A 141,348-nucleotide genomic window follows, 5' to 3' on the forward strand; every position below is an offset into this window, starting at 1 on the left:
TAGTTTTGTGTCAGCTTCACGCTTAGGAAGGCTTTCCTCTGTGGCAGCAAAAGGCTGACATTTTGCCAGTGGAACTGGATTCTTTTTCCTAATAGTTCCAGCAAAAGTCTCAGAACTGTGAATCATTGCCCTGGCCTGGGTGAGTTGCTAATATGTAGCTCAGTCATTACAGCCAAGGCGATAGAATATCCTGTTGTCTATTTCTGGGTCTGCACCCTTTCCTGGATTTGGGGATGGGTTACAGTCGGCCCTATCCAGACAAATGGGCTGAGAGTAGAGAGAGGTTTTCCTCTAAAGGAACACCAAGATTGTTGCCACTAGAGGAAGTGGAATGGATGTCAGCTCATGAATAAATCATCTCAGCTTTACTCTGCCCTGAAGCCCATCTTCATTGTTCTAGCATTTGAGGCCCTTCAAGTCCAATCCTCTTCTCTGGTCCAGGGAATAGCCATTTAGGTAAGTGGAGATGCTTCTTACATAACTCCAGAGCCCTCCTGTGTCCAGGATGAAGAGATCCTTCAACTGCACCCTTAGGATGTGGCTTCCAAGGCCTTTATTATCCTAGTGGTTCTCATCCAGACTTGATCAGGTTTATATGGATCTGTTTAAGAGTGATACCCAGAATATTTTGGTAATTATATAGCTTCTATCTTCTGAAAAAATTTTTAAAAACCTTAGTCCTTCTACAACTATTAATCCTAGAGAAAAAAAAATAACATGAGCACATAGAGGTATTTGTACTAAATGTTCATTGCAGTGTTTGTAATGGAAACAACCTATATGTGCATCAGTGAGAAACTGATTAATCTATGGTGCATCCATTCAGTGGAACACTGAGATAACGAAAATGAATGAATAATTTCTATAATGTATCACTCTAAAAAGTACAAGATCTATTGTTAAGATAGAAAAGGTGCAGACAAATATGTATGGCATAAGCCCATTTTTACATAAAAGTATTTTGTGTTTGTATTAATATGTATGTATATGTGCAGGGCAATGTCGGAAAGTTTCTATATCAAACTTCCAGCAAGAAACTGGAAAGGTAGAGAGATGTTTTACTTTTTAATTTATGTAATTAAAAAAGACCATATTGTGGGGGAATTTTTTACTTTCCAATTTAAAATGAAAGATGTCCTTTGTCAGAAATAATTGGTTTGATTAGTAGAAGATAGTGATAACTGAGGTGGCCAGTTAGACCTTAGAGCTTAGACCTAATTTTTGAACTATATATATATATATATATATATATATACACACACACACACACACACACACACACACATACATACATATATATGTATTTCTGGTTACAGAAGTGAAATATATCTTGCTGGAAAGAGCCAACCATCAAATAGACAAAAATAATAATCACTTTTAGTCTCACCCCTCAGAGATAATCAATGTTAACATTTGTTTTACTTTTTTCCAATATTTTTTCAGAGTTAAATTTAATATTTATTCATTGCAATATAATTGCAATAATCACCTTATCCCAGCTCCTGTATCATTTACCATCTCCCACCTCTACAGTTTCTAATCTTATTATTTTTATCTTAAATGTTAACTATTTTATTATTTGTATGTGTATTTAATTGTAAGCTTCTTCAATATAACATCAAAGAAATAAATATTTAGACCGAGATGGGATGTCTCATGGCTTATAAACATAGCAAAATTGGAAGCCAAGAGAGGGAAACTGTCATAAGACCATGAAAAAGAGTGCAGAATGTTGGCTCTGAGTGGGGCTAAACATGTCTGAGGACAGAAACTAGAAGGGAGCAGAAAGCGAGTAGGTGGGGAAGAGAGGTGACACTTGTTGGACCATAATGTTGAGAAATAAAATTCTTTAGATCTCCTGTCTGGCTTCTTTCATCTATACCAGCTCATTTTCTTTTGAAACCTAAGGCAGAAGCAAACTGATTTGCATAATGGCCCTTAGGGAAAGAGTCTAGGTGACTGTGGTCTTTTTCTGACAACCAGAAGTTAAGGCAGAAATCAGGTTGGCTTCCTGAAGTCCTAGGTGCCCAAGGCTCACCACAGCTCATCCCACGCCACCTCGGTTAAACAGTGTTGACATATAAGGACTGTGGATTGTATTTTAGGCCAGGGGATTTACCCAGCAGATATATGCTGTGTACAGTATGGAAATCTCCCCACCCTCACATCCTGCCTAGCTCACTAGGCCCTCTCAGGTGGCATGCTCTTTGAAAAGGCTATATATAGCTGTCTGCTTGCCTTGCTTTACAAAGTGATAGGTGCGGAACAAATGTTACTGACTTGAAACCTCTTCCCATGATAAACAGGTGGACTTCAGCCATCTATAATCTTGCATGTCTACCTATACTCAGTACATCATATACAGTATTTTGTGTTTCATGCTTCACATCTCTTTAATCTTAGGCCAGTTAAAAATGTACAAGAAACTATCCTTAGAATTGTGGTTCTGGCAGTTTCTCTTCTCACAAAACATTGTTGGTTTTAAATATTGAGATAAGTGTTATCAGGTCCATTCATTCAACTCATTCACTATTACTCTATCATGTATTTAATTGTCCTCCTGTATTGTTCTCTGTCTCTTCAGGGTGTTCTCCAGAATTGTAAATTTTCCGAAATTAGGGTGGTGGTTTATGCATGCTTCACTATAGTCCTTGTTAAGAAGAATTACCAAAAACTTGTAAATAGAAAAAATTATAAAGCAGGTAACATGTACTTTCCTTTTTTAAAAAAAAAATAATATATTTATTTATTTATTTTTTGCTGCGCTGGGTCTTCGTTGCTGCGCGCGGGCTTTCTCTAGTTGTGGTGAGGAGGGGCTACTCTTCATAGCAGTGCTCGGGCTTCTCATTGCGGTGGCTTCTCTTGCTGTGGAGCATGGGGTCTAGGCACGCGGGCTTCAGTAGTTGTGGCACGCGGGCTCAGTAGTTACAGCTCGCGGGCTCTAGAGCACAGGCTCAGTAGTTGTGGCGCATGGGCTTAGTTGCTCTGTGGCATGTGGGATCTTCCCGGACCAGGGCTCAAACCTGTGTCCCCTGCACTGGCAGGCGGATTCTTAACCATTGTGCCACCAGGGAAGTCCAACATGTACTTTCAATGTCATATTAAAGCACTGTTTAAATACCTGCCCGAGGATTATGTGATTATCTAAGAGAAGGAAGTAAGACAATGGAATTGGATTAATAAATCAAGACAGAAGTATTGCTGTCTATTATTTTTAATAGCTTTATTGAGATACATTTCACATATCAAAACATTTATCCATTGAAAGTATACAGTTCAGTGCTTTTTCATATATTCACAGTTGTGAAACTATCACAATGTAACTTTGGAACATTTTCAGCACCCCAAGAAGACTATCTATTATTGATTAAAGTCTCAGACTCTGTGAAGTTCTCTAATAACTTATAGATTTTCATTCAGAAGAGATGCAAATGATTTCTGTTTAGTAAAAAAGATAGCCCCAAAGCTTATGATTTTATTGCCCTGTAGACATTTAACCAGTTTTGTATCTAACCTGGCAGTGTTAGTCCAATATTCTTTCTCCAATGCCAATGCCTATACCTTTAATTCTCCTTTGAACCAGCTTTACCATCATGCTGATTCCCTCATTGATGAGGTAATGAAATCTGTGACATGTTTTCATTGTATATTTGTGTGAGAGTCATGTTTTAAAGTTTTTGAAACTTATATTTGACAACCTGAATGCTCTTAGCTCAACGGTGGGCACATAGCTGGCAATCAAGAAATATGTCTTGACTTATTGATCCCCATTTTTTTTTTTTTTTCTTTTTGCGGTATGCGGGCCTCTCACTGTTGTGGCCTCTCCCGTTGCGGAGCACAGGCCCCGGATGCGCAGGCCCAGCGGCCATGGCTCATGGGCCCAGCCGCTCCGCGGCATATGGGATTCTCCCAGACCGGGGCACGAACCCGTATCCCCTGCATCGGCAGGCGGACTCTCAACCACTGCGCCACCAGGGAGGCCCGATCCCCATTTTTTTTTTTTTTTGATAGGGGATACGTCAGACTTTTAAACTTTGGAAAGAGAGAATAAATTTTCAGAAGGTCTTCAAGAAAAGTCAGAAAATGAATTTTGAATGATATTTTGTATTTGGGTTCTCAAATTCTAAAATTTAAAGTATTATTTATTTTTGTGCAAGTAGTATATACAATAGAATAAAATCTGAAATGTATAAAAGAGAATGCCCTGGGAAGCTAAGTCTCCATCCCACCATTTCTTTCAGCCAGAAAGTTTGCTCCTGGTACTGGTTTCCTGTGCATATTTTCACATACACACACGAACACACATTTTTAAATTTTTTATTAAAAAATATGTGGCATGACATACGCTCTTTGCAACTTGCTTTTTTTACTTACTGATATTTATTGAAAATTGTTCAACATCAGTATACATAACAGTTGCCTCAGTCAAAACAGGTCTGGTGGCTGATCACTTTTCACTACTTCCACTGCTTCCACACACATCTTCATCTCTTGCAGGAGCTACCCAGTCTCCGTTTCCGTCCCTATTACACCTCTATGATCTATTTGCAACTTGGTGGCCAGAATAATTCTCCATTTATGTAGGTCAGATCATCTCCCATTTACAGCAGAGCTAAACACCTCACAATGTCCTACAAGGTCCTTCACACATGATCTGCTTCCCTACCATCACCACAGTTGCTTCTTGGCCTCATCTCCAACCTCTCCCTCACTCCACTCTTGTCACTGTGGCCCCCTTGGTGTTCCTCTAACATACCAGGCACACTCCCACCTCAGGACTCCCACCCCTTGCTATTCCCTCTGACAAGAGGCTACTCACCAGACATCTGCATGGCTTTCTCCCTGACCTCCTTGAGGTCACTGCTTAAAAGTCACTTCTCACTGAGCCTTCCTTGACAACCACCTCCAGCTCCTTCTCCCATGCACACACTCCCATCCCATTTGCCTACTTTATCTTTCTCCACAGCATCGGACATACCATATATTTTATTCATTTATTATCTACATATAAGCTCCATGAAAGTGAGGATATCTGTTTATTTTGTCCACTGCTGCATTCCTAGCACCTAGAACAGGGCCTGGCACAAAATAGGTACCTAATAATATTAATTAAAAGAATTGATGAATTTATGCTGCATAGTACTTATATATTTGTGCTTTACTTGTTTGACCCAGTGTAGTATAATTTAACCATTGCCATATTTGGGGACTTACATATGCTTTTGGTACCTTTTGACCATGATAAAGTTGCCTAACTTCCCTGAGCCTTGATTTTTTCCCCTATAAAATGGGAATAGTAGCTGTACCTACATTTTATAGCGCTGTATGGGAATTACATTTTTCAAAGAATGTAAAGTGTTTAGCACTATGCCTGACTTATAGTAAGTTCTTTATAATATAATTATGATTTCTCTCATTAATCATTCATCAGAAATGGACTTATGAGAAGAAGAGATGATTGAGAATATAAAAACTTCTTGTTTTAAAACCCAATAGTGTTGACTTTTAGTGATTACCTCCTTACAATAGAATATAAGCCACTTTGATCTTTTTTGGGAGAAATCATTTAACATCTTCAGAAAAATATTTTTAGCTCTTCAGAAGTAGGGACCTTTATCTCTGCATTTTCCGTTTTCTAGCTGGTCCTGAAAATAGTGCTTGCTCAATAAATTTTGTTGACTAAACAAATGGAAGAATGAATCTCAGTGGGTATAAGCAAGTTCATATTTACTGAAAAGCTGCAATTTGCCAGGTACTGCAGTAGGCACTAGGGATATAAAAAAGAACATTTAGGGGGTGAAGTTTATTTCAATACCTTCACATAGTAATCATTGAGTTTGGGAGATGTATTTTTACCTCAAAAATAGTCTTCTAACTGGAGGAGGGGGAATTTGGGTTCATCACCTTGTGCAAAGTACAAAAACTCCAGAAAGGCATCTTTGCCATAATTTCTCTGAAGAGCTTTTCAAAGAAACAGAACATCAGTGGTTTATCAGGTAGACATCAAGAGTGAAGAAGCAGGCAGACCAATATGGGAAATCCTACAGTGATTCAAGACTTTAGTGATTTCCTAGGGTCCGCACGTATATTGCTAACCATGAATGATTCTATATTTGGTGCAGAATGAGAGTATGATGGTGAGCCATGCAGCTTGAGACAGAGAAAAATCCTGACCTGAAGTGCAAGACTGGGGATAAAATCCATCCAGCTCTATGTTCTGTCCCTGAGGAAGATAATCCTGAGCCTCAGTTCCTCACCATAGAATTATGGTTTTAAAAACTAGCCTCAGGCTTCCCTGGTTGCGCAGTGGTTGAGAGTCCGGCTGCCAATGCAGGGGACACAGGTTCGTACCCCGGTCCGGGAAGATCCCACATGCCGCGGAGTGGCTGGGCCCCTGAGCCACTGACGCTGAGCCTGCGCGTCTGGAGCCTGTGTTCCGCAATGGGAGAGCCCACAACAGTGAGAGGCCCACATACCGCAAAAAAAAAAAAAAAAAAAAAAAAAAAAAAAAAACCAGAACTAGCCTCCTTTACAAGAATATACAAGGGGAAAAAGACAGTCTCTTCAGCAAGTGGTGTTGGGAAAGTTGGACAGCCTCATGTAAATCAGTGAGGTTAGAACACACCCTCTCACCATATACAAAAATGAACTCAAAATGGCTTAAAGACTTACATATAAGACATGACACCATAAAACTCCTAGAAGAGAACATAGACAAAACATTCTCTGACATAAATCATACCAATGTTTTCTTAGGTCAGTCTTCCAAGGCAATAGAAATAAAAGCAAAAATAAACAAATGGGACCTGATCAAACTTCTAAGCTTTTGCATGGCAAAGAAAACCATAAACAAAACAAAAAGACAACCTGTGGAATAGGAGAATATATTTGCAAATGATACAACTGACAAGAGGTTAATTGCCAAAATATACAAGTGGCTCATACAACTCAACAATAGAAAACAACCCAATCAAAAGATGGGCATAAGAACTAAATAGACATTACTCCAAAGAAGACATACAGATGGCCAATAGGCACGTGAAAAGATGCTCAACATCACTAATTATTAGAGAAATGCAAATCAAAACTATAATGAGGTATCACCTCACACCAGTCAGAATGGCTATCCTTAAAAAGTTTACAAATAACAAATGCTGGAGAGGGTATGGAGAAAAGGGAGCCCTCCTACAGTGTTGGAAATTAAATCGGTAGAGCGACTGTGGAAAACAGTGTGGAGGTTCCTCAAAAAACTCAAAATAGAATTACCATATGATCCAGCAATCCCACTCCTCTCCTGGGCATACATCTCAACAAAACTATAATTCAAAACATACATGCACCCCTATGTCATAGCAGCACTATTCACTGTAGCTAAGACATGGAAACAACCTAAATGTCCACCAACAGATGAAGGGATATAGATAGAAGATGTGGTACGTATATAAAATGGAATACTACTCAGCCATAAAAAGAATGGAATAATGCCATTTGCAGCAACATGGCTGGACCTAGAGATTATCATACTAAGTGAAGTACATCAGAAAGAGAAAGACAAATACCGCATGATATCACATTTGTGGAATCTAAAATATGACACAAATGAACTTATCTACGAAACAGAAAGAGACTCACAGACATAGAGAACAGACTTGTGGCTGCCAAGGGGGAGGTAGGGGAGGGATGGATTGGGAGTTTGGGGTTAGCAGATGCAAATTATTATATATAGGATGGATAAACCACAGAGTCCTACCATATAACACAGGGAACTATATTCAATATCCTGTGATAAACCATAATGGAAAAGAATATGAATATGACAGGTGAAAAGTCACCACAGGACAGGAGGGGACAAGACCCAGAAATCATTCTCCCAGTGGTCCTTATCCGGCCATGGAAACTCAAAGTTTGACAAAAAAGGAAAAGGGCACAGTGGCACCAGGGGCAGAGGAGACAGCTCTCACAGGAGTAGCAGCCACAGCTCCTCTGCCAAGGAGGGGAGGACAGCTCGCAAACTGGGGAAGAGCCAGTCCGCCACCAGTTCAGGGACTCTAAGTAAGAAATCCAGTAAGATCCTCTCCTTCTTTAGGAGCTTCAGAGTCATTCCAGGTTCAGAAACAATGGTCACACATGACCATTGAGAGGTAGACGTTGTGGCTAAAACAGTAGAGAAGCGCAACATAGAGGCCAAGGTGGAGAAAGCACCGGTTGGCCGGGATCTGGAGATCTGTGAAACCATAACATCAGAGACGATGGAGACCTTCGTTATTGAAACCAAATCCATTTGAATAGAAGCCAGGGCAGGAAGCTTTCCATGGAGACCCAGCTTCAGGGAAGGATCCCTAGAGAGGCAATTCCTACTTTCTTTAATAAAGGAATCCATACAACTCCAAAAGAAATGCTATCTTGTGTTTTCTATGTCCCCTCGCCTGGTAGGGACTTCACAGTGACTTCTGTGATGTGAATTGTGCTTTGGCCTGAGACCCCAGAATCAAAATTTTGTTGTAGAAGATATGTAGTAAGTATCATTAAGCCATTCACTAGGGCTGGAAATAGATGCACTATACAGAAATTTTCATTGTGAGGTTGCGAATCTTTTGAAATAAGATTTAATATGTAAATAATCTGGGGAGAAGATAAGCTGGGGGAAGTGACTGTGTGATGTGTATACTTGCGTTGCTGAATTAATTCCTTAATTCATCAAGTATTTATTGGGTGTCTGTGCTGTGCCTAGCACTACGCTATGTTATTGAAAAACAATCCTTTTCTCAGCAAAGCACTTTGGTTTGGTTATGTGCACTCTGTATAAGGCAAGGAAATAAGCACAGAAAAAGGTTTTCGTTGCTTGCTCGAAGGTCACACGTGCATAGCCACTGCCAGAAAGAGAAGCCTGTTTTCCCAGCAAGGCTTCTCCAGGGCACTTAGGGTGGAGGGAGGATAAGTCTGCAGCCGGGGCTGAGCTTTAGGCCATAGCTGGGGTCAGAGGTTCACCTTATGAAAACAGAAACTCTCTCTGGCTTGTAAGGAAATCAAACCATTAGGGGTTCTTTTACTTTGTGTAGGATAAAACCGAACACAGGGGATCAGGGTTGTCATTGGTTCAACAAAGGGACACAATCTTTATGGTAGAAGCAACACCAACGAGGAGTCAGGAAATCTGAGTTCCTATCCTGTCTGGGCCACTGACTCTCTTGGGTCACCCTGCCTCTCTGTAATGGTACCTCTGTGGGCAGCCACGGGGTCCCCAACTGTAAAACCAATGGATTGGACCGCTGCAGTGATACGTACCCTTGGTTGTATGTTGGGAGTTCCCTGGGGAGCTTAAAAAAAACAAAAGAAAACAAAAAAAACATTGATAGCCTGACCCCAATCCCAGAGATTCTTATTACATTTATGTGGGGTAAGCCCTCCAGCACAGGGAGTTTAAAAAATCTCACCAAATAATTCTACTGTGCAGCAGCCAAGTTGGAAAACCACTGGGCTAGGAGGTCTGGGGGGCCTCTTTCAGCCCCAGTATGCCATAACTTTACAGTGGAAGACAGTAGTTCTCAAACATTCACATGCATAAGGATCACGTGGGAAGCCTATTTAAAAAATAACATTTCTCACCATATGATATCACTTATACATGGACTCTAAACTACGATGCAAATGAACATATCTGCAAAACAGAAACAGACTCCCAGACATAGAAAAGAGACTTGGGGTTTTCAGTGAGGTTGGGGGCAGGGAAGGACTGGGAGTTTGGGATTAGCAGATACAAACTACAGGGTGGATAAACAGCAGGGTCCTACTGTAGAGCACAGAACTACAGTCAGTATCCTGTGATAAACCATAATGTAAAAGAATATGAAAAAGAATATATATATATATATATATATATATATATACACATAAAACGGAATCAGAAATTAACAGAAGAAATTAACACAACAGAAATTAACACAACATTGTAAATCAACTATACGTCAATAAAAAAGAAGAAGGAAAAGAAAAAATATAGAGGCCAAGGTTGGGTTACCTTTGTGGGGAGGGAGCATGCAGAAGAGGGGCTGGCAGGGTTCTATTTCTTGCTCTGGGTGGCAGCTACAAGGGTGTTCACTTTCTTGTTACTCATTAAGCTATATATTTATGGTTTGTGCACTTTCATGAATGTGTGTTATATTTCACAATAAAAAGTTTCTAAAACTGTAAAAAAATATAAATATAAAAAGTTAGCCTCCGGGCTTCCCTGGTGGCGCAGTGGTTGAGAGTCCGCCAGCCGATGCAGGGGACGCGGGTTCGTGCCCCGGTCCGGGAGGATCCCGCGTGCCGCGGAGCAGCTGGGACCGTGGGCCATGGCCGCTGGGCCTGCGCGTCCGGAGCCTGTGCTCCGCGACGGGAAAGGCCACAGCGGTGAGGGGCACACGTACTGCAAAAAAAAAAAAAAAAAAAAAGTTAGTCTCCTTGAAAAGAGAAGATGGGTGAGAAAATTCTCCATATCCTGGAAATGACAGTACCAATGGGACTCTGACAGGTAGCACTCTTTCTAAGTTCCTGCCAGCACTGTGCTATATACGCTGGGGGCACAGAGAACAGCAATCCCCATAGGATGCCTGCCCTTAGCAAGTACACGGTCCACTTCCAGGATTTTATCCCCAGGACATCATTCAGCAGAAGCACGAAGATGGTCCCTGCAGGGAGATTTGTAACAACAACAAGACTGGAAACCACCCAGATATTTACAAAAGCAGGAGGGTTTTCTCAACCTTTTGAGTAGAAAGACTATCCAGCCTACCCACACCTATACCCTGGCAGGGTCAGCCTGTTCCCTATGGACGTGGTGGTTGGTTTAGGGGGAGGCTGGTGAGCCTGCCCCAAGGGGGTGGGGGCTTAGAGGCTCAACAAAGGGGTGTGTGATGTGATGGTGACGGGTCACAAAGGGCTTGCGGTATAAATATGGTCGGGTCAAGAGACCCTGGCAGAGTCCTGCAGGGAGGTGACGAGGTGCTTTCGTTCCCTCTCTCTCTCTCTGAGACTCAGTTTGTGGCTGGTGGCTCTGTCTTGAACGAGGAGAGCCATGAGCAGTGAGAGTTTACCTCATTACACGGCCAATAGCTACTGTTCAGTGGGGGTGTCGAGGACCTCCATGGGCGTCCTGCAACGACAACTGTACGAGGGAGGAGAGTATGACATTTTCAAGTACGCTCCCATGTTTGAGAGCGACTTTATCCAGGTCAGCAAGAAAGGAGAACTGATTGACCTAGACAACCGCGTCCGAAGGGTGACCGTGGGCCTCGCATCCACCAGCCCCCTCTTCCCACTACCTGACGTCATGCTGCTGGCCCGACCAAGGAAAGTCTGTGCCGGGATCACCAAGGGGAGAGGTTGCAAGCCCGTGAAGACCCTAGAGCTCACCAGGCTGCTCCCCTTGAAGTTTGTCAAGATCTCCATCCACAACCGTGAGAAACAGCAGCTGTGCCTGAATCTTGCTACCGGCCGGACTTTCTATCTGCAGCTGTGCCCCTCTTCCGATGCACAAGAAGACCTCTTTTCCTATTGGGAAAAGCTTGTCTATGTCCTGAGACCACCGGTAGACAGTTACAGCAGTACCCCGATGCTCCAAACTGGAGATGCAGCGACTACAGAGGATGCCAAAATCCTAGTGGTAAGCACCTACAGGGACTCAAGAACACGGGGCAGGGTGCTTTGGGAGAGCAGGGCAAAGCTGGTCCTTCATAGCCTTTGGTGCTCTCTGAGACTCGCCTGGGAAATACCTTCTACTGTTGAAAAGGGTCAGGGACAAACGAGCTATCACTATGGGAGTCACCACACTGGAGAGGTTCCGAGTGCCTCTCCACATTGTCCCACGAGGCCGAACTTCAGAGAGACCTTAGGTATCATATCGGCTGCACTGGTCTCATCACCAGGGCTGTAATCCCTTCTACAGCATCCTGGCTGTCTGGTCTCTTCCTGAACACTTACCCCAGCCCAGGTAGTCTCAGCAGTTGTGGAACATCATTCACAGTTAGGAAGTCCTTCCTTCATTGTGTCTCCCCGTGACTCCGACATGCTGATTCAAATCAGCCCAACCCGTGTAGTCACCAAAATGTAGAAGGTGTGCATCCCTTGACCCAGGAACCCCACTTCTAGGAATCTGTCCTGCAGAGAGAGAAGCACAAGGGTATAAAGTTAAAGTGTATAGCATCATGGAGAATTGTATCAGTGCTCTCCCTGACCCTGGGACTGTTCAAGGAAAGTGGAGTGGCCGTTTGACAGGGGTGCAGTAGATGGGGTCTTGCATCCAATGGGAGCTTAGACTGGGTGATTTCAAAGGTTATTCTAAGTATAAGGCCTTGAGTTGCTCAGCTCCAGGATGAGAGAGGAGCGGACAGTTCTGATCTCACTTTCTGTCATCTCTATCTTACCTGTTTCTCCTCCCCTTGGCTCAGACCACAGAGCTCCACAGAGAAAGGGATCAGGATGAGGTTGGGCTTCACAAGCTTCGTGACGTGACTGGAGCCACGTCTTGTGCTTATGTGGGGGGAGAGGGAATCCATCATGCCCCCCATGGATCAACTGCAGCCCTGAAAGGCGCCGAAGGATCGGCGGCAGGGATGACCGTGGGCCTGGCGGGAGCCACCATCGAGGATCCAGGAGAAAGCGGATCCGGCCAGGCCACTGCAGGTGCTGCCAGCCTATCCTTGCCGGACACGAACCTGGTCTCGGCGGATGTTGCCAGCACATCCTCGACGGGGGCAGATGGTCCAGAGAGCAGCATGAGCATGGTGTTGCCAGGTGCAGTCACAACCAGCAAGCCTGCTGCTGGAAGAGCTGAAGGGAAGGCCGCAGCCCCCGTGGTCTCCACCTTGCAGAGCGAAGGCTACATGTCTGAACGGGATGGAAGCCAGAAGGTCTCCCACCCCAGGGATGAAGCCTGGAAGGAAAAAAAGGAAAGAAGGACACGTCTTCATCGAGGAAAAGTTCCCATCACCGCAGGACAGGTGAAGGTCACCACAGGACAGGAGGGGACAAGACCCAGAAATCATCCTCCCACTGGTCCTTATCCGGCCATGGAAACTCAACAGTTGACAAAGGAGGGGAGGACAGCTCTCAAACTGGGGAAGAGCCAGTCCGCCACCAGTCCAGGGAGTCTAAGTATGATCTTCTCCTTCTTTAGGAGGTTCGGACTCATTCTGGTTCAGAAACAATGGTCACACTTGACCATTGAGAGGTAGACGTCATGGCTAAGACGGTAGGTAATTCCTACTTTCTTTAATAAAGGAAACCATACAACTCCAAAAGAAATGCTATCTTGTGTTTTCTATGTCCCCTCGCCTGGTAGTGACTTCTCTGATGCGAATTGTGCTTTGGCCTGAGACCCCAGCCTCCAGTCAAGCAGGACCCCCACCTCCCACCCACGCCCAGCAGAGCCAGCATTAGTGCCCTGCCTTGCCTCAACCCCTTTCTGTCTTTGGTTTCCCCAAGACTATGGCTGCAAGTCACAGACTACGGGCTGGGAAGCATCACCACCAGCATGTCCCCATGCCCTTCCTTTTCTCCCTGAAGGTCCCTGAACATGGTCATTCAGTCCAGTCCATAGACTAAGTGAAGACAGGACTCATGTCTCCTCTAGGGATAATCAGGGAAGAAAAGAAGGGGTGCCTCAGCATTTGTAGGCAACCAGAATAGTGAAGTTTATCATCTTGATCAGGACTGACAGCCTGAGGGTCAAATCTTGCCAACTGCCTGGTTTTATGAATAAAGTTTTATTGGGCATAGCGACAGTCATTTATTTACATATTGTCTAAGGCTGCTTTCACATGAAAATGACAGATTTGAGGAGCTGTCTCAGAAACCGCATGGCCTGCAAAGTCTAAAATATTTATTTTCTGGCACTTGGCAGAAAAGTTTTGCCCACCTGATTTTAATCTTAAAATTCTTAAAATTCTTAAATTTTAATCTTAAAATTCTTCTTCCTCCTCGGTATATACTCTGGATAAACTCTGAGAAACGCTTGCCAGGAGACAACTAGGGGAATGTTTGTAGTAAAACTGTAATAGCAAAACCCTGGAAACAGTCCACATGTTCGCCAAATAGGAGAAATGATCAATTGTGGCATATGCCTACAGTGCATATGATACAGCAGTGAAGACGAACAGCAGCTGTACAGGTTAGCATGGGGGAGACTGCCGTAATGTCGAATAAGAAAAGCAAGTCAGAAAAATACATACAATATAGTTCCATTTCTAGAAAAGTTCAAAAACAAGATCAAACAATATGAGTAGGGGCACACATTTGCTAAAAGGGTAGAAAAAAACAAGGACATGATAAACACAAAATTCACAATAGTGGATTTCTGTAGGGTAAAAAGAAGGGAGGGATGGTCTGGGAGGAAAAGCTTCAACAGAGTGGGAATTTTTCTATTATGCAAAGGGGTATGTCCATGGGAATGTATTATTGTTTCCATTTTATTCTAACATCTCTGACCTCAGGATGATTTTTATATTGCTGTCCGCCAAGTGGCAGTCACTGCCTTAGAAATATCTCAACCAATCTGTTTCACTTCTGTTTTCCTTTCAATATATGCACAAGAGATGGATGACAAAGTCTGAAAGATATCTTTCAATAAATATAAGATAAAGAAACTAAGTGACACAAATACTCCCTATCCAGGAACACAAGAAAGGTTTAGATATATTGTTAAGAAATAATAGAATAATCCAAAATGCTCTGTACTGATGAACTCTGTAAATTATGTCTGCATGTGGAAAGTGATTCTAAAAATAAAAAAAATCATAAATGAGATTACGAAATCTCATTTCATAATGAGATTATGCCTTTTTAAATGTCCATTATAAAAAAGTCTTTCCAATTTAAAAAAAGTTGTAAATAAATTTCATGAGTCCATGAAAATCCTTAAATTGTTAACAACAGTTGGATTAGAGTAACTGTCGATAACAGTTAACAACCGTTGGATTTGAGAAGAATGCCTCTGAGAACCATGTGTGTTTGTATGAGCCGGGGAGTCAACTGCTAGCCTTGCAGTTCTCTGCTCATTCCCTTCTGTGACAACAGGGTCTACTAGGACGGAAGTTGGGTTTCCAGTAAAACTTAGGGAACTTCTCTGCAGAGCAAATTAAGTGGTAGAGGTGGAGGAGGTGAGAAATAAGATACGGATTCTGGGAGGAGTGGTAGCTTGGGAGGATGAGAGGAAGCCCTTCTCCGTTGCTCTGGTGGGTGGCTGGAAAATCCCATCTTGTGATTTCTGATACACAAAGACCAATAGATTGTGGGGATCAATGTGTCCTTGGAGTTAACTCTTGAAGCAGTGGGTCTTGGTAAGAGGAGAGAAAGAGCCATGTTCTCTAAGACCTGAGAGGGATTTGGGGGAAGCCTTCTGGAAATGTGAGGAGTTACGGGGTAGAGGAGGGAGATAAAGGGGAACTCTTTCCAAAGCCTTTGACTCAGAGCCCCAGATTTTCACTCTGCCAGAGGCTGAATCAGCCTACTTCAAACAGCTTCATCTTAGGATTCTGTACCCTTGGCTTCACCTTTTGTCTTTCTTAGCCTGTATTACGCATTCTCACTCCCTCAACCCAAAGGACTTCTTTAACGTGAACCTAGTCAGTCCACTATGCAGGGCGTTCGCTGAGCAGACCCACGGTTTACACAGTTTACACCTCCAGTGAAGTAGTAAAGTGGAGGTGGGGACTTGCCCACCGCAACGTGCCCTGCCTGGCACTTGCTCTGGATTTCCTTTTCTATCTTGACAGTTCATCAAGAGGCACATGCACAGATACCTACGTATTTCAAAGCAACAGGCATCTTCCTCTGGAGGGAGACATCAATTTGGGTATCAAGTCAGTACACCCTATCAGATCAAGGCCAATAGTTTGGACAGCAATATTCATCACCGTGGTAGCAATTCTGCAGCTGCAAGTGCAATTAGGCAATGGATGGTTGATTACAAACCAACCAATGTCCCAAACTTCAAGTCTGGCAACACACATACATACTAGAAAGGGAAGGGTTTTTTTCCCTACAGCAAAATAAGGTCATTCACAGGATTGTTGTGATCGACTGGAGTCTTTCAGACAGAAGAAAGATGTGCTATGGTGGGAAGAAGCAAGTTGCCTCAAAATATTGAAGGCAGTGTCATGGCTGGCAGAGCAAGCGTGATGTGATGCTGGGGAACACAGCAGGGGCCAGGCCATGCAAGACTTTGAGGTCCATTTAAAGGATTTTGATTTCTGACCTTGGAGTGAGGCAAAGCCATGATATGTTCTAAATAAGGGAGTGGCCTGATCAACTGTGCGCTTTGTGGAGGGTACTGTGGTTTCTATGAAAAGAAGTATTTGGCTGGGGGGGTTGTTAATATGGGACTTTATGTTACTTCCTATTTTTGGCCACAGGATCTATATAATGAGGAGACTGGAGGGTATGTTTTGAAAGACACCGTGATGATCAATGATCAAAATCAAAACTACACCTCACACCAGTCAGAATGGCCATCCTTAAAAAGTTTTCAAATAACAAATGCTGGAGAGGGTATGGAGAAAAGGGAGCCCTCCTACAGTGTTGGAAATTAAATCGGTAGAGCGACTGTGGAAAACAGTGTGGAGGTTCCTCAAAAAACTCAAAATAGAATTACCATATGATCCAGCAATCCCACTCCTCTCCTGGGCATACATCTCAACAAAACTATAATTCAACACATACATGCACCCCTATGTCATAGCAGCACTATTCACTATAGCTAAGACATGGAAACAACCTAAATGTCCACCAACAGATGAAGGGATATAGATAGAAGATGTGGTACGTATATAAAATGGAATACTACTCAGCCATAAAAAGAATGGAATAATGCCATTTGCAGCAGCATGGCTGGACCTAGAGATTATCATACTAAGTGAAGTACATCAGAAAGAGAAAGACAAATACCGCATGATATCACATTTGTGGAATCTAAAATATGACACAAATGAACTTATCTACGAAACAGAAAGAGACCCACAGACATAGAGAACAGACTTGTGGCTGGCAAGGGGGTGGTAGGGAAGGGATGGATTGGGAGTTTGGGGTTAGCAGATGCAAATTATTATATATAGGATGGACAGACCACAAAGTCCTACCATATAACACAGGGACTATATTCAATATCCTGTGATAAACCATAATGGAAAAGAATATGAAAAAGAATATATATATATATATATATATATATATATATATATATATATATACACAACGGAATCAGAAATTAACAGAAGAAATTAACACAACAGAAATTAACACAACATTGTAAATCAACTATACGTCAATAAAAAAGAAGAAGGAAAAGAAAAAATATAGAGGCCAAGGTTGGGTTACCTTTGTGGGGAGGGAGCATGCAGAAGAGGGGCTGGCAGGGTTCTATTTCTTGCTCTGGGTGGCAGCTACAAGGGTGTTCACTTTCTTGTTACTCATTAAGCTATATATTTATGGTTTGTGCACTTTCATGAATGTGTGTTATATTTCACAATAAAAAGTTTCTAAAACTGTAAAAAAATATAAATATAAAAAGTTAGCCTCCTTGAAAAGAGAAGATGGGTGAGAAAATTCTCCATATCCTGGAAATGACAGTACCAATGGGACTCTGACAGGTAGCACTCTTTCTAAGTTCCTGCCAGCACTGTGCTATATACGCTGGGGGCACAGAGAACAGCAATCCCCATAGGATGCCTGCCCTTAGCAAGTACACGGTCCACTTCCAGGATTTTATCCCCAGGACATCATTCAGCAGAAGCACGAAGATGGTCCCTGCAGGGAGATTTGTAACAACAACAAGACTGGAAGCCACCCAGATATTTACAAAAGCAGGAGGGTTTTCTCAACCTTTTGAGTAGAAAGACTATCCAGCCTACCCACACCTATACCCTGGCAGGGTCAGCCTGTTCCCTATGGACGTGGTGGTTGGTTTAGGGGGAGGCTGGTGAGCCTGCCCCAAGGGGGTGGGGGCTTAGAGGCTCAACAAAGGGGTGTGTGATGTGATGGTGACGGGTCACAAAGGGCTTGCGGTATAAATATGGTCGGGTCAAGAGACTCTGGCAGAGTCCTGCAGGGAGGTGACGAGGTGCTTTCGTTCCCTCTCTCTCTCTCCGAGACTCAGTTTGTGGCTGGTGGCTCTGTCTTGAACGAGGAGAGCCATGAGCAGTGAGAGTTTACCTCATTACACGGCCAATAGCTACTGTTCAGTGGGGGTGTCGAGGACCTCCATGGGCGTCCTGCAACGACAACTGTACGAGGGAGGAGAGTATGACATTTTCAAGTACGCTCCCATGTTTGAGAGCGACTTTATCCAGGTCAGCAAGAAAGGAGAACTGATTGACCTAGACAACCGCGTCCGAAGGGTGACCGTGGGCCTCGCATCCACCAGCCCCCTCTTCCCACTACCTGACGTCATGCTGCTGGCCCGACCAAGGAAAGTCTGTGCCGGGATCACCAAGGGGAGAGGTTGCAAGCCCGTGAAGACCCTAGAGCTCACCAGGCTGCTCCCCTTGAAGTTTGTCAAGATCTCCATCCACAACCGTGAGAAACAGCAGCTGTGCCTGAATCTTGCTACCGGCCGGACTTTCTATCTGCAGCTGTGCCCCTCTTCCGATGCACAAGAAGACCTCTTTTCCTATTGGGAAAAGCTTGTCTATGTCCTGAGACCACCGGTAGACAGTTACAGCAGTACCCCGATGCTCCAAACTGGAGATGCAGCGACTACAGAGGATGCCAAAATCCTAGTGGTAAGCACCTACAGGGACTCAAGAACACGGGGCAGGGTGCTTTGGGAGAGCAGGGCAAAGCTGGTCCTTCATAGCCTTTGGTGCTCTCTGAGACTCGCCTGGGAAATACCTTCTACTGTTGAAAAGGGTCAGGGACAAACGAGCTATCACTATGGGAGTCACCACACTGGAGAGGTTCCGAGTGCCTCTCCACATTGTCCCACGAGGCCGAATTTCAGAGAGACCTTAGGTATCATATCGGCTGCACTGGTCTCATCACCAGGGCTGTAATCCCTTCTACAGCATCCTGGCTGTCTGGTCTCTTCTTGAACACTTACCCCAGCCCAGGTAGTCTCAGCAGTTGTGGAACATCATTCACAGTTAGGAAGTCCTTCCTTCATTGTGTCTCCCCGTGACTCCGACATGCTGATTCAAATCAGCCCAACCCGTGTAGTCACCAAAATGTAGAAGGTGTGCTTCCCTTGACCCAGGAACCCCACTTCTAGGAATCTGTCCTGCAGAGAGAGAAGCACAAGGGTATAAAGTTAAAGTGTATAGCATCATGGAGAATTGTATCAGTGCTCTCCCTGACCCTGGGACTGTTCAAGGAAAGTGGAGTGGCCGTTTGACAGGGGTGCAGTAGATGGGGTCTTGCATCCAATGGGAGCTTAGACTGGGTGATTTCAAAGGTTATTCTAAGTATAAGGCCTTGAGTTGCTCAGCTCCAGGATGAGAGAGGAGCGGACAGTTCTGATCTCACTTTCTGTCATCTCTATCTTACCTGTTTCTCCTCCCCTTGGCTCAGACCACAGAGCTCCACAGAGAAAGGGATCAGGATGAGGTTGGGCTTCACAAGCTTCGTGACGTGACTGGAGCCACGTCTTGTGCTTATGTGGGGGGAGAGGGAATCCATCATGCCCCCCATGGATCAACTGCAGCCCTGAAAGGCGCCGAAGGATCGGCGGCAGGGATGACCGTGGGCCTGGCGGGAGCCACCATCGAGGATCCAGGAGAAAGCGGATCCGGCCAGGCCACTGCAGGTGCTGCCAGCCTATCCTTGCCGGACACGAACCTGGTCTCGGCGGATGTTGCCAGCACATCCTCGACGGGGGCAGATGGTCCAGAGAGCAGCATGAGCATGGTGTTGCCAGGTGCAGTCACAACCAGCAAGCCTGCTGCTGGAAGAGCTGAAGGGAAGGCCGCAGCCCCCGTGGTCTCCACCTTGCAGAGCGAAGGCTACATGTCTGAACGGGATGGAAGCCAGAAGGTCTCCCACCCCAGGGATGAAGCCTGGAAGGAAAAAAAGGAAAGAAGGACACGTCTTCATCGAGGAAAAGTTCCCATCACCGCAGGACAGGTGAAGGTCACCACAGGACAGGAGGGGACAAGACCCAGAAATCATCCTCCCACTGGTCCTTATCCGGCCATGGAAACTCAACAGTTGACAAAGGAGGGGAGGACAGCTCTCAAACTGGGGAAGAGCCAGTCCGCCACCAGTCCAGGGAGTCTAAGTATGATCTTCTCCTTCTTTAGGAGGTTCGGACTCATTCTGGTTCAGAAACAATGGTCACACTTGACCATTGAGAGGTAGACGTCATGGCTAAGACGGTAGGTAATTCCTACTTTCTTTAATAAAGGAAACCATACAACTCCAAAAGAAATGCTATCATGTGTTTTCTATGTCCCCTCGCCTGGTAGTGACTTCTCTGATGCGAATTGTGCTTTGGCCTGAGACCCCAGCCTCCAGTCAAGCAGGACCCCCACCTCCCACCCACGCCCAGCAGAGCCAGCATTAGTGCCCTGCCTTGCCTCAACCCCTTTCTGTCTTTGGTTTCCCCAAGACTATGGCTGCAAGTCACAGACTACGGGCTGGGAAGCATCACCACCAGCATGTCCCCATGCCCTTCCTTTTCTCCCTGAAGGTCCCTGAACATGGTCATTCAGTCCAGTCCATAGACTAAGTGAAGACAGGACTCATGTCTCCTCTAGGGATAATCAGGGAAGAAAAGAAGGGGTGCCTCAGCATTTGTAGGCAACCAGAATAGTGAAGTTTATCATCTTGATCAGGACTGACAGCCTGAGGGTCAAATCTTGCCAACTGCCTGGTTTTATGAATAAAGTTTTATTGGGCATAGCGACAGTCATTTATTTACATATTGTCTAAGGCTGCTTTCACATGAAAATGACAGATTTGAGGAGCTGTCTCAGAAACCGCATGGCCTGCAAAGTCTAAAATATTTATTTTCTGGCACTTGGCAGAAAAGTTTTGCCCACCTGATTTTAATCTTAAAATTCTTAAAATTCTTAAATTTTAATCTTAAAATTCTTCTTCCTCCTCGGTATATACTCTGGATAAACTCTGAGAAACGCTTGCCAGGAGACAACTAGGGGAATGTTTGTAGTAAAACTGTAATAGCAAAACCCTGGAAACAGTCCACATGTTCGCCAAATAGGAGAAATGATCAATTGTGGCATATGCCTACAGTGCATATGATACAGCAGTGAAGACGAACAGCAGCTGTACAGGTTAGCATGGGGGAGACTGCCGTAATGTCGAATAAGAAAAGCAAGTCAGAAAAATACATACAATATAGTTCCATTTCTAGAAAAGTTCAAAAACAAGATCAAACAATATGAGTAGGGGCACACATTTGCTAAAAGGGTAGAAAAAAACAAGGACATGATAAACACAAAATTCACAATAGTGGATTTCTGTAGGGTAAAAAGAAGGGAGGGATGGTCTGGGAGGAAAAGCTTCAACAGAGTGGGAATTTTTCTATTATGCAAAGGGGTATGTCCATGGGAATGTATTATTGTTTCCATTTTATTCTAACATCTCTGACCTCAGGATGATTTTTATATTGCTGTCCGCCAAGTGGCAGTCACTGCCTTAGAAATATCTCAACCAATCTGTTTCACTTCTGTTTTCCTTTCAATATATGCACAAGAGATGGATGACAAAGTCTGAAAGATATCTTTCAATAAATATAAGATAAAGAAACTAAGTGACACAAATACTCCCTATCCAGAAACACAAGAAAGGTTTAGATATATTGTTAAGAAATAATAGAATAATCCAAAATGCTCTGTACTGATGAACTCTGTAAATTATGTCTGCATGTGGAAAGTGATTCTAAAAATAAAAAAAATCATAAATGAGATTACAAAATCTCATTTCATAATGAGATTATGCCTTTTTAAATGTCCATTATAAAAAAGTCTTTCCAATTTAAAAAAAGTTGTAAATAAATTTCATGAGTCCATGAAAATCCTTAAATTGTTAACAACAGTTGGATTAGAGTAACTGTCGATAACAGTTAACAACCGTTGGATTTGAGAAGAATGCCTCTGAGAACCATGTGTGTTTGTATGAGCCGGGGAGTCAACTGCTAGCCTTGCAGTTCTCTGCTCATTCCCTTCTGTGACAACAGGGTCTACTAGGACGGAAGTTGGGTTTCCAGTAAAACTTAGGGAACTTCTCTGCAGAGCAAATTAAGTGGTAGAGGTGGAGGAGGTGAGAAATAAGATACGGATTCTGGGAGGAGTGGTAGCTTGGGAGGATGAGAGGAAGCCCTTCTCCGTTGCTCTGGTGGGTGGCTGGAAAATCCCATCTTGTGATTTCTGATACACAAAGACCAATAGATTGTGGGGATCAATGTGTCCTTGGAGTTAACTCTTGAAGCAGTGGGTCTTGGTAAGAGGAGAGAAAGAGCCATGTTCTCTAAGACCTGAGAGGGATTTGGGGGAAGCCTTCTGGAAATGTGAGGAGTTACGGGGTAGAGGAGGGAGATAAAGGGGAACTCTTTCCAAAGCCTTTGACTCAGAGCCCCAGATTTTCACTCTGCCAGAGGCTGAATCAGCCTACTTCAAACAGCTTCATCTTAGGATTCTGTACCCTTGGCTTCACCTTTTGTCTTTCTTAGCCTGTATTACGCATTCTCACTCCCTCAACCCAAAGGACTTCTTTAACGTGAACCTAGTCAGTCCACTATGCAGGGCGTTCGCTGAGCAGACCCACGGTTTACACAGTTTACACCTCCAGTGAAGTAGTAAAGTGGAGGTGGGGACTTGCCCACCGCAACGTGCCCTGCCTGGCACTTGCTCTGGATTTCCTTTTCTATCTTGACAGTTCATCAAGAGGCACATGCACAGATACCTACGTATTTCAAAGCAACAGGCATCTTCCTCTGGAGGGAGACATCAATTTGGGTATCAAGTCAGTACACCCTATCAGATCAAGGCCAATAGTTTGGACAGCAATATTCATCACCGTGGTAGCAATTCTGCAGCTGCAAGTGCAATTAGGCAATGGATGGTTGATTACAAACCAACCAATGTCCCAAACTTCAAGTCTGGCAACACACATACATACTAGAAAGGGAAGGGTTTTTTTCCCTACAGCAAAATAAGGTCATTCACAGGATTGTTGTGATCGACTGGAGTCTTTCAGACAGAAGAAAGATGTGCTATGGTGGGAAGAAGCAAGTTGCCTCAAAATATTGAAGGCAGTGTCATGGCTGGCAGAGCAAGCGTGATGTGATGCTGGGGAACACAGCAGGGGCCAGGCCATGCAAGACTTTGAGGTCCATTTAAAGGATTTTGATTTCTGACCTTGGAGTGAGGCAAAGCCATGATATGTTCTAAATAAGGGAGTGGCCTGATCAACTGTGCGCTTTGTGGAGGGTACTGTGGTTTCTATGAAAAGAAGTATTTGGCTGGGGGGGTTGTTAATATGGGACTTTATGTTACTTCCTATTTTTGGCCACAGGATCTATATAATGAGGAGACTGGAGGGTATGTTTTGAAAGACACCGTGATGATCAATGATCAAAATCAAAACTACACCTCACACCAGTCAGAATGGCCATCCTTAAAAAGTTTTCAAATAACAAATGCTGGAGAGGGTATGGAGAAAAGGGAGCCCTCCTACAGTGTTGGAAATTAAATCGGTAGAGCGACTGTGGAAAACAGTGTGGAGGTTCCTCAAAAAACTCAAAATAGAATTACCATATGATCCAGCAATCCCACTCCTCTCCTGGGCATACATCTCAACAAAACTATAATTCAACACATACATGCACCCCTATGTCATAGCAGCACTATTCACTATAGCTAAGACATGGAAACAACCTAAATGTCCACCAACAGATGAAGGGATATAGATAGAAGATGTGGTACGTATATAAAATGGAATACTACTCAGCCATAAAAAGAATGGAATAATGCCATTTGCAGCAGCATGGCTGGACCTAGAGATTATCATACTAAGTGAAGTACATCAGAAAGAGAAAGACAAATACCGCATGATATCACATTTGTGGAATCTAAAATATGACACAAATGAACTTATCTACGAAACAGAAAGAGACCCACAGACATAGAGAACAGACTTGTGGCTGGCAAGGGGGTGGTAGGGAAGGGATGGATTGGGAGTTTGGGGTTAGCAGATGCAAATTATTATATATAGGATGGACAGACCACAAAGTCCTACCATATAACACAGGGACTATATTCAATATCCTGTGATAAACCATAATGGAAAAGAATATGAAAAAGAATATATATATATATATATATATATATATATATATATATATATACAACGGAATCAGAAATTAACAGAAGAAATTAACACAACAGAAATTAACACAACATTGTAAATCAACTATACGTCAATAAAAAAGAAGAAGGAAAAGAAAAAATATAGAGGCCAAGGTTGGGTTACCTTTGTGGGGAGGGAGCATGCAGAAGAGGGGCTGGCAGGGTTCTATTTCTTGCTCTGGGTGGCAGCTACAAGGGTGTTCACTTTCTTGTTACTCATTAAGCTATATATTTATGGTTTGTGCACTTTCATGAATGTGTGTTATATTTCACAATAAAAAGTTTCTAAAACTGTAAAAAAATATAAATATAAAAAGTTAGCCTCCTTGAAAAGAGAAGATGGGTGAGAAAATTCTCCATATCCTGGAAATGACAGTACCAATGGGACTCTGACAGGTAGCACTCTTTCTAAGTTCCTGCCAGCACTGTGCTATATACGCTGGGGGCACAGAGAACAGCAATCCCCATAGGATGCCTGCCCTTAGCAAGTACACGGTCCACTTCCAGGATTTTATCCCCAGGACATCATTCAGCAGAAGCACGAAGATGGTCCCTGCAGGGAGATTTGTAACAACAACAAGACTGGAAGCCACCCAGATATTTACAAAAGCAGGAGGGTTTTCTCAACCTTTTGAGTAGAAAGACTATCCAGCCTACCCACACCTATACCCTGGCAGGGTCAGCCTGTTCCCTATGGACGTGGTGGTTGGTTTAGGGGGAGGCTGGTGAGCCTGCCCCAAGGGGGTGGGGGCTTAGAGGCTCAACAAAGGGGTGTGTGATGTGATGGTGACGGGTCACAAAGGGCTTGCGGTATAAATATGGTCGGGTCAAGAGACTCTGGCAGAGTCCTGCAGGGAGGTGACGAGGTGCTTTCGTTCCCTCTCTCTCTCTCCGAGACTCAGTTTGTGGCTGGTGGCTCTGTCTTGAACGAGGAGAGCCATGAGCAGTGAGAGTTTACCTCATTACACGGCCAATAGCTACTGTTCAGTGGGGGTGTCGAGGACCTCCATGGGCGTCCTGCAACGACAACTGTACGAGGGAGGAGAGTATGACATTTTCAAGTACGCTCCCATGTTTGAGAGCGACTTTATCCAGGTCAGCAAGAAAGGAGAACTGATTGACCTAGACAACCGCGTCCGAAGGGTGACCGTGGGCCTCGCATCCACCAGCCCCCTCTTCCCACTACCTGACGTCATGCTGCTGGCCCGACCAAGGAAAGTCTGTGCCGGGATCACCAAGGGGAGAGGTTGCAAGCCCGTGAAGACCCTAGAGCTCACCAGGCTGCTCCCCTTGAAGTTTGTCAAGATCTCCATCCACAACCGTGAGAAACAGCAGCTGTGCCTGAATCTTGCTACCGGCCGGACTTTCTATCTGCAGCTGTGCCCCTCTTCCGATGCACAAGAAGACCTCTTTTCCTATTGGGAAAAGCTTGTCTATGTCCTGAGACCACCGGTAGACAGTTACAGCAGTACCCCGATGCTCCAAACTGGAGATGCAGCGACTACAGAGGATGCCAAAATCCTAGTGGTAAGCACCTACAGGGACTCAAGAACACGGGGCAGGGTGCTTTGGGAGAGCAGGGCAAAGCTGGTCCTTCATAGCCTTTGGTGCTCTCTGAGACTCGCCTGGGAAATACCTTCTACTGTTGAAAAGGGTCAGGGACAAACGAGCTATCACTATGGGAGTCACCACACTGGAGAGGTTCCGAGTGCCTCTCCACATTGTCCCACGAGGCCGAATTTCAGAGAGACCTTAGGTATCATATCGGCTGCACTGGTCTCATCACCAGGGCTGTAATCCCTTCTACAGCATCCTGGCTGTCTGGTCTCTTCTTGAACACTTACCCCAGCCCAGGTAGTCTCAGCAGTTGTGGAACATCATTCACAGTTAGGAAGTCCTTCCTTCATTGTGTCTCCCCGTGACTCCGACATGCTGATTCAAATCAGCCCAACCCGTGTAGTCACCAAAATGTAGAAGGTGTGCTTCCCTTGACCCAGGAACCCCACTTCTAGGAATCTGTCCTGCAGAGAGAGAAGCACAAGGGTATAAAGTTAAAGTGTATAGCATCATGGAGAATTGTATCAGTGCTCTCCCTGACCCTGGGACTGTTCAAGGAAAGTGGAGTGGCCGTTTGACAGGGGTGCAGTAGATGGGGTCTTGCATCCAATGGGAGCTTAGACTGGGTGATTTCAAAGGTTATTCTAAGTATAAGGCCTTGAGTTGCTCAGCTCCAGGATGAGAGAGGAGCGGACAGTTCTGATCTCACTTTCTGTCATCTCTATCTTACCTGTTTCTCCTCCCCTTGGCTCAGACCACAGAGCTCCACAGAGAAAGGGATCAGGATGAGGTTGGGCTTCACAAGCTTCGTGACGTGACTGGAGCCACGTCTTGTGCTTATGTGGGGGGAGAGGGAATCCATCATGCCCCCCATGGATCAACTGCAGCCCTGAAAGGCGCCGAAGGATCGGCGGCAGGGATGACCGTGGGCCTGGCGGGAGCCACCATCGAGGATCCAGGAGAAAGCGGATCCGGCCAGGCCACTGCAGGTGCTGCCAGCCTATCCTTGCCGGACACGAACCTGGTCTCGGCGGATGTTGCCAGCACATCCTCGACGGGGGCAGATGGTCCAGAGAGCAGCATGAGCATGGTGTTGCCAGGTGCAGTCACAACCAGCAAGCCTGCTGCTGGAAGAGCTGAAGGGAAGGCCGCAGCCCCCGTGGTCTCCACCTTGCAGAGCGAAGGCTACATGTCTGAACGGGATGGAAGCCAGAAGGTCTCCCACCCCAGGGATGAAGCCTGGAAGGAAAAAAAGGAAAGAAGGACACGTCTTCATCGAGGAAAAGTTCCCATCACCGCAGGACAGGTGAAGGTCACCACAGGACAGGAGGGGACAAGACCCAGAAATCATCCTCCCACTGGTCCTTATCCGGCCATGGAAACTCAACAGTTGACAAAGGAGGGGAGGACAGCTCTCAAACTGGGGAAGAGCCAGTCCGCCACCAGTCCAGGGAGTCTAAGTATGATCTTCTCCTTCTTTAGGAGGTTCGGACTCATTCTGGTTCAGAAACAATGGTCACACTTGACCATTGAGAGGTAGACGTCATGGCTAAGACGGTAGGTAATTCCTACTTTCTTTAATAAAGGAAACCATACAACTCCAAAAGAAATGCTATCTTGTGTTTTCTATGTCCCCTCGCCTGGTAGTGACTTCTCTGATGCGAATTGTGCTTTGGCCTGAGACCCCAGCCTCCAGTCAAGCAGGACCCCCACCTCCCACCCACGCCCAGCAGAGCCAGCATTAGTGCCCTGCCTTGCCTCAACCCCTTTCTGTCTTTGGTTTCCCCAAGACTATGGCTGCAAGTCACAGACTACGGGCTGGGAAGCATCACCACCAGCATGTCCCCATGCCCTTCCTTTTCTCCCTGAAGGTCCCTGAACATGGTCATTCAGTCCAGTCCATAGACTAAGTGAAGACAGGACTCATGTCTCCTCTAGGGATAATCAGGGAAGAAAAGAAGGGGTGCCTCAGCATTTGTAGGCAACCAGAATAGTGAAGTTTATCATCTTGATCAGGACTGACAGCCTGAGGGTCAAATCTTGCCAACTGCCTGGTTTTATGAATAAAGTTTTATTGGGCATAGCGACAGTCATTTATTTACATATTGTCTAAGGCTGCTTTCACATGAAAATGACAGATTTGAGGAGCTGTCTCAGAAACCGCATGGCCTGCAAAGTCTAAAATATTTATTTTCTGGCACTTGGCAGAAAAGTTTTGCCCACCTGATTTTAATCTTAAAATTCTTAAAATTCTTAAATTTTAATCTTAAAATTCTTCTTCCTCCTCGGTATATACTCTGGATAAACTCTGAGAAACGCTTGCCAGGAGACAACTAGGGGAATGTTTGTAGTAAAACTGTAATAGCAAAACCCTGGAAACAGTCCACATGTTCGCCAAATAGGAGAAATGATCAATTGTGGCATATGCCTACAGTGCATATGATACAGCAGTGAAGACGAACAGCAGCTGTACAGGTTAGCATGGGGGAGACTGCCGTAATGTCGAATAAGAAAAGCAAGTCAGAAAAATACATACAATATAGTTCCATTTCTAGAAAAGTTCAAAAACAAGATCAAACAATATGAGTAGGGGCACACATTTGCTAAAAGGGTAGAAAAAAACAAGGACATGATAAACACAAAATTCACAATAGTGGATTTCTGTAGGGTAAAAAGAAGGGAGGGATGGTCTGGGAGGAAAAGCTTCAACAGAGTGGGAATTTTTCTATTATGCAAAGGGGTATGTCCATGGGAATGTATTATTGTTTCCATTTTATTCTAACATCTCTGACCTCAGGATGATTTTTATATTGCTGTCCGCCAAGTGGCAGTCACTGCCTTAGAAATATCTCAACCAATCTGTTTCACTTCTGTTTTCCTTTCAATATATGCACAAGAGATGGATGACAAAGTCTGAAAGATATCTTTCAATAAATATAAGATAAAGAAACTAAGTGACACAAATACTCCCTATCCAGGAACACAAGAAAGGTTTAGATATATTGTTAAGAAATAATAGAATAATCCAAAATGCTCTGTACTGATGAACTCTGTAAATTATGTCTGCATGTGGAAAGTGATTCTAAAAATAAAAAAAATCATAAATGAGATTACGAAATCTCATTTCATAATGAGATTATGCCTTTTTAAATGTCCATTATAAAAAAGTCTTTCCAATTTAAAAAAAGTTGTAAATAAATTTCATGAGTCCATGAAAATCCTTAAATTGTTAACAACAGTTGGATTAGAGTAACTGTCGATAACAGTTAACAACCGTTGGATTTGAGAAGAATGCCTCTGAGAACCATGTGTGTTTGTATGAGCCGGGGAGTCAACTGCTAGCCTTGCAGTTCTCTGCTCATTCCCTTCTGTGACAACAGGGTCTACTAGGACGGAAGTTGGGTTTCCAGTAAAACTTAGGGAACTTCTCTGCAGAGCAAATTAAGTGGTAGAGGTGGAGGAGGTGAGAAATAAGATACGGATTCTGGGAGGAGTGGTAGCTTGGGAGGATGAGAGGAAGCCCTTCTCCGTTGCTCTGGTGGGTGGCTGGAAAATCCCATCTTGTGATTTCTGATACACAAAGACCAATAGATTGTGGGGATCAATGTGTCCTTGGAGTTAACTCTTGAAGCAGTGGGTCTTGGTAAGAGGAGAGAAAGAGCCATGTTCTCTAAGACCTGAGAGGGATTTGGGGGAAGCCTTCTGGAAATGTGAGGAGTTACGGGGTAGAGGAGGGAGATAAAGGGGAACTCTTTCCAAAGCCTTTGACTCAGAGCCCCAGATTTTCACTCTGCCAGAGGCTGAATCAGCCTACTTCAAACAGCTTCATCTTAGGATTCTGTACCCTTGGCTTCACCTTTTGTCTTTCTTAGCCTGTATTACGCATTCTCACTCCCTCAACCCAAAGGACTTCTTTAACGTGAACCTAGTCAGTCCACTATGCAGGGCGTTCGCTGAGCAGACCCACGGTTTACACAGTTTACACCTCCAGTGAAGTAGTAAAGTGGAGGTGGGGACTTGCCCACCGCAACGTGCCCTGCCTGGCACTTGCTCTGGATTTCCTTTTCTATCTTGACAGTTCATCAAGAGGCACATGCACAGATACCTACGTATTTCAAAGCAACAGGCATCTTCCTCTGGAGGGAGACATCAATTTGGGTATCAAGTCAGTACACCCTATCAGATCAAGGCCAATAGTTTGGACAGCAATATTCATCACCGTGGTAGCAATTCTGCAGCTGCAAGTGCAATTAGGCAATGGATGGTTGATTACAAACCAACCAATGTCCCAAACTTCAAGTCTGGCAACACACATACATACTAGAAAGGGAAGGGTTTTTTTCCCTACAGCAAAATAAGGTCATTCACAGGATTGTTGTGATCGACTGGAGTCTTTCAGACAGAAGAAAGATGTGCTATGGTGGGAAGAAGCAAGTTGCCTCAAAATATTGAAGGCAGTGTCATGGCTGGCAGAGCAAGCGTGATGTGATGCTGGGGAACACAGCAGGGGCCAGGCCATGCAAGACTTTGAGGTCCATTTAAAGGATTTTGATTTCTGACCTTGGAGTGAGGCAAAGCCATGATATGTTCTAAATAAGGGAGTGGCCTGATCAACTGTGCGCTTTGTGGAGGGTACTGTGGTTTCTATGAAAAGAAGTATTTGGCTGGGGGGGTTGTTAATATGGGACTTTATGTTACTTCCTATTTTTGGCCACAGGATCTATATAATGAGGAGACTGGAGGGTATGTTTTGAAAGACACCGTGATGATCAATGATCAAAATCAAAACTACACCTCACACCAGTCAGAATGGCCATCCTTAAAAAGTTTTCAAATAACAAATGCTGGAGAGGGTATGGAGAAAAGGGAGCCCTCCTACAGTGTTGGAAATTAAATCGGTAGAGCGACTGTGGAAAACAGTGTGGAGGTTCCTCAAAAAACTCAAAATAGAATTACCATATGATCCAGCAATCCCACTCCTCTCCTGGGCATACATCTCAACAAAACTATAATTCAACACATACATGCACCCCTATGTCATAGCAGCACTATTCACTATAGCTAAGACATGGAAACAACCTAAATGTCCACCAACAGATGAAGGGATATAGATAGAAGATGTGGTACGTATATAAAATGGAATACTACTCAGCCATAAAAAGAATGGAATAATGCCATTTGCAGCAGCATGGCTGGACCTAGAGATTATCATACTAAGTGAAGTACATCAGAAAGAGAAAGACAAATACCGCATGATATCACATTTGTGGAATCTAAAATATGACACAAATGAACTTATCTACGAAACAGAAAGAGACCCACAGACATAGAGAACAGACTTGTGGCTGGCAAGGGGGTGGTAGGGAAGGGATGGATTGGGAGTTTGGGGTTAGCAGATGCAAATTATTATATATAGGATGGACAGACCACAAAGTCCTACCGTATAACACAGGGACTATATTCAATATCCTGTGATAAACCATAATGGAAAAGAATATGAAAAAGAATATATATATATATATATATATATATATATATATATATATATATATATACAACGGAATCAGAAATTAACAGAAGAAATTAACACAACAGAAATTAACACAACATTGTAAATCAACTATACGTCAATAAAAAAGAAGAAGGAAAAGAAAAAATATAGAGGCCAAGGTTGGGTTACCTTTGTGGGGAGGGAGCATGCAGAAGAGGGGCTGGCAGGGTTCTATTTCTTGCTCTGGGTGGCAGCTACAAGGGTGTTCACTTTCTTGTTACTCATTAAGCTATATATTTATGGTTTGTGCACTTTCATGAATGTGTGTTATATTTCACAATAAAAAGTTTCTAAAACTGTAAAAAAATATAAATATAAAAAGTTAGCCTCCTTGAAAAGAGAAGATGGGTGAGAAAATTCTCCATATCCTGGAAATGACAGTACCAATGGGACTCTGACAGGTAGCACTCTTTCTAAGTTCCTGCCAGCACTGTGCTATATACGCTGGGGGCACAGAGAACAGCAATCCCCATAGGATGCCTGCCCTTAGCAAGTACACGGTCCACTTCCAGGATTTTATCCCCAGGACATCATTCAGCAGAAGCACGAAGATGGTCCCTGCAGGGAGATTTGTAACAACAACAAGACTGGAAGCCACCCAGATATTTACAAAAGCAGGAGGGTTTTCTCAACCTTTTGAGTAGAAAGACTATCCAGCCTACCCACACCTATACCCTGGCAGGGTCAGCCTGTTCCCTATGGACGTGGTGGTTGGTTTAGGGGGAGGCTGGTGAGCCTGCCCCAAGGGGGTGGGGGCTTAGAGGCTCAACAAAGGGGTGTGTGATGTGATGGTGACGGGTCACAAAGGGCTTGCGGTATAAATATGGTCGGGTCAAGAGACTCTGGCAGAGTCCTGCAGGGAGGTGACGAGGTGCTTTCGTTCCCTCTCTCTCTCTCCGAGACTCAGTTTGTGGCTGGTGGCTCTGTCTTGAACGAGGAGAGCCATGAGCAGTGAGAGTTTACCTCATTACACGGCCAATAGCTACTGTTCAGTGGGGGTGTCGAGGACCTCCATGGGCGTCCTGCAACGACAACTGTACGAGGGAGGAGAGTATGACATTTTCAAGTACGCTCCCATGTTTGAGAGCGACTTTATCCAGGTCAGCAAGAAAGGAGAACTGATTGACCTAGACAACCGCGTCCGAAGGGTGACTGTGGGCGTCGCATCCACCAGCCCCCTCTTCCCACTACCTGACGTCATGCTGCTGGCCCGACCAAGGAAAGTCTGTGCCGGGATCACCAAGGGGAGAGGTTGCAAGCCCGTGAAGACCCTAGAGCTCACCAGGCTGCTCCCCTTGAAGTTTGTCAAGATCTCCATCCACAACCGTGAGAAACAGCAGCTGTGCCTGAATCTTGCTACCGGCCGGACTTTCTATCTGCAGCTGTGCCCCTCTTCCGATGCACAAGAAGATCTCTTTTCCTATTGGGAAAAGCTTGTCTATGTCCTGAGACCACCGGTAGACAGTTACAGCAGTACCCCGATGCTCCAAACTGGAGATGCAGCGACTACAGAGGATGCCAAAATCCTAGTGGTAAGCACCTACAGGGACTCAAGAACACGGGGCAGGGTGCTTTGGGAGAGCAGGGCAAAGCTGGTCCTTCATAGCCTTTGGTGCTCTCTGAGACTCACCTGGGAAATACCTTCTACTGTTGAAAAGGGTCAGGGACAAACGAGCTATCACTATGGGAGTCACCACACTGGAGAGGTTCCGAGTGCCTCTCCACATTGTCCCACGAGGCCGAACTTCAGAGAGACCTTAGGTATCATATCAGCTGCACTGGTCTCATCACCAGGGCTGTAATCCCTTCTACAGCATCCTGGCTGTCTGGTCTCTTCTTGAACACTTACCCCAGCCCAGGTAGTCTCAGCAGTTGTGGAACATCATTCACAGTTAGGAAGTCCTTCCTTCATTGTGTCTCCCCGTGACTCCGACATGCTGATTCAAATCAGCCCAACCCGTGTAGTCACCAAAATGTAGAAGGTGTGCATCCCTTGACCCAGGAACCCCACTTCTAGGAATCTGTCCTGCAGAGAGAGAAGCACAAGGGTATAAAGTTAAAGTGTATAGCATCATGGAGAATTGTATCAGTGCTCTCCCTGACCCTGGGACTGTTCAAGGAAAGTGGAGTGGCCGTTTGACAGGGGTGCAGTAGATGGGGTCTTGCATCCAATGGGAGCTTAGACTGGGTGATTTCAAAGGTTATTCTAAGTATAAGGCCTTGAGTTGCTCAGCTCCAGGATGAGAGAGGAGCGGACAGTTCTGATCTCACTTTCTGTCATCTCTATCTTACCTGTTTCTCCTCCCCTTGGCTCAGACCACAGAGCTCCACAGAGAAAGGGATCAGGATGAGGTTGGGCTTCACAAGCTTCGTGACGTGACTGGAGCCACGTCTTGTGCTTATGTGGGGGGAGAGGGAATCCATCATGCCCCCCATGGATCAACTGCAGCCCTGAAAGGCGCCGAAGGATCGGCGGCAGGGATGACCGTGGGCCTGGCGGGAGCCACCATCGAGGATCCAGGAGAAAGCGGATCCGGCCAGGCCACTGCAGGTGCTGCCAGCCTATCCTTGCCGGACACGAACCTGGTCTCGGCGGATGTTGCCAGCACATCCTCGACGGGGGCAGATGGTCCAGAGAGCAGCATGAGCATGGTGTTGCCAGGTGCAGTCACAACCAGCAAGCCTGCTGCTGGAAGAGCTGAAGGGAAGGCCGCAGCCCCCGTGGTCTCCACCTTGCAGAGCGAAGGCTACATGTCTGAACGGGATGGAAGCCAGAAGGTCTCCCACCCCAGGGATGAAGCCTGGAAGGAAAAAAAGGAAAGAAGGACACGTCTTCATCGAGGAAAAGTTCCCATCACCGCAGGACAGGTGAAGGTCACCACAGGACAGGAGGGGACAAGACCCAGAAATCATCCTCCCACTGGTCCTTATCCGGCCATGGAAACTCAACAGTTGACAAAGGAGGGGAGGACAGCTCTCAAACTGGGGAAGAGCCAGTCCGCCACCAGTCCAGGGAGTCTAAGTATGATCTTCTCCTTCTTTAGGAGGTTCGGACTCATTCTGGTTCAGAAACAATGGTCACACTTGACCATTGAGAGGTAGACGTCATGGCTAAGACGGTAGGTAATTCCTACTTTCTTTAATAAAGGAAACCATACAACTCCAAAAGAAATGCTATCTTGTGTTTTCTATGTCCCCTCGCCTGGTAGTGACTTCTCTGATGCGAATTGTGCTTTGGCCTGAGACCCCAGCCTCCAGTCAAGCAGGACCCCCACCTCCCACCCACGCCCAGCAGAGCCAGCATTAGTGCCCTGCCTTGCCTCAACCCCTTTCTGTCTTTGGTTTCCCCAAGACTATGGCTGCAAGTCACAGACTACGGGCTGGGAAGCATCACCACCAGCATGTCCCCATGCCCTTCCTTTTCTCCCTGAAGGTCCCTGAACATGGTCATTCAGTCCAGTCCATAGACTAAGTGAAGACAGGACTCATGTCTCCTCTAGGGATAATCAGGGAAGAAAAGAAGGGGTGCCTCAGCATTTGTAGGCAACCAGAATAGTGAAGTTTATCATCTTGATCAGGACTGACAGCCTGAGGGTCAAATCTTGCCAACTGCCTGGTTTTATGAATAAAGTTTTATTGGGCATAGCGACAGTCATTTATTTACATATTGTCTAAGGCTGCTTTCACATGAAAATGACAGATTTGAGGAGCTGTCTCAGAAACCGCATGGCCTGCAAAGTCTAAAATATTTATTTTCTGGCACTTGGCAGAAAAGTTTTGCCCACCTGATTTTAATCTTAAAATTCTTAAAATTCTTAAATTTTAATCTTAAAATTCTTCTTCCTCCTCGGTATATACTCTGGATAAACTCTGAGAAACGCTTGCCAGGAGACAACTAGGGGAATGTTTGTAGTAAAACTGTAATAGCAAAACCCTGGAAACAGTCCACATGTTCGCCAAATAGGAGAAATGATCAATTGTGGCATATGCCTACAGTGCATATGATACAGCAGTGAAGACGAACAGCAGCTGTACAGGTTAGCATGGGGGAGACTGCCGTAATGTCGAATAAGAAAAGCAAGTCAGAAAAATACATACAATATAGTTCCATTTCTAGAAAAGTTCAAAAACAAGATCAAACAATATGAGTAGGGGCACACATTTGCTAAAAGGGTAGAAAAAAACAAGGACATGATAAACACAAAATTCACAATAGTGGATTTCTGTAGGGTAAAAAGAAGGGAGGGATGGTCTGGGAGGAAAAGCTTCAACAGAGTGGGAATTTTTCTATTATGCAAAGGGGTATGTCCATGGGAATGTATTATTGTTTCCATTTTATTCTAACATCTCTGACCTCAGGATGATTTTTATATTGCTGTCCGCCAAGTGGCAGTCACTGCCTTAGAAATATCTCAACCAATCTGTTTCACTTCTGTTTTCCTTTCAATATATGCACAAGAGATGGATGACAAAGTCTGAAAGATATCTTTCAATAAATATAAGATAAAGAAACTAAGTGACACAAATACTCCCTATCCAGGAACACAAGAAAGGTTTAGATATATTGTTAAGAAATAATAGAATAATCCAAAATGCTCTGTACTGATGAACTCTGTAAATTATGTCTGCATGTGGAAAGTGATTCTAAAAATAAAAAAAATCATAAATGAGATTACGAAATCTCATTTCATAATGAGATTATGCCTTTTTAAATGTCCATTATAAAAAAGTCTTTCCAATTTAAAAAAAGTTGTAAATAAATTTCATGAGTCCATGAAAATCCTTAAATTGTTAACAACAGTTGGATTAGAGTAACTGTCGATAACAGTTAACAACCGTTGGATTTGAGAAGAATGCCTCTGAGAACCATGTGTGTTTGTATGAGCCGGGGAGTCAACTGCTAGCCTTGCAGTTCTCTGCTCATTCCCTTCTGTGACAACAGGGTCTACTAGGACGGAAGTTGGGTTTCCAGTAAAACTTAGGGAACTTCTCTGCAGAGCAAATTAAGTGGTAGAGGTGGAGGAGGTGAGAAATAAGATACGGATTCTGGGAGGAGTGGTAGCTTGGGAGGATGAGAGGAAGCCCTTCTCCGTTGCTCTGGTGGGTGGCTGGAAAATCCCATCTTGTGATTTCTGATACACAAAGACCAATAGATTGTGGGGATCAATGTGTCCTTGGAGTTAACTCTTGAAGCAGTGGGTCTTGGTAAGAGGAGAGAAAGAGCCATGTTCTCTAAGACCTGAGAGGGATTTGGGGGAAGCCTTCTGGAAATGTGAGGAGTTACGGGGTAGAGGAGGGAGATAAAGGGGAACTCTTTCCAAAGCCTTTGACTCAGAGCCCCAGATTTTCACTCTGCCAGAGGCTGAATCAGCCTACTTCAAACAGCTTCATCTTAGGATTCTGTACCCTTGGCTTCACCTTTTGTCTTTCTTAGCCTGTATTACGCATTCTCACTCCCTCACCCCAAAGGACTTCTTTAACGTGAACCTAGTCAGTCCACTATGCAGGGCGTTCGCTGAGCAGACCCACGGTTTACACAGTTTACACCTCCAGTGAAGTAGTAAAGTGGAGGTGGGGACTTGCCCACCGCAACGTGCCCTGCCTGGCACTTGCTCTGGATTTCCTTTTCTATCTTGACAGTTCATCAATAGACACATGCACAGATACCTACGTATTTCAAAGCAACAGGCATCTTCCTCTGGAGGGAGACATCAATTTGGGTATCAAGTCAGTACACCCTATCAGATCAAGGCCAATAGTTTGGACAGCAATATTCATCACCGTGGTAGCAATTCTGCAGCTGCAAGTGCAATTAGGCAATGGATGGTTGATTACAAACCAACCAATGTCCCAAACTTCAAGTCTGGCAACACACATACATACTAGAAAGGGAAGGGTTTTTTTCCCTACAGCAAAATAAGGTCATTCACAGGATTGTTGTGATCGACTGGAGTCTTTCAGACAGAAGAAAGATGTGCTATGGTGGGAAGAAGCAAGTTGCCTCAAAATATTGAAGGCAGTGTCATGGCTGCCTTGAGCAAGCGTGATGTGATGCTGGGGAACACAGCAGGGGCCAGGCCATGCAAGACTTTGAGGTCCATTTAAAGGATTTTGATTTCTGACCTTGGAGTGAGGCAAAGCCATGATATGTTCTAAATAAGGGAGTGGCCTGATCAACTGTGCGCTTTGTGGAGGGTACTGTGGTTTCTATGAAAAGAAGTATTTGGCTGGGGGGGTTGTTAATATGGGACTTTATGTTACTTCCTATTTTTGGCCACAGGATCTATATAATGAGGAGACTGGAGGGTATGTTTTGAAAGACACCGTGATGATCAATGATCAAAATCAAAACTACACCTCACACCAGTCAGAATGGCCATCCTTAAAAAGTTTTCAAATAACAAATGCTGGAGAGGGTATGGAGAAAAGGGAGCCCTCCTACAGTGTTGGAAATTAAATCGGTAGAGCGACTGTGGAAAACAGTGTGGAGGTTCCTCAAAAAACTCAAAATAGAATTACCATATGATCCAGCAATCCCACTCCTCTCCTGGGCATACATCTCAACAAAACTATAATTCAACACATACATGCACCCCTATGTCATAGCAGCACTATTCACTATAGCTAAGACATGGAAACAACCTAAATGTCCACCAACAGATGAAGGGATATAGATAGAAGATGTGGTACGTATATAAAATGGAATACTACTCAGCCATAAAAAGAATGGAATAATGCCATTTGCAGCAGCATGGCTGGACCTAGAGATTATCATACTAAGTGAAGTACATCAGAAAGAGAAAGACAAATACCGCATGATATCACATTTGTGGAATCTAAAATATGACACAAATGAACTTATCTACGAAACAGAAAGAGACCCACAGACATAGAGAACAGACTTGTGGCTGGCAAGGGGGTGGTAGGGAAGGGATGGATTGGGAGTTTGGGGTTAGCAGATGCAAATTATTATATATAGGATGGACAGACCACAAAGTCCTACCATATAACACAGGGACTATATTCAATATCCTGTGATAAACCATAATGGAAAAGAATATGAAAAAGAATATATATATATATATATATATATATATATATATATATATATATATATATACAACGGAATCAGAAATTAACAGAAGAAATTAACACAACAGAAATTAACACAACATTGTAAATCAACTATACGTCAATAAAAAAGAAGAAGGAAAAGAAAAAATATAGAGGCCAAGGTTGGGTTACCTTTGTGGGGAGGGAGCATGCAGAAGAGGGGCTGGCAGGGTTCTATTTCTTGCTCTGGGTGGCAGCTACAAGGGTGTTCACTTTCTTGTTACTCATTAAGCTATATATTTATGGTTTGTGCACTTTCATGAATGTGTGTTATATTTCACAATAAAAAGTTTCTAAAACTGTAAAAAAATATAAATATAAAAAGTTAGCCTCCTTGAAAAGAGAAGATGGGTGAGAAAATTCTCCATATCCTGGAAATGACAGTACCAATGGGACTCTGACAGGTAGCACTCTTTCTAAGTTCCTGCCAGCACTGTGCTATATACGCTGGGGGCACAGAGAACAGCAATCCCCATAGGATGCCTGCCCTTAGCAAGTACACGGTCCACTTCCAGGATTTTATCCCCAGGACATCATTCAGCAGAAGCACGAAGATGGTCCCTGCAGGGAGATTTGTAACAACAACAAGACTGGAAGCCACCCAGATATTTACAAAAGCAGGAGGGTTTTCTCAACCTTTTGAGTAGAAAGACTATCCAGCCTACCCACACCTATACCCTGGCAGGGTCAGCCTGTTCCCTATGGACGTGGTGGTTGGTTTAGGGGGAGGCTGGTGAGCCTGCCCCAAGGGGGTGGGGGCTTAGAGGCTCAACAAAGGGGTGTGTGATGTGATGGTGACGGGTCACAAAGGGCTTGCGGTATAAATATGGTCGGGTCAAGAGACTCTGGCAGAGTCCTGCAGGGAGGTGACGAGGTGCTTTCGTTCCCTCTCTCTCTCTCCGAGACTCAGTTTGTGGCTGGTGGCTCTGTCTTGAACGAGGAGAGCCATGAGCAGTGAGAGTTTACCTCATTACACGGCCAATAGCTACTGTTCAGTGGGGGTGTCGAGGACCTCCATGGGCGTCCTGCAACGACAACTGTACGAGGGAGGAGAGTATGACATTTTCAAGTACGCTCCCATGTTTGAGAGCGACTTTATCCAGGTCAGCAAGAAAGGAGAACTGATTGACCTAGACAACCGCGTCCGAAGGGTGACTGTGGGCGTCGCATCCACCAGCCCCCTCTTCCCACTACCTGACGTCATGCTGCTGGCCCGACCAAGGAAAGTCTGTGCCGGGATCACCAAGGGGAGAGGTTGCAAGCCCGTGAAGACCCTAGAGCTCACCAGGCTGCTCCCCTTGAAGTTTGTCAAGATCTCCATCCACAACCGTGAGAAACAGCAGCTGTGCCTGAATCTTGCTACCGGCCGGACTTTCTATCTGCAGCTGTGCCCCTCTTCCGATGCACAAGAAGACCTCTTTTCCTATTGGGAAAAGCTTGTCTATGTCCTGAGACCACCGGTAGACAGTTACAGCAGTACCCCGATGCTCCAAACTGGAGATGCAGCGACTACAGAGGATGCCAAAATCCTAGTGGTAAGCACCTACAGGGACTCAAGAACACGGGGCAGGGTGCTTTGGGAGAGCAGGGCAAAGCTGGTCCTTCATAGCCTTTGGTGCTCTCTGAGACTCGCCTGGGAAATACCTTCTACTGTTGAAAAGGGTCAGGGACAAACGAGCTATCACTATGGGAGTCACCACACTGGAGAGGTTCCGAGTGCCTCTCCACATTGTCCCACGAGGCCGAACTTCAGAGAGACCTTAGGTATCATATCGGCTGCACTGGTCTCATCACCAGGGCTGTAATCCCTTCTACAGCATCCTGGCTGTCTGGTCTCTTCCTGAACACTTACCCCAGCCCAGGTAGTCTCAGCAGTTGTGGAACATCATTCACAGTTAGGAAGTCCTTCCTTCATTGTGTCTCCCCGTGACTCCGACATGCTGATTCAAATCAGCCCAACCCGTGTAGTCACCAAAATGTAGAAGGTGTGCATCCCTTGACCCAGGAACCCCACTTCTAGGAATCTGTCCTGCAGAGAGAGAAGCACAAGGGTATAAAGTTAAAGTGTATAGCATCATGGAGAATTGTATCAGTGCTCTCCCTGACCCTGGGACTGTTCAAGGAAAGTGGAGTGGCCGTTTGACAGGGGTGCAGTAGATGGGGTCTTGCATCCAATGGGAGCTTAGACTGGGTGATTTCAAAGGTTATTCTAAGTATAAGGCCTTGAGTTGCTCAGCTCCAGGATGAGAGAGGAGCGGACAGTTCTGATCTCACTTTCTGTCATCTCTATCTTACCTGTTTCTCCTCCCCTTGGCTCAGACCACAGAGCTCCACAGAGAAAGGGATCAGGATGAGGTTGGGCTTCACAAGCTTCGTGACGTGACTGGAGCCACGTCTTGTGCTTATGTGGGGGGAGAGGGAATCCATCATGCCCCCCATGGATCAACTGCAGCCCTGAAAGGCGCCGAAGGATCGGCGGCAGGGATGACCGTGGGCCTGGCGGGAGCCACCATCGAGGATCCAGGAGAAAGCGGATCCGGCCAGGCCACTGCAGGTGCTGCCAGCCTATCCTTGCCGGACACGAACCTGGTCTCGGCGGATGTTGCCAGCACATCCTCGACGGGGGCAGATGGTCCAGAGAGCAGCATGAGCATGGTGTTGCCAGGTGCAGTCACAACCAGCAAGCCTGCTGCTGGAAGAGCTGAAGGGAAGGCCGCAGCCCCCGTGGTCTCCACCTTGCAGAGCGAAGGCTACATGTCTGAACGGGATGGAAGCCAGAAGGTCTCCCACCCCAGGGATGAAGCCTGGAAGGAAAAAAAGGAAAGAAGGACACGTCTTCATCGAGGAAAAGTTCCCATCACCGCAGGACAGGTGAAGGTCACCACAGGACAGGAGGGGACAAGACCCAGAAATCATCCTCCCACTGGTCCTTATCCGGCCATGGAAACTCAACAGTTGACAAAGGAGGGGAGGACAGCTCTCAAACTGGGGAAGAGCCAGTCCGCCACCAGTCCAGGGAGTCTAAGTATGATCTTCTCCTTCTTTAGGAGGTTCGGACTCATTCTGGTTCAGAAACAATGGTCACACTTGACCATTGAGAGGTAGACGTCATGGCTAAGACGGTAGGTAATTCCTACTTTCTTTAATAAAGGAAACCATACAACTCCAAAAGAAATGCTATCTTGTGTTTTCTATGTCCCCTCGCCTGGTAGTGGCTTCTCTGATGCGAATTGTGCTTTGGCCTGAGACCCCAGCCTCCAGTCAAGCAGGACCCCCACCTCCCACCCACGCCCAGCAGAGCCAGCATTAGTGCCCTGCCTTGCCTCAACCCCTTTCTGTCTTTGGTTTCCCCAAGACTATGGCTGCAAGTCACAGACTACGGGCTGGGAAGCATCACCACCAGCATGTCCCCATGCCCTTCCTTTTCTCCCTGAAGGTCCCTGAACATGGTCATTCAGTCCAGTCCATAGACTAAGTGAAGACAGGACTCATGTCTCCTCTAGGGATAATCAGGGAAGAAAAGAAGGGGTGCCTCAGCATTTGTAGGCAACCAGAATAGTGAAGTTTATCATCTTGATCAGGACTGACAGCCTGAGGGTCAAATCTTGCCAACTGCCTGGTTTTATGAATAAAGTTTTATTGGGCATAGCGACAGTCATTTATTTACATATTGTCTAAGGCTGCTTTCACATGAAAATGACAGATTTGAGGAGCTGTCTCAGAAACCGCATGGCCTGCAAAGTCTAAAATATTTATTTTCTGGCACTTGGCAGAAAAGTTTTGCCCACCTGATTTTAATCTTAAAATTCTTAAAATTCTTAAATTTTAATCTTAAAATTCTTCTTCCTCCTCGGTATATACTCTGGATAAACTCTGAGAAACGCTTGCCAGGAGACAACTAGGGGAATGTTTGTAGTAAAACTGTAATAGCAAAACCCTGGAAACAGTCCACATGTTCGCCAAATAGGAGAAATGATCAATTGTGGCATATGCCTACAGTGCATATGATACAGCAGTGAAGACGAACAGCAGCTGTACAGGTTAGCATGGGGGAGACTGCCGTAATGTCGAATAAGAAAAGCAAGTCAGAAAAATACATACAATATAGTTCCATTTCTAGAAAAGTTCAAAAACAAGATCAAACAATATGAGTAGGGGCACACATTTGCTAAAAGGGTAGAAAAAAACAAGGACATGATAAACACAAAATTCACAATAGTGGATTTCTGTAGGGTAAAAAGAAGGGAGGGATGGTCTGGGAGGAAAAGCTTCAACAGAGTGGGAATTTTTCTATTATGCAAAGGGGTATGTCCATGGGAATGTATTATTGTTTCCATTTTATTCTAACATCTCTGACCTCAGGATGATTTTTATATTGCTGTCCGCCAAGTGGCAGTCACTGCCTTAGAAATATCTCAACCAATCTGTTTCACTTCTGTTTTCCTTTCAATATATGCACAAGAGATGGATGACAAAGTCTGAAAGATATCTTTCAATAAATATAAGATAAAGAAACTAAGTGACACAAATACTCCCTATCCAGGAACACAAGAAAGGTTTAGATATATTGTTAAGAAATAATAGAATAATCCAAAATGCTCTGTACTGATGAACTCTGTAAATTATGTCTGCATGTGGAAAGTGATTCTAAAAATAAAAAAAATCATAAATGAGATTACAAAATCTCATTTCATAATGAGATTATGCCTTTTTAAATGTCCATTATAAAAAAGTCTTTCCAATTTAAAAAAAGTTGTAAATAAATTTCATGAGTCCATGAAAATCCTTAAATTGTTAACAACAGTTGGATTAGAGTAACTGTCGATAACAGTTAACAACCGTTGGATTTGAGAAGAATGCCTCTGAGAACCATGTGTGTTTGTATGAGCCGGGGAGTCAACTGCTAGCCTTGCAGTTCTCTGCTCATTCCCTTCTGTGACAACAGGGTCTACTAGGACGGAAGTTGGGTTTCCAGTAAAACTTAGGGAACTTCTCTGCAGAGCAAATTAAGTGGTAGAGGTGGAGGAGGTGAGAAATAAGATACGGATTCTGGGAGGAGTGGTAGCTTGGGAGGATGAGAGGAAGCCCTTCTCCGTTGCTCTGGTGGGTGGCTGGAAAATCCCATCTTGTGATTTCTGATACACAAAGACCAATAGATTGTGGGGATCAATGTGTCCTTGGAGTTAACTCTTGAAGCAGTGGGTCTTGGTAAGAGGAGAGAAAGAGCCATGTTCTCTAAGACCTGAGAGGGATTTGGGGGAAGCCTTCTGGAAATGTGAGGAGTTACGGGGTAGAGGAGGGAGATAAAGGGGAACTCTTTCCAAAGCCTTTGACTCAGAGCCCCACATTTTCACTCTGCCAGAGGCTGAATCAGCCTACTTCAAACAGCTTCATCTTAGGATTCTGTACCCTTGGCTTCACCTTTTGTCTTTCTTAGCCTGTATTACGCATTCTCACTCCCTCACCCCAAAGGACTTCTTTAATGTGAACCTAGTCAGTCCACTATGCAGGGCGTTCGCTGAGCAGACCCACGGTTTACACAGTTTACACCTCCAGTGAAGTAGTAAAGTGGAGGTGGGGACTTGCCCACCGCAACGTGCCCTGCCTGGCACTTGCTCTGGATTTCCTTTTCTATCTTGACAGTTCATCAAGAGGCACATGCACAGATACCTACGTATTTCAAAGCAACAGGCATCTTCCTCTGGAGGGAGACATCAATTTGGGTATCAAGTCAGTACACCCTATCAGATCAAGGCCAATAGTTTGGACAGCAATATTCATCACCGTGGTAGCAATTCTGCAGCTGCAAGTGCAATTAGGCAATGGATGGTTGATTACAAACCAACCAATGTCCCAAACTTCAAGTCTGGCAACACACATACATACTAGAAAGGGAAGGGTTTTTTTCCCTACAGCAAAATAAGGTCATTCACAGGATTGTTGTGATCGACTGGAGTCTTTCAGACAGAAGAAAGATGTGCTATGGTGGGAAGAAGCAAGTTGCCTCAAAATATTGAAGGCAGTGTCATGGCTGGCAGAGCAAGCGTGATGTGATGCTGGGGAACACAGCAGGGGCCAGGCCATGCAAGACTTTGAGGTCCATTTAAAGGATTTTGATTTCTGACCTTGGAGTGAGGCAAAGCCATGATATGTTCTAAATAAGGGAGTGGCCTGATCAACTGTGCGCTTTGTGGAGGGTACTGTGGTTTCTATGAAAAGAAGTATTTGGCTGGGGGGGTTGTTAATATGGGACTTTATGTTACTTCCTATTTTTGGCCACAGGATCTATATAATGAGGAGACTGGAGGGTATGTTTTGAAAGACACCGTGATGATCAATGATCAAAATCAAAACTACACCTCACACCAGTCAGAATGGCCATCCTTAAAAAGTTTTCAAATAACAAATGCTGGAGAGGGTATGGAGAAAAGGGAGCCCTCCTACAGTGTTGGAAATTAAATCGGTAGAGCGACTGTGGAAAACAGTGTGGAGGTTCCTCAAAAAACTCAAAATAGAATTACCATATGATCCAGCAATCCCACTCCTCTCCTGGGCATACATCTCAACAAAACTATAATTCAACACATACATGCACCCCTATGTCATAGCAGCACTATTCACTATAGCTAAGACATGGAAACAACCTAAATGTCCACCAACAGATGAAGGGATATAGATAGAAGATGTGGTACGTATATAAAATGGAATACTACTCAGCCATAAAAAGAATGGAATAATGCCATTTGCAGCAGCATGGCTGGACCTAGAGATTATCATACTAAGTGAAGTACATCAGAAAGAGAAAGACAAATACCGCATGATATCACATTTGTGGAATCTAAAATATGACACAAATGAACTTATCTACGAAACAGAAAGAGACCCACAGACATAGAGAACAGACTTGTGGCTGGCAAGGGGGTGGTAGGGAAGGGATGGATTGGGAGTTTGGGGTTAGCAGATGCAAATTATTATATATAGGATGGACAGACCACAAAGTCCTACCATATAACACAGGGACTATATTCAATATCCTGTGATAAACCATAATGGAAAAGAATATGAAAAAGAATATATATATATATATATATATATATATACACAACGGAATCAGAAATTAACAGAAGAAATTAACACAACAGAAATTAACACAACATTGTAAATCAACTATACGTCAATAAAAAAGAAGAAGGAAAAGAAAAAATATAGAGGCCAAGGTTGGGTTACCTTTGTGGGGAGGGAGCATGCAGAAGAGGGGCTGGCAGGGTTCTATTTCTTGCTCTGGGTGGCAGCTACAAGGGTGTTCACTTTCTTGTTACTCATTAAGCTATATATTTATGGTTTGTGCACTTTCATGAATGTGTGTTATATTTCACAATAAAAAGTTTCTAAAACTGTAAAAAAATATAAATATAAAAAGTTAGCCTCCTTGAAAAGAGAAGATGGGTGAGAAAATTCTCCATATCCTGGAAATGACAGTACCAATGGGACTCTGACAGGTAGCACTCTTTCTAAGTTCCTGCCAGCACTGTGCTATATACGCTGGGGGCACAGAGAACAGCAATCCCCATAGGATGCCTGCCCTTAGCAAGTACACGGTCCACTTCCAGGATTTTATCCCCAGGACATCATTCAGCAGAAGCACGAAGATGGTCCCTGCAGGGAGATTTGTAACAACAACAAGACTGGAAGCCACCCAGATATTTACAAAAGCAGGAGGGTTCTCTCAACCTTTTGAGTAGAAAGACTATCCAGCCTACCCACACCTATACCCTGGCAGGGTCAGCCTGTTCCCTATGGACGTGGTGGTTGGTTTAGGGGGAGGCTGGTGAGCCTGCCCCAAGGGGGTGGGGGCTTAGAGGCTCAACAAAGGGGTGTGTGATGTGATGGTGACGGGTCACAAAGGGCTTGCGGTATAAATATGGTCGGGTCAAGAGACTCTGGCAGAGTCCTGCAGGGAGGTGACGAGGTGCTTTCGTTCCCTCTCTCTCTCTCCGAGACTCAGTTTGTGGCTGGTGGCTCTGTCTTGAACGAGGAGAGCCATGAGCAGTGAGAGTTTACCTCATTACACGGCCAATAGCTACTGTTCAGTGGGGGTGTCGAGGACCTCCATGGGCGTCCTGCAACGACAACTGTACGAGGGAGGAGAGTATGACATTTTCAAGTACGCTCCCATGTTTGAGAGCGACTTTATCCAGGTCAGCAAGAAAGGAGAACTGATTGACCTAGACAACCGCGTCCGAAGGGTGACTGTGGGCGTCGCATCCACCAGCCCCCTCTTCCCACTACCTGACGTCATGCTGCTGGCCCGACCAAGGAAAGTCTGTGCCGGGATCACCAAGGGGAGAGGTTGCAAGCCTGTGAAGACCCTAGAGCTCACCAGGCTGCTCCCCTTGAAGTTTGTCAAGATCTCCATCCACAACCGTGAGAAACAGCAGCTGTGCCTGAATCTTGCTACCGGCCGGACTTTCTATCTGCAGCTGTGCCCCTCTTCCGATGCACAAGAAGACCTCTTTTCCTATTGGGAAAAGCTTGTCTATGTCCTGAGACCACCGGTAGACAGTTACAGCAGTACCCCGATGCTCCAAACTGGAGATGCAGCGACTACAGAGGATGCCAAAATCCTAGTGGTAAGCACCTACAGGGACTCAAGAACACGGGGCAGGGTGCTTTGGGAGAGCAGGGCAAAGCTGGTCCTTCATAGCCTTTGGTGCTCTCTGAGACTCGCCTGGGAAATACCTTCTACTGTTGAAAAGGGTCAGGGACAAACGAGCTATCACTATGGGAGTCACCACACTGGAGAGGTTCCGAGTGCCTCTCCACATTGTCCCACGAGGCCGAACTTCAGAGAGACCTTAGGTATCATATCGGCTGCACTGGTCTCATCACCAGGGCTGTAATCCCTTCTACAGCATCCTGGCTGTCTGGTCTCTTCTTGAACACTTACCCCAGCCCAGGTAGTCTCAGCAGTTGTGGAACATCATTCACAGTTAGGAAGTCCTTCCTTCATTGTGTCTCCCCGTGACTCCGACATGCTGATTCAAATCAGCCCAACCCGTGTAGTCACCAAAATGTAGAAGGTGTGCATCCCTTGACCCAGGAACCCCACTTCTAGGAATCTGTCCTGCAGAGAGAGAAGCACAAGGGTATAAAGTTAAAGTGTATAGCATCATGGAGAATTGTATCAGTGCTCTCCCTGACCCTGGGACTGTTCAAGGAAAGTGGAGTGGCCGTTTGACAGGGGTGCAGTAGATGGGGTCTTGCATCCAATGGGAGCTTAGACTGGGTGATTTCAAAGGTTATTCTAAGTATAAGGCCTTGAGTTGCTCAGCTCCAGGATGAGAGAGGAGCGGACAGTTCTGATCTCACTTTCTGTCATCTCTATCTTACCTGTTTCTCCTCCCCTTGGCTCAGACCACAGAGCTCCACAGAGAAAGGGATCAGGATGAGGTTGGGCTTCACAAGCTTCGTGACGTGACTGGAGCCACGTCTTGTGCTTATGTGGGGGGAGAGGGAATCCATCATGCCCCCCATGGATCAACTGCAGCCCTGAAAGGCGCCGAAGGATCGGCGGCAGGGATGACCGTGGGCCTGGCGGGAGCCACCATCGAGGATCCAGGAGAAAGCGGATCCGGCCAGGCCACTGCAGGTGCTGCCAGCCTATCCTTGCCGGACACGAACCTGGTCTCGGCGGATGTTGCCAGCACATCCTCGACGGGGGCAGATGGTCCAGAGAGCAGCATGAGCATGGTGTTGCCAGGTGCAGTCACAACCAGCAAGCCTGCTGCTGGAAGAGCTGAAGGGAAGGCCGCAGCCCCCGTGGTCTCCACCTTGCAGAGCGAAGGCTACATGTCTGAACGGGATGGAAGCCAGAAGGTCTCCCACCCCAGGGATGAAGCCTGGAAGGAAAAAAAGGAAAGAAGGACACGTCTTCATCGAGGAAAAGTTCCCATCACCGCAGGACAGGTGAAGGTCACCACAGGACAGGAGGGGACAAGACCCAGAAATCATCCTCCCACTGGTCCTTATCCGGCCATGGAAACTCAACAGTTGACAAAGGAGGGGAGGACAGCTCTCAAACTGGGGAAGAGCCAGTCCGCCACCAGTCCAGGGAGTCTAAGTATGATCTTCTCCTTCTTTAGGAGGTTCGGACTCATTCTGGTTCAGAAACAATGGTCACACTTGACCATTGAGAGGTAGACGTCATGGCTAAGACGGTAGGTAATTCCTACTTTCTTTAATAAAGGAAACCATACAACTCCAAAAGAAATGCTATCTTGTGTTTTCTATGTCCCCTCGCCTGGTAGTGACTTCTCTGATGCGAATTGTGCTTTGGCCTGAGACCCCAGCCTCCAGTCAAGCAGGACCCCCACCTCCCACCCACGCCCAGCAGAGCCAGCATTAGTGCCCTGCCTTGCCTCAACCCCTTTCTGTCTTTGGTTTCCCCAAGACTATGGCTGCAAGTCACAGACTACGGGCTGGGAAGCATCACCACCAGCATGTCCCCATGCCCTTCCTTTTCTCCCTGAAGGTCCCTGAACATGGTCATTCAGTCCAGTCCATAGACTAAGTGAAGACAGGACTCATGTCTCCTCTAGGGATAATCAGGGAAGAAAAGAAGGGGTGCCTCAGCATTTGTAGGCAACCAGAATAGTGAAGTTTATCATCTTGATCAGGACTGACAGCCTGAGGGTCAAATCTTGCCAACTGCCTGGTTTTATGAATAAAGTTTTATTGGGCATAGCGACAGTCATTTATTTACATATTGTCTAAGGCTGCTTTCACATGAAAATGACAGATTTGAGGAGCTGTCTCAGAAACCGCATGGCCTGCAAAGTCTAAAATATTTATTTTCTGGCACTTGGCAGAAAAGTTTTGCCCACCTGATTTTAATCTTAAAATTCTTAAAATTCTTAAATTTTAATCTTAAAATTCTTCTTCCTCCTCGGTATATACTCTGGATAAACTCTGAGAAACGCTTGCCAGGAGACAACTAGGGGAATGTTTGTAGTAAAACTGTAATAGCAAAACCCTGGAAACAGTCCACATGTTCGCCAAATAGGAGAAATGATCAATTGTGGCATATGCCTACAGTGCATATGATACAGCAGTGAAGACGAACAGCAGCTGTACAGGTTAGCATGGGGGAGACTGCCGTAATGTCGAATAAGAAAAGCAAGTCAGAAAAATACATACAATATAGTTCCATTTCTAGAAAAGTTCAAAAACAAGATCAAACAATATGAGTAGGGGCACACATTTGCTAAAAGGGTAGAAAAAAACAAGGACATGATAAACACAAAATTCACAATAGTGGATTTCTGTAGGGTAAAAAGAAGGGAGGGATGGTCTGGGAGGAAAAGCTTCAACAGAGTGGGGATTTTTCTATTATGCAAAGGGGTATGTCCATGGGAATGTATTATTGTTTCCATTTTATTCTAACATCTCTGACCTCAGGATGATTTTTATATTGCTGTCCGCCAAGTGGCAGTCACTGCCTTAGAAATATCTCAACCAATCTGTTTCACTTCTGTTTTCCTTTCAATATATGCACAAGAGATGGATGACAAAGTCTGAAAGATATCTTTCAATAAATATAAGATAAAGAAACTAAGTGACACAAATACTCCCTATCCAGGAACACAAGAAAGGTTTAGATATATTGTTAAGAAATAATAGAATAATCCAAAATGCTCTGTACTGATGAACTCTGTAAATTATGTCTGCATGTGGAAAGTGATTCTAAAAATAAAAAAAATCATAAATGAGATTACGAAATCTCATTTCATAATGAGATTATGCCTTTTTAAATGTCCATTATAAAAAAGTCTTTCCAATTTAAAAAAAGTTGTAAATAAATTTCATGAGTCCATGAAAATCCTTAAATTGTTAACAACAGTTGGATTAGAGTAACTGTCGATAACAGTTAACAACCGTTGGATTTGAGAAGAATGCCTCTGAGAACCATGTGTGTTTGTATGAGCCGGGGAGTCAACTGCTAGCCTTGCAGTTCTCTGCTCATTCCCTTCTGTGACAACAGGGTCTACTAGGACGGAAGTTGGGTTTCCAGTAAAACTTAGGGAACTTCTCTGCAGAGCAAATTAAGTGGTAGAGGTGGAGGAGGTGAGAAATAAGATACGGATTCTGGGAGGAGTGGTAGCTTGGGAGGATGAGAGGAAGCCCTTCTCCGTTGCTCTGGTGGGTGGCTGGAAAATCCCATCTTGTGATTTCTGATACACAAAGACCAATAGATTGTGGGGATCAATGTGTCCTTGGAGTTAACTCTTGAAGCAGTGGGTCTTGGTAAGAGGAGAGAAAGAGCCATGTTCTCTAAGACCTGAGAGGGATTTGGGGGAAGCCTTCTGGAAATGTGAGGAGTTACGGGGTAGAGGAGGGAGATAAAGGGGAACTCTTTCCAAAGCCTTTGACTCAGAGCCCCACATTTTCACTCTGCCAGAGGCTGAATCAGCCTACTTCAAACAGCTTCATCTTAGGATTCTGTACCCTTGGCTTCACCTTTTGTCTTTCTTAGCCTGTATTACGCATTCTCACTCCCTCACCCCAAAGGACTTCTTTAACGTGAACCTAGTCAGTCCACTATGCAGGGCGTTCGCTGAGCAGACCCACGGTTTACACAGTTTACACCTCCAGTGAAGTAGTAAAGTGGAGGTGGGGACTTGCCCACCGCAACGTGCCCCGCCTGGCACTTGCTCTGGATTTCCTTTTCTATCTTGACAGTTCATCAAGAGGCACATGCACAGATACCTACGTATTTCAAAGCAACAGGCATCTTCCTCTGGAGGGAGACATCAATTTGGGTATCAAGTCAGTACACCCTATCAGATCAAGGCCAATAGTTTGGACAGCAATATTCATCACCGTGGTAGCAATTCTGCAGCTGCAAGTGCAATTAGGCAATGGATGGTTGATTACAAACCAACCAATGTCCCAAACTTCAAGTCTGGCAACACACATACATACTAGAAAGGGAAGGGTTTTTTTCCCTACAGCAAAATAAGGTCACTCACAGGATTGTTGTGATCGACTGGAGTCTTTCAGACAGAAGAAAGATGTGCTATGGTGGGAAGAAGCAAGTTGCCTCAAAATATTGAAGGCAGTGTCATGGCTGGCAGAGCAAGCGTGATGTGATGCTGGGGAACACAGCAGGGGCCAGGCCATGCAAGACTTTGAGGTCCATTTAAAGGATTTTGATTTCTGACCTTGGAGTGAGGCAAAGCCATGATATGTTCTAAATAAGGGAGTGGCCTGATCAACTGTGCGCTTTGTGGAGGGTACTGTGGTTTCTATGAAAAGAAGTATTTGGCTGGGGGGGTTGTTAATATGGGACTTTATGTTACTTCCTATTTTTGGCCACAGGATCTATATAATGAGGAGACTGGAGGGTATGTTTTGAAAGACACCGTGATGATCAATGATCAAAATCAAAACTACACCTCACACCAGTCAGAATGGCCATCCTTAAAAAGTTTTCAAATAACAAATGCTGGAGAGGGTATGGAGAAAAGGGAGCCCTCCTACAGTGTTGGAAATTAAATCGGTAGAGCGACTGTGGAAAACAGTGTGGAGGTTCCTCAAAAAACTCAAAATAGAATTACCATATGATCCAGCAATCCCACTCCTCTCCTGGGCATACATCTCAACAAAACTATAATTCAACACATACATGCACCCCTATGTCATAGCAGCACTATTCACTATAGCTAAGACATGGAAACAACCTAAATGTCCACCAACAGATGAAGGGATATAGATAGAAGATGTGGTACGTATATAAAATGGAATACTACTCAGCCATAAAAAGAATGGAATAATGCCATTTGCAGCAGCATGGCTGGACCTAGAGATTATCATACTAAGTGAAGTACATCAGAAAGAGAAAGACAAATACCGCATGATATCACATTTGTGGAATCTAAAATATGACACAAATGAACTTATCTACGAAACAGAAAGAGACCCACAGACATAGAGAACAGACTTGTGGCTGGCAAGGGGGTGGTAGGGAAGGGATGGATTGGGAGTTTGGGGTTAGCAGATGCAAATTATTATATATAGGATGGACAGACCACAAAGTCCTACCATATAACACAGGGACTATATTCAATATCCTGTGATAAACCATAATGGAAAAGAATATGAAAAAGAATATATATATATATATATATATATATATACACAACGGAATCAGAAATTAACAGAAGAAATTAACACAACAGAAATTAACACAACATTGTAAATCAACTATACGTCAATAAAAAAGAAGAAGGAAAAGAAAAAATATAGAGGCCAAGGTTGGGTTACCTTTGTGGGGAGGGAGCATGCAGAAGAGGGGCTGGCAGGGTTCTATTTCTTGCTCTGGGTGGCAGCTACAAGGGTGTTCACTTTCTTGTTACTCATTAAGCTATATATTTATGGTTTGTGCACTTTCATGAATGTGTGTTATATTTCACAATAAAAAGTTTCTAAAACTGTAAAAAAATATAAATATAAAAAGTTAGCCTCCTTGAAAAGAGAAGATGGGTGAGAAAATTCTCCATATCCTGGAAATGACAGTACCAATGGGACTCTGACAGGTAGCACTCTTTCTAAGTTCCTGCCAGCACTGTGCTATATACGCTGGGGGCACAGAGAACAGCAATCCCCATAGGATGCCTGCCCTTAGCAAGTACACGGTCCACTTCCAGGATTTTATCCCCAGGACATCATTCAGCAGAAGCACGAAGATGGTCCCTGCAGGGAGATTTGTAACAACAACAAGACTGGAAGCCACCCAGATATTTACAAAAGCAGGAGGGTTTTCTCAACCTTTTGAGTAGAAAGACTATCCAGCCTACCCACACCTATACCCTGGCAGGGTCAGCCTGTTCCCTATGGACGTGGTGGTTGGTTTAGGGGGAGGCTGGTGAGCCTGCCCCAAGGGGGTGGGGGCTTAGAGGCTCAACAAAGGGGTGTGTGATGTGATGGTGACGGGTCACAAAGGGCTTGCGGTATAAATATGGTCGGGTCAAGAGACTCTGGCAGAGTCCTGCAGGGAGGTGACGAGGTGCTTTCGTTCCCTCTCTCTCTCTCCGAGACTCAGTTTGTGGCTGGTGGCTCTGTCTTGAACGAGGAGAGCCATGAGCAGTGAGAGTTTACCTCATTACACGGCCAATAGCTACTGTTCAGTGGGGGTGTCGAGGACCTCCATGGGCGTCCTGCAACGACAACTGTACGAGGGAGGAGAGTATGACATTTTCAAGTACGCTCCCATGTTTGAGAGCGACTTTATCCAGGTCAGCAAGAAAGGAGAACTGATTGACCTAGACAACCGCGTCCGAAGGGTGACTGTGGGCGTCGCATCCACCAGCCCCCTCTTCCCACTACCTGACGTCATGCTGCTGGCCCGACCAAGGAAAGTCTGTGCCGGGATCACCAAGGGGAGAGGTTGCAAGCCCGTGAAGACCCTAGAGCTCACCAGGCTGCTCCCCTTGAAGTTTGTCAAGATCTCCATCCACAACCGTGAGAAACAGCAGCTGTGCCTGAATCTTGCTACCGGCCGGACTTTCTATCTGCAGCTGTGCCCCTCTTCCGATGCACAAGAAGACCTCTTTTCCTATTGGGAAAAGCTTGTCTATGTCCTGAGACCACCGGTAGACAGTTACAGCAGTACCCCGATGCTCCAAACTGGAGATGCAGCGACTACAGAGGATGCCAAAATCCTAGTGGTAAGCACCTACAGGGACTCAAGAACACGGGGCAGGGTGCTTTGGGAGAGCAGGGCAAAGCTGGTCCTTCATAGCCTTTGGTGCTCTCTGAGACTCGCCTGGGAAATACCTTCTACTGTTGAAAAGGGTCAGGGACAAACGAGCTATCACTATGGGAGTCACCACACTGGAGAGGTTCCGAGTGCCTCTCCACATTGTCCCACGAGGCCGAACTTCAGAGAGACCTTAGGTATCATATCGGCTGCACTGGTCTCATCACCAGGGCTGTAATCCCTTCTACAGCATCCTGGCTGTCTGGTCTCTTCTTGAACACTTACCCCAGCCCAGGTAGTCTCAGCAGTTGTGGAACATCATTCACAGTTAGGAAGTCCTTCCTTCATTGTGTCTCCCCGTGACTCCGACATGCTGATTCAAATCAGCCCAACCCGTGTAGTCACCAAAATGTAGAAGGTGTGCATCCCTTGACCCAGGAACCCCACTTCTAGGAATCTGTCCTGCAGAGAGAGAAGCACAAGGGTATAAAGTTAAAGTGTATAGCATCATGGAGAATTGTATCAGTGCTCTCCCTGACCCTGGGACTGTTCAAGGAAAGTGGAGTGGCCGTTTGACAGGGGTGCAGTAGATGGGGTCTTGCATCCAATGGGAGCTTAGACTGGGTGATTTCAAAGGTTATTCTAAGTATAAGGCCTTGAGTTGCTCAGCTCCAGGATGAGAGAGGAGCGGACAGTTCTGATCTCACTTTCTGTCATCTCTATCTTACCTGTTTCTCCTCCCCTTGGCTCAGACCACAGAGCTCCACAGAGAAAGGGATCAGGATGAGGTTGGGCTTCACAAGCTTCGTGACGTGACTGGAGCCACGTCTTGTGCTTATGTGGGGGGAGAGGGAATCCATCATGCCCCCCATGGATCAACTGCAGCCCTGAAAGGCGCCGAAGGATCGGCGGCAGGGATGACCGTGGGCCTGGCGGGAGCCACCATCGAGGATCCAGGAGAAAGCGGATCCGGCCAGGCCACTGCAGGTGCTGCCAGCCTATCCTTGCCGGACACGAACCTGGTCTCGGCGGATGTTGCCAGCACATCCTCGACGGGGGCAGATGGTCCAGAGAGCAGCATGAGCATGGTGTTGCCAGGTGCAGTCACAACCAGCAAGCCTGCTGCTGGAAGAGCTGAAGGGAAGGCCGCAGCCCCCGTGGTCTCCACCTTGCAGAGCGAAGGCTACATGTCTGAACGGGATGGAAGCCAGAAGGTCTCCCACCCCAGGGATGAAGCCTGGAAGGAAAAAAAGGAAAGAAGGACACGTCTTCATCGAGGAAAAGTTCCCATCACCGCAGGACAGGTGAAGGTCACCACAGGACAGGAGGGGACAAGACCCAGAAATCATCCTCCCACTGGTCCTTATCCGGCCATGGAAACTCAACAGTTGACAAAGGAGGGGAGGACAGCTCTCAAACTGGGGAAGAGCCAGTCCGCCACCAGTCCAGGGAGTCTAAGTATGATCTTCTCCTTCTTTAGGAGGTTCGGACTCATTCTGGTTCAGAAACAATGGTCACACTTGACCATTGAGAGGTAGACGTCATGGCTAAGACGGTAGGTAATTCCTACTTTCTTTAATAAAGGAAACCATACAACTCCAAAAGAAATGCTATCTTGTGTTTTCTATGTCCCCTCGCCTGGTAGTGACTTCTCTGATGCGAATTGTGCTTTGGCCTGAGACCCCAGCCTCCAGTCAAGCAGGACCCCCACCTCCCACCCACGCCCAGCAGAGCCAGCATTAGTGCCCTGCCTTGCCTCAACCCCTTTCTGTCTTTGGTTTCCCCAAGACTATGGCTGCAAGTCACAGACTACGGGCTGGGAAGCATCACCACCAGCATGTCCCCATGCCCTTCCTTTTCTCCCTGAAGGTCCCTGAACATGGTCATTCAGTCCAGTCCATAGACTAAGTGAAGACAGGACTCATGTCTCCTCTAGGGATAATCAGGGAAGAAAAGAAGGGGTGCCTCAGCATTTGTAGGCAACCAGAATAGTGAAGTTTATCATCTTGATCAGGACTGACAGCCTGAGGGTCAAATCTTGCCAACTGCCTGGTTTTATGAATAAAGTTTTATTGGGCATAGCGACAGTCATTTATTTACATATTGTCTAAGGCTGCTTTCACATGAAAATGACAGATTTGAGGAGCTGTCTCAGAAACCGCATGGCCTGCAAAGTCTAAAATATTTATTTTCTGGCACTTGGCAGAAAAGTTTTGCCCACCTGATTTTAATCTTAAAATTCTTAAAATTCTTAAATTTTAATCTTAAAATTCTTCTTCCTCCTCGGTATATACTCTGGATAAACTCTGAGAAACGCTTGCCAGGAGACAACTAGGGGAATGTTTGTAGTAAAACTGTAATAGCAAAACCCTGGAAACAGTCCACATGTTCGCCAAATAGGAGAAATGATCAATTGTGGCATATGCCTACAGTGCATATGATACAGCAGTGAAGACGAACAGCAGCTGTACAGGTTAGCATGGGGGAGACTGCCGTAATGTCGAATAAGAAAAGCAAGTCAGAAAAATACATACAATATAGTTCCATTTCTAGAAAAGTTCAAAAACAAGATCAAACAATATGAGTAGGGGCACACATTTGCTAAAAGGGTAGAAAAAAACAAGGACATGATAAACACAAAATTCACAATAGTGGATTTCTGTAGGGTAAAAAGAAGGGAGGGATGGTCTGGGAGGAAAAGCTTCAACAGAGTGGGAATTTTTCTATTATGCAAAGGGGTATGTCCATGGGAATGTATTATTGTTTCCATTTTATTCTAACATCTCTGACCTCAGGATGATTTTTATATTGCTGTCCGCCAAGTGGCAGTCACTGCCTTAGAAATATCTCAACCAATCTGTTTCACTTTTGTTTTCCTTTCAATATATGCACAAGAGATGGATGACAAAGTCTGAAAGATATCTTTCAATAAATATAAGATAAAGAAACTAAGTGACACAAATACTCCCTATCCAGGAACACAAGAAAGGTTTAGATATATTGTTAAGAAATAATAGAATAATCCAAAATGCTCTGTACTGATGAACTCTGTAAATTATGTCTGCATGTGGAAAGTGATTCTAAAAATAAAAAAACATAAATGAGATTACGAAATCTCATTTCATAATGAGATTATGCCTTTTTAAATGTCCATTATAAAAAAGTCTTTCCAATTTAAAAAAAGTTGTAAATAAATTTCATGAGTCCATGAAAATCATTAAATTGTTAACAACAGTTGATAACAGTTGGATTAGAGTAACTGTTGATGACAGTTAACAACCGTTGGATTTGAGAAGAATGCCTCTGAGAACCATGTGTGTTTGTATGAGCCGGGGAGTCATCTGCTAGCCTTGCAATTCTCTACTCATCCCCTTCTGTGACAACAGGGTCTCCTAGGATGGAAGTTGGGTTTCCAGTAAAACTTAGGGACTTTCTCTGCAGAGCAAATTAAGTGGTAGAGGTGGAGGAGGTGAGAAATAAGATACGGATTCTGGGAGGAGTGGTAGCCTGGGAGGATGAGAGGAAGCCCTTCTCAGCTGCTCTGGTGGGTGGCTGGAAAATCCCATCTTGTGATTTCTGATACACAAAGACCAATAGATTGTGGGGATCAATGTGTCCTTGGAGTTAACTCTTGAAGCAGTGGGTCTTGGTAAGAGGAGAGAAAGAGCCATGTTCTCTAAGACCTGAGAGGGATTTGGGGGAAGCCTTCTGGAAATGTGAGGAGTTACGGGGTAGAGGAGGGAGATAAAGGGGAACTCTTTCCAAAGCCTTTGACTCAGAGCCCCACATTTTCACTCTGCCAGAGGCTGAATCAGCCTACTTCAAACAGCTTCATCTTAGGATTCTGTACCCTTGGCTTTACCTTTTGTCTTTCTTAGCCTGTATTAGGCATTCTCACTCCCTCACCCCAAAGGACTTCTTTAACGTGAACCTAGTCAGTCCACTATGCAGGGCGTTCGCTGAGCAGACCCACAGTTGACACAATTTACACCTCCAGTGAAGTAGTAAAGTGGAGGTGGGGACTTGCCCACCGCAACGTGCCCTGCCTGGCACTTGCTCTGGATTTCCTTTTCTATCTTGACAGTTCATCAAGAGGCACATGCACAGATACCTACGTATTTCAAAGCAACAGGCATCTTCCTTTGGAGGGAGACATCAATTTGGGTATCAAGTCAGTACACCCTATCAGATCAAGGCCAATAGTTTGGACAGCAATATTCATCACCGTGGTAGCAATTCTGCAGCTGCCAAGTGCAATTAGGCAATGGATGGTTGATTACAAACCAACCAATGTCCCAAACTTCAAGTCTGGCAACACACATACATACTAGAAAGGGAAGGGTTTTTTTCCCTACAGCAAAATAAGGTCATTCACAGGATTGTTGTGATCGACTGGAGTCTTTCAGACAGAAGAAAGATGTGCTATGGTGGGAAGAAGCAAGTTGCCTCAAAATATTGAAGGCAGTGTCATGGCTGGCAGAGCAAGCGTGATGTGATGCTGGGGAACACAGCAGGGGCCAGGCCATGCAAGACTTTGAGGTCCATTTAAAGGATTTTGATTTCTGACCTTGGAGTGAGGCAAAGCCATGATATGTTTTAAATAAGGGAGTGGCCTGATCAACTGTGCGCTTTGTGGAGGGTACTGTGGTTTCTGTGAAAAGAAGTATTTGGCTGGGGGGGTTGTTAATATGGGACTTTATGTTACTTCCTATTTTTGGCCACAGGATCTATATAATGAGGAGACTGGAGGGTATGTTTTGAAAGACATCGTTCCATTTGAAATATCCACGTGGGGTGGACTATTCTTCAACGAAGGACTTGTGGCCCTAGCTGCTGGGGGTGCTTCCCATAGAAAGCCTTCAGCCAGCAGTGTGTTTGGAAATTGCCTGGGTTCCTCACCCAAGGTGCACGGCAAGAACTGATTGATGTGGAGTGGGAAGGTCAGGCCATCGTAACCCAACGCAGACCCTCTCTGAAGGGTCACTCCAGTCCAATAGCTCAGCTTCGGGCTTCCCTGGTGGCGCAGTGGTTGAGAGTCCGCCTGCCGATGCAGGGGACATGGGTTCGTGCCCCGGTCCGGGAGGATCCCACATGCTGCGGAGCGGCTTGGCCCGTGAGCCATGGCCGCTGAACCTGCGCGTCCGGGGCCTGTGCTTCGCGGCGGGAGAGGGCACAGCAGTGAGAGGCCCGCGTACTGCAAAAAAAAAAAAAGAGCTCCGCTTCTCCCTCTGTGCACTCCTGCTTCTGTTCCTTCCCTTCCAGAGGTGCTCCTAGGAGTACTCCTTAATAAACACCCTCCTCACAGAACTCTATTTCAAAATCTGCTCATTGGAGAATACAGTCTGTGATACAATGTTAGTGTAATGTGCTGGGGTCACCTCCTCTGACTCAGGTGTCCGTTGGAGGAAGATAATAAGGAGACAAAGGAAAGCAGATTCAGAAGGAAGATAGCCAAATTCTTTGCAAGTCACGAAGACTGGCATCTGCATGGGGTAAAGTAGCCCTTAGGAACTTGAACACATGAAATCTGTTTCTGTCCTTTGGAGGCCCCATGTTCTAAGAGAAGTTCATCTTGGACCCGAAGCAGGTGGAACCAAGTTGGTAAAGACTTTCTCAGATAACTGCCGAGAAGCAGCATGTGGGCTTGCAATGGGTTGGACCAGTGTATCTGCAGCCCCTAGGACGGTAGCTGGCATTTAGTAGATGAGCAATAAAAATGATGAGTCATCGCATTTATTAGAAAATGAATGCATCATTAAGCTCTAAAAACCTGTCTAAGTGTGTGTTGCCACCCATGTCTTCAGGAAAATAATTCCAATCTTTGAATGACAGAGTTCCATGGAAGGACCTCTCCTTTTTAAATGGTGGTATGTGAACTGCTGATCCTGTCTTTATTTAAAATTGTAATATTTTGTCCATCATGGACCTTTTGCCTTAATTGTTGTTTTTTAAATATTGCATTTATTTATCTTGCTTACTGAGGTTTTCTCCCCCTCCTTAATTTTGCATCTGAGTCAAGTGCCTCACACACCTTACCTTCGTCCCAGCCCTGAAGTGATTCTGAAAGCAAGCAGCTCATATTTGTACACAACTGCCATTCAGGAAACTTGAAATTTTTCTCATTTCTTTTGATTTTGTTCAATACCCATCTTTCCACATGTTTTTTTTGTTTGTTTGTTTGGTTTGGTTTTTTTTTTTTTTTTTTGGCCACACTGTGCGGCTTGCATGGATCTCTGTTCCCTGACCAAGGAGTTGAACCCAGGCCACGGCAGTGAAAGCCTAGAATTCCAACCACTAGGCCACCAGAGAACTCCCCATCAATACCCATCTTTCAGCAAAAATATATTCAGCACTGGCTATGTGTGAGGCAATGCTAGGAATTGTCAGAGCTGATGCACAGATAAGTTACGAAGCTAGCTATAGCCACAGAAACAAAGCAGGTGTATAATTACGACTTAAGGCAGAGAAGTGCTGGAAGTGTAGAAAAGAGGCTACGAGTGGGTATGGAGGTAATTTTTATTTGGGTGAACTTGGAGAAACGTTTTGAAGAAGGTCACGTTTGAGATGTACTTTAAAAGAGTTGGATACAGCCCATATCTTTCGGGGAGTGTTTAGAAAATAAATCAAGCAGTCGATAAAATGGAAAGATTTTGTGATGATTCAAAAACACGTATGATAGTGGCACAGCTATATAATGTAAATGTAGACTTTAATGACAGTAATAGTGTCGACGAAAATTCAATTAACTATGAAGTTAAGAGGAAAAAAAGGGAATTTAAGTTGAGCCAAACTGAGGATTGTAACCCGGGGAAGCAGATTCTCAGAAAGTTCTGAGAACTGTTCCACCTGTTAGAGGTCGAAGGCAGTCATATACATTTTTGAGACAAAGGATCATACATCAAAATGACATACTGATATTTTACATAAAATTCATCAAGGATACATGGTCCAGGTAAACACATACAAAGTGAACAGCAAGTCACCATGACCCCCTACAGAGCTGGGAAAGAAAACTATTCTTTTAAGAAGTTACATTGCTAGCGTCAGAAGAAAGAAAAAAAATTGATGTTTATGGCTGAGCAGGCACCCGCATCTTTGAGGAGCTCTGGTCAATGTGTAATGCAGATGCATACTGCACATTAGGGAGGGAGAAGCCCCAAACAAACACAGAGAGAACATTTTATGTTTAATTTTTTTTTTGTCCTGCCTTAAAAATACATTTTATTTCATCGGGAGGTACAACAAATAAATTAAAAGGGCTTACCTGCCTTTTTTTGCAGGATTCTACATCCATTTAAAGTTCTTCAGCCCGGGCCTCCCTGGTGGCGCAGTGGTTGAGAGTCCGCCTGCCGATGCAGGGGATGCGGGTTCGTGCCCCGGTCTGGGAGGATCCCATATGCCGCGGAGCGGCTGGGCCCGTGAGCCATGGCCGCTGGGCCTGCGCATCCGGAGCCTGTGCTCCGCAACGGGGGAGGCCACAACAGTGAGAGGCCCGCATACCGCAAAAAAAAAAAAAAAAAAAAAAAAAAAATAAAGTTCTTCAGCCTGCAAGAGATAACTGACATTGTTTCTCAGTGGGACCTCATATGTGGGGCACGCATCTTTCTGTTATAAAACTAAGTGTAAACCGGGGTTAGTTCCCCAATGCCAGGGTTACTGCTGTCGCCTGCTGCTACAGAAAGGTGTAGCAGGCAAAGCAAACTACGGACATCGTCCTGGCCCATCTGCTGCACACAGGTCTGGGTTGTTGAGATTATTATTAGTGATACGGTCATTAGTACCCATGAGACAACAGCAACAGTGAAAACAGTGTGATTAGGAATTAAAACTACACAGCAGACTGCAGAGAACAGTGCATTAGCGATGATTCTCACTCAAAGTGCATTGTTCAAACAATATAGATGAGCTGATAAGTCTTTTGACAGGAATAAGCAGAGGCTGGAGATGAACAATTTAATTAGCTAGTTTCCATTTTTTTTTCTGTCTGGGCTTTTTAACAAGCAGAGACACAATGTAATTTACTAATAAGAGTTCAGAGATTATTATTTATGAAGTTGTCTACCAATGACAAACATAGTAAGACCAAAAAAATCAATAGGGTAAATGTGCTGGAGCATATGGACTTTTGCATGCTAAAAAAAATCTTCTAGAAGAAAACACAAGGGAAAAAATCTTTGTGACCTTGGATAGGACACAAAAAGCATGACCCATAAAAGAAAACAGTTTATAACTAGGACTTCATCAAAACTAAAAAGCTTTGCTCTTTGAAAGACACTGATAAGAAAATGAAAAGATTAGCCACAGCTTGCAAGAAAATAAATATAAATAACAAAACACATATCTGATAAGGGACTTTTGTCCTGTGTGTGTGTGTGTGCTCTTACAACTCAACAGTAAAAAAACAAACAAGCCAATTAAAAAATGGGCAAAAACTTTGAACAGAGAGTTCACCAAGAAAAGATATGTATGGCAAATAAGTACAAAAAAGATACTCAACACTAGAGAAATGCAAATTAAAACCACTACATAGCCATTAGAATCGCAAAAAGAAAATTGCAGAGGAGGGCACAGAGCAACTGCAACTCTTACAGTTTGCTTGTAGAAATGAAAAATGATATAGCCTCTTTAGAAAACTGCTTGACACTTTCTTATGTAGTGAAACATATACCTATTATAAGGACTTGAAATCCCTTTGCAGTAACTCGAAAAAAAAAATGAAAATCTTACGTCCATAAAAGACATGTATCTGAATGTTTATAGGACTAGAAATAGCCGAAACGTCCATCAACTGGTGAATACATAAATGAATTATGGTGCATCCTTACAATGGAATACTCCTTCAGTGTAAAAAGGAACAAACTATTAATACATACAACAATGCTGATGGACCTCAAAACTTTTATGCTAAGTGAAAGAAGCCAGACACAAAAGTCCACATACTGCACGATTCCATTTATATGACATTCTGGAAAAGGCAAAACTATGTAAACAGAAATCAGATCAGTGGTTACCAAGGGGTAGGGGTGAGGGCGGGGATTGAATACTAAGGGGGCACAAAAGGAATTGCTTGGGGTGAGGCAAATATTCTATATCTTAATTCTGGTGGTGGTGGTTAGATGACAGTATATATTAATGAAAACTCATTAAACTGTTCACTTGAAATTAATTTTACTGTATGTAAACTATACCTCAATAAACCTAACCTTAAAAAAATTGACAGGGTGGAGAAAAAGTGTGACTACTTCTGCTTGCCACTTAGGATCAAGTGATAAAAATGATGTTCTCTATAATGTGCCCAGCTCCTAAAACAGGCAAGATGCTAGTTATCATGTACTCCTGCCTGCTACTGCCCCCTCATCTCCTCCCACTCTCCCTTTGCTCGTTCTCGTTAGTTGTGGAGCACACAGTCTCCCTTCCTGTCTCTCTAACTCAGGAGGATCATGGCAGCCTCAGACTCTTTGCACTAGCTGTCTCCAAGATATTTGCACAGTTGACTCCTTCTCATCACTCATGTCTTAGCTCCAAAGACAGCTCCTAGAAGAGGCTACCTTGATCACCCTCTAGAAAGAAGCTACCTGCCAACCCACCTAGCTACCACATTATTTTGTATTATTTTTCTCCCCATAGCCCTTATCACTGTTTGAAATTCTTATTTGCTTGCATGTTGTTGTCTGTGTCTCTCCATTAGAAGGAAAGGCTTTTGTCTGTCATTTTTACCATCTAGGGCAGTCTTTGGCACAGCAGATGTAATAAAGATTTGTTGAATGGATGTAGTCCTTGTTAAACTAGAGAAGACATCTTTTTTTTTTGGCCACGCCACGCAGCACATGGGATGTAGGATCTTAGTTCCTCCACCAGGGATCGAACCTGTGCCCCCTGCAGTGGAAGCATGGAGTCTTGACCACTGGACTGCCAGAGAAGTCCCTAGAGAAGGCATCTTTAAGGAATAAACTTCCTATTCAGATTCCGGAAGTATAGCCACCTAAACAAATGTTTATTATACACCATATTTTGACTAGTCCCTCCCATGACGTGAATTTCATACCATTATTCATTCGTAGTTTATTGTAAAGAACACTAGACTGAGAGTCAAGAGTCCCAAATTCTAGCCTTGATCCCGCCACTAACTAAAACACTGAAAATTGGGGTCCAATATTCCATTTCTAGAAATTTATATCAAGGAGAAAAATTACAAACATATACACGTGCACCAGGAACCAGGATGCTCATCCAATGTATTCACAATAGCAAAGTTGGGAGGAAGATAATTTCACACAACGGTTTTGGCTAAATATACCCTGGTTTATCTATCAATGTCACACTGTGAATTCATTTGAAAATGATGATTATTCAGTATTCATTTTGTTACTTATTCAATAGATGTACATGGAGTACTTGCCAATTTCAGGTACTGTTCTAGGTGCTGAGGATGTAGCAGTGAATGAAACAAAAGCCCTCTGCTCATGAATCTTGTATTTTAATGGGGAAGAAAGACAATGAAAATAAATCAACTGCATAATATGATATCAGATGATAACACGTTCTATGAAGGAAGGATAATGCATAGTAAGGGGATTGGGGACATTCCCCAAGAGAATGACTGGGGCATGCCACTTTATATAGAGTGACCACAGAAGACCCCTCTGACAAGGTCACATTTGACCAGAGACCTGTATGAAGTGAGGAGGTGAGGCATGTGAATATCTGTGGAAACAGAGTTCCAGACAAATGCAATGGGTCTAAGGCAGAAGTAGGCTTGAAAATTTCGAGGGAAAGAAATAAATCCTGTGGCCAGAGAAGACTGAGCATGGAAAAAAATGGTAGGAAATATTATTATCGGAGAAGTAGCCAAGGACTAGATTTTGTAGCACCTTATATAGGCCATGGTGAGGACATTAGATTTTATTATAAATGTGATGGAAAACCTTGGAGAACTTTGAATAGAGTGGTTAGATTTTTTTTTAAATTGGGGTATAGTTGCTTTACAGTGTTGTGTAAGTTTCTGCTGTACAACGAAGTGAATCAGCTATATGTATACATACATCACCTCTTTTTTGGATTTCCTTCCCATTTAGGTCACCACAGAGCATTGAGTAGAGTTCCCTGTGCTGTAGGTTCTCATTAGTTATCTATTTTACACATAGTAGTGTATATATGTCGATCCCAATCTCCCAATTCATCCCACCCCACATTTCCCTCCATGGTGTCCATACTTTTGTTCTCTACGTCTGTGTCTCTACTTCTGCTTTGCGAATAGGTTCATCTGTACCATTTTTCTAGATTCCACATATATGCGTTATTATATGATATTTGTTCTTCTCTTTCTGACTTACTTCACTCTGTATGACAGTCTCTAGGTCCGTCCACGTCTCTACAAATTACCCTGAGTAATATTGCATTCTATATATGTACCACATCTTCTTTATCCATTCATCTGTCAGTGGACATTTAGGTTGCTTCCATGTAAATAGTGCTGCAATGAACATTGGGATGCATGTGTGTTTTTGAATTATGGTTTTCTCAGGGTATATGCCCAGGAGCGGGATTGCTGGGTCATATGGTAGTTCTATTTTTAGTTTTTTAAGGAACCTCCATAGTGTTCTCCATAGTGGCTTTATCAATTTGCCTTCTCACCAACAGTGTAAGAGGGTTCCCTTTTCTCCACACCATCTCCAGCATATACCGTTTGTAGATTTTTTTGATGATGGCCATCCTGACCAGTGTGAGGTTATACCACACTGTAGTTTTGATTTTCATTTATCTAATAATTAGTGATGTTGAGCATCTTTTCAAGTGCTTCTTGGACATCTGTATGTCTTCTTTGGAGAAATGTCTATTTAGGTCTTCCACCCCTTTTTTGATTGTGTTGTTCAGGTCTGTCTTATATTTTAAGACAGTGTGGTAAATAGGCTAAGGAAGGACAAAAGTGGAAGTAAGGAAACTATTTAGGCTATTTCAGAAGTCCAGGGGAGATTATGGTGGCACGGACTAGGACTGAGGCAGTGGGGATGGTGAAAATTAATTATATTTAGGACTTTTACTTATTTCCAAATAGAAGTAATACAAAAGGCCGGTATGGTAGTTTTGAATGGAGTACAAGAGAAAGAAGAGTAAAGGTGAACCTTTAGATTTGAGGCTCTGCAATTGAATAAAGATGTGGGATAAGAGGGTCTGAGTGCAAAGGAGAGGGTGTTGCCAGGGCCTGGATATCATTTGGGTATTATCACCTGGATGACATCCCACTAAGAACTGATAACTGAGTCCTGGGCAATTCAAAAACTCAAATGTGCCAAATGCTGCTGAGAGTAGAATAAGATGAGTACTAAGAATGCCCATTGGAGGTCACAGTGTAGTCACATTGGTCTCAGTGAAGGGAGAAAAACCTGATTGGGGTATGCTCAAGACTGAACAGATTTCTTCAACAAATCAACTGATGGTGGGGGGGGATTGAGGTGGAGGAAGGAAACTATAAATTAAAAGATAATTAAATGATACATCATCCAGTTACAAAGGGGTGGACATTATCGGATCCTCACATAATTGGTATACAAATACTGACTTGATTTTGATGATATTAAATAGTTATTAATTTATTTTAAAATGAGACAATGGTTCTCTGGTTCCACAAACAAACAAACAAAACGAGTCCTTACTTTTTAGAAATGCTTGATGAACTGAAATAATGTCTGTCGGTAGATAATTGTTGAAGTCGGGTGATGAATACACTATTCTCTCTACTTTCGTGTATGTTTGGGAACTCTCCGTAATGAGTTTAAAAAAATAAAATCAAATAATCTTAAAGAGTTAAAGTTGAGAACGTTTATCAGAATAACAACCTTATTTTTGTAAGCGCAACATGCTCTTGGAAGATTCCCATAAATTTAGAAATGTGTAACATTTCTTACGAAAATAACCTCCAAAAGAATTAAGTGTACCTTTTTTTTTTACACTTGTTAATTTGTTGCCTGGAAATAGAATCTGAATTCGAAAATGAAAATAAAAGTGAATAGATGGTGAAAAAATGCAAATTAAGAATATATTATTGATTCTCAATCATGTTCACAAGTATTTCCAGATTACAAAATACTAAACAGCATATAGAGTCCAACCTCACATTTTTAAATGTTATTTTTGACAGTGGGGCTACAGTCGATATCATTTCTAAAAATATCTGCTTACTGTATTGTCTAACGTTTACGTAAGACGTATGGATGCCTCAATTTTAAGCGTTGAAAAAAAAAAAAAGGAAAAAGAAAGGAACAAGCTACCAGCTGCTGCTTTTATTGATACAAAGTACAGAAATCCTCCGCGACTGCAAACCCCGCAGCCGCAGCCAAATTGCCAGAAGGCGGCAGGCGGCTCGGGGTCGGTGGCGGGGGTGGGGGGCGGGGTGGGGGGTGGGGGGTGCGGGGGGTGCGGGGGGTGGGGGTTGGGGTGCGGGGGTGCGGGGGTGGGGGTTGGGGTGCGGGGGGTGCCGGGGTGTCGGGGGGTGGGGAGGGGCTGTGCGCAGGCGCAATAGCAAGCCATCGGTCAGAGGCGGGCCTAGAGCCTCTGTTAAAGGACAGCTCTTTCAGCCAATCAAGGGACAGCGTCAGAGGCTTCTTCCTGGAAGAGAAGGTCGGAAGTTGGGTCTCGGCGGCGGTGGCGAAGGCAGCTGCCAGTGCAAACCCGGGGCTGAGGTGAGTGGGTGGCGACGGTTTGGTGCTCCGTTCAGTGTGCATTTCTTCTTCCGGACCCCGCGACTTCCTCCGGGCGGGCTGGGAATGGGGGGAGGCCTGGTGCAGAGACGCTCGCCCGCTTTCCTTTCCCGCGTCCCTCGGGGAGCGCGGCCTCCCCGCCGCTCGCTGAGCCCCGGGGTGAACCGCTCGGCGGAAGGTGCCTTCCTTGCGGCGGGCTCTGGGCTTCCTTCGAGTGGGGAGGCCGAGCCCGGCCGGAGGTTGGCAGACCTCAGTTCTAGTCCCTCGCGGCTGGTTTGCTAAGGTGGCTGGCCTCGGTGAGTCCTTTGGCCTCTCCAGCCTTACGGGATAACCAGCCTTGCTCTTCCTCCTCAGGGAGCAATCCTGAAATCAGAAGAATTAATGGGAGGCGGGGAAGGAGGTAGATGCCAAGCCTAATCATTAGATCATCTGGAGAGGTTTTAAAAGCAACATTCCAGCGGCCCCATTCACAGTAGACAAAACGAGTCAAAAGTCTGGGGATGGGACCCTAGAATACCTTTCTTTTTTTGGTGAAATACCGCAGAATGGAACAAACACTAGAAGCTGGATCTTGAGTCTGATAACCAGCTATGATGCCTGGCGCTTGTTTTACTAAAAACCTCCATCGCCTTTGACAAGTTTAGTCTAGAGAAGTGATAGGGAGATAAACAGGATTTCTGTAATACGTCAGTTTCCTTTTGTACTGTTAGATGCTTCATAGTTTACTGATTTAAGGGAACTTGTACTGTGTACAAGAACCAAGGTTAAGAATTCGTGCTGTGCCATTTACTAGCCTTTTGATCTGGTTGCAGACACTTCCCCTTGGTGAGACAGACTTGGGATCCTCATCTCTAAAACGAAATTGAAAATAGCACTTAACTCATAGAATTGGTTTGAAGATTAAGAGAGGATGTGAAACAGTGGTACCTGTCACTTACTTGTCCTTTGGGGATTGGCAGCTAAAGTAGAGGATTACACATGGTGCTGGGAGGCACAAAACTGGGCTTCCAATCTAAAAAGGCTTGAGTGGGGTGAAACCTGGGCTGTCTGAAATTTATTTTGAAGTACCAGATCATTGCTAAGTCTCTGATTTTGGTAATTATGTGGTTATAAGAGAACATTCTTATTTGGGGGATACCCACTGAAGTATTTGCGGGTACAGAGTTGAGAGACCAATAAGGCAAATGAGGGAAAATGTTAACATTTGGAGAATCTGAGTGAAGAATATGGAATATTCTTTATGCTATTCATACAGCTTTTCTATAAGTCTGAATTGATGTTTTTGGAAGTTTTAAAAAGTTGATTATAACTATTCGCAACTCGTAAGTGTGTTGTAAATAAATGAAATGGTGCACAGTATTTATAACCCTCCATCCCATGCACTTTCACCCTTTTTTTCTTAACGGCTGTGTTGTGTGTATATATAGACATTTTATCCAGCCCTCATATTGATGAAGCTATGGGCTGTTTCCAGCTTTTCCTGCTCTTTTCAAACAATGCTGCATTAAACATCCTTAAACACACTTTTGTTAACTTGTACCAATATTTCTGTAGAATAAATTTCTAGAAATAGAATTGTTGGGTCACACAACATTGTTAATCAACTATACTCCAGTATAAAATAAAAACTAAAAAAAATTGTTGGGTCAAAGAATATCAGCATTAAAATTTTTGATACTGTCAGGTCAAATTCCAAATAAATATGTTCGTTTCCTTTCCTGTCAGTTGTGTCTGAGGATTCCCCATATTCTCTTGGCCGTACTGGCCTGCCACCTGAGAGTGTTATGTGGTGGCTGTCATGGTGGCTTCTGTGAGAGCTGAGGGGAATGGATACTCTCCACCGCGGTAGGCTTCCCTGCAGGGTCAGAGGAGCTAAGAGCCTGCTTCTAAAATTGGGATGGCCACTCTGAAGAAACTGAGAGGAAGGAGAGTGTGACCTGTGCTGGAATCCAGGGCCTGCCACATAGAAGGTGTTCTAACATTTGTCAGATGATGGAGTATGTGAAATCTTGATAGTCTGTTAGATGAAAAGAATCCTTTTAAATTTGCTTTTAACAGTGTGTTTGTCTGAATATTTTCCTGCATTTATTCAGCATTTGCATTTTTCTCATCATCTTTTGCCTATTTTTCTATTATTTTTAAAAAATATATAGGTTTTAAAAAAAACTCATTCAGTGGATCTTTATTGAGGATTTAGCACCTTCTAGGCATTGTTTAAGGTGCTGGAGGTAGAGTTGTGAATAAGACAGGCAACTGCTGAAGTCATAGTGCTTTTCTTGTGGGGATGGAATCAGAAAGTATGTTTTTAAAAAATCAAAGTTAAATTTCTAATATTTGCCCTTGTTAGCTTGCAGGCATTCTTCTCCCAGAAAAATGGGATTGTCTTTTAATTTTGCTTATGATACATTTTCCTATATGGAATTTTTAGATTTATCTTTGGTAGTCAGATCTGTTGGTCTTTTGTAGTAACCTTATAACATGTAGTTAGCTATTTGTCTGTTTTCCTTTATAGATTGTAAGCAACGCAAGGGTGGAGGCCATGTTTATCCTTGAAAGATAGTATGATGTAGTGTTTGAGATCTTTAGGCTCTGGCTCCTTCCTTTACTCTGTGACTTTACACATGTGGATCAACTTTTGTGAGCCACAGTGATCTCATCTCTGAAATGGAAAGAGCACCTTTCTTTTCTCAGATTTCTCGCAACCATGAGAAAAGTATTTAGCACAGTGTCTGGCACATACTATGTACTCAAGTGTTATCTGTCATTATAATCATCATTGTCATATGTTAGACAAACAGTAAATATTTAAAAGAGTAAATAAACATTAAAGATGTTTATACCTACTTCCAAATTCCCATTGATTTGAAGCCTTCTTGAAATGAATGGAGCTACCAACAAATACTAGAAGACAATATGCTAGGATATAAGGGAGAAGGAATGTGGTATGAGAATTAGACTGGCTATTATATAGAAGAACTGTAGTGAAATAAAAAAGATCCCTGGGAAGCCATCGTATTCCAGGTAAGAGGGAATGGTGTCTTGATCAGAACTGATGAATTTGAGGTAGTGAGATAGCAAAGTTTTTGACTTGATAAATTTGGCAGTGATGGTGAGGAGAGGAGATTGGTATAAAAAAAGGAGGATTAAGATAACCTTTAGGTTTCTGGCTTGAAATACTAGGGGGATAATGGGGACATTTTACTGAAACAGGAAAGAGTAGAAGCTATTAGAGGAACAGGTTTAGGGTGTGCGTATTTATGGTAGATGGACTCAAAAGAACTTTTTTTTTAAGTTTGAATGCCCTGTGAGACATCCAGGAGCAGCCCAGACGCAGTCTGGACTGGAGATAAAAAGTCAAGAGTCAAGAAAAGAAAGACAAATATTATATTGATTATATGTGGAATCTAAAAATAATACAAACGAATCTATGTACAAAACAGACTCACAGACAGAAAACAAACTTATGGTTGCCAAAGGGGAGAGGGAGAGAGAGGGGGGCAAATTAGGAGTATGGGATTAATGGACAAACTACTATACATAAAATAGGTAAGCAACAAGGATTTACTGTATAGCACAGGGAATTATATTCAGTATCTTGTAATAACCTATAATGGAATATAATCTGAAAAAATAACTGAATCACTTTGCTGTACACCTGAAACTAACACAATACTGTAAATCAAGTATACTTAAATTAAAAAAAAAAAGTCAAGAGTCATAAATACAGACCAGGGTTTCTCCACTTTGGCACAATCTATTGACATTTTGGGCTGGATAATTCTTTGTTGCTGTGCATTGTATGTTTATAGCATCCCCAGCCTCTATCCATTAGAAGCCAGTAGCACCCCCTCCCTGGTTATGGCAACTAAAGGTGTCTCCAGACCTTGCATATATCTTCTGGTTGGCAAAATGACACCTGGTTGAGAACCACCGATAGAAATGGTATTAAAAGCTATGGAATTGACTGAGATCATCCCAGGGAGAACATAAAACAAAGGCCTAAAACTAGTGGCCAGCAGACCACAAAGATTGTTGGAGATAAATACTTTTTGACCTCACAGTATTTGACAATTTATGGAATTAATTGCCAGTATTTTTAAAAATTGAGAAATTTCACATAAAAATCTGGATTTTTTTGCCCTTACTTGAAAACTGAAGACCAAGGAACAATGAATCTTCATTCGCACATGAATGCTAGTGGCTGGAGGCTTTGAGGTCTGGCTTGGAGATGCTCAGTTCTCCTTCACTGTTTATGTTGCCTGCCTTTTCCCTTTGGCTTTTGAGTTTGTGAGTCTCTGAGGCATGCCAACATTAAAATTTGGCTAGAGGGCTTCCCTGGTGGCGCAGTGGTTGGGAGTCCGCCTGCCGATGCAGGGGACGCGGGTTCGTGCCCCGATCCCGGAGGATCCCACGTGCCGCGGAGCGGCTGGGCCCGCGAGCCATGGCCGCGGAGCCTGTGTGTCCGGAGCCTGTGCTCCGCAGCGGGAGAGGCCACGGCGGTGAGAGGCCCGCGTACAGCAAAAAAAAAAAAAAAAAAAAAAAAAAAAAAAAAAAAAAATTTGGCTAGAGAAGGAGGGGCAGTAAAGGAGACTGAGAGGCAGTGGCCAGTGTGGTAGGAGGAAGACGTAAATGTAGCATCACAGAAGCTGAAGGAGAAGGGGAGTGTGTTGAAAAGGAAGAAAATGCTGCTGAGAGATTAAGATCAGCTTAGAAAAATGTCCATTGGATTTGGTGATGTGGTGGTTGTTGATGGCCGTGATGAGCAGTTTTTGTGGAGGTAGGAGGTTGACGCCAGATCGGATAGTGACAAAAATGAATATGCAGAAGGCTAGTAAAGCAGTGAAGTGTGGGTTGATACAGTTAGAGTAACTCATCATGCCCATGGCCACTGACAGATTGATTCTCAGCAGCAGCTAGTTCACTGCTGTGGGTTGGTGGAAACTCAGGGCTGTCCCACAGCTGCCCTTATTACCTCACAAATTCCAAGTATAAAAGTGCCTCCAGTATATTACTTGCTATCTCTCATGTTGGATGGTGTTATGTTATATCTTGAAAATCTGGTAGGATCCATCTAAGTGAGCACTCGGGATATTCTCATTTTATGATATACCTAAGCTTCAAATGGAGTAGATGGAGGTTATTGTGGCTGTTGAAGGTATAGTTGAATTTGAAATTTCTGTAGTAGATGTAGAAAAGTTAATGAGTCTATAAAAAATTGTAGAGTATATTGTAGGAAAAAAGGGAATGGAATTGGATCACAGAAACTCAGATGATGTGAGTTTGTCTGGAATATAGTAATTTTAATTTTGTCAGAGTGTTCCTTAGTTATAAGTGTTTGCTTTTGGAGATCAATCTATAATATAAAACGAATGATTTTAACGTGAGATGGGAAGACAGCATGTGTAGTTTGGCTGTAGGGAGGGTAGAGAAGTGAGGCATAACTGGTGAGGGGTGTGGAATCCAGATGATTTAATTTATAGATGAAAATACAGTTGATCCTTGAACAACTGGGAGGTTAGGGGCGCCCATCCTCTGTGCAGTTGAAAATCTGAGTTGACCTTTTGTATCTGCAGTTCCTTCATATTTGCGGTTCTGCATCTGAGGATTCAACCAACCATGGATCTTGTAGTACTCTAGTATTTACTATTGAAAAAAATCCACATGTAAGTGGACCCGTGCAAGTTCAAACCTGTGTTGCTCAGGGGTCAAGTGTATACTACAGTATATTTTTTGTGCCAATGAAAGTATTAAGTAGAGCAGGAAAAATACGATGATTGAGTATATATTGCTAATTAGAAAAGGATGCAACCTTTCCCTGTTGTAAATGTTAGTTTTAGAGACTAGGGAGATCATTTTGTCCTGGGCGCCAAACTGCCAGGGGAGAAAAGGGAAAATGTTCTGTCTTTAGTCGCGGAATGTGACAGGTTTGTTTTGTAGCTCCGCTCTCAATCTTTGGTCTATTTCTGTGTGTGTGTGTGATTTTTTTTTTCTTATTTTTTGTCTGATGGTCCATTTCTGTAGGTTCTTGATCTTCCACAATGGGTGAGCCACAGCAAGTAAGCGCCCTCCCACCCCCTCCGATGCAGTACATCAAGGAGTATACAGATGAAAATATTCAGGAAGGCCTCGCTCCCAAGCCTCCACCTCCAATAAAGGACAGTTATATGATGTTCGGCAACCAGTTCCAGTGTGACGATCTTATCATCCGCCCTTTAGAAAGTCAGGGTATCGAACGGCTTCATCCTATGCAGTTTGATCACAAGAAAGAACTGAGAAAACTCAATATGTCTATCCTTATTAATTTCTTAGACCTCTTAGATATCTTGATAAGGAGCCCTGGGAGTATAAAACGAGAAGAGAAGCTAGAAGATCTTAAGCTGCTTTTTGTACATGTGCATCATCTCATAAATGAATACCGACCCCACCAAGCAAGAGAGACCTTGAGAGTCATGATGGAGGTGCAGAAACGTCAACGCCTTGAGACAGCTGAGAGATTTCAGAAGCATCTGGAACGAGTCATTGAGATGATTCAGAATTGCTTGGCTTCTTTGCCTGATGATTTGCCCCATTCGGAAGCAGGGCTGAGAATAAAAACTGAACCAATGGATGCTGATGATAGCAACAATTGTGCTGGACAGGATGAACAACAAAGAGAAAATTCAGGTCATAGGAGAGATCAGATTATAGAGAAAGATGCTGCTTTGTGTGTCCTAATTGACGAAATGAATGAAAGACCATGAAGGATGTTTCTTTTTCTTCTTCTTTTTTTTTCGTTTCAGTAAATAGCATATATATTAGTTAATTCACTTTTAGAGAGTCTCAAAAGAGATAGCACTAGAAGTCTTGCAAGCAGCTTGACTCTCCAACTTCCTCAGTTGTTAGACATCACAGGCAGTTTATGTCATTCACTTTATGGCAAGCCTAGGTAAATGAGTACGCCTACATTAAGAGTAATCACCTTGAAAAGCAGTGTTTGCCTCTATTGTGTGGAACATCCCTGTTTTTGGAGTTGCAGTAAACTTTGAAGATATCCTCAGTAATAGGTTTTCATCCCTGAAAAGTAGATTTGTCATTTGCTTTAAGAATGATAGATAATAAAGGATATCAAACTTTATAAATATGAAATTATGAAATCCTTAGATTTATTTCACTTAAAAATTTGGTTAATCTCTAAAAAAGAATAGTGTAACATGTTAAAAGAGAGGAACCCCGGAGAGTTATAAAACAGCAGGTTTTTTTTTTCCTCTTGGCTGCTCCTGCAAACACTCTGTCTCAGCCTCTTGTCCCTATCCTGGATGGGTCCCGGAACTTTTTTACAGTCACTAAGAAGTCCTTTGATCACTTTTAGTCACATTCATTTTAATAATTAAAATGTCTGTGTAATTACCTATACTTTTTCTAAACTCAGACTTGCTTAAGGCTGGAAGCCTGCCCTGGGAAGGGGGTTTGGTGGCGGAGACTGCTGGATGTCCACCAGAGATTCTTGCTTGCCTAAGATATGCTGCCCTGCTAGGGACTATGTTCCCCCCATTCCTCTTGCATCTCTGTGAGGCCATGTGACTGAGTCCTTAGCAGTGGAATGTGGTGTAAAAATCCAGGCCTGCCCCATAAAAATTTCTCTTCTTATCTGCTGGTTTGATGGTCACACCCAGGAAAACTTTGGAAGCCACTTGAAGATGGCAAAAGTTCAATCATTTCAGGTCCTTGAAAGCCTGAAGACTAGGCCCTCCTTTCATTAACTCTACCCTCTCCCAGTCCCCATACCCCCCCACACTGATGTGACTTCACCACGTGAATAAGAAGTCAACCTGTTTTGAGCACTGAGATTTCATTTCTTCACCTTCTTCTCTTTTCTGTTCTCCAACCTCTCTTCCGGCAAAATCTTGATGGAGAGTCTGCCTTGTATTTGAGGGTGGCTGCCAGCCTTTCTCTTAATAAAGGCCAGTGGTTCTCAAAGCGTAGTCCTGGACCAGCAGCATTGGTATCACTTGGGGACTGGTTAGAAATGCAAATTCTCAGGTGCACCCCAGACATCTTAAATCGAACTCTAGGGGTGGGGCTCAACAAGCTGTGGTTTAAAGAGCCCTCAGGTGATTCCCATGCAGGCTCAATTAAGAATCACTGATAATGGTAAGGCCTTTTGCCAGATAATCTGGCAAAGTCCAGTTTAAAGTGGCCACAGGCCAGTTCTATATGTGAAACATTCATGCATCCTTTTCTTTAAAAATCTGGGGAGTGTAGGCCGTTTCCAAGTAGACAACCCCTCTATTAGGCACTTAGTTGGCAAGTCTCGTTTGTTTTTTCGTGATATGTGTTTGGTATAGATTTTTGGACTCCAGAGACTTCAGGAGACACAGTCCAGGCTCTCTTAAGCTTAAATTAAAGGGGGAGGGGAACCCCGTCATCTCCTGGTGGCGGGGCAAGGTGGACATTGCTCAACACTTGAGCGACTCTCCAAAGGAATCTCCTTTGTAAAGGAGACCTCAATCTTTTTACAACCTTGAGGAGGGTGCTGGGCTAAGAGGTACAAAACCAATTTTTGGCTGCCTTACAAATCTTAGTGTGTTGGGGGAGGTGGTCCACCCCTCCCTTTAAGTTCATTTATTCATTGCATTCATTTAGTGGATATTGTGTTCCTCTCTATTCCTGATGCTGGTTTAGTTGCTGGGGGTATGAGGAGTGGGAAGGAAAATGGAAGAAAGATAAACAGGAAAACAAATAGGTTAGTTTTTGAAGGTATAAGTTCTTGCTTTAACCATTCAGCCATTATAACAGAAGAATCTTGCTTCCAATTATATTCCTATTTCCTGCTCAAGATGCCTTGTCCACATTATCTTCTCTTTTCAAGTTATGTTTCTATGGTCACAGTTGTTCAGGGTGTTGGAAGGCCATTTCAACTGTGCTGTGTTGTATTTGAGAGAAAAGACGTGTCCTGGGTCCTGAGGTCACAGGAAACAGCACGTGCAGGTGTCTCATGAGACAATTAAAACTTGGCATGATTTGGGGGAAAAGGCTATTATGGCCGCAGCATAGGGAGGGAAGAGGTTGGAGCTAGAGAAGCAGATGGAGGTCAGGTTACAGGACTTAGAAGGCCAAGGGAAGGAGTTCTATCGTAAATCTGATGGGAAGTGTTGGAGAGGGAAATTTCCCCCTCCACCCCTCTCGAGTTCTTGTGGTTGGACTAATAATAAAATTGACACGAGACAAATTAACAGAAGAGACATTTTAATTCTTATACAGGGAGGTCTCATAGAAATGGGACCTAAGAAGTAGCCAAAGCATATATACTCTTTAGACAAACACTGAATTTCTGAGGAATTGACAGGACAAAGAAACTTAGGTTTTGGGTGCTCAATTAGTGAAGAATCTAAACAATTTGGGCTTGGAGTAGTAAAGAAGTAACAAGGTTTGTATAGGCTTCTGGGCTCAAATTCCTTCTCTCAGGCAATAAGGGTGTCCTTTTACCTTTACTGCAGGGAGTGCACCTTTCATGGGAGAGGTTTATTTTTTGCTTTGGGGGAAACAGAAAGGGGGGGGTCAGAGTGTCCCTCTTGCATTGGCCATTTCTTAGTTCAGTATGCCGTCGTAGCATATTTTGGGGCAGCCTGCTGGCACTTTGTTGGCACGGTTGTAATCACTTTATGTACAAAAAGCCATTTTTATCCTCAAAACAACCCATTGAAATCATGATTCTTACACCTATGTTACAGATGAGGAAACAGAGGCTCAGAGAGGTGTCATTTACCCAAGGTCACCCAGCTAGTGAGTGGCAAAGCCTGGATTGAAACATTCTAGTTTCAAAGCCTAAGCACTCGACCTTCATACTCTGTCACCTCTCTACTGCATCATATAGTTAATAAATCATACGTAATAAGTAATGGAGTCGGGTGGAATCTGATATTTTGACCCTAAAATCCATACTCTTTTTTTTTTTTGCGGTACGCGGGCCTCACTGTCGTGGCCTCTCCCGTTGCGGAGCACAGGCTCCGGACGCACAGGCTCAGCGGCCATGGCTCACGGGCGCAGCCGCTCCGCGGCATGTGGGATCTTCCCGGACCGGGGCACGAACCCGTGTCCCCTGCATCGGCAGGCGGACTCTCAACCACTGCGCCACCAGGGAAGCCCCTAAGATCCATACTCATACACTACATGTTACTGGGCTGAGGAAGGAGATTTGTAGACAGAGATTATGAGCTCCCTTTGAACATTTTAAAGCATTTTTGTCAGAATTCTGCTGCTATCTTAAGGAGATGCTGTGCGTATAGCACTAAACTTCCTAAAACTCCCTCTTAGTAGATATCACCCCCACTTTGTGAAAGTGGGGGTCAGTTTTGTGGTTTGCTCAGGTGGTGTTTCCAGATTAGAATCTAGATCAGGAGTCAACAAACTTTTTCTGTAAAGAGCCAGTTAGTAAATATTTTAGGCATTATAAGTACTCTCTTATATGGTACAAAGACAGCCATAGAAAATATGTAAATGAGCATGGCTGTGTTCCAGCTTTAGACATGGACATTGAAACCTAAATTTAAATAATTGTCATGTTATGGAATATTATTATTTTGATTTTTTCCCCAATCATTTAAACATGTTAAAATAATTCTTAGCCTGTGGACTGTACAAAAAACAGGCAGCCAAATGAATTTGGCCAGAGGTTCTAATCTAGGAGATTGGATTCTAAACCCTGGAGTGTTTTCACAAAACCACTTAATAACTACAAAATAAAAATTATAGGTTTGTTCTAGGGCCTAAGTGAGATTATGGCTACAAAGCACTAAGCCTAATTTCTGGTAGTTAGTAAGCTTTCAAAGGTTAACTGGTACCTTTCCTGCCAAGTCTTTTGTATTTGGCATTTAGAATCAAAGATTTAGGAACTGGTTTCAAACTGTAATGCGATGAGTCTAACAGTAAGTAGCACTCTTACCTCAAGTTTAGAAGCTGCAGCCAGGTGGCAGAGGAGGAGATTAAGGTGGAGAAACTCACAGGTGCTGCTTGTAATACTGCGCTTTTTATCCAACAAGTGAGACTTGCTGCTTGTGTCTGACTGTGGCCTACAAACTCTTTTCTGATGGAGAGAACAGGGTGTAAATTTGTCAAAATAACCAGTACTATGTTGCAAATAAGAGATTTTTGATTAGAGCTTTTCTCCCAGGACTTCCTGGACAAGACCTGAGGAAGACCTCAGGCACTGTTGGTTAGTTCTGAGTACATGAGGACAGTAAGATGCTTCTCATATCTGCTTAGCACCAACTTCTGTGAAGCTGCTGGTTCCCTGCCCCTGCTCTAGGTTTGGAGTAAGGGAAGACATTGAAAGAATGGGTGTCAGGTGGGGTGATGTGGCTGGCTAGGAATGCATTGTATCATAACTACAAGGAAAGATGCCTTTGGGATTTTTATTGATTTTCACAATTATTCAGTCATTCAACAAACCTGAAGATCTATGAATACCATGCAATTGTTAAGAGCCATTAAGAATGAGAGTACTGATGTGGAAATACATTCTATATATAACAGAAGTTGCTGGGTATAGGCTGAGTCCATTTTTGTGTCTCTCTGCTCTCCATACCCAAATTGGAAAAATATATTAAAAACTATTTTATGGATGAGGAAATTGAGACTCAAAATGTAACTTGCTACACACCAAGGACACTTGGGCTAGTAAATGGCTGTTAAAACTCAGATTTAAAAGAAAAGAAACAGAGAGAGTAATGCGTGGTAGAATTGGGGCTCCTGTGTTTACTAGTAGTTTTGCCTTGGTTTGACCTATCAACCTCCATGACACTCGATTTGCTTAACTATGATAATTATGGACCCATAGTATAGGGTAGGTACCACTTGATGTTGGGAATGAAAGAGAAGGCCCATGCTGATTCTTTCTGAAACTTGTTTGTCCCCAGGCGACACTCAGAATCATCTGTGCAGAAACATCTGATCTGGAAGGGCTGAAGTGGTATCTGAAAGGCTTAAGTGGTTCATAAGCCTGAGGGGTTCTGACTCACTACTACTTAAAGGGGAGAGTGGTTAAAAATAAAAGGAAGCCACAAATAATAGCAGAAATGAAAAAGAGATATTACTATAGATTTTATAGACAGTAAGAAATAATAATAAAATATTATGAATAACTTTATACCAACAAAGTTGAAAATTTAGATAAATTGGACAAATTCTTACAAAATTACCAAGGTTTAAGAGTAGGAAACTTGAATAGCTTTCTGATGATTAAAAAAAAAGTTGTCAAAATCTTCTCAGAAAGAAAACTTCAAGTTCAAATAGCTTTGCTGACAAGTTCTACCAAACACTGTTAGGAAAAAAAAAATCTTATACAGACTCAGAGAATAGAAAAAGAGGGAACATTCCCCAGCTCTTTTTATGGGACTGGGATGGTGAGTGAGTTCCCTCACTTGTTCAACAAATGTAACTTGTTCAGCAAGTTACATTTTTGAGTCTCAATTTCCTCATCCATAAAATAGTTTTTAATATATTTTTCCAATTTGAGTATGGAGAGACAGAGAGACACAAATATGGACTCAGCCTATACCCTTCCCTTTGGGAGGTACAAAGGACCCAGAGAGCCAAGATACCCTTTTTTTGGCCATGCCACTCAACACATGGTATCCTAGTTTCCCGACCAGGGATCAAACCCACGACCCCTGCAGTAGAAGTGCAGAGTCTTAACCACTGGACCACCAGGGAAGTCCCAAGATACCCTTGATAAAAGAACTAAGGGGAGGATTTGCCCTGCGTGACATCACCATTTCCCGTAAAGCTGCAATAATTAAAACAATGTATTATACTGACAAGAAAGATAGGAAAATATACTATTGGAACAGACTAGAAAGCCAAAAAACAGATCCATGCCTGTATGATTTTTGAAATATAACAGAGATGGCATTACAAAGTAATGGGAAAACGCTGGAATTTTCAATTGACAAAATATACAGAAATCAATTATGGGAAAATTAAAGGCCAACAGTGAAAGAAAAAACTATAAAGCCTTAAAGCTAATGTAGGTGAATATCTTCATAATCTCTGGTAAGAGAAGTCTTCTTAAATAAAATACAAAAAGTATAACCCACCAAAGAAAAGGCTAGTACATTTTACTACATTTGAATTAAGAAATTGTGTTCAAGAAAACATACCATAAATAAGTGAAAAGCAACGAAGTGGGAAAAAATATAACAGATTAAACCAGCAGAGGACTGGTATCCCGAGTAAATAAGTTATTCATATACAGCAATAAGAAAAACGAGAAACCCAACAGAAAAATGGGCAGAAGACTCAAACATTGCTCCTCCCCTTCCCCAAATCCAAATGGTTCATAAACAAAAGAAAAGGTGCTCATTAACCTTGTTAGCAATGAGGAAAATGCAAAGTAAAGCTTTAGTGAGAGGCCATCATATCCTTTACCAGTTTGGCTAAAAAAAAAAGTCTGGCAATACTAAGTGTTAAGGAGGATGTGGAATAAGAGAAACTTACATTCTGCTGGTAGATGTCTTGGAAACAGGCATTATGTAATAAGGCTCAAAATATGTATACCCTCTGACCCAGTAATTGCACTGTCAGAAATATGCTCCAGAGAAACTCCTATATGTCCACCTGAATCCATGTATGAGAATATCCAGGATGGCATTGTTCATGAAAACTGAAACAGAAGATGAAATGTTCACCTGGAAATAAACAATTTGAGGCATATCCAGTCCCAGAAAAACTATTCAGTAATAAAAACAACCCACAGGGATACAAAGCAGCATGAATGGATCTCACAAATACACTATTAAGTAAAAAAAACAAAACACAAAAGCCTATAGACAATTTGATTTCACTATATGATGTTCAAAAACAAGCAAAATTATATATGTAACTTTAGGATGCATTACCTAGATGGTAAAACTATTAAAAAAAAAAGGAAGCAATTATTGCAAAATTTAGAATAGTGATTGCCTGTAGGACAGGGGGAAGGCTTTGTGATCAGGAAGGGACATGTGGGCTTGGAGTGGGGGTCACAGGGACTTGAGGAGATAGGCCATGTTTTATTTTTTGTTTTGGGTCCTGGTTACTTGAGTGTTTGCTTTCCAAGTACTGGTAAACTATAAATTTAAGTATGCAATGTTCTGTACATCTGTGCCATTTTCCATTAAACAGTAGTTTAACCTTAAAACCATATTGTGACATCATCATACACTCATAGGAAAAAATTAAAAAGTGTGACAGTCCTGATACCGGCAAAGATGTGGGGGGCATCGTAAGAGTTCTTCTCACTGTCAGAATGTAAGCTGGAATAAACTCTTTGGAAATCTGCTCAACATTCTTGGGTAAAGCAGATGCCTGTGAGGCGAGAGAAATGAGAATGTGCGTCAAGGACAAAGGGGGGAAATAGTAAAATGAAATAAAATAAGAGAGGGACCTCACCGGGATTGATGAGGAGTATGTCCATTAAACTGAGGATGATTAGCTTCAGTATCTGAACCTGGAGCAAAAAACTAATAAACAAACACAAAGAATTGCCATACTGGAGAACATGCTCGGGATGAGTGACCACTCACAGCTCCCCCACCAGCGTCACCCTGGAGGAGACGGTGGGACTGCCATTTTCAAGGTGAGACTGCCTATAGGAGTTCCCACAGTGACTCACACATAGCTCAACAGAATTTTCTTGATGGTTTTCACGCTTTTCAGTTTCGTCACTGGGAGCCTCATGAGTTGTCAAGGGTAAGTTATTTCACACCCCTCCATGCCCTCCACTTTGAAAGGTTTGATTACATGAGCGGGAGCAGCACTGAGCTGGCTCCGGCCCTGGTTTGAGTATGGCCTCAAGCTTAATCTCTCTGGCACTCATCCAGAGTTACTCAATATAAAGACTCTCTAAAGACACGAGAGCTCCTTGGCATCTCCCCAGGGTTGTGAAAAGTGCGTCCTTGTAAGTTAAAAAGTACCGTATTAGTAAAATGTCATTTTTGTAAGAAAAAGAACCATCCATATTCGGAGGGGCAAGTTTTCTTTCCCCATCTCCCCACCCCTTCCCTTTCTGGGAGGGGGTCTGTACTGGATATTTGCTTCTGCTGCCCAGCATCCATTTCTCCTTCTAAAATGCACCATACTTTTTCTTTGGGGAAACCACCTTTCTCTTACTTTCAGAGCATAAGATTGGGGATGTGACCCAGGGCTCACCCAATTAGTCCTTTTTGAACCTATGGACACAGATTGTTCAGGAATAAGTCTGTAACCCAGTGTGGGTGTTTGAGGGGGTGTGCATCTGTGGGCTTGTGTGGGAGTGGGCAAGAGATGTTCTTGGTGTGCAGATATGTGCTCTGCAGGGACAGGAGAAGGACGCTGTGTGGAATCTGCAGAAGGCACCAACGCCAGGACAGCCAGAAACCAGGTCCCTGCTGTCCTTACTGGGGCCACTGAACCAAGTCTTGCCTGAAGCTAGACTTTTCAATAATGTCAGTCAATAAATCTGTAGTTTAAGCTAGTTTGAGTTGGGTTTTCTGTCATTGCAACATAAGTAAAGTATAGGGTTTTTGGTGAGAGAAGAAGTCTTTGTTGGCATAAGAACACCAAGATCATGCTGTGAGAGATGAGCAGTAGCAAGGGAGAAATTTATTCATCTTGTAAATGACCCTGAGAACCTGGAGTTTTCCACAGGGATGAAGTAGCCCTCTCAGTGCTGGGACCCAGTGCAGAGGGCAATGCTGAAAGCAACTTGATGCAAATGAGAGCACTGAGACCACACAAATAAAAGTAAAATAAAAATAAAAAGACTTGGGGAGTGTAAAGAAATGTTTTGTACCTTCTCCTGGATCCCACTGAGTTCATGATGTTCACAATCGTCCATGAGTAAGACTTTCTTACTAGAGATATACCCACCAGAGGTACTGGCATTAACACATTGTATATATAGAGAGATTTATAGAAAAATATCTGAAAGGAGACCTGTTTTGGTGGTAGTGGGTATTTCATGGTAGTGGGATCTGGCCTTTATTTTATTTATTTTTATTCTTATTTTATTTTTCAGAATTTTCTACAGTGACTATGACTTGTATAATAATAAAAAAAGTTTTCAAGTACTGTACAGGCACACAAGGTTACAAGCACTCTTAACGAAAGTCACATGGCTAGCTGTAATCTGTAGGTCAAGATCGAGCTCAAAGTTGCTTAACTTCTTACCCTTTATATCCAACCTCAGTGTCTACCTTTGCAAAATTTTGGGACTAATGATACATGGAACCTAACTGAGATGCTGTGATTTAAATGAGAGGATTTTTAATTCAAATTAAGTACATCATATAGGATTCCAGCTTTAGTGGGCATTATTGTCTCCCCCATATCCATTCCACTGCAGCTCCCCCATTGTACAGGGTAGATTCTAATTGGACTGAATTTTTCCAGGTGATCCCATCTGTATCGCCCATGCTTTCCTGTCTCCTGAGTAAAATTCTCTCACTTCCATTTTATGAATTTTGTCAAGTGGCCCCTTAGTTATCTATAAATGTGTAATTCTAATTACACATAATTCCAGTGTTTCCATTTGGTGTTTGGAGTCTATCTTTAAGGAATCTGAGATTTTCTCTCCCTTTTCCTGCTGACAAAGGGCGAAAAGCAAAAGAATTTCTATAGTAGTATCATGTGCAATAGTTTTTTTGTAGTTATCCCTCCACATAATTATAGCCAGCACTCAACTGTCCCTTAAGGATATTCATGATATGACTTTCTAAACAGAATTTAGAAACTAATTAATTACAATACAAAAGACTTCTTTACCAAAAATACATTCAAGGGCTCCTTTTAAAAAGCAAACTTCTGTTGCACATAATTAAAGAATCATAGACCTTGATGGGTCTTTTATGATCATCTTTACAAATAAATTGAGACATGAAGTATTCTTTTCAAGGGAATGATCACTTTGTTATTTTCACCCAGTGTTTTCACCCAGTGAGATCTATGTAGCTATAATAAAGAACGAGGACATTCTATATGAGCTGAGATGGAGAGGTGCTCAGAATAGAATGTGAAGTTGAAAAAGAAAGTTGCAAGCTGATCAATCTTAGCATCCCTAGATGTGGGGCAATCAGACAACTGTGATGGAATAGCACCAGCTGTATATTCTTGCCAAAAAGTGGAACCTGAATCTAACCAAACCTCTAGAGCTAAGTTTCATTTATAGGAAATACAAAGAAAAGAGGAATACTTTCAATGATGCCACAAGGAAACAGACAAACCCAGAATATGGAACAGTGCACAGGACAGTTGGTTTGTACAACTAGTCAATGGCAGGGGGAAAGGAGGGAAGACTGTACTCAATTAAAAGAGACTTAAGTGTCATAACAACCAAATGCAATTTAGGGAGCTGTTTAGGTCTGGACTTAAACCTATAATAAAAGGACATTTTTGAGGTAATCAGGGGAATTCGATTATGGACTGAAGTGTCAGGTGCTGCTAAAACATCATTATTAATTATGTCTTGTGTGATAATGGTATTATGATTATATATAGAGTGTCAATTTTTTGAAAACAAGATGCACACTGAAGTCTGTAAGGGTGAAATAACATGACATCTGGGATTTGTTTTAAAATGAAAGTTTGATGATTTTGAATTTGTGTATTGAGAGTATGTACTATTCTCTGCTTTTGATATGTCAGAAAATTTTTATATAAAATAGTAAATAGAAAATGCAAGGTGCAAAATGTATGTATGGTATGCTCTTTTGTTTAAGAAAGGAAGGAATAAGAATATATCTTTTATTTTCTTGTGTTTGCATTAGGAGGATACACAAAAGACATGACAATAGAAACCTATAGGTTGGGTGGGGGAAATTAGTGGACTTGGAGGGGTGGGAATGAGGCTTCTTAATGTAAGCTTTTTATATTGCTTTAAACTTCAGCCATTTGGATGTATTACCTAAACAGTTAAAAAAAACAAGAAATAAGAGTTAAATGAACATGACAATGTTCAGAAACAGTCCTTTATACACAGAATAAAAGAAAGGGGTTAGAGTAGATTTCTAGGCTCCTTCATGTCTAGACTTCAATGAATTAATACATTGTTAATGTTTTATAAAGTTGGACCCAGTAGCAATTCTAGAGATGAACAGAAAACAGTAATAATAATAAAAAACAAAACAAAAATCAGAACACAAAATCTGATGGCTAAAACTTTTAAGAGTGTTGCTTGAAGTCATGCTGTTAGTAAATCTAACCTCTGACCCCGTGTTTAATCTAGTCTGTCTTACACTTGGATATGGGCATTTGCTGGTTGTTTTTAGATATGTGGGCAGACATATTAAGGGCAGATATGAAATTCATGAAACGTAGTTCATAATGGAAAAAATCTGGAGCTTAGGGGACTCATGTTCTTATTTGAAATGACCAATCACGTACCTTTGGGCAAATCAATCTTTTCAGGTCTCAGTTTCCCTTATGTATACAATGAAGAAATTGAACATGATCTCTTGAGTAACTGCTAGCTCTGTGGCACTATGGAAGTACACACATAGAACAAGCTGAATATTTATATTACATGCATTTAATAAGGTTTATAGTGAATTACAAGGACTTCCCTGGTGGCGCAGTGGTTAAGAAGCCGCCTGCCAATGCAGGCGACACGGGTTCGAACCCTGGTCCGGGAATATCCCACATGCCGTGGAGCAGCTAAGTCCATGTGCCACACCTACTGAGCCTGCGCTCTAGAGCCCGCAAGCCACAACTACTGAGCCCACGTGCTACAACTACGGAAGCCCGCGCACCTAGAGCCTGTGCTCCGCAACAAGAGGAGCCACCGCAATGAGAAGCCCCCGCACCACAACGAAGAGTAGCCCCCGCTCACCGCAACTAGAAAAAAATAAAATTAAAAAAAATAAAGTGAATGACAAGGAAATTCAGGCAGGGAAGACAGAGAAAGGCCACAGGGTTTTCAGAAACTATTTCATCGTGAGCTCACTTCCCTTTTGTAAATAACCATTGGCTTTTAAGGTTTCCAGACAAAAGTTACTCTCCCAGGGCTGAGATTGTTTGGGTCTGAGATGTTACCTCAGTGATGGAGAGTGTGGCTGGAACTCAATACTTTCTGACAGTTAATGCCCGAAGCCTGTGGGGTTGGAGGAGAGGGGACATCTTGTGCATATGAGAGGAAATAGAACATTGAGGTCCCCTCAGTTCCCCCCACAGGAGGGGGAAAGAAGCATTGCAGAAAGGAATGCATTTCTCCTAAGTGGAAGAGTTTGAAAGTTCAGGTCAAAGTCAGAATATTAGAGCAGGGAGCTGTGCATATATCACCTAGCACAATTTCCTCATTTTATAAATTTTATAAATGAGGAGGCAGACCTAACAAGGTTATATGACATAGCCCAATTCGTGTTAGAGCAAAGGCTAAGAATTAGGCTCATGACTGGAGTGGAAAGGACACTTAAACATGAGTATAAGGAACAGGCCATTCATGGTGGTATTTCCCACCTCCTAGTCCAGTGCCTGACACATAGTAGATGCTTCATAAACACTGGTCACAGGACTCACCAGTTGACTGACTTGACTGAATGAATGCATGAGTGATACATTTCTACCTGTGTTTCCAATAAATACTGTCCATTTCAAACAGAGGACTATGTATTATTTCACCAGAGACAGTAGAGGGCTCACTCTACTTGCCAAGAGACACTTGACGAAGTAACCCTTTTCTTCCTCTGAGTATTGCTTCCTCTTTGTTGATGCGGACAGAATAAATGTCAGAGTCCTCACAGGATGTGTGTGGTCTAGCGTAGGAGAGAAGCGGGGTTTCCTTCGCTGTCATTGTAGACTTGACAGTGTTAATAGAGGAGTGATTGGTCGTTAGACATCTGGTGTGCTGGGCCTGCAGTTGGGAGAGTGGCCACTACTCCTGTGACTGGGGAGGAGACACAGTTCCAGGAAGTACCCAGTTCAGTTGGAGAATTAAAACGGCACCTAAACAGAGTCATTCTTTAGGCCTTTTCTTCTTCAGAACCCATGTTTTCACATTTTTCCTTCGACTGTGTCCTGCTCTTGCTGCTACTACTTACAAGTAAGTCTGGATTTTTGCAATTGGATAGTGCAAGATGAAGATGCAAGGATGGTCATCGTACTGCTAGCAAGAGCAAAAGTTTGGAAGCCACCTAAAGGTCCACCAGTAGGGTAGTGGGTAAAGAAATTATTATATATCCATGATACAAACTGATGCTGACGAAACATAATGATATGTGGTGTCTGTAAGTCATAAGGTTAATTGAAGAAAGTAAGGAGCAGAATAATGGGTATATTGGACTTTGTGTGTGTGTGTGTGTGTGTGTGTTGCAGGGGAGTGGGAATACATGAATGCTTCTTAATGAATAGACTCTGGGAAAGGGAGCTGGGAAATGGAAAAGAGCAGGGAGAGGGAGGAGAGTTTTCATATACTTTTTATGCTGTTTGAATATGTGTGTGTACATATATATATATATATATATATATATATATATATATATATTATTTAAACCTCAGAACAGCCATACACTAACTTCTTATTCAGCCAAGGGTTTTTTATTATGTGCCTGGTGCTTGAAAAACAAAAGAGGTTTGTATTAGGATAACTGCCCTGTGTTGGTGAACAGACAACTAGCCCAGATGGGTGAGCTCTTTTCCTGGCTGACAATTACCCATTGTCTGATTGTCTATTTCCATCAGCACTGCCCTTCGGTGTTCACAGGACCGGCCACAGTTCTCTCCTGGGGCACTGGTTCTCAAAGTGAGGTTTTGAGACCAGCCATATCAGCATGTCCTGGGAACTTGTTAGAAATACAAATTTTTTTGCCCCCCTCCCCCGCCAAACTATTAAATCAGGAGCTCTGATTAATATTTAATCAGATTAATTAACTCTAAAATCTGACGGTTGAGCCCAGCCGTCTGTGTTTGAACAAGGCTTCCTGGAGATTCCAGTGCTCCTCAATCCTGAGAATCATTGCTGTAGTGAACTGTCCTCCAAACAGGATAGCAGTAGTGGTTTCCTCTTTATTCTGCAAGGCATTGCTTGCAGTTTTCTTGAAATGGAGCAGCCTTCCTCATTGCTCTCCTTCCCTCTTTATGCAGGGTCTTTGGAAGGAGTATACGTGTCTGAGGTGGGTCAGGATGCTGATCTGCCCTGCACCTACTCTCCACCGACCCCTGAGGATCTCGTGCCTGTGTGTTGGGGCAAGGGACCCTGCCCTGTGTTTCAATGTCACAGTTTGGTACTCAGCACTGATGGATGGAACTTGAGCTATTGGACATCCAGTAGATACCTACTAAAGAGGAATTTCCGCAAAGGAGATGTGACCTTGACCATAAAGAATGTGACTGTAGCTGACAGTGGGACCTATTGCTGCCGGATCCAATTCCCAGGCCTAATGAATGATCAAAAATCAAACATGGAGTTGGTCATCAAACCAGGTGAGTGGACCTTTGCATACCTTCTTTCTGAATGAGATTTGCCTGTGGATCATATTAAATACACTGATTGGTCTCACCTCCGGTCTTCCCAGTTAAAGCCCTCAGGTTGGGCCCCTAAGACCTAAAGTTTAACAGGCCCCACCAGCAATGCCCAGCCATGATTAATTCCCTCCATCTATTTTGAACCTCATGGCTAGGATCTAGAGAATGGAGGAAAGGCTTAGATCAGAGGTCTGAGTACCTGAGTGGTCATTAAAATCACCTGGGGAACCTTTTAACTCCCACAGATGCTTGGGCTCCACCCCCACAACCAGAAAAATCATGTCTCTGGAGGTAGAGTCTGAGCACGGGGGTTTTACAAACCTACCCCCGATGATTCTCCCCCATGTGCAGCCAGGATTGAGAACCACTGGACTCTGCATGTGTGGGGGAGAGGGGGCATGTGTCCTTGCATGGTTTAACATTTATAGAGCATGTACTTAGTGGCTGATGGAGCTAAGTTCAAATCTGACACTGCTTCTTACTAGCTGTGTAATCTTGGGCAAGTTATTTAAACTCTGTGACCTCCTCCTCTGTAAAATATGATACTGCCTACCCTATAGGCCACTGGAAGGATTTTATGAGATGTTTGATGAAAAACATGTACTGTGGCTCTAAGTTCCATTATTAACAATTAGACTGTGATAATGATGACTGTAACACCTCTGTCAGACATTTGGAGTGTCATGCACTCTTAACGAAGGTGTTCAGGTAGGTTTGGAAGTTGAGCATGTGTTTCTCTTCTTGTGTTGTGTTTACAGTTGTTTCTGCTGCCCCTTGATTCCCTGCAACAAGCTCTCTGCTCTCAGAGAAGCCTCATCCTTACGTTGGTTTCTGTCTTTAGCCAAGGTCACCCCTGCTCAGACTCCATGGAGGGACATCACTACAGCCTTTCCAAGGATGCTCACCACTGAGGGACCTGGCTCAGGTAATTACATATGGGGTCTAGGAGGAAGCCTTTAGTTGGTTTCTGAGTTCAGAGGATTTTGAATATGGGGAAAACATGAGAAAACAGTTTGAGTTTTCTCAAACTGTGCACCCAAGATAGTGTTTGAGGTGAGGGAGGTGGTGGAAGTAAATTTGTGCTGGGAAAAAGGAGCCCTGGGCTAGGGTTCTAAATTAGTCAGGAGTAGCTCTCAGACCTGGGCCAAAGCCTTTCGCTTCTCCAGAAAGCAGCTTCCTCTTCTGTCTGAGGTATGGGTTCAGAGACTTTTGGATCTCACCACCCAGTATAATTCCCAACCCCCAAAAAAGAATTTTGATGAGCTATGTATTTTGCCAAACAAGGAAAGAAAAATTTCTACTATTGCCACCCCTGCATTAAAAAAGACACTTTTAAATTCAATAAGTTTAATCTAATGAAAAACTCATTACATTGTCCTTATTATTTTCTGATTACTCCTCGACTGGTGATGTTTTCATGAACTGACCCCAGTCCATGTTTGGTGTAATCTGGATTAGGTGATTTCAAGAATCCCTTCTAACTGGAATAAAGTCCATCATCTTCCTCAGATTTTGACCTTAGAAGGAGCAGCTAAATTCTTCAACTAATTCAACAAGGACTTTTCCCTGCCGCTTTGGAAGAGTAGATAGGGTCGAAAGAGCAGACCTTAGGTCACGTTGATCAGGGAGGTTAATCTTAAATGTTTCCTGTCAGAGTCCTGGTCTCCCTAAACTCTCCGGAGCTCAGTCTTTCATTCTGTAAAATGAGGTTAATAATAGGTAAATTCCAAATCCTAATCTCATAAATCTCAGATTTAAATAAGGAAGTGTGTCTAAAGTGCTTAGCCCAGTGTCTGATCATGGTACATTCTCAGTACATGTTAGTTATTGTCATTATCGTTAAGATCCAGAGGCAGAATGAGATTGTGGTTAAGTATGTCAGTGACAGGCAGAATGGGTTCTAATGTCAGCTTTTTGTAGTAGTTTCATGAACTCAGTTATGTTGCTCAAACTCTGTGAGGCTTAGTTTCCTTACCTCTACAATGAGGGTAATTCCAGTGCCTATGTCATAAGATTGTTGTAAAGATTGATGTGATCATGTATGTAAAGCACTCAGCATAGTGCCTGGCCCAGAGAAAGCACTCAAATATTAATTATTATTATAGATATTAACATCAGCTCTCTAGAGGTTGAATCTTTGGTGGTTCTTTAGTCACTGGTAGCCAACATCTCTTATGAAATTAGTGAAGAAATTAAATATGGTGGAAACAGATGACTGCCCACGTAGTGGGCTAACCAAATCATACAGGTGTTCATCATATGCCATTGTTATATTTTAAAGAATCCTACAAATGTAGACCTAGAAGGGACTTGAAGGATCCCAATTTCCCATCTTGTGTTTCAAGGTTCTTTACATCACTCCCAAGTTGGCATTTGCTGTATGCTTACAGACCTTCTGAGATGGAGAGGTAGCTTCCTCACAACACGGTGCATTGTTTTTAGAAGTGTCTATACCATAACCAGAAGTGTCCTTCCCTTCAGTTTTTACTTGTTTGTTCCTTCCCTTTAGGGCAACAGAAATGGAGCCATCTTTTGCATCTGAGAATATAGGCAGAGTACCTATAATCTCTGAGCTTTTCAAAGGCCTGAGAAAATACTTAAACAAAGAAAGCCAATGGCTCCAAACTATGAATATAAAATGGAAAATTGAAATTAATTAGTATTTAATGACATGACCATAATATGTAATATTATTTCAGTTAGTTACCTGCAAGTCAACTTGTGTGTAGTTACACCTTTACTTTAGTGTGTAATGTGGGTATTATTTTTTTTTCAGTTTTGCAATTCTTTAAAAAAAATTTTCTTTAACATCTTTATTGGAATATAATTGCTTTACAATGTTGTGGTAGTTTCTGCTGTATAACAAAGTGAATTAGCTATACGTATACATATATCCCCATATTCCCTCCCTCTTGTGTCTCCCTCCCACCCTCCCTATCCCACCCCTCTAGGTGGACACAAAGCAGCAAGCTGATCTCCCTGTGCTATGCAGCTGCTTCCCACTAGCTATCTGTTTTACATTTGGTAGTGTATATATGTCCATGCCACTCTCTCACTTCGTCCCAGTTTACCCTTCCCCCTCCCCGTGTCCTCAAGTCCATCCTCTACGTCTGTGTCTTTATTCCTGTCCTGCCCCTAGGTTCTTCAGAACCATTTTTTTTCTTTAGATTCTATATATGTGTTAGCATACAGTATTTGTTTTTCTCTTTCTGACTTATTTCACTCAGTATGACAGACTCTAGGTCCATCCACCTCACTACAAATAACTCAATTTTGTTTCTTTTTATGGCTGAGTAATATTCCATTGTATATATGTGCCACATCTTCTTTATCCATTCATCTGTCAGTGGACACTTAGGTTGCTTCCATGTCCTGGCTATTGTAAATAGAGCTGCAAAGAACATTGTGGTACATGACTCTTTTTGAATTATGGTTTTCTCAGGATATATGCCCAGTAATGGGATTGCTGGGTTGCATGGTAGTTCCATTTTTAGTTTTTTAAGGAACCTCCATAGTGTTCTCCAGAGTGGCTGTATCAATTTACATTCCCACCAACAGTGCAAGAGGGTTCCCTTTTCTCCACACCCTCTTCAGCATTTATTGTTTGTAGATTTTTTGACAATGGTCATTCTGACTGGTGTGAGGTGATACCTCATTGTAGGTTTGATTTGCATTTCTCTAATGATTAGTGATGTTGAGCATTGTTTTATGTGTTTGTTGGCAGTCTGTATATCTTCTTTGGAGAAATGTCTATTTAGGTCTTCTGCCAATTTTTGGATTGGGTTGTTTGTTTTTTTGATATTGAGCTGCATGAGCTACTTGTAAATTTTCGAGATTAATCCTTTGTCAATTGCTTCATTTGCAAGTATTTTCTCCCATTCTGAGGGTTGTCTTTTTGTCTTGTTTATGGTTTCCTTTACTGTGCAAAAGCTTTTAAGTTTCATTAGGTCCCATTTGTTTATTTTTGTTTTTATTTCCATTTCTCCAGGAGGTGGGTCAAAAAGGATCTTGCTATGATTTATGTCATGGAGTGTTCTGCCTATGTTTTCCTCTAAGAGTTTTATAGTGTCTGGTCTTACATTTAGGCCATTCACATTTAGGTCTTTAATCCATTTTGAGTTTATTTTTGTGTATGGTGTTAGGGTGTGTTCTAATTTCATTCTTTTACATGTAGCTGTCCAGTTTTCCCAGCACCACTTATTGAAAAGGCTATCTTTTCTCCATCATATATTCTTGTCTCCTTTATCAAAAATAAGGTGACCATATGTGCGTGGGTTTATCTCTGGGCTTTCTGTCCTGTTCCATTGATCTATATTTCTGTTTTTGTGCCAGTACCATACTGTCTTGATTACTGTAGCTTTGTAGTATAGTCTGAAGTCAGGGAATCTGATTCCTCCAGCTCCGTTTTTCTTTCTCAAGATTGCTTTGGCTATTGGGGTCGTTTGTGTTTCCATACAAATTGTGAAATTTTTTGTTCTAGTTCTGTGAAAAATGCCAGTGGTAGTTTGATAGGGATTGCATTGAATCTGTAGATTGCTTTGGGTAGTCTAGTCATTTTCACAATGTTGATTCTTCCAATCCAAGAACATGGTATATCTCTCCATCTGTCTGTATCATCTTTAATTGCTTTCATCAGTGACTTATAGTTTTCTGCATATAGGTCTTTTGTCTCCTTCGGTAGGTTTATCCCTAGGTATTTTATTCTTTTTGTTGCAATAGTAAATGAGAGTGTTTCCTTGATTTCTCTTTCAGATTTTTCATCATTAGTGTATAGGAATGCGAGAGATTTCTGTGCATTAATTTTGTATCCTGCTACTTTACCAAATTCATTGATTAGCTCTAGTAGTTTTCTGGTAGCATCTTTAGGATTCTCTGTGTATCCTGTCATCTGCAAACAGTGACAGCTTTACTTCTTCTTTTCCTATTTGGATTCCTTTTATTTTTGTCTTCTCTGATTGCTGTGGCTAAAACTTCCAAAACTATGTTGAATAATAGTGATGAGAGTGGACAACCGTGTCTTGTTCCTTGTTTTTCTTTCTGACTTACTTCACTCTGTATGTCAGACTCTAGGTCCATCCACCTCACTACAAATAACTCAGTTTCATTTCTTTTTATGGCTGAGTAATGTGGGTACATTTAATATGCTTGCTATAAAGTGGAGAGGAGCCTTAACAAGTAGGAGTCCCAAGGGTCTTTGAAGATCCTAAACCCGCTTTGAACACAGAATAAATGCAATGTCTCTTCCACCTGAAGAAGGCAGGACTGGATCATGGATGAATCCTTAGCTTCAGAGGTAGACTTGGTTTGAATCTCAGATTTGCCAGTTAATAGCTGTGTGATTTGCACAAAGTACTTCTCTGAGACTCAGTTTCTTCATTTTAAAATTGAGAAAATAATAGTACCTACCTATTGTGGTGAAGATTAAAAGATATTGTGCACATAAAGTGTGAAGCACCATGTCTGGCACATAATACATGCTAGATGGTAACTATTAAATTTATATACTTTTAAAATCATCACGTGCCTCCCCCATTGTCATCTCCCCCCACACTCCCAGTCTTGGGTCCTCTAGGAAAAACATTGTAACTTCCTCCAACTGTCCCACCCATCTTGGTTGATGTCTACCTATGTGAAAATAAGCTGTGATAACCCAACAGTGCTCTATTTTATTGATCATTTTCACTGTAAAATGAAATAAAAAAAAAGTTAGACAGTCTTACCATTTAAGCCAAGGAAAGTAATTATAGGGAAACAGAAACTGGATTTACACTAGAAAATGTTGTGTGTGGTTAAGATGCATGTTTACTTAGTAGTTCCACCAGTGTGGTTTTTAAATTCCTCTTGGGAAATAGGAGCTAAGGTAAGTGGAAGATAATCTCTTTCCTTTCCTTTTTTTTTTTTTTTTAAACTTTAGGCTGAGAATATGCTTTTATAATATTAAAATCAGAGTCTGTAAACCAGTTCTACATTAAAAGGTTTAGACTTCTAAGCTTCCAGAAAGTGACCTTGACATTTAGGAAGTTTCAGAGCCTCTGACTCACACAGAAAAATACGTTGGCATGCTTAATCTTCCCAAAGCTGACAACTTATTGGTTTTTAGAATGCAGTGTTTACGAGGTCAGGGCCTGTGTGCATCTTGTTCACTGTTCTGTCCACCGTGCCTGGCATAGAGTGGGGGTGTAGTACATGTTCATCGAATGGATAGGCAGATGACTAACTAAATGAATAAAAAGGAAAGAAAATGAGCTGGCAGCTGGGCAGTGTGGAGGCTTCGTAATCACAGTGCCGAGATGAGCCTTGTTGGAGGCAGCACAGTTAACAGTGTGTGCTTAAAGCCACGTGGACCTAAATTGGAAGGCCATTTCTGTTATTCACTAAGCTGTGTGACTTTGGGTAAGTCACTTAGCTTCCTAATTCTCAGCTTCTTCATCTGTGTAATGGGACTAATAGTCCCTACTTTAAGATAGTTGTTTTGAATGCTAAATGAGATGCTTCCCTTGAAGAATTTAGTACAATGCCTGTTCATGGCAAATTATAGTTACAGTTATTATTATTTTCAATTTTTTAGGGAACAAAATACCGTGTCTTACTCTTAACGAGTAAATGTTAAATTTTTTTTAAAGAAAATTAACTTTCATTACCTTTCAAAGTCTAACCATGCCACATCTTCTTTATCCATTCATCTGTTGATGGACATTTGTGCAATGGAATATTACTCAGTCATAAAAAAGGATGAAATAATGCCATTTGCAGCAACATGGATGGACTTTGAGATTATCATACTAAGTGAAGTAAGCCAGACAGAGAAAGGCAAATATCATATGATATCACTTATATGTGGAATCTAAAAAAAAAATGATACAAACGAACTTACTTACAAAACAAATAGACCTACAGACATAGAAAACAAACATATGGTTACCAAAGGGGAAAGGGAGAAGGGAGGGATAAATTAAGAGTTGGGGATTAACATATACACACTACTATATGTAAAACAGATAATCAACAAGGACCTACTGTATAGCCCAGGGAACTATACTCAATATTTTGTAATAACCTATCAGGGAAAAGAATCTGAAAAAGAATATATATATATATTCTGAATCACTTTGCTGTACCCCTGAAACTAACACAACATTGTAAATCAACTATACTTCAATTAAAAAAATGAACAAAATACATATTAAAGAACAGTTATTTGATCTAAAAAAAAGTCTAATTATAATGCCTGCCTCTGTGTCATCAGCGTTGTTGGAATTTTGCAGACCCCTTTAGGGCCCTGAGGACACAACAAACCACATATTCAAAATAGGTTTTCCTGGAAGAAGTCTCCATTTCATAGAACATAAGTAGTTGGGTCTGGACGAAAAAAATGCGGTCATTCTGAAGTTGATTTGTAAGTGTTCAATAAGTTTTGTTTGTCTCTCAGTTAATTATTGTGAAGAGTATGGAGTAGAATTAATTTCAAATAGGATTATAGGTAGCTTTTAAGATTTAAAAAAACTCATATAAAAGAAAGCATTCTTAACTGTTCTACTGGCTATTTTTCTTCTTTGTGGCAGAGACACAGACACTGGAGACCCTCCATGATAAAAATCAAACAGTGAGTAACTGTGTGTGTGAGCTGACCTTATGCTCAACTCAGAGGAAAAAACGTATGGCTTTAGACTTCCTTCCTGCCCACTCATTCCTTGGGGAAAAATGCCTTAATCTCCCTTGGCTTCAGGTTCCTTGGCTGTAACATGTTGCTGATGACTGTTGTAACTGCGAGTCCTGTTGTAAGGATGGAGTGGGGTGATGCATGTGAAGTGCCTGTCACATAGTAGGTGCTGGAAAACCAAAAGGAAGAAGCATTAGCATTTTGTCCTTATTCTCAAATTTCACAGCTGTATACCACTGTGGAGGGTTCGGACACCCTCCATCACCCCAGAATATGTTTCTCCTTGCTTCCATTGCAACCCTAATGAGAAAGATTGTTTAAATTTATTTATTTATGATAAGACACCAGGCAAGAATATTCTAAGCCAAGAACTTAGGTATCTAACTAAAAATAAAGCAGTATTTTAATCAACCACCATTTTAGTGTCTCCCACCTTCTCAGAGTAAAAGGGAAAACCACTAAAACAGGGCTCCCCAATCCCCGGGCCGTGGACCGGTACCGGTCTGAGACCTGTTAGGAACCGGGCTGCACAGCAGGAGGTGAGCAGCGGGCGAGCAAGCGAAGCTTCATCTGCCGCTCCCCATCGCTCGCGTTACCGCCTGAACCATCACCCCTCCATCCCCCGCAACCCCGGTCTGTGGAAAAATTGTCTTCCTTGAAACGCCAAAAAGGTTGGGGACCACTGCATTAGAAAACAAGCTGATAGCAGTGACTGGAAAATTCTTTGAGGACGTATCCAGGAGTCTGCATTCATTTAACTCAGTCTCTGACTCAGTGTCAAGCATTTTGTGTTTGTCCTGTCCTCTTTGCAATCCAGGTCTGCCTTTTCAGTACCTCTATGTGCCCACAGTGCTTACTGCAAGTAACCTTGCACGGTGCACTCCTGAAGTAAATGTCTGTTGAATAAATGGAAGACTTAATTCCTTGACATTGTTTTAAAAGTGTTTACTATTACTCTTTTTAAAGGAGGAACATGAAGTGGAATTTTAGAAGCAGTATGTTCGCTGTGACTGAGTTAACAAAATATCGAATTAATTAGAGCAATAGCAATAATAGCTACCATTGATTGAGATTTATCCTGTACCAGGCTCTGTGCCAAGCATTTTCTGGTTTTCGTCACTTAATTTTCCTGATACTCTACAAGATGACACAGCTCTTTGGTGACAGAACTGGGATTTGAACCCAAGACAGTCTGGCTGCAAATTCCTAGCTTTTAAATCACTGTCTTTCTGTGAAAGTTGGAGTTTCATGGCAAGACACCAAATTTAGACCACTCTGAAACTCCCTGGGAACACCAGGGAATCGTCAATGAACAGGGTCCCACTTTTTATTTGAGGAAAGGGGAGTCCACAGCACAGACAGGCACCTATTATTCCCTTGCTAACTCCAAAGATTCAGCTAATCCCTTTCTTTGGGTGGTTTGAGGCTTGTCTAGAAGGGGACAGATCATGAGTCATTTCAAGGTCCCTGCATTCCTGAGGTACTGTGAAAGGGATGGTTCCATGCATAAGTCATGAGACTGGCTGGGCAGACAATGGATTTCTGGTCATTTGCTGCAATTCTGTTTGTGTTTCCATAGGAAATATCCACACTGGCTAATGAGTTACAAGACATGGGCACCACCACCACAACAGGCCTCTACATCGGAGCAGGGGTTTCTGCTGGGCTGGCTCTCGTTCTTATCTCTGGTGCTTTAATTCTCAAATGTAAGTCATTTGATGGTGCTTCTCTCTCCATCTGATAAGGAACTGTTAATACAGGAGCCAACACAAACCTAAGATAGAACTATTAGTTTATATTTATACCTACAGGTGATTAGAATAAATACTCTTTAGTCCTTCCAAATCTCAAGAAAAATAATAGCTCATTTTTATTCAGTGCTTACCATGTAACAGGCATGTTTTATATTTATCTTTGTCACCATCTTACATAAGGTAGATAGCACTGTTATCCCTATTCTTATAGCAGAGGAGAGTAACGTTTAGAGACAGTAAACTTTCAAGGTTTTCTCAAGGTTTCAGAATCAATAAGTGGCAAAGCCGGAATTCAAATTCAAGTAGGTTGATTCTAGTACCTGCTCTTTTATCTTTTGTTAAGAAAATAAACCTTTTTTTTTTTTTTTTTTTTTGCGGTACGCGGGCCTCTCACTGTTGTGGCCTCTCTCGTTGCGGAGCACAGGCTCCGGACGCACAGGCTCAGCGGCCATGGCTCACGGGCCCAGCCGCTCCGCGGCATGTGGGATCTTCTGGGACCGGGGCACGAACCCGTGTCCCCTGCATCAGCAGGTGGACTCTCAACCACTGCGCCACCAGGGAAGCCTGAAAATAAACCTTTTTAATTCATGAATATGTCTAGTTTTATTAGGAAGCACAGCAACGACAATCACTTTCTTCTGTGCATTTTTCTATCTTATTTATTTCTCAGGCATGGTTGTTTAAAGAGCAGGTTCCTTTAACACTGGGTCATGCCCAGAGTTGCAGCGTTTGTATTTTCCTCCATTGTGGCACTCAGGACACATATTTTATTTCTAAGTTATCTAAGTTACTTATCTTTATTAAAAAAATTAAGTATGATTTATATGCAATAAACTGTATATTTAAAGTGTGTTCAACTTGATGAATTTCAATAGATGGTTTCACCCAGGAAACCATCACCACAATCAATGCCCAAACACTTCCATCACCCCGAAAGCCTCACATACTTTTATAACTGTGATATATTCTCTTCTCTTTGGTGCAGAGACCAAGGCCTTATACCACTATTATTTTATCAGTGTTTCTTACTAATACATAAACATCAACTATGTGTAGGGTTACAAACCATTCCAAATTTTCCCAGGATTGAAGGAGGTTCCTAATGTGTGGGTTTTCAGTGCTAAAACTGGGACAGTCCAGGGAAAACTGGGATGAGTTGCTCATTCTGTGTGGCTTGAAGCTGCCAAGTGCTTTATGTGCATTAAATCCTCATAACTACCCTGTTGAGAAAGTACTAATATTATTCTCATTTACCAGTTGGAGAACCAGTGTGCTAAAAGGTTAAGTAGCTTGCCCAAAGCTACACAGTTAATTGATAGAGGATTTGAAACTGGGGCTGTCTTGTTCACCATTTTGTTACTCTTCCATTAATGGTAAATGGATTGTTGAGAGGAAGAAGCTACTCACCCCCACTTACCTGGGTTTATGGAGAGATAGCAGTGGAGTGTGGAAATTGACCACATGAATATGGAGTCTACAGGTTGATAAAGAGCAATGACAACACCCACTTTTTGAGTTTTGCCAAGGCCTGGATATTAGGGACTGTTCTGGTTTGTGTAGAAGGGTATGGAATGAGGGTGATGAGGAGTGGGAGAAGTCATGTTTTGTACACACATATAATTACTCCCAAAACATGACTACTTAGAAGAATAGATGGGAAAGTTGTATTCGATTTGCAGTCTTTTCCCTAGAAGTTGCTGGAGAAAATCATACAGCCAAGGTGATAGGTTTTTAAGTCATGACATCAAAGCCATAAATTGGTACTCAGTAATGCCCAGCAATCCTGTATCTTTCTAGTGCACTGAGATGAGCATCACATACTTGACTGCTGCTCAAATCTCCCTCGCCTCTCACTGCACTGATGAAATACTAAAAGCCTGTTTCAACCACTTTGCCTTAGCCAAGGCTTCGTTCTTCCTTTGATCACTTTCTCCAGAATCATCTCTCTCTCCATTCCTGTTTATGCTATTTTTATTAGCATAAAAATATGGCCTAGTTCACACATTTCTCTCCAGCGACTCCCATTTCTCTGCTCTCCTTTACAGCCGTATTTCTCAGATGAGTTGTTCCTACATCTCACCCTTCCGCACTCTTTTAACCACCCACCCTCCCAATTTAGCTTCCACTCCTGAAGTGCCATGGAAATAGTTTCAGTCAAGCTCACCAGTGACCTCCATTTTGCTAAATCCTGTAGATACCTCTGTCTTCATTGTAGTACATCTTTCAGCAATAACTAAGTTGACTCTCACTCATTCTAAAAAGTCTTCCTTCTCTTGGCTTCTGAAACACCACTGTCTTCACTAGCCACTCCTTTCAGTCATTTTTGTTATTTTCTCTTCTTCAGCATGATCTTCAGATGTTGTGATTCCTCAGGGCTGGCCCTTTTCCTCTCTCCATGCCCTCTGGCTGATGACGACCTATATTCCCATAGACTTAAATGTCATCCTTAATTTCTCTCTCCAGCACTCGAGGGTGTTAGTACTGATTGGCCAGCTGTCCAGTTGTTATCTCCACTTAGATGTGTCCCAGATTGTGTCAAGAAAGGAGCTCTAGAGTCTATATTCCACCTTTTTAGAACCCAACCTCCCCCTCCCTGATCTTCTTCATAGTGTTTCATTATCATACACCTGGTTGCTTAAGCCAGAGAGCCAGAAGCCATCCTTGAATCCCCTCTTTCATCACTCCTAATACACAATCCAACTTCACTTTCCTGCACTTTCTCCAAATCATATCTAAAGTCCATTCATAATTCTGCATCTTTCTTTCACCACCTTACTCTGAGGCAGTTCTCTACTTACCTCCTCATTTTTTCATACCTGGTTTTAATTCATTCTCCACATAGCAGCCAGAGTGATTTTCTTAAAACCCAGTCAGATCATATTTCTGGCCTTCAATTATTTCCTATGTCTTAGAATAAAATCCAAACTCCTGATTATGACTTACAAGGTCCTGTAGTATCTAGCCCAGCCTCCCTCTCAGACCTTACCTTGTGCCACTCTCTTATTCCAGCCATGCTTTCAGTTTCAGCCACTCACCACTATCTTTACCAGGGCTTTCCTCGATCCAGAATGCTCACCCCGGCTTTTCATTTGGCTGACTCATTCTCTTCTTTCAGAACTGAGCTTAAAGATCATTTCTTCTGGGCTTCCCTCGTGGCGCAGTGGTTGAGAGTCCGCCTGCCGATGCAGGGGACATGGGTTCGTGCCCCGGTCTGGGAAGATCCCACATGCCGCGGAGCGGCTGGGCCCGTGAGCCATGGCCGCTGAGCCTGCGCATCCAGAGCCCATGCTCCGCAACGGGAGAGGCCGCCACAGCAGTGAGAGGCCCGCATACCGCAAAAAAAAAAAAAAAAAAAAAAAGATATTGAATATAGTTCCCTTGTTATACAGTAAATCCTTGTTGTTTATCTATTTTATATGTAGTGGTGTATATCTGTTAATCCCAAACTCCTAATTTATCCCTACCCCCACCCCTTTTCCCTTTGATAACCATAAGTTTGTTTTCTGTGTCTGTGAGTCTGTTCCTGTTTTGTAAATAAATCCATTTGTATTATTTTTTAGATTTCACATGTGTGACATCATATAATATTTGTCTGATTTACTTCACTCAGTATGATAATCTCTAGGTCCATCCATTTTGCTGCAATACTTTGCCTTCTGTTACATCACAATTTGAAATTATTTTATTTTTCCCATTTACTTTTTTTTTCTTAAATGCCTCTCTCACTAGAAGACAAGTTTCATGATGTCAGGGCTCATAGTTTACCTTTGTGTCCCTGGTGCTTAGCATACTAACAGACACGTAGTGGGCACTCCCTATATTTGTTAAATATGAAAAATGCATCTTTATTACTTTTAGCATAGTTTATGTAATAAATCAAGATGCATATCAGTGGTTTGATTTAATTCAATCTAATAGGTAGACCAGATTTCCCTAAACAATCTTTGCCTCCAGTTAGCTCATTTTATTTATCTCATTTATTTTATGAAAGCATTTTAAATTGACTTTTCTTTGCCTTTTTTACCTAGGGTATTCTGATAGCAAAGAGAAGATACAAATTTTAAGGTAAGAATAATGCGTGCAGTAGTGGAAGGTGGGAATCTTGGATATTCCTACTCTAATCTGGGCTTTGATCTTTGCTCTTAGAAGTCCTGCCCTGAGACTTTGGGATCTAAATTTTTACTACTTCCTTTTTGCTTTAGGCCTAGATTTATGAAATGCAAATTTAACATGTTGCTCGGTTTTATTCTTGATCCCTAATCCCTCTAGCTTCTTAAGTACTAAAGTTGAGGTAAAGAATTTGTCTCCCATTGATAGGAAATGCTTATATATTTCTGATTAATGGGCTTTTTCAGTGAACTGACTGTTCAGCTGATTGAGTACTTACTACATCCAGGTTCTGGGTGGCCACTGGTTTACAGACATGAACAAGAAAATCAGAATCTACTCTCAGGGCTTTTACAACCCAGCCCAGCTCTTCTTAACTCTGATTGTCTATTAGAATCATCCAAGGCACTTAAGCATGCTATTGTCAACCCCAGAGCAAATAAATCAGAATCTTTGGGGATGAGGCCTAACCATAGGTATTGTTCTAAAAACTTCCAAGAAAAAAGTGATTCTGTCCACTGCATACTCTCTAAACCACTAATAATTTTAGACTAAATCTAGATCATATAGTTATGAAGACAAAATAGTCTGCAGTAAAAAAGTCAAATAAGACCAAATAAAATATTTAGCAAGGGCTTTATATTATCTGTGTCAGTATTCTTTATTAGAGCTGAAACTTGAAATGTGGTAATATCAATAGGTAATATTTACATGCAATAATTCATTCTTTATGAAATTATTTGGTTAATGTTCATTTCCACCTATAAATGTAAACTCCATAGAAAATTAGGAACTTGTCTGCCACATTAACAACTGTATCTCCTAGCACACACCTGATTCTTAGTATGCATTTAATATTTGAGGATTGAATGAATAAACGTTCCTTACAGCAGCCCTGTGAGATAGAGTACTTATTCCCATTTTATAGATGAGGACCCTGAGACACTAAGTTTTCTAATATACAGCCTCTAGGGGATTTTTGTGTTTTGTTCACTGTTGCATCTCTTGATGCATAGAACAGTATAAACACGTTAAATAATTCTTGAATGAATAAATGAAAAAAGCAAATCCAACTTGTAAGCAACAGAGGCAGAATTCGAACTCAAGTCTCATTGGATCCATAACACATTCATTTCTTTTACTTTTTGAAATTGTTCAAGCCAACATAATAATTGAAATAATAGTGCAAGGAACAGTAGAACCCTTCACCTAAGCGTGTCATTTAATATTTTGTCACATTTGCTTTATCTGTTTCTCTATTTACATACATATATTTTTTTCTGAACCATTTGTAAAGGTGCTTCAGACATCTTGACATTTCACCTAAACACTTCAGTCTGCACTTCCTCAGAATAAGGATATTCTCTTAGATAACACAATGCCATTTTTATACCTAAGAAAATTCAGATTAATTTGAATTTGTGCAGTTATTCCCCAGACTATTTTCATTACTATTTTATGTTTCCCCTGCCTAGTCAGGACCTGATCAAGGATCATATACTGCCTTGGTGGCTATCTCTTCAGCAAAGCCCATTCTCTTAACTCTATTCCATGTTGCCTGGGATGCTTAACTCAACTGCATCACTTTATTTCCACAGCCTCATCACTTTGGCCAACCTCCCTCCCTCGGGGTTAGCAAATACAGCAGGAGAGGGGACACATCCAGAGGAAAACATCTATATCATTGAGGAGAACGTATATGAAATGGAGGATCCATACGAGCATTACTGCTCCGTCAGCAGTGGGCAGCAGTCCTGACAACCCCTGGGCTGTTGTCTTTCAACACCACCAGATTCACCACTTCCTTTTGGGGTTTGGTGTTATCTCTTTGAAAACTATGAGATGGCTCACCTGACTGGTTTTAGAGGTTCTGTCCTTGGCCACCGAGCAGAGTTTTTCCATGTTCTAAAGATAAGTAGCTCACCCGAGGATTGAACTGGGACCAGCATTGTACTTAGACAGGCACAACATTACCTCTGTGTTCCCGCGACCCAACTCAGAGACTGCTAATCAGGGCAATAGAGGTCAAATGGGCTTTTATAGAGAGTAGGAATTCTTAATATGGGGTCTCTGGAATTCCAGATATTCAGTTATATGGTGTGTCCATGAAGCTCCTGAAAATACAGGGGAAATTATGTGCTGAGATACGTGCGTGTCTTTTTCGGTACAGGAAGTCTAAAGGGGCCACCGATTCTCAAAGAGCTCTGTGAACCGTAGCAGGTTCGGAAACTATTGGAGTAGGAGTAGATGGTCTTGAAGGTTCCCTTTGAGTCTCAAGGTTTATGCTTCTTTGAATGTTGACTCTGTGACAGTAAGTGCCCATGCACAGCTCTCCTTGGCCTAAGTTAAGAACACTGCCCAGCGAGGCCTGTGGTGTGTTAGGTGCTCCTGGAGAAAAAGGAAGTATGCTTAGTGTGTGTTGACAGGTTTTGCTTGGGGTGCACTCAGAGGGAAAGATCTCTGACCAACTTCTCCATTCATGGAGAGAACTGGAGCTGTGTTTTTCACAAAAGAAGAAGCAGTGACTGGGACACAAGTTCTGTTTCCTGGTGGAAAGTAGGTAAAGGGCTCCAGCCATCTGTATTTGTCCATGTCAGATCCCCTGATGGAAAGGCAATGGTCCTAAAGCTTCAGTTCCAAGATGGTAGAAAGTAGGTCTATCTTGCCTATTTGCTTCCTCCCCAGTCTTGGCACAGCTGTGACACATAATACTGATAGAAATTTACCAAATATCTTTGGAGTGAAAAAATTAAAGAAGCAGAAAGGTAGATTTCTGGGAAGACTTTTCCATTGGAGAGCTCAGATAAAGCTTCACTAGTTGGGGAACTCGAAAATACTCCTAAGCTCCCTTTTCTGCTTTTGTCCAGCATCTGCTCTTCTCAGCATCCTCTCCCTTCTCAGGCCCTTGGAAGTGTGTTATTGTCTTTTTTCCCCTTTCTGCTGAATGAATCAACAATAGGGACCTGTCTCTGCCTGAAAACTGCCTTCCCCAGGTGATGACTGAACTGCTACTGCATTGCATGCAGGAGATGTTGGTCACCAAGGATGCAGGCAGCCTGTCTGTTACAGTGTTTGGGCTGCATCTGGGCAGTATTGGGAAGCACTGGCTTTCTACAGGGAGATCATTTTGCAAAGTTCCAGGCAGTAGCTTTTAAACAAGCTGAAAAATTAAGTGTTTTAAATTTATGAAATCCTAGAGGGAAGGGACCACAGAAAACATATGGACCAGATTAATGATTCCACCACAAAAGGGATTCTTATTCTGCAAAAATCTCTACACAAGGATATGTATACAAGGACGATCATTGCATGGTGTTTGTGAGAGATGTTTTCCATCAGTTGGGGAATAATTGGTTATTGTGGTATGTCAACACACTGGCACAAGTAAAAAAAATTAGGTGGTTTCATCATTGAGCTATTTTGCTAATTCAACAAATATTAAGTGCTTACTCTGTGCCAGGTTCTCTGGTGCTGGGATCATAGAGAGAGACCAAATAGACACATCCCTGACCCCATAGAACTTCTGATTGATCTGACAGGAAGGATGATTTCATCATTCATTCATTCATTCATTCTTTCAGTGAACATTTTTTGTCACCTACTTTGTGCCAGACAGTTTTAGTTCCTAGAAATACAGCAATGAAGGAAACAGACAGGATCCCGACTCTCACAGACCTTGTGTTACTTGTCAAAGGAAAAATCTATATTGCTAAGTCAAAAGAAAAAAAAGTTCTAGAATAGTATATATAGTTAATGCTAATTTTTTTTGCCTTTAAATAATCCAGAAGAATATTCCCAAATTAATATGGTTATTCCACAAGGGCAAATAGTCAAAAGATAGAGTTTCACTTTTTGCTTTTATGTGCTTCTATAATTTGAATTATTTCATCCATTTTTTGTAATAAAAATAAATAGGCTTAAATACTGTAGCAATGTTTTCCTGTCCACCCTCCTCCTCATAGAAAGAAATGAAGACTTGGATAAGTTAAGTTCAAGGTCAAGGCGGGCAGTAGAGTGCGCCAGCACTCTAGACGTGTCTCGAGTGTTCCAGCAGAGATTGGAACCCTGGTTTTCAGGGTAGGATCCACTCTACATCAATTATTTGTAATACAGAAGATGGCAGAAAGGGTAACAAACTATCAAGCTACCCCAGAGGGCCTGGGCAATGACAAGTGGTCACTTAATTAAAAACAATGTAAAAAGATTGAATGGGTGGTTTGCTCTTAGAAGTGCTTAGGATTTTTCTTCCAGAGCTCTGCCATAGAGACCCACAGTACAAGAAGAGGCTCCCTGATCTCTTCAGACTGAAAAATTAAGGTCTTACCATGTTTTAACTGCCTATCACTTCTAGTGTTAGAATTCCCCAGGCAGAAATTCCAAGTGGTTTAACCTGTCATTAATTTATTTGGGGGTATCCCCTCATGCCTAGTCCCATATAAATTTAATTCTCATTTAAGTTTGAATTTTAAAAAAAACTGAAACAAATTAATTTTGTGTCCAGAATTCTACTGAGAAAGTCTTTCTCGAGGTAAGTAGAGATGCCCTTAGTGCTGTAATTTTTAAGATTTTTGTCATCCTTTTCTGGGGCTCAGTTGGGAAGTGGGAAAAAGGAGAGGGGCAGCTGAAACACTTGACTGGAGGGTTCTCAGTCTTCAGGAGGGCTCAGATTTTGGCCTATTTTCAGTGGAAAACCTATGCAATGGAGCAATATGAGTCAGAAATATGAGTTTCAGGATTCTAGATCCTCTAATATCTTTTTTTTCAGTTGTATTGACTAATTATAAAGGTTATTCCAAGTCACTCTTTTATTATTAGTAGTTTTCTTTTGTAAATTCTTGGTCAAACTCCTTCTGCTTATGGTGTGACTCTTTTTCCAGAGAAAGCAGTGATGTTTAAAGAAAAAAAAAGTTATTTAAGCTATTCAGGTGTGGTGGTGGCACTGGGACATCTGTTTAAATACCCACATTATTTTAATATAATTGTTTTGTGGGTGGGTCGCCTCTGGAAAATATTTTATTATAGCTTTATAGTCTATACTTAACCTTCTTCATGATAAGTTGACATGTCCTTTTTAATTTCTACATTTTGAAATTGTACTTTTTCATGCATTTTACACCTAGTTCGTGTAAAATAGAAATATTTCACACTCCAATGCAGAGTTATCTTCTTTTGGTCAGTTCTGAAATATCGTTATATCCATATATCTGTATCGAATCTGTTTTAAATTTTATTACCCAGTTTTACTTGCCATTCCTGTTCACTTGCATGCAAAATTTAGTTCTTATTCTGGAAACCCTTAAGTAAAAAGTAACAACTGTAAAAATATAGGTGACGGTTGTTATACTAATAATGTAGATTTTTTATTCATTTCTTTATCCCAAAGTTCACCACAAGATCTTAGCAAAAATCTCTTGACCTTAATCTGAGGGCTGAAGCAAGGAGCCAATGGTGAGGGGCTTTGAAAGCTGCCAGCTGCCCAGGTCTCAGTGAAGTCCTCAGAGGGGTGGCGCCTTTCCTGTTCTCTCCAGCAAGCCTCCAGCAAAAATTCCTGGTAGCTAAGCAGCAGCCAGACAGCTTCTAACCACCAGGGAAGAAAGGAGTTTTCTGAATAGATGGAATTTCAGGTGAGAACTAAGGAATATGACATTTAGTTATCCTAGCTGCCTTATTTCAAGCAAATGTGTTTACAAGGAGCTCTGGGTGGGCAAGCTAACTTGGAGCCAATTGCTTTACAGTACATTGAGACTCTGAGTAAGAATCTCTAAGCAAAAAATACATCTTGTTAGAGTGCTTGTTTCCCTTTTTTTTTTTTTTAGGTTTTTATTTTGAAATAATTTGAAATTTGCCAAAAAATTGCAATGGTAGTACAAAGAGTTCCTGTATTCAGCAGTTTTTTCAGTTAACAGCTTATATAACCATGGCACCATTTGTCAAAACTAAGATCTTAACATTGGCACGTGACTATTAACTAAACTACAAATTTTGCTTGGATTCCTACTACTGGCTTTTAAAATTTTAAATTAAGTGCTTTTTGAAAAATAGAGTAGAGTTTAAATTAAAGGTGAAAGTCCCTATTCCCTGTCCTCTCTGTATCAAAATTTCTCCCCAGTCCTACTCCCCAGGAACAATCTTTCTAGGCCAGCACTGTCCAGTAGAAATACAGTGTTGTTGTTTTTCATTTTAAGTCTTCACAATCCAGTGAGTATTTTCCATTTAGAACACATCTCCATTCTGACTAGTCACATTTTAAGTGCTCAATAGCCACATGTGGCTATTGGCTCTAGAATTAGCAAAGTTCTGGGCCATTCTCTATTTTCTCTCTCATATACACGCACATACACACACACACACACACACACACGCACACACGGTAACCTAATTTTTTCCACTGCTTATAGAAGGCCATCACTCCATGTCAGAATGGGACAACAGCCTTTACTTAGAGAGCTATGTAGTATTAAGTAGAACAAATGTGCATAACCTATTAAATCACTTCCGCATGCATAGATGTTTAGTTGGGTTTTTTTTCCCCCATTTCAAATAAGGCTGCAAGGAACATCCTTTATTCAAAAACCTATGTGCATTTGTGTACTTCCAAAATATATGATTCTGGATATGGAAATGCTGTGTCAAAGGATGTGATTGTATTTGAAGTATCATGACAATAGAACAGTAGTATATTTTTGAACAAATATACCAGTCAGTGTATTACTAAATGCATATTATCTTTCTCAAGGCAGTCATTTTATCTTTTTTTTTTTTTTTTTTTTTTTTTTTTTGCGGTACGCAGGTCTCTCACTGTTGTGGCCTCTCCCGTTGCGGAGCACAGGCTCCAGACGCGCAGGCTCAGCGGCCATGGCTCACGGGCCCAGCCGCTCCGTGGCATATGGGATCTTCCCAGACCGGGGCACGAACCCATGTCCCCTGCATCGGCAGGCGGACTCTCAACCACTGTGCTACCAGGGAAGCCCAGGCAGTCATTTTAGAAAACAATTTATTTCAACAGTGTTCCTTTCACTCAAAATAATTTGTTTTTGGTTTTTGAAATTTGACTTAAGAATCAGTTTAAGCTAAAATATCTAGGCCAAGTGACTCTCGTAGGCCTTATTCCTTTGTAGTCACAGTTAATATTTATTCACTCATTTATTTCCTCCCTCCCTACTCCCCTCCCTCCACTCCATCCATCCAGTTCCACTTTTGCTTTCCTAATAGTTTGTTCTCCTCACACAGCAGCCTAAGTATTTTCTTTTTCTTTTTTAAAACTCATCAACCAGGTTCAATTACTCTGTTATTTAAAACCTTTCAACAGCTCCACCAGGGCCTGGATTTCTTCTGACCTCACCAACCCCTCCTTTTTTTTTTTCTTTCATCCACATTGGTTTCCTTTCTGCTTCTAGAACAGACCAAGTTCTTTCTGGTTCCAGCACCTTTTTTAGTGAACTTGTGTCCCTCTTTTTAGAATGCTTCTTTCAGAGTGTTTGCAGAGCTGCCTCTTTCTCATCTTTGAGAAATATCATCTTAAATATCATCTAAGAGCTTTCCCTGAACACCCTATCAAAAGTGCCAACCTGCCCATCTCTATTCCAGTTTATTCCCTACGTAGTTTGAATCTGAAATTCTAATTGTTTACATTTTTGTGATGTGTCTCCCCCAACCCTCAACTGGAAAGTAACTGTCACTTATCTTATATCTTAAGGACCTAGTGCAATGCTTGACCTGTAGTGGGTGCCAAATAAATATTTGTAGGCGGATTGAATGAATGAATGCATGCCTGCTGTACTGCAGACTCAAGCCACAATACAGGCACCACAGATACTACAAACATTTGTTTTTCCTTCAAGGAAGTCAGAGTCCATCAGGACAGCATGATGGCCAAGCAAATGATTATAATAAAAGGCAATAAGCTTTGGCAGACCTGCATACTAGATTCTGAGTGATGCAGAAAAGCAGTTTTTGGTGATTTCTTTTTCTTTTTCCTGAAAATACTAATCCTTGTCTTCACCACTTCTTTAATTTAGCTCTATAGAATTCCAGCTGACTCTCACTGAATAAGGATAGCCTGGCACATAGCAGACGCTCAATAAATATTAATTGGGTGAATGAATTAAGTGATACAGGTGACATGGATTCCAACAGCGAACCTCCAAAAAACATATAGTGACCCAATGTATTTTCTACTTTGTAGAGAAACATGTGATTTGCAGTGTAAGCCCTTGTATATTTATTAAAGCATTATTTTATAATCGTTCATCTTTCTGGAGGCTTGGTGATGTCTGAATGTTGCTTTAGGCAACTTAAATTGCTTTCTTTTCTGTCTATCTGGGATAAAGAAAAGGATGGTTGTAATTAGGCAGTGAAAAACATGTTACACGAATGTAAAAGACTTCCACTTTTGTAAGAACCTGCAGTTTGGGGACGTGGTTTTTGTTTTCTTTAGTCAAAACCCTTTACGTGTATTATATAAGCAGTACATTGGTACATTCTTGTTGTAAAATGCTCAAATGATACATAAATATATAGCCTTCAACTGAAAGTCCCCCTTGCCTCAGCATGCTTCCCTGCCACAGAGGACACTCTGAATAGTCTGATCGGTATCCACATACATCTTTCCTGTGACTTTTCCATACAGGTACATATGCATATACATACATTGTCATTCTGTCGCAGTGTTTTACAAAAATGGGTTCCCATGAAATAGATTTCCCATGAAATAGAATTGTTTTTTTCACTTACTATGTCTTGGAAATAGTTCCATGTGAGTGTCCCAATAAAATGTCGACATTCTTTATCAACATAGATAGTTAACAAGCAGAGGGTTCTGTCAACATTGTGTTAAGTCCCAATGCTCACCACCAACAGGGTGCCTTGACAAAGGTTTTGACAGAGCTCAGCATACATTTTGAATAATTGCTACTAGCACAGGAGTTCAACTGGTGCCCAAGTCATGCAGTGGTCTTGGTTTGGGAGACTGCTGAGTCCTTTAGAGAATTCCCCTAACCCTATCTGATAAAAGCTCAATGCTATTATGTTTTTTTGATCCACCCATCTTCCCTAAAATGGTTGTAGAGGAAATGGCTCACAATCATGTGTTATTGCAGCAAGGCACACTGGCTAAAACTGAAAGTTTTCATCCCAAAACAAATCTGTTGTCAGTGTTTTTAAGTAGAAAGCATTGTTTTGGTTTTGGGAAGGAAGAAAAAGGACCCATCATCTCATAAGTTCTTGGGGAGACGTTCTGCTTTACACAAGGCAGTGCCCTCTAGCTGTGTGAGCAGGAGCTCAGCTCACATGCCATTTTCTGGCATTCTTGTCACTCACAACTTCAAAACCCCAAGCATCAATGGACATGGTATTAATATCTGATATACAATTTATATCATGGTATATAAATTGTATTAGGGCACAGTGTAGCTCGACTCCATTCTTTTTTTGAAATTGAAGTATAGTTGATTTACAATATTGTGTTAGTTTCAGGTGTACAGCAAAGTGATTCAGTATATATATATTATATATGTGTGTGTGTGTGTGTATTTCAGATTATTTTCCATTATAGGTTATTACAAGATAATATAGTTTCCTGTGCTGTACAGTAAATCCTTGTTGCTTATCTATTTTAGATATAGTAGTGTGTATCTGTTAATCTGATACTCCTAATTTATCCCCTCACTTTCCCCTTTGGTAACCCTAAATTTGTTTTCTATGATGGCTTCATTCTTACTGAAGGTGGTGACTTGTTTTCCTAAACTTTCAAGGATAGAGACTCTGGGTTTGCTTTGTCTACTTAGAATGTTCCATTGCTTAGTATGGTGTGCTCGATAAATATTTGGTGAAATAATGTTTGTTGAGGGAGAAAAACCTGGCTTTCACTTCTGCATCTGCCCCGAGTGACTTCTAAGGGTCCTCTTCTCTATTCCTCTCTTTGGTCCTCAGTTTATTCACATATAAATCAAGGGGTTTGGCTCCAGGCAGTTAAAGGTCCCTTCATGTATAAACAGTCTCAGAGTCCATATTACTTTTCAGGCCTAGAGTCCGACCCCAAATTAAGACCTGTATTGAATCTTTTGAAAACATCCTACATCAAAAATAATAAAAATACCTAGGAATAAAACTGCCTAAGGAGGTGAAAGACCTGTACTTGGAAAACTACTGAAGATGACACAGATGGAAAGTTATACATTAATATTGTTAAAATGATCATACTACCCAATGCAATCTACAGATTCAATACAATCCCTACCAAAATACCAATGGCAGCTTTCAAAGAACTAGAAACAATTTAAAAATTTATATGGAAATATAAAAGACCCCAAATTGCCAAAACAGTCTTGAGAAAGAAGAACAGAGGTGGAGGAATCACACTCCCTGACTTCAGACTATACTACAAAGCTACAGTAATCAAAGCACTATGGTACTGGCACAAAAATAGACACATAGATCAATGGGAGAGAATAGAGAGCCCAGAAATAAATCCACACAATTATGGTCAATTAATCTATGACAAAGGAGGTAAGAATATACAATAGAGAAAAGACAGTCTTCAATAAGTGGTGCTGGGAAAACTGGACAGCTACATGTCAAAGAATGAAATTAGAACATTCTTTAACACCACATACAAAAATAAACTCAAAATGGGTTAAAGACCTCAATGTAAGACCAGAAACCATAAAAGTCCCAGAGGAACACATGGGCAGAACACTCTTTGACATAAAACATAGCAGTATTTTCTTGTATCTGCTCCCTAAGGCAACAGAAATAAAAGCAAAAATAAACAGATGGGAACTAATTAAACCTAGAAGCTTTTTCACAGCAAAGGAAACCATTACAAAACAAAGACAACACAGTGAATGGGAGAAAATATTTGCAAATGATATGACCAATAAGGGGTTAACATCCAAAATATATAAACAACTCCTACAGCTCAACATCAAAAAAACAGCCATATTAAAAAATTAGGCAGAAGATTTGAATAGACATTTTTCCAAAGAGGACATGCAGTTGCCCAATAGGCACATGAAAAGATGTTCAACATTGCTTATCATCAGGGAAATGCAAGTCAAAACCACAATGAGGTATCACCTCACACCTTTCAGAATGGCTATTGTCAAAAAGAACAACAACAACAAAAAATGTTGGTGAGGATGTGGAGAAAAGAGAACCCTCATACACTGTTGGTGGGAATGTAAATTGGTGCAGCCTCTGCGGAAAACAGTATGGAGGTTTCTAAAAAACTAAAAATAGAACTACCATATGACCCAGCAATTCCACTCCTTAGTATAAATCTGAAACAAAAACAAAAACAATAATTCAAGAAGATAACATGCAACGCCATATTCATAGCAACATTATTTACAGTTGCCGAGATATGGAAGCAACCTAAGTGTCCATCAGCAGATGAATGGATAAAGAAGATAAGGTGTGTGTGTGTGTGTATATATATATATATATATATATATATATATATATATACACACACACACACACACACACATACAATGGAATACTACTCAGACATAAAAAATAATAAAATTTTGCCATTTGCAACAACATGGATGGACTTGGAGGGTATTATCCTAAGTGAAATAGGTCAGACAGAGAAAGACAAATAACTGTATGATAGCACATATATGTGGAATCTACAAAATAAAACAGACTAGTCAATATAACCAAAAAGGAAACAGACTCACAAATATAGAGAACAAACTAGTAGTTACCAGTGGAGAGAGGGAAAGAGGGAGGGGCAATATAGGGGCAGGAGATTAAGAGGTATAAACTATTAGGTATAAAATAAGCTACAAGGATATATTGTACAACACAGGGAATGTAGCCAATATTTTATAAGGACTCTAAATGGATTATAACCTTTAAAAATTGTGAATCACTGCATTGTACACCTGTAACATATAATATTGTACATCAAATACACTTCAATAAAAAATAAAAGCAGCCTAGCAGAGAACAAATACTATTCCAGCTCACTAAGATCTCCCGGTAATCTATTTAGTAAGTGGATCAAATCCAGCAAAAAGACTGACAGACTGGAGAAGCTTGACTTTTAAAGATACTTCCCAACATTCTTATGTAAAGGTGTGGCAAAGAGATAAGGAATCGAATTCCATCTTTATCCATAAAGAGAAAAGAGAAGGAATCAGTGACAGACCACCAGAGGAGCTGGAAAACTACCTCCTAACTCACTGGTAAGTAAATCCTCTGGAAACTTATGCTGAAGAGAAAACTGGAACTTTGCTGCTTGAACTTTCTCGGTATTATATGGGGTCTTAGGACAATGATGACTGAGCCAATAGAAATTGGGGTAATTCATATAAAATAGATTTGGGTTTCTTGGGAGATAGGTTCTCATTTCAATGGAATCATGGACTTACACATTGGAATTGTTTAAGCTTTTCCTGGGCAACATCGTTGAGGGGAACAGAGGGGAAAAAGAAACCTCAGCAGAATGGAGTGGTACCTTTGGAAGAAGGCATACTTATTGAGGCTCTCTTGAAAGCTGTGTGGGGAATTCCCTGGCGGTCTAGTGGTTAGGACTCCGAGCTTCCACTGCAGCGGGCATGGAGTCGATCCCTTGTCAGGGAACTAAGATCCTGCATGCCACGTGGCAGGGCCAAAAAAAAAGCTGTGTGACTTAGAGTCAAGGCACCCATTTGCTGAGCCTCTCATCTGTTAGATGGGTGTTATACAATATCATGGAAATGGGAGTATGTGTGTCTGGAGCATAGCTATATTAGCAGTTTTGTTCATCGACTTCTGTGATTTGTACATTTAAAATATGTGTAAAGTGTGAAGGAGGAGCCTAGTATTGGCTTCTGACTTTTGCAGATTTGGTAGTATTCTTGTATGTGTTAGAAACTTGATCTTGCAAAGATTAGCAAGTACAAAAGTTTGACTTGGTTGGAGTTTTGTGAGGCTTGGCGTAGAGGGTGTGGCCAGTTTGGGAAGGTGGGCAGCTTTTAGAGTTTGGAATTTGGCCTTGGGGAACCATTGAATGCTTTAAGGTGGGGAAGATAATTGATTGGATTATTTAGATACTGGAGAAAGTTTAAAAAATAGCTATCCTCAAATGTGGGTTCTCCCCCATAGCCGGCAGCTGCAGGTGGCTGGAGAGCGTGGGCTTCTTGGGCTGGTCTTGCTTTCATGCCCCCTACATCCAGTGGCAGCTCAGTGCTTCCAAATGGTCGTGCTTGAGTCCCTAGTCGGATGTGCTATCCCTGGTCATGTCAAAGCAGAATTCCCTAATTGGACTATGAATTGTGTCCCTCTATTGCTCCACACATTTTACCTCTCCCAAATCAATACTTCTTCTTCCACTGAGTCATCTCCAGATAATACAAACATGCTGTTATTTTTATCATCTTAAGAAAACTTTCTCTTGACCCTACTTCCAAACTTCCCCTTCCTTATCATTATTTTTTTGGACGCAAAACTCCTTGAAAGAGTTCCCTGTCTTCAATTTTTATTTCTCTTTTGACTTTCACATTCCATTAAACCTTTTTCCTGAGATGTAACATACATAGGGAAAGTGAACAATCATTCAACTACTCTTCACCGAAACTGCTTTTATCAAGGTCATTAATGATTTCCATGTTGCTCTGTCCTATAGGCAAATCTTATCCCTTGCCTTTGCAGCATTTGATTCATGATCATTGCCTCTTTGTTAATGCATTTGCTTTATTTAGCTGCACAAGGATCCCATTTCCTTTTTTTTTTTTTTTGAGGTACGTGGGCCTCTCACCGCTGTGGCCTCCCCCGTTGCAGAGCACAGGCTCCGGACGTGCGGGCTCAGCAGCCATGGCCCACGGGCCCAGCCGCTCCGCGGCATGTGGGATCCTCCCGGACCGGGGCATGAACCCGTGTCCCCTGCATCGGCAGGCAGACTCTCAACCACTGCGCCACCAGCGAAGCCCCCCATTTACCTTTTACTTTTCCTCCTGCTTCCTTGGTTTGCTTCTCTGTGTGTGTTGGTGCCTCTTCCACCTCCACCTTTTGCAGAAGGCCCCAGGATCTAGTCCCTAAGCTGAGGGCATTCCCTGAGCATCAACTCTGGTTCATGGCTTTAAAATCCCATTTCTATGCTGATAACTCTCAAATATGTACCTTGAGCCCAGACCCCTCTCCTGGACTCTAACAGTCTCCACTTGGGTGTCTAAGAAATCTCAAACTCAACATGTCCAAAATCCACAATGTTTCCTTCCAAACTGTGTTACACACAGCTTCCCCTGTCTCAGCTGGTGGCACCTCCAGTCTTTCCAGTTGCTCAGGCCAAAATCGCTTGCAGTCATCTTTAGGCTGCTACTCTACACCCTGCAGGAAATCCTGCTGTTTTGAAACATCCAGACCCTGAGCTGCTCTCCCCTCCTCTCTCCTGAAATACTACAATAGTCTCCTGACAGGTCCTCATGCTTCTCACCCTAGCAGCCCCAGCATTCCTTCTCAAAGGTGAGCCTGACCCCATCACTCCTCTGTGCCTGCAATGGGGCTCCTTTTCCTGTGGAGTAAGCAGCTGGAAATTCATGTTTGCTGCCTGAGCCTATGCCTCAACTGGGATGTATCCTTCTAAGGGTCACAAAATTGACTCTAAAGAGTTGCGATGGATGGAGGTTGAGTAGCTCAAATTAAAAAACAAAAAAATCCATTGTGCTGTTTGGGAGCCTTTAGGACATAGTGGGGGCTCTCGTGGGAGATGGGCTTGTCAGAAAATCCAATCCTATGGAATTGTACAGTTACTTCACATCTCAGAGCCTTGGTTCTGTGTCCTATCTTGGCGCTTGCTCATCATTTCCTCCACTTAAAACACCCTTTGCCCCTTCCCCATTCTCCAGCTGTGAAGCTCACATGTCACTTTTAAAAGAGATTTCCTCCCATTCCTCCCTCTCACCCCCTCAGTCAGTGAACGGTCTCTCCCCGTGCCTTTGTGCTTCCATAATTTATTCAGTCGACACCTATGGGGTCCCTAAAAAGTTTTCAGGGATAAAGCAGAGAATGAAAGGGGGAGGCCTGCCTTGAAGGGGTTTATGGTCTAGTGTTGAGTGCTGTCCAACACAGTAGCCATGTTTGGCTATTTAAACTTAAAGGTAAATCAGGTTAAATGGAAAAAAAATTAATTCCTTCGTTGTACTGGCCACATTACAAGTGCTTGCACGACACCCATATAGAATAACTCCAGCAGCACAGACAGTTCTGTTGGATATCACTGTACAAGAGGGAAGAGAGATGGATCTCACGCACACACACACACACACGTACATACATACACACGTACACAATATATATCACAGGAAACAAGGTAATAAATGTAGAGAACTGAAACAGACAGTGACTGGTTGGCTACTTTAGATAGAGGGACCAGAGGAATGTCTGAGAAAGTGACACTTAAGCAGGGATCAGAATGAAGGGAAGAAATCCGAAAATGATGGGATGAAGGAATGTGGATCTAGGCAGAAGCACTGGTAGGGAAAAGGTCCTAAAGTAAGGATACATTTGAAGGAAACCAATGTGGCTGGAGCCCTGTGGGCAGGGAGAGAGTGGTAGAAGAAATCTGAGATGTTGGCAGGGGCCAGATCACTGGGGCTTTGTAAATCTGGGTAAGGAGTTAGATTTTTTTTTTTCCTGAAACAAACATAGGAGGGTTGTAAGTTGAGGAGTGACACAGTCTGATTATATATTTATCGTTTACATCATTCTGCTCAATTTTCTTAGTTGCTCACTTACCTGTGTCTCTGCCTGATTGCACAATTCTGGATTTTTTTCATCCTTGGTGTGTTGAATCATACCCTGTTAGCCTCAATATATTAATAATAAGTGTGGTAGAATTGAATTAAATTAGAAAATTTTTATCACTGATCTACTGGGCTTTGGCCAAGTCTGAGAGTGTAACAAAAGTAGCCATAAAATGTTTTGTCTCCCAAATAAATAAGGCATGGCCTATTTTTGCATGAGGCATTTCAGAATTTTTCCCCCCGACCTTCGGTGGTGATTGAAGTGGGGTCAGTAGTGTCCCCTCCAAATGTATAAAGGCAGAGAACAAGATGAAAGCTGGTATCCAGAAATATGCTTATTCCTTGGGAGAACGCCTCTTGTTACCTAGTTGAATTCAAGTGCATGGCATCGTAAAGCTAGTTGGGCTATTAAAGACATATGGTCATACCTCTTGGTTTTATGGAAGAGGTGATTTTCAGCAAATAGTTCAGGGGACAGCCTGTGTGAAGGCCCAGCAACAGGAGGGGGCTTGTATTCAAGTAGGTGGAGGAAGGTCTAAGGCAGGGGCCTCCTCCAACCAAGGCCTTCTTCAGAGACTGAAGCACCCCCAGGCAGGGCTGGTGCAGGGGCAAGCTGGAGAGGGCACGCTCTAAGGTGAAAGTGTGGTACAGGCCGTGTGTTGCCATCTCTTTTTTTTTTTTGTGGTACGCGGGCCTCTCACTGTTGTGGCCTCTCCCGTTGTGGAGCACAGGCTCCAGACGCACAGACTCAGCGGCCATGGCTCACAGGACTAGCCGCTCCGCGGCATGTGGGATCTTCCCGGACCGGGGCACGAACCCGTGTCCCCTGCATTGGCAGGTGGACTCTCAACCACTGCGCCACCAGGGGAGCCCTGCCATCTCATTTTATTTCACAAAAAAACAAAAAGCTGAGTTCTCACATGAGCGCTCTGGATTTTTAATTTTTGGCTATTAATTAAGAAATAGAATTTTAAACACTGTGTAAAAAGTACTTCTGCAGGCCAGATATAGTCTTTGGGCCTCCAGTTTACAGCATCAGGCTTTAGGCCTCTTCCGAGTTCAGAGGCTGCTAGGGAGCAGGGTTCACATTTCTGGGCAGTACAGGACCCATGACCACAGGATGCCAACACCATCGTCAGCTTCTCCAGGAAGCCTGTCATGAGCTGTAAGAAGCCTAGAAACGGAGCACCAGTGCCTCCCTGAGAGAAAATTAATGAATCTTTAGACCAGAAGGAGAGTTAATGAAACACTAGCCAGGCTTATACTTGTTTGTATGGTTTAATGATTAAGAGCAAAAGTCAGAAGACCTCATCTGGAATCTAGGCTCATTTAACCTCTGGAAGCCTCAGCTTCCTCTTCCATGAATGGGGTTAATAACAGCACCTGCCTAAGGGGTTCTGTGAGGATTAAATTCACGTGGGCGCTTGACACAGAGGCTGCTACACAGTAAATTCTCCAAAAACCTTAACTAGTATCAGTGCATATTTAAGTTTAGTTTTTTAAGTTCTCCCACAGCCCTTTTGCTCATAATGAAAAGTCTCTGAGGGAGATAGAGCAAGTATTTTTAGTGCTATTTTCCAAAGGAAGCAATCAAGGCTTGGAGGAACTCCAAAACTCACAGGGATACCCAGCTTTGTAAGTGGCAGAGCTGGGATCTGAACCCAAGTCTAGTCCAGACTCTTCTTCCTGAAACATTCTCCTGATATCACTCAGTAAGATGTGGTCTGCGACATTGCATCCTGTAGCATGAATGGTGAGGTATAATGATTTGCATTTTTGCTTAATTCTGGTGTCATCTAAAGAATGTCGCTCCCCACCTGGCTCTACAAGAATTGAGTCAGTAGCCACTACAGTCGCTGACCTTCAACACACCCTGAAAGGAGTTTGAGGCAGAGATCAGGAATGAGGCACTCTGTGCTCTGTGGAGACTGGCAGAACAGGTCCTCAGATAGATATCTTTAAGAGAAAATTTTATGAATCCAAATTTTTTTTCATCTTTCCGACCTTAGAAAAGCACTAAAATCATTAACTGAGATAGCTATTCCTTGTGACTAGCAACCTTCTACCAAGACGTGTGCTTGACTGCACGGCTCCAAAATCACAAATATACCGACCTCCCCTCCCCGCAAGGCCACCTCTTTGGAGCAGTTCCTCAGAGCTCTCTGAGAGGCTTGTCTCCTGGTCCTCATTAAGTCCCCAAATAAAACAGAAACTCACAGACACATTGTGCATTTTTGTTTCAGTTGACAGTTTTGAGGACCATGCAGGGATGCAGAGCAGGCTTCTCTCCTTTGCCTGAACTTAGGATCCAGAGCCCTTGGTACCAGCAGGCCCCATTGTCCTTCTGTCTGTCTGCCTCCTCAGCGTCTTCAGATGAATTTGAGTAGGACTTTCTGGTTCTCAGATCTCCTGATAATCGGTTGATAATCCTGAGTTTTATTTGGTGGTGTATAATAAATGCCTGCCCCTAACTGTCCCCACCCCCACCCAGTTGAAAGATATTGGAGGACTTTGTTTGAAAGAGCCTGAAGCAGTCTGGACTGGGTGATTAGGTTGGAAGCTGGCCTAAGGTCTTTCCTAAAGTAGGGGCTTCAGAATGTCAGCCTACATCTTTAAAGAATTCTGACTCTAAGGGAACAAGTCCTTCTAGGAGAAGCTTGCATTTCTCTCCCTGTGCCTTGAGATGTAAATGTTCTACCAGGGCTCTCAGGATCTATTATCTTATCTAGACCATCTTCAATTCCTGAAACTGAGAAAAAAGGGGGAAAGGCTTTTTTAAATTCCAGCAAGTAAACAACTTATTCCAACTGTTATTTTAAAATGAGTGAGTTTTATATTGTAATAACTGATTTGTGACTAAGTTTTTAAGATGAAACTACATGTCTGTGTGTGCCTTATAGATATGATAGGTCTCTACCTCTGGAGAGTATTACCAAAATTAATTTGTAAATGAGCTCTATTTAATTGACTTAAAGGAAATTAAGTGCTTATATAAATTCTCAGAAATATATAATAAACTAGCCCAGATGAATTTTAGGTTCATGTGAACTGAGAAATATTCAGTATTAAATTAATATTTGGTATAAAAGTTAGAGCTTGTTGGTTTAATTAATACAGACATGTCTTTAGAGCCATCAACATAAATATAATACTTTTATTGTACTTAGATTTACTAGAATAAGTTCTTATATCTGTCAGCAAGAAAAATAACTTGGTATGATGAAATTTTTTATAAGTCTATTAAATGTAAGTGAGATAAGAACTTTTAGGTAAACTCTTTAGAAATAATTATGTTTTAGGAATGTCTACTTGAAAATAGTCTCTCTAGATATTTGGTAACTTGAAACTTTAGAATTTTGCTAAATTAAGTGATGGAAATTTATTAAATATCGATGTCCTTCCCCAATAAAATAAGGTAACTGGAACATTAATTACTGAACATAGGCATCATTTTGCAGAGAAATTAAAGATATTTAGGACTATTAATAAACACATTTGGTGCCACATACATTTGGAGACATTTTCTTTAAGAAATCACATGTTTTTTAGAAATTATAAGTAGTATTTAAAGTTTGCCAATCTATAGAATGCTAATGTAAAAGACAGTTCATAATTGCTTACTTCTTAGTTTTCACTAGAAATTAAGGTTTTTAAAAGTTGAGAATTCTAATTAATATATGTAATTAGACTACTAAGTTAATATGGAAAACGTCTTTGTATGCAAGAAAAAAGAAGGTATAAGAAATAGAAATGCATTTTGTTAAAGAAAAAGAAAATAATTTTGTCCTAATACTAGTTATTTCTAAATGGGAAAGAAGAGACAAATTAATATGGGTATAGAAAATTTTAGAAGGTTTGAGAGAAAAAATAAGAAACTTTAGAGGGGAATTTTTTATGTGGTCAGAACTAAGATTAGAATAAATTTAACTGAGCAAATGAATTTCAGTATTAAAGGTAAAATGGTACAAAATCTGAATTTGTTTTTTTCTTTATTAAGAGGGGAGTGTTTTCTTAGAATATTGATCTGCTTTTTATAACAGATTGTAAATTTTCTTTATGTTTTAAGTAATTTGTTATAACTTTCTGTATTTACCTTTGAAATCTTTTATTGTCTCTTGGTTAAGTGAATGAGTATTGTTTCACAGTGATCTATGATGCCAAGTGTTTTAAAGTCTTTTGATATTTTTGGCAAACTTCCCAAAGATCACATTCTAATTGAAGTTTATTTGACCTCTAGCTAACTTTGAGGTTTTCCAAAAGGCCCTGGAATACCTCAAGGGAATTGTTTTCCCTCCTTAACAAAGAGAGAAATATTAAATTAATTAGTCTTATTTGGTATGTTAAATTACATGGGAAGCATTTCAAATGAATTGTGATAAACATTCTTAGGCTATATTTTAGGGGGAAATGTTATTAATATAGATATTCTAGAAATTATTGGAATTCCTAAAAACCTGGTATGTCTTAGTAAAATGTTATCAGTCATAACTGATTATTACCTTAAAATGTTATGAAACAAATTTCTTTGCCAATTGCATCACAATCAGATCTCTTTTTTTAAACTTTTTATCTTATATCAGAGTATAGCCAATTAACAATGTTGTGGTAATTTCAGGTGCACAGCAAAGCAACTCAGCCATACGTATACATGTATCCATTCTCCCCCAAAATCCCCTCCAGGCTTCCACATAACACTAAGCAGAGTTCCTTGTGCTATACAGTAGGTCCTTGTTGGTTATCCTTTTTAAATATAGCAGTGTGTACATGTCAATCCCAAACCCCCTAACTATCCCTTCCCTCCACCCTTCTCCCAGGTAACCATAAGTTTGTTCTCTATGTCTGAGTTTGTTTCTGTTTTGTAAATTCTTTCATTTGTATCATTTCTTTTTAGATTCGCATATAAGTGATATCATATGATATTTCTCTTTCTCTGTCTGACTTACCTCACTCAGTATGACAATCTCTAGGTCCATCCATGTTGCTACAAAAGGCACTATTTCGTTCTTTTTCATGGCTGAGTAATATTCCATTGTATATATGTACCACATCTTCTTTATCCATTCCTCTGTCAATGGACGTTTAGGTTGCTTCCATGTCTTGACTATTGTAAACAGTGCTGCAATGAGCATTGGGGGTGCATGTATCCTTTTGGACCATGTTTTTCTCTGGATGTATGCCCAAGAGTGGGATTGTAGGGTCATATGGTAGCTCTATTTTTAGTTTTTAAAGGAACCTCCATACTGTTCTGCATGGTGGCTGTACCAATTTACATTCCCACCAACAGTGTAGGAGGGTTCCCATCTCTCCACACCCTCTCCAGCATTTATTGTTTGTGGATTTTTTGATGATAGCCATTTTGACTGGTGTGAGGTGATATCTCATTGTAGTTTTTGCAGTCAGATCCTTAACCATGCCCTTTAAAATCTTTGTCATTCATAGACAGTTATTGTTTGATTCTGATGCCTTTGCAAAAACGTTTCATCTTAAAGAAAATTCATAGAAAGGACTTTTGACAAGCACAGTCTTGTAAAACTCTTCATAAAACTGTTAACAGGGCTTCCCTGGTGGCGCAGTGGTTGAGAGTCCACCTACCAATGCAGGGGACATGAGTTCGTGCCCCCCAGTCTGGGAGGATCCCACATGCCGCGGAGCGGCTAGGCCCGTGAGCCATGGCCACTGAGCCTGCGCGTCCGGAGCCTGTGCTCCACAACAGGAGAGGCCACGACAGTGAGAGGCCCGTGTACTGCAAAAAAAACCCCAAAACTGTTAACAGAAGATCAAAAATTAGTTACATAGGACTCAGTGAACTGATCAATATGGTTATAATTTTTATAATTTTTTTCTGAAATATTACTGCCTTTTAATCTGTTTTCCAGATATAAGGAAACCTTTCCCTTTAAGCTAACTATGACTTACAGTAATTTGGTAAATGATACCTTCGTAAGCAGAACTGAAACATTTATCTTTTCTTTCTACCTGATTCCTCCAAAACTGTAAACCCTTATGTTACTAGCAGCCTTATCAAGTGAATAAGGGAGGCCACCTCCTGACAGATGCAGGAATCTGAAGATATTTTGGGACCTTGAGAAGAGAGGAATTCACCCAAATCTGTAGATATTGTAGGTGGGATCTGATGGCAAGCCCATGGGATGGCTTTTCTGGCCTTGAGAAGCCTTTTAAAAATTCAATCTGAGATTCTTTATAAAAAGTTCCAGCAAAGCCAATTTTAAAAAAGAGCCTGTATGATCAGTTACACTTATGTAAATAATCAGGCCAAGTTTATTGAAACCAGACTTATTTTTGCAAACAAATTACTCTTAATTTGGCTATATTTGATAGAAATCAGGGTAATTTTAGAGAGAAAAATTATGTTTCAGTGGATATTAAATTCTAGTGTTGTTAATTGAGGTCTGTATTTACTGCCTAAGACTCACTTACCAGATAGTCGCCTGTTGTTACGTTACATTATTGTAAAGTTTAACTGAATTATTAAAAGGACACTCTAAGTTTGTTTCTGAAGCTTATCACGGTAATCTATCTTTGGATGAAGATCAGATGCCCCATGAACTATAACCAGAAGATTATGCATATTGGAAAAGGCATCATTTAAAGGATTATCTCCAACCTAGATGGAAGGACCCTTATCAGGTACTCTTAACTAGCTCATGCACAGAAAGACTGAAGGAAATTGACTTTTGGATTCATATTTTCCACTTAGAAAGGGCCCCTGCACTGGACTGGCCTATAGAGAGAACTGCTGACCTCAAACTCACCTTAAAACAATGCTCAAACAGAGGAGAAACTGCACTCACACCAAGACAAGAAGAAGACAACATCAGAAGTAGATGGCTATTCCTAGATGCCAGACCTGACCCATATGCTTATTTATCATGTTTTCAATATAATAATTACATTAGATAATAATATCATACAATTAAAATTATAGAAATATGAATATAATTATATAATATAATTCTTTATAATAATTTCTTGGACTTTTGCATAAATCCATGTTTTTCTATCATGGGCATAAATCCTACACAGAGTTTAGAAATTAATCCAATTGTTGGGTTTATGGCCAATTACCTACATCCAGTATTTCTGGGTTACCTTGGTGGATTTCTCCTCTCCAAGGCTCTAATTGGATGGCCCTTAGGAAATTTATTTTAGAAGAAAGAAGTTATAGTTCTGTTTGAGCTATATTGATGTTACTAGATGGGACCCTCTCACTTGGCCAGTCAATGGTACTTGCTCTGACCATGGCTATACATATGAATTTTCTTTTAAAGTTACTCAAGCTCAATAAGAACAAGCTAAATTTCAGTCAAAGAATATAACTTCCCATTTATTAGGAGGGACCCTCCTTCAGTTATGGGGTGGATTTATATGACTACCACCAGACTAAAGTCATTTAAGTTTAAAAGCTCCCTTATATTGGGAACAGTTAAACTAAGGATAATCAGCCTAATAACACTAGGAAATTAGGCTGGGTGCCTTATGAACAATACCAATATTTCATTACTTTTAAGATAGCAATTGGTACAGGAGAGACTGAGTCAGATGAGCTGGGAATATACTGGACCGCACCTAATGGAAGCTCTTGGCTTAAATATTCACTTATGACCCTATTAATGCTACTAGCTATATTATTTGTATTCTGCCTATTTTACAAGATTGTTGTTTCTTGCATTACCAAACACGTGACTGAGCCTCTGATAAAAATGATGACTAGGCAACTTGAAATGATTGACACACACATATATATATTTCTTTATGAACTCAAGATTGTAATAGTGTAACTCTCGATATGGGAAGAAGCAACAAGAGGGAATCTTTGCCTGGACCGTAGCAGACTAGTAAGACAGGTGGTCCAGAGACTTTTAGCTACTATTAGCAGTGCCTAGTCCAATAATAGCAAACTGAGGATCAACAGAATCCTGGCCTGACTGAGGAAAGAGTATTCTTAGCACCGTGGGATAAAATGGTCCTGAACTGCCTCCCAAATAATGATTGAATTTATAACCATGAGGGGGCACTGCCAGCTAAACAGTGTCACTCTCCATCTGATTCTATAAGATTTAAGTCACTAGCTACTGTAGCCACTGATGTTCAATACACCCTGAAAGGAGTTCAGGGCAGTGATCAGGAATGGCACTCTGTGCTCTGGGAAAACTGGTTGAACAGGCCTTCAGATAGTTAGATATTTTCAGGAGAAAATTTTATGAATCCAAATTCCTTTCATCTTCCCGTACTTAGAAAAGCACTAGTCATTAACTGAGATATCTGTTCCTTGTGACCAGCGGCAACCTTCCACCGAGATGTGTGCCTGATTGTACTTCTCCAAAATCATATATATGCTTATCTCTCCACCTTTGTCTCTTGGGAGAGGTTCCTCAGAACTCTCTGGAAGGCAGTCTCCTGGGCCAAAGATAGTCCTCAGTAAGTCCCCAAAGAAAACTGAAACTCACAACTCTCATGTTGTGCATTTTTATATCAGTGGGCACTTGACAATTTGACTGAGGCTGGGGACTAGCCATTGTGGCCACAGAGCAGGAAGGAAGTCCCCTGCCCTCACCAGAAGGCCAGTTGACTCTCATCTTCGAGGCAAAGGGTAAGTACACCTTTGCCACGGGAAGTCTGGTCTTTGCTCTGGTGTCCTTGGCTAAGCCGGCCTCTGGTTTCCTTCCTGTTTGCTCCCTTATCTCCTCTGTCAGCACCTGGAGTCAGTTTGGACTCTAAGTATAGGAAAGGAGCTGGGGAAGAGGGGACTGCTTCAGAGGACACCTTTGCCTTTCTGTTGGAAGGGGCAGAGCCCTCAGTCACTGGAGGTAACAGACCCGAAGCCTTTGCATGGTCTTTCTTCCAGCACATAGTCTTATGTGATTCCCCCCATCAGGGTGAAAGGAGAAGTTGCAATCTGAGAATTAAGACTCGTTTTGATACCATCTGGTTTGGGGGCACACCAACCAGCGTGCTCTGTCTTTCCTTTAGGCCGGTACCATCATGCATCCGTGGATAGCCATCTTGGGCCTCATACTCCTTCTGATAGGTAAGTGAATAGGTGGGCTGTTCTTTGGAAGCGCTGAGGAAGGGGGAGTGTGTGTGGGGGGGTGTAGGGGGTGTGGGGGGGGAGAGTAGATGTTCTTGGGCTTTGTTGGAAGGTAATGGGGTCAACTAGTGAATAAAGAACCAGGCTGACACCTTAAACCAAAGAAATTTCATAAATGCTAAGAATTACAAAATCTATGGGTAGGTGAACAAGGCACGATGCAGTACAGGATGACATGTGCTGCCATTTGTGTTGAAACCAAAAAAAGGAGTAGGTAGATGGCTGTGTATGCATGAACTACTCAAGTGCATGTAGGAAAGAGTAACAGTTGTTATCACGGTGTGGAAGGGGACGGGAAGAAGAAAAGGGGATAGGGTGGGAAGGAGACGAGTGCTTTATTGTACCATTTTGTGCCTTTTGATTTTTTGAAACATGTGCAACTATTTCTTTTAAAAGGAAAATATTTTAACTTTCCTGGGGGCGAGGGTTTGATCACTGGTTGGGGAACTAAGATCCCACATGCCTCCTGGTGTGGCCAAAAAAAATTTTTTAAAGAAAACTATGTTAATTCAAAACATTCTACGAGATAGGGGAAAATTTTAGAAATAGACATATCCTAAGTTTTAAAAACAATCTCTAGAGGTGGGAATGTGAGGAAAGTACATTTTTAAATTATACTTCTAAAACTTAAATTTTGGGCTTCCCTGGTGGCGCAGTGGTTGAGAGTCCGCCTGCCGATGCAGGGGACATGGGTTCATGCCCCGGTCCGGGAAAATCCCACATGCCGCGGAGCGGCTGGGCCCGTGAGCCATGGCCGCTGAGCCTGCGCGTCCGGGGCCTGTGCTCCGCAACGGGAGAGGCCAAAACAGTGAGAGGCCCGCGTACCGCAAAAAAAAAAAAAAACCTTAAATTTTTATAATTAACATGTATTACCTTTGTAGTCCAAAAATGACATTAAGCAAAATTAAATATTTTCAGAATTCTAGTGAAAAATATAGACTCTTAATTTATGTAACAATGAGTGTTTTATTCCCAGAGCATTTCCCAAACTCACAGCTTAGTCTTAACTATGATTAACTGTTGAATCTCAGATTTCTTTCAAGGACCACCCAGACTGCATTTGGCAATGCAGGGATTTTTAAGCCACTGCCACAGGAGAGAGTTTTCCTGCCTATTTGTTTTTAAGAGGCAAAATTTAGTATTTGATCGAATATTCTCCAATTTTTTGGTTTCACCTGGGTAAGAGGACCTTACCACCTGCATTGCAGGGCTGTCATCAACTCACGAGAAAGGATCCCTGCTTAAATTTTTTGGATTGATCGTAAAGCATGATAAGCCTCAGTTCCTCCTGAAACTATTATAAACCCTTTTTTCTAAGAACTGATTTCTAAAGAGTTTACTAGGCTTCTGCCTTCTAGTCAATGATGCTTTAAGTAAAACATTAGCTCTGCTTTTTTTTTTAAATAAGAGAGGGGTTGTGAGGTGACTTTATTTGCAATAGCAATTTTTAAAATTGCAATAAAAATTGAAAATCAAAATTTTAAATGCAATAGACTTTTTTTTTTTTTTTGCAGTACGCAGACCTCTCACTGTTGTGGCCTCTCCCGTTGCGGAGCACAGGCTCCGGACGCGCAGGCTCAGTGGCCATGGCTCACGGGCCCAGCCGCTCCACGGCATGTGGGATCTTCGCGGACCGGGGCACGAACCCGTGTCCCCCGCATCGGCAGGCGGACTCTCAACCACTGCTCCACCAGGGAAGCCCCGCCGTAGACTTTTTAAAACGGATTTCAACTGAGACAGTGATTGAATCTAGGGGAAAGGAAAAGCCACATGTATGTATTACCTATTAAAGAAGCAGATAGCTGTCAAACACAGGATGAAGTACACAAACACTCATGCATTACTGGAGTATCATTTGTTTCAAACCTTTTGGAAAGAAATTTGGTCATATTCACCAAGAGACTGAATATATTTCTGCCCTTTATCCTGATACTTTCTTTCTTGGAAATCTTTTCCTATTAGGAAATAATCCTGAATACAGAAAAACATTTATATGATGTTTTATCTACAAATATATCTAGTAAATAGTAATGCTGCTAAAGAATATGTTAACATAGAAAAATGCTTATACTAAATTTTAAAACTCAAGATATAGTCAGATGATTACAAACCAAAGAAGCTATATAAAGAAAAAAAATGAGAATGAAATTAAAGTTAAAATATTGAGACCTCATGCTCAGGTTTCTCTTTATTTACAGATGGTGTAACGTCTTACCCACGAGTGACTGGAGTGGTGGGTCAGTCTGTCAGGCTACCCTGCACCTATGGTGGAGAAGTTGTGAGCATGTGCTGGGGCCGAGGGGCATGTCCTTTAACTCACTGCGGAAGTGACATTATCTGGACTAATGGATACAGTGTCACCTTTCAGAAGGACAAACGTTATAAGCTAAACGGAAACATTGGTGGAGGGGATGTGTCTTTGACCATAGAGAATGCAGCCCAGGCTGACAGTGGCTTGTATTGTTGCCGTGTTGAGAAGAGAGGGTGGTTCAATGATATAAAAATCACCCTAGACTTGAGTATAAAGCCAGGTGAGCTTGTCTTCCTCCTTCCTTTGATCACTTCCTGTGGGTTCCCAGAGATAAGAGTTTTCTGTTTGTTATTAACTTTCTCTTCTTTAATAGGGAAAGAGGAGGTTCCTATAATCTTGTTTTCTAATAACTTTTGGAATAGAATAACTTCTATTTGTGTAGAATGAAGTGTTAAGACCCAACATGGTCAAAAATAAATAAAATAAATAATAAATTAATTAAAAAAAAAGACTAACCTTGATTCAAGACCATAGTCTAGGATCTTCCCAGTCAGCAAACTATCTCCTAAAGCAGTGCTTCAAAAATGCTAGTTGGTTCATGAAAAAGCATTCACTGTTCTACAGTGAAATATAGTGAACATTTTTATGGAGGTAAATTTATTCCACTTGAAGAACTGCCCTTTTCTCTGAGGTTATGTCTTAGAAGAATTCTCAAGTGTCCTTTCTTAACATTTCAAGACTTATAGAGAATTCATATGTATAAAATAGGTAATATAAGGTCCTGTCAAGTAGATATATCATTTGGCTTTAACAATCTATCAATTCAGTCTTGTTGCATATACATTGTATAAGCCTATATAGTTTCACCCCCTCCCTCTGTCCTGTCTTGGATTTTTTGAAGCATATTTCACACCATATCACTAAATTGACTGTTGAAAAAATAAAATGGCCTTATTGCAGTATGAAAACATTTGCATCTCAATAACGTTCACCTGTTGCTTTTAAGAAATTCATAAAATCCAAAAATCTGGGAAGTTTACATTTTTCCACCTTGATGTAGACGTCCTAATTTTTCTTGCCATTTGATGAAAGGAGCAGGTTCTTCAGGATTTCCTGGTTTCTGGTGCTCTTTCCTAATGAATCTTCTCCCACTAAAGTCTTCTATTGACAACAGAATCCAATACCTGTGGCCTTCATAAGCTATGACTCTTTTTTGATTTAAATGAACTTGATATTGCAATCTCCCAACTTTTGTACTTGGCTTGTGTCCTTTATAAAGGCAGGTAAAATAAGGTCAATTCTGATACAGCAAATAGCTGACTCTGGGGAACCTATATGTAGGAGGCAATTTAAGGAAGCCAAAAGAGGCTGGCGCTATAGACACGTGATGAGGCAACGTGTGGAGAAGAGATTATTTTTGGAGTTGTGAAATTATCTGATTGGTCTGGCTGAATATTTTGTAAAAAGAATAGAGAAAGAAATTAGTAGGGGACTTTTTGTTTGTTTGTTTTTGTTTTGTTTTAATTTATTTATTTTTGGCTGTGTTGGGTCTTTGTTGCTGCGCACGGGCTTTCTCTAGTTGCAGACAGAGGGGGCTTCTCTTCATTGCAGTGCGTGGGCTTCTCATTGCAGTGGCTTCTCTTGTTGCGGAGCACGGGCTCTAGGCACGCAGGCTTCAGTAGTTGTGGCTTGCAGGCTCTAGAGCGCAGGCTCAGTAGTTGTGGCGCACTGGCTTAGTTGCTCCATGGCATGTGGGATCTTCCCAGACCAGGGCTCGAACCCTTGTCCCCTGCATTGGCAGACGGATTCTTAACCACTGCACCACCAGGGAGGTCCCAGTAGGGGACTTTTAGAGTGCTTAGAAATTCTTTAATAGATGAATATTTACAAAGCCACTGCTCTGTCCAGTGGGAAACGGGTCCGTAACTGAGCCAAAGTGACTCTCTGCCTCCAATCCAATTCTTTGCTTAAGTTTTCTTGCACTTTTCACAGAATCAGCTTACTTTTCAACCTTCTGTTAGGGCTCTTCCTCAGCAGCTCCTCTACCCTTAGTTTCCTAGATTCTTCCTCAGGAAATACTTACCACTGAGGAAGACACATTAGTTAAACAAGCCAATTAGGTTTCTTCCTTTTTATAGCCTTTGATCAGGCTTTTTTGCTTTCTTCCTTTTTTCTCTAGATTTGATTTCAAACTGAAGGGAGGGGATTGGATTGCACTCTTCTTAAAAACCTCTGACTACACTGTTAGAGCAGGGTCAGCAAACTGTAGCCCTAGGACCAGATCGGATTATAAAACAGACTCACCAACAGTTTTATAAATAAAGTTTTATTGGAACACAGCCACACCCATTAGTTTATATACTGTCTATGGCTGTTTTCACACTGACAGAGTTGAGCAATTACCACTGAGATCACAGGACCCCCAAAGCCTAAAACATTTACTAATGCCTTGTACATAATAGACACTCATAAATATTTGTTGAAAAAAACGTTTTTCTTCTTTAAGGCAAAAATTAGTTAGTTTCCAAATTAAATTGACTTCAATCCCTCAAAAGAGTTTTCATACCAATTGTCTCCTATTCAAAAGATTTGAGGTTCTAATTTATAGTTAGTAGAGTTGAAATTTAAGAATACTTCTTGTGGGCAAAAAAGATGCCTGGTGAGAAAAATGTACACATTCTTGATTCAATCCTACAATTTCTGCTTTTGTGCCAGGCGCTGTGTTTTGGGTTAATCCTAGTTGCAGTTCTTCTCTGGGTAGCTCTGAGGACTTCAGTAAGTGGTTTGGAGTCCTATACCATTTCTGACTCTGGAAAGAGACAAAGTCATTACCTTTTGTTATTATCCCTTAGGAAGGAAGGAACCTTAAAAGGTCTAGTCCACCTTCAAACCAAACGCACAAGGCATCTATGTTATCTAGCGTATGTTAATGGTGTGAATTAATCCACAATTAGGATGCAGGTCTGTTGGGAGGGTACCCTTAGGACTGACTGAATGGAATGCTATTTATTTGGTAAATATTCTGGTTCTTGGGAACTACTATTTAGGTCCTAGTTACATGCCACTGAGGACAAACACGGCTTCGGGCTCTAGACTTTTTCCCCTACCTCACAGACGTTTATGAAGATCCATAAATCTGATGTGTGGGACTAGTCTTTTCAAAGGGCTATGATACAAATCCCAGGTGTCATTTTTTTATCTCCAAGCCTCCCCATATATACTCCTTTCAATGCAGCTGTGTCCTTGTTGTGAACATGTCTTCACTCCCTCCTCAGTCACAGATTGTAGTTCACCAATGAGGAGAACTCTGAGTTCATGGGAGATAAGTGCTCACTTCTGCCTGGGGACAGTCCCAGTGGTTGTGTTGGTGCACAGGCCCAGCACTCGACTCTTGTTTCCTGCTGCTTGATGAATCCTTGCTTTTATGTTGATTTCTAGCTCCACCTACGACAACAATAATGACCACTACTATTCCACCAATGACCACCACTACTACTACTCCACCAACTACCACCACTACTACTCCACCACCAATGACAACCACTACTGCTCCACCACCAACTATCACCACTAATACTACTCCACCAACAGCTACCACTAATACTACTCCACCACCGATGACGACCACTACTGCTCTACCACCAACGACGGTCACCATTGCTCCAGCGACAACGAGGGCCTCTACCTCTGCTCTTCCAGTGCCAGCACACACAAAGAACCTCCAGCCAGGTAAACAGATGTGCTTCTGAGCCCAGCAGGCTTTAAAGGAGAGGATATAGACCATCCAGGGTGTTGTGTTAAGGCAGAAGTGCAATCTGGGGTAAGGATTTGAACAGGCTTCCAAACCTGGCTTCACAGAATCTGTGAACCTCCGTCCCATGTTATAGTCACCTTTTGTATGTATAATCATCTTCAGAGTGAGGGGACCCTATAGCTTTTTATCAGATTCTCAAAGGAATTCATTAATAGCAAAAAAATAAAAATAAAAAGGAATAAAAAAGCCAGACCACTGATCTTGGACATCTAAGGAGGATGGTGGGGATTTGGCCCAGTTGAACACAGACTTATGAGGAAAAATAGGGAATGCCAGAACAGGGTCAGGTGAATGAGATTCTGTCCTTACAAGGAGCTCTGAATAGAGATCATTTAATCCATTCTGAAGTCTCACCCAACACTTGAGGATAAGATTTCAGTGAAGTTAATGTTTACTCTGTTTCCTGTGTCTAGAACCATGCTAACTGCTTTACAAGTATTAAGCCACTTCATTCTTATGACAATCCTATGCCTTGTAGGTGTGATTCAATCCTATTTTACATTTGTGAGGACCAAGGCACAGAGTCTAAGTTCAGTGTTGACAGTCATACGAATAGGAAATGGTTGAGTCAAGATTGTCCCCTTTAATTTGAATGTTGGGGCTTTGCTGCCTTCTATTATGAACATAGAGCTTATGTTTGGATGAATTTGTCCTGATCTGACATTCTCACTGGAAAAGCCTTCATACAATTACCCTGTCTTTTCAGGTGTCAGGGTGTCGGTGACTTACACAGCTTTGCTTCTGGCATCCTTTAGTTTATTTATGTAGCAGAGTAATGCTATTTATACTGATGACAAAGTAAACATCAGATTTAAGGACTATGGGATTTAGAGTGCACACGTTTTTTTTTTTTTCAATTCTGGCTACATAGTTCATAGTTCAACTTTTTGTTAGATTAAAGTTTAGGTTAATACAAGTGGAGAATAATTTGACTTAAAGCTGGGGAAATAGCTTGCCATTCTGAGGACATGTTTAGGTTCAAACTTTCTATTTTTCGGATTAAAAATGTAACTTTTTAGTGGAGATTCTCAAAGCCTCCACAATCCTTTGGCACTTTAAAGTGGCCCTGGATCCTGAGGAATAACACAAATGTCACAACCTTTTAGCCGAAAAAGTCTGATGGAACATATTGATTTCCCTTCATTCCTGTTGAATAATGTCTATATTCAACCAGGAGGGATCTGAAGGATTGGACTTTGAACTGAGTTTTAAAGAGACATCTTTAGGTTAAAACTGGGATTTTAGAGCCATAAAACTTTGTAAGAAAAATAGTTTTGTTCCAGGCAGCGAACACACTAGAGCATCTGTTGACTTTCTCAATATTGATTTAGCTTCTTAATAGTTTGTGCCTGCAGAGGTGGATGGCTTAGTGCTCCTTGTTTGGTGAACATGTGTAAGTTACAGCCTTTGTTTAAAGCGGAGTTTCAGAAGGAAAGTGTTTGTTTATGTGACCTCCTGGGGGATAGTATTAGTTGAGTCTTAGAGGCATCCTGATAGTTTCCTAAAGAGTTTGAGTTTAGAGTTGAACTTTACAATATAGAAAGGAGGTGAACACTGGAGCAGATCCAGGGCAGGGGAATTTATCTTTACATCCATTCCCTCTCTGTGCTCTGTGCCCCGTCCATGCTAGTTGCCTAAAATATTCATGCACTGGTTGGATGTAAAGTTGTAGGAGCAGAGAAGAAAAGAAAGATGACCACATAGACCCAAACTAAGGGATGGAGTTAAGCTCAAGAGGTCCTTTTTAAGTTGACTGAAGATGCTGATCATCTGACTTTCTGATTCATCCTGTTCTTAGTTCCTATTGTTCCTAAAGAGAGACACATCCTGTTACAGATTTGAGCATTAGAGGAAAGCAAAAACAAACAAACAAACCCCACCAAAAACAAAAGACAGTTCAAAACAAGAGAAGAGATGATGTTGAAATGTGAAGACCATGGTGGGGGAGTGGAAAGAGAAAGACCAGTGAGAGGCAATGAGGAAAGCCCAGGTTTGGGAACTCTTGTCCAGCCAGCACCACTAACTTGCTCTAATTTTCTGTGGTGCTCTAAGAGGAAGGGATGTAAAGATCTTATAAAGAGGCAAGTGGTCAACTCTGCAGGTAACGTGAAATGTCTGATAGAAAATAAAGAAGAGATTTCAAGAAAGGAAAAGGAAACATAACCCTGAGAACTCTTGGTGAAGCTTTTTGGTGAGAAATGGAAGATGAATCAGATAACACAGGAAATCAGTCTTATGCAAAGAGTGACCAAAACACAACTGCAGAAGGAGCCAAGGTACCAGGAACATTGCTTTGAGGCTCATTACCAAGACTCAGACATTGGACAGTACTGTCACCTTAAAGGGACCTCAAGGAGTTAAATATTCTCAGTATGTTTTCCATGCTGGTCAGTGTGTGCATCTCCCTGGAAAGATGTGTGGATGGATAATTAGGAACTTGAATAAGGTGAAGAAAGCCAGACTGGGGTTCTTGTGATGCGGGGAGAGTGGATTAGTGCCCACCTCAAGGCCCTGCTCCACAAAAGTGCAACGTCATTGGTATGAATAAAAGTTTAGGGCTTCCCTGGTGGCGCAGTGGTTGAGAGTCCGCCTGCCGATGCAGGGGACAAGGGTTCGTGCCCCAGTCCGGGAGGATCTCACATGCCACGGAGCGGCTGGGCCCGTGAGCCATGGCTGCTGAGCCTGCGCATCCGGAGCCTGTGCTCCGCAACGGGAGAGGCCACGACAGTGAGAGGCCCACGTATCGCAAAAAAAAAAAAAAAAAAAAAAAAAAAGTTTAATTGGGTGTCCTACATAAGATGCACTGTTGTAGGCTCTAGGGGGATCCTAGGAGTATAAAAAGTGAAATAATTCTGTCTATTGATAAGCTCTCCAGATCATTCCCTAGATCAGATTTATTCATGATAATGAAATACCTATATGGCAGTATAACACCTGAAGGCCATCCTTGAATATTTTCTAAGAAAGAGTCAAAGGGTAACTCCTGATTTTAGTTTTGTTTTTTACTTTTCTTGGGGGTGGAAATTTTCCTCCACAAATTGAACACCATTCTCCCATTCTTGTCATTCCAGTAGCTTCTTTATCTTCTCCAACGCAGAGAGCGGAAACCCAGCCTACCACACGGCAAGAAACAAATATAACCGGCTCACCATCGCACTCTTGCTCAACAGGTAACTTCCGTTTCTTTCCTGAACACCTGGGAGCTTTCAAATTTTGATGAACATTGGCACATTGTTAAGAACACATATTCTGGAATAAGACAGATCTGCCTTGAGTGCCAACACTGGCTACTCCAGTCAGCTATGCGACTTGAACAAACGTCTTACCCTCTTTGAATCAGTTTTTATCCTTTGTAAAATGGATGGAATGTTACTGATTTTGTAGAATTCTTGCAAAGATTTAGTGAGATAAAGATCTTGGGACACCGTTAAAAGGTAAGTGATAGATTTAGTGGCAATTATGACTATTACTTAGAATGTCCAGAAATACATACAACTGAGCGGCATAGACAGCTTATATCATTTGGGAACATCCACATGCATATCAGTATTTTTCTAAATTAAATGAACCAGCTTTGACTTCAAACTTAGTATTGGGCTTACTCCCTTGGGCCAGAGCCTTAAAACAATTAAATCCAAACGAAGCTGGTCCGGACCAAACTGGTCACCTGTGTTTATGCTTCCTCTAAGACCCAGAGGATATGTAGAGCCAGGAGGCTCCCCTTCTGCCTTGTCAAGTTTTCATTTCACATGGACACTTTAAGATGGGTTGAGGACACATGACACCGGCACCAAAGAGGCATGCCCCACTGAGATTCTGCTATTCCACCCTCCAAAAGTCTTCCCCACTCTCCCCAATTTGGGTAGGTCCATATTCTTTTGAGATGTAAGATTGACCTGTCTTTCCTGTGATGGAGAAAGGTGATGCTGAGTCCTGTCATCTTTCCCAGCTACCTCTATTACCTATGGTGGTAAATTCGGGGAGTGCCACATGCGGAACCCCTCTGTAATGCAGAGCTAGCTTATGTGTCCTTGTGCCTGTGATGCATCCAAACAAGGTCAAGCTTTGCAAGACTCCTCGTGCATATGGCTCATCGTGCTCAGGAGTTGCCAATCTGTAGTGGACCCCCAGTATGGCCTACCTTTTGCCAGTCATTCCTGGAAGCTGGTTAGTTTAAAATGGACCCAAAGTGAAACTCAGAGAGGGACCAATTCACTTGGGATTAGCCAAAGGTGACATTTGGTTTTGAAAGTGGACTCCTTAGTGTGAACTGCTTCCGGGCACAGAAACAAAGTAAAAGTAGATTAACATACAAAGTGACAGCAGTAGGAGCAGCTGCAACCCACACTTCTATGCGATGAGGAAGAAGGAAGTAGGAGCGGAGAATCATTCTCTAAAATATGGCACTAAAACCTGATCAGAGTAGAGCTTTCCAGAATGGAACAGACACTGGAGGAGCTGTGTCCCCATGACTTCTGTGACTGCTGCCATCTTGTCAGTGTCTGTGAGGCTCTCCAGCCAAATCCTTACAAGTGCCCCAGTCAGAATTCTGTGGGTTAAAGCCTCACAAAGCAAAGAATGTTAATCTGGAAGGAAGTTTGGGCATCATATGGCCTGCTACCCACCTTTTGACAGATGGATGTGCCAGCAAACCGTCATATATTACCTATTTAATTCTTTCAGGGCAGACCTTCCTCATTGCCATTGCCAGACTGGGGAGGCTCTTTAGTTCTGCTTTGGGGATTGACAGCTTCCAATTCAACTGTCAGTTACTAGCTGCGTGCCCATGGGCAAGTTGTTGCATTCCTCATTGCGTGTTTGTGAGGAAGGAAGGACGTGATGTTTGGAAAGTCCATTGTACTGTGTTCCTCCCCCTATTGCTCCTTTCATTATAACATAATAGTAATAGCTGATATTTGTCTAATATGGTGTTTAGTGCATCTTCTAATGTGACAACTTTATGAGACAGACAAGTGCTATCAACAGCTTGTAGTTCAAGGTTACCCCAGCTAGAAATATAAATATATACAAATACATACATACATACATAAATGTATATGCAAAGGACCTGATCAAGGTCACATTGCCAAGGGACATTGTCAGCACTGAAGTCAAGTTTTATTTGACTCAAATCCATGCTGTTTTTTTTTTTTATGCTGTTTTTGCAACATCATCCATTCTGTACCTGAAGGACTTACTTAAGGTTATAACACAAGTCATACACAGAGCCTAAACTGTAGATATTGTCTTTGGCTCTCTAAGTAGTGTCGGAATGAATAAAATGTAGACACAGTAATGTAAAGTGTAAAAATTTGGGGGGATATAGTTAGTCCAGTTTCATTGCCACTGGACAGTGACTTTTTTTTCTTTTTTTTGCGGTACACAGGCCTCTCACTGTTGTGGCCTCTCCCCCGTTGCGGAGCACAGGCTCCGGACGCGCAGGCTCAGCGGCCATGGCTCACAGGCCCAGCCGCTCTGCGGCATGCGGGATCCTCCCGGACCAGGGCACGAACCCGTGTCCCCTGCATCGGCAGGCGGACTCTCAACCACTGCGCCACCAGGGAAGCCTGGACAGTGACATTTTTATAGCTTTGTCAGTAGTTAGGGAATTTGTAAGACCTGCAGTATTTTCACTGAATAGGAATGCAATGTGTGTGGTGGTTATGAGCTGAGGCTATGGTCCTTTACTAGAGTTGGAAACTTTAACCATTTCAGATCTGTTTCCTCATCAATAAAATGGGGTTTAAAAAATTGGTATAAGGATGTAAAGTGCTCAGTAAAAAGAGAAACCTGTATTTGACCTATAGTTGCTTAGGAGGGCCAACAGTATATGTTCTGTATAACAAAAGAGATATTTCAAACACTATTAAAATTTGGATATTCAAAACTTTAGGCATGATATCCTTTTATATTGGGGTTTTAGGTAGTATAAGATACTTTGGCCTTGGGGCTGATATAACGTATTTTCTAAAGCACTTCTGCAACAATGTCTAGGCACTGTGGCATATAATATAGGAGTTGGATGCCACCTATTTCAGATATCTTAGTACATTTCATACACATTTTGAATGTAAAACCAATGTAACAACTATTTTGAACGGGGTGGTTCTGCTCTTTGGATGTGCAATGGCCTCTGAGCATCCTCACTGGCAGCTTCTTAGCTGTCATGAAAATACTGATTACATAACTTTAAGTGGCAATTTTTTTTTTTTTTTTTTGTGGTACGCGGGCCTCTCACTGCTGTGGCCTCTCCCGTTGCGGAGCACAGGCTCCGGACACTCAGGCTCAGCGGCCATGGCTCACGGGCCTAGCCGCTCCGCGGCATGTGGGATCTTCCCAGACCGGGGCACGAACCCGTGTCCCCTGCATTGGCAGGTGGACTCTCAACCACTGTGCCACCAGGGAAGCCCTAAGTGGCAATTTTTAACCTAGTTCTGATAATGGGCCACTATGACTCCTCTAAAATTGTATGTAAACTTTCTGTGTACGTGCATTTTTTTCCACAGAGAGAAAAAAAAGTGTTCATTTTGGAAGGGTTCATGACAAAATGGTTTAAGAAGCACAACCTTACAGGTTAAATTAATAAATGTTAGTAACTTGGTATAACTCTTGCAAGCCTACAGCATTTAGCCATATGATTATTCAACTTTTCATTCATTACCAGAAGGCAATGTGAATATATTTGGTGTTTGCAGTGAAAATTCAATACTTTTTGTCTTTCTAATTCATTTTCCTTCTTGTTGAGCAGATGGGTATGGCACTGTGACCCAGTCTCCAGATGCCCTTTGGCATAACAGTCAAACTGTAAGCATATTCCTTCCTACTTTATTAGCCAGATTCACTTTTATGTCTCCCTGGAAGCAAGTTACATTTAGAGATTGTTATTGTAAGACTAGTCCACACATTTCAAATAAAGGAAGAAAAGAATTTGACTCTTAAATAGGGATGCTTTAATTAACTTAAAAAGTTTATATAGATGCACTAGTTGTCAGAAATACCTGAAAAGTGATATTTTACTCTCTACACACACACACACACACACACACACACACACACACACACTACAGACTTTCTCCTGCCCAGAAAATTAGAAAAAAAGTGTGAATTAATTCAAGGATCTTGCGTTAATGTTACATACCAAGGGCGACTTCAGTGATCGTTAGAGAAATAACGTGCTTTGAATTGATGTGGTGGAATGGGGGCCATCCCAACTAAAAGTGTTATATAAATGAAAGTGTGCTTGCTTAAACATAGGCCCCCTAATATCCTTTCAACCCAATTGTCCTCCTATATAGAAATTTTGAGGCCACTTCTGAACCTTTCTATACATAAACCTCCCCATATGATGACTTATTAAGGTCCTAACATCTTGAAAAACTTTGTGATTCTATAGGATGTTGTCATACTTTTTCCACAGTTAGATTGAGAAAAATCTAAGGGGCTTTATTCTTATAATGTTCAT

The 141,348-nt window shown here is 42.3% G+C and overlaps 17 protein-coding genes across 19 annotated transcripts in view; 15 read left to right on the forward strand and 2 right to left on the reverse strand.

The window, feature by feature from the left end:
- Window positions 1–10,018: 10,018 nt before the first annotated feature.
- On the reverse strand, window positions 10,019–19,193 carry LOC309803695 (uncharacterized protein). 3 transcript variants are annotated; one of them, XR_014293985.1, is made up of 5 exons: window positions 19,073–19,193; window positions 12,405–12,913; window positions 11,958–12,138; window positions 10,497–10,670; window positions 10,019–10,185 (listed from the first exon to the last, which is right to left on the reverse strand). XR_014293985.1 is itself a non-coding variant. In XM_082620287.1 (4 exons), exons 2-3 carry the CDS (start codon window positions 12,721–12,723, stop codon window positions 12,005–12,007), a joined length of 453 nt encoding a protein of 150 aa, XP_082476413.1. In that variant the 5' UTR covers window positions 12,724–12,913; window positions 19,073–19,193; the 3' UTR covers window positions 10,019–10,185; window positions 11,962–12,004. The 3 variants fall into 3 exon arrangements, 2 of the variants coding, with proteins under 2 accessions (XP_082476413.1, XP_082476412.1); XM_082620287.1 differs by lacking the exon at window positions 10,497–10,670 and having other exon boundaries at window positions 11,962–12,138; XM_082620286.1 differs by lacking the exon at window positions 10,019–10,185 and having other exon boundaries at window positions 10,424–10,670.
- On the forward strand, window positions 11,057–13,365 carry LOC309805332 (Golgi-associated RAB2B interactor protein 3-like; the record flags this gene model as incomplete). Its single annotated transcript, XM_082623258.1, has 2 exons — window positions 11,057–11,686; window positions 12,920–13,365. The coding sequence occupies 2 exons, from the start codon at window positions 11,057–11,059 to the stop codon at window positions 13,154–13,156; spliced, it is 867 nt and encodes a 288-aa protein (XP_082479384.1). The 3' UTR covers window positions 13,157–13,365.
- On the forward strand, window positions 17,970–19,064 carry LOC309805333 (Golgi-associated RAB2B interactor protein 3-like; the record flags this gene model as incomplete). The annotated part of the gene is made up of 2 exons (XM_082623259.1): window positions 17,970–18,809; window positions 19,038–19,064. Exons 1-2 carry the CDS (start codon window positions 18,168–18,170, stop codon window positions 19,062–19,064), a joined length of 669 nt encoding a protein of 222 aa, XP_082479385.1. The 5' UTR covers window positions 17,970–18,167.
- Window positions 19,194–19,278: 85 nt separating the features above from the next.
- Window positions 19,279–22,198, forward strand: LOC309805334 (Golgi-associated RAB2B interactor protein 3-like; the record flags this gene model as incomplete). Its single annotated transcript, XM_082623260.1, has 2 exons — window positions 19,279–20,091; window positions 22,166–22,198. The coding sequence occupies exons 1-2, from the start codon at window positions 19,705–19,707 to the stop codon at window positions 22,196–22,198; spliced, it is 420 nt and encodes a 139-aa protein (XP_082479386.1). The 5' UTR covers window positions 19,279–19,704.
- A 2,878-nt stretch (window positions 22,199–25,076) lies between these two features.
- Window positions 25,077–26,171, forward strand: LOC309804404 (Golgi-associated RAB2B interactor protein 3-like; the record flags this gene model as incomplete). The annotated part of the gene is made up of 2 exons (XM_082621751.1): window positions 25,077–25,916; window positions 26,145–26,171. Exons 1-2 carry the CDS (start codon window positions 25,275–25,277, stop codon window positions 26,169–26,171), a joined length of 669 nt encoding a protein of 222 aa, XP_082477877.1. The 5' UTR covers window positions 25,077–25,274.
- A 640-nt stretch (window positions 26,172–26,811) lies between these two features.
- LOC309803692 (Golgi-associated RAB2 interactor protein 3-like) lies at window positions 26,812–27,583 on the forward strand (the record flags this gene model as incomplete). The annotated part of the gene is made up of 2 exons (XM_082620283.1): window positions 26,812–27,108; window positions 27,139–27,583. 2 exons carry the CDS (start codon window positions 26,812–26,814, stop codon window positions 27,430–27,432), a joined length of 591 nt encoding a protein of 196 aa, XP_082476409.1. The 3' UTR covers window positions 27,433–27,583.
- Window positions 27,584–32,189: 4,606 nt separating this feature from the next.
- On the forward strand, window positions 32,190–34,696 carry LOC309805335 (Golgi-associated RAB2B interactor protein 3-like). Its single transcript, XM_082623261.1, has 2 exons — window positions 32,190–32,996; window positions 34,251–34,696. The coding sequence occupies exons 1-2, from the start codon at window positions 32,388–32,390 to the stop codon at window positions 34,485–34,487; spliced, it is 846 nt and encodes a 281-aa protein (XP_082479387.1). The 5' UTR covers window positions 32,190–32,387; the 3' UTR covers window positions 34,488–34,696.
- On the reverse strand, window positions 33,293–34,167 carry LOC309803694 (uncharacterized protein). The gene is made up of 2 exons (XM_082620285.1): window positions 33,736–34,167; window positions 33,293–33,469 (listed from the first exon to the last, which is right to left on the reverse strand). The coding sequence occupies exons 1-2, from the start codon at window positions 34,052–34,054 to the stop codon at window positions 33,336–33,338; spliced, it is 453 nt and encodes a 150-aa protein (XP_082476411.1). The 5' UTR covers window positions 34,055–34,167; the 3' UTR covers window positions 33,293–33,335.
- Window positions 34,697–39,305: 4,609 nt separating the features above from the next.
- Window positions 39,306–40,538, forward strand: LOC309805336 (Golgi-associated RAB2B interactor protein 3-like; the record flags this gene model as incomplete). The annotated part of the gene is made up of 2 exons (XM_082623262.1): window positions 39,306–40,171; window positions 40,511–40,538. The coding sequence occupies exons 1-2, from the start codon at window positions 39,504–39,506 to the stop codon at window positions 40,536–40,538; spliced, it is 696 nt and encodes a 231-aa protein (XP_082479388.1). The 5' UTR covers window positions 39,306–39,503.
- Window positions 40,539–40,851: 313 nt separating this feature from the next.
- On the forward strand, window positions 40,852–41,661 carry LOC309805337 (Golgi-associated RAB2 interactor protein 3-like; the record flags this gene model as incomplete). The annotated part of the gene is made up of 2 exons (XM_082623263.1): window positions 40,852–41,337; window positions 41,368–41,661. The coding sequence occupies exons 1-2, from the start codon at window positions 41,041–41,043 to the stop codon at window positions 41,659–41,661; spliced, it is 591 nt and encodes a 196-aa protein (XP_082479389.1). The 5' UTR covers window positions 40,852–41,040.
- A 4,739-nt stretch (window positions 41,662–46,400) lies between these two features.
- Window positions 46,401–47,495, forward strand: LOC309805338 (Golgi-associated RAB2B interactor protein 3-like; the record flags this gene model as incomplete). The annotated part of the gene is made up of 2 exons (XM_082623264.1): window positions 46,401–47,240; window positions 47,469–47,495. The coding sequence occupies exons 1-2, from the start codon at window positions 46,599–46,601 to the stop codon at window positions 47,493–47,495; spliced, it is 669 nt and encodes a 222-aa protein (XP_082479390.1). The 5' UTR covers window positions 46,401–46,598.
- Window positions 47,496–47,946: 451 nt separating this feature from the next.
- On the forward strand, window positions 47,947–48,907 carry LOC309803693 (Golgi-associated RAB2 interactor protein 3-like). Its single transcript, XM_082620284.1, has 2 exons — window positions 47,947–48,432; window positions 48,463–48,907. The coding sequence occupies exons 1-2, from the start codon at window positions 48,136–48,138 to the stop codon at window positions 48,754–48,756; spliced, it is 591 nt and encodes a 196-aa protein (XP_082476410.1). The 5' UTR covers window positions 47,947–48,135; the 3' UTR covers window positions 48,757–48,907.
- Window positions 48,908–53,495: 4,588 nt separating this feature from the next.
- Window positions 53,496–54,590, forward strand: LOC309805339 (Golgi-associated RAB2B interactor protein 3-like; the record flags this gene model as incomplete). The annotated part of the gene is made up of 2 exons (XM_082623265.1): window positions 53,496–54,335; window positions 54,564–54,590. Exons 1-2 carry the CDS (start codon window positions 53,694–53,696, stop codon window positions 54,588–54,590), a joined length of 669 nt encoding a protein of 222 aa, XP_082479391.1. The 5' UTR covers window positions 53,496–53,693.
- A 451-nt stretch (window positions 54,591–55,041) lies between these two features.
- LOC309803691 (Golgi-associated RAB2 interactor protein 3-like) lies at window positions 55,042–56,002 on the forward strand. Its single transcript, XM_082620282.1, has one exon. The coding sequence runs from the start codon at window positions 55,231–55,233 to the stop codon at window positions 55,849–55,851; it is 621 nt and encodes a 206-aa protein (XP_082476408.1). The 5' UTR covers window positions 55,042–55,230; the 3' UTR covers window positions 55,852–56,002.
- Window positions 56,003–67,918: 11,916 nt separating this feature from the next.
- Window positions 67,919–75,112, forward strand: MED7 (mediator complex subunit 7). The gene is made up of 2 exons (XM_082622597.1): window positions 67,919–67,992; window positions 74,032–75,112. The coding sequence occupies exon 2, from the start codon at window positions 74,049–74,051 to the stop codon at window positions 74,748–74,750; it is 702 nt and encodes a 233-aa protein (XP_082478723.1). The 5' UTR covers window positions 67,919–67,992; window positions 74,032–74,048; the 3' UTR covers window positions 74,751–75,112.
- A 12,799-nt stretch (window positions 75,113–87,911) lies between these two features.
- Window positions 87,912–108,044, forward strand: HAVCR2 (hepatitis A virus cellular receptor 2). The gene is made up of 7 exons (XM_082621860.1): window positions 87,912–88,039; window positions 89,080–89,418; window positions 90,302–90,385; window positions 97,023–97,063; window positions 98,700–98,826; window positions 102,903–102,939; window positions 104,580–108,044. The coding sequence occupies exons 1-7, from the start codon at window positions 87,985–87,987 to the stop codon at window positions 104,737–104,739; spliced, it is 843 nt and encodes a 280-aa protein (XP_082477986.1). The 5' UTR covers window positions 87,912–87,984; the 3' UTR covers window positions 104,740–108,044.
- Window positions 108,045–127,715: 19,671 nt separating this feature from the next.
- Window positions 127,716–141,348, forward strand: part of HAVCR1 (hepatitis A virus cellular receptor 1) — a gene marked incomplete at its 5' end in the record, with an annotated part of 25,644 nt that continues 12,011 nt past the window's right edge. The window contains 5 exons of the mRNA XM_082621856.1: window positions 127,716–127,761; window positions 130,020–130,352; window positions 133,511–133,801; window positions 136,961–137,056; window positions 140,635–140,690. Coding sequence (XP_082477982.1) covers window positions 127,716–127,761; window positions 130,020–130,352; window positions 133,511–133,801; window positions 136,961–137,056; window positions 140,635–140,690 — 822 coding nt within the window. The remainder of the gene's footprint in view (window positions 127,762–130,019; window positions 130,353–133,510; window positions 133,802–136,960; window positions 137,057–140,634; window positions 140,691–141,348) is intronic.

This window comes from Mesoplodon mirus (assembly GCF_964341445.2).
Source record: "Mesoplodon mirus genome assembly, chromosome: 5".
NCBI classification, from domain to species: Eukaryota; Metazoa; Chordata; class Mammalia; order Artiodactyla; family Ziphiidae; genus Mesoplodon; species Mesoplodon mirus.

Coding starts and splice junctions, on each gene's coding strand:
- LOC309803695 (XM_082620287.1), bottom strand. CDS start 12,723: ATGTGCTGGCAACATCCGCCGAGACCAGGTTCGTGTCCGGCAAGGATA. Junction 12,139..12,404: donor GCCAAGGGGAGGAGAAACAG/GTAAGATAGAGA, acceptor CTCTCTCTGCAG/GACAGATTCCTAGAAGTGGG.
- LOC309805335 (XM_082623261.1), top strand. CDS start 32,388: ATGAGCAGTGAGAGTTTACCTCATTACACGGCCAATAGCTACTGTTCA. Junction 32,997..34,250: donor TAAGCACCTACAGGGACTCA/AGAACACGGGGC, acceptor TGAAGCCTGGAA/GGAAAAAAAGGAAAGAAGGA.
- LOC309803694 (XM_082620285.1), bottom strand. CDS start 34,054: ATGTGCTGGCAACATCCGCCGAGACCAGGTTCGTGTCCGGCAAGGATA. Junction 33,470..33,735: donor GCCAAGGGGAGGAGAAACAG/GTAAGATAGAGA, acceptor CTCTCTCTGCAG/GACAGATTCCTAGAAGTGGG.
- LOC309803693 (XM_082620284.1), top strand. CDS start 48,136: ATGACCGTGGGCCTGGCGGGAGCCACCATCGAGGATCCAGGAGAAAGC. Junction 48,433..48,462: donor AACGGGATGGAAGCCAGAAG/GTCTCCCACCCC, acceptor GAAGCCTGGAAG/GAAAAAAAGGAAAGAAGGAC.
- LOC309803691 (XM_082620282.1), top strand. CDS start 55,231: ATGACCGTGGGCCTGGCGGGAGCCACCATCGAGGATCCAGGAGAAAGC.
- MED7 (XM_082622597.1), top strand. CDS start 74,049: ATGGGTGAGCCACAGCAAGTAAGCGCCCTCCCACCCCCTCCGATGCAG.
- HAVCR2 (XM_082621860.1), top strand. CDS start 87,985: ATGTTTTCACATTTTTCCTTCGACTGTGTCCTGCTCTTGCTGCTACTA. Junction 89,419..90,301: donor GGAGTTGGTCATCAAACCAG/GTGAGTGGACCT, acceptor TTCTGTCTTTAG/CCAAGGTCACCCCTGCTCAG. Junction 97,064..98,699: donor TCCATGATAAAAATCAAACA/GTGAGTAACTGT, acceptor GTGTTTCCATAG/GAAATATCCACACTGGCTAA.